General features: G+C 40.9%; 9 protein-coding genes across 15 annotated transcripts in view; 4 read left to right on the plus strand and 5 right to left on the minus strand.

Moving 5' to 3' along the window:
• LOC308399032 (uncharacterized protein) overlaps nt 1–8,251 on the minus strand; it is a 13,361-nt gene extending 5,110 nt beyond the window's left edge. For 3 of the 4 annotated variants that reach the window (XM_080885971.1, XM_080885972.1, XM_080885970.1), the window contains exons 1-15: nt 8,236–8,251; nt 5,851–5,912; nt 5,514–5,552; nt 5,061–5,405; nt 4,624–4,850; nt 4,146–4,382; nt 4,010–4,044; nt 3,118–3,270; nt 2,817–2,945; nt 2,570–2,608; nt 1,904–2,029; nt 1,262–1,388; nt 474–644; nt 355–389; nt 1–120 (exon numbers count right to left, since the gene is read on the minus strand). The exon at nt 1–120 is cut by the window's left edge and continues 45 nt beyond it. In XM_080885971.1, coding sequence (XP_080742097.1) covers nt 1–120; nt 355–389; nt 474–644; nt 1,262–1,388; nt 1,904–2,029; nt 2,570–2,608; nt 2,817–2,945; nt 3,118–3,270; nt 4,010–4,044; nt 4,146–4,382; nt 4,624–4,850; nt 5,061–5,405; nt 5,514–5,552; nt 5,851–5,912; nt 8,236–8,241 — 1,851 coding nt within the window. In that variant the 5' untranslated portion in view covers nt 8,242–8,251. The remainder of the gene's footprint in view (nt 121–354; nt 390–473; nt 645–1,261; nt 1,389–1,903; nt 2,030–2,569; nt 2,609–2,816; nt 2,946–3,117; nt 3,271–4,009; nt 4,045–4,145; nt 4,383–4,623; nt 4,851–5,060; nt 5,406–5,513; nt 5,553–5,850; nt 5,913–8,235) is intronic. The other variant, XM_080885973.1, reaches the window with a different exon arrangement.
• Nucleotides 8,252–14,425: 6,174 nt separating this feature from the next.
• LOC308398787 (serine/threonine-protein kinase pim-1-like) lies at nt 14,426–17,208 on the plus strand. Its single transcript, XM_080885589.1, has 7 exons — nt 14,426–14,743; nt 14,865–14,959; nt 15,097–15,144; nt 15,248–15,466; nt 16,478–16,658; nt 16,745–16,915; nt 17,005–17,208. The coding sequence occupies exons 1-7, from the start codon at nt 14,668–14,670 to the stop codon at nt 17,094–17,096; spliced, it is 882 nt and encodes a 293-aa protein (XP_080741715.1). The 5' UTR covers nt 14,426–14,667; the 3' UTR covers nt 17,097–17,208.
• A 13,784-nt stretch (nt 17,209–30,992) lies between these two features.
• On the minus strand, nt 30,993–43,337 carry LOC308398631 (lactase-like protein; the record flags this gene model as incomplete). Of its 2 annotated transcripts, XM_080885382.1 has the most annotated exons (15): nt 31,073–31,116; nt 32,390–32,463; nt 32,586–32,649; nt 32,734–32,933; nt 33,042–33,168; nt 33,446–33,720; nt 34,604–34,765; nt 34,925–34,979; nt 35,766–35,861; nt 35,962–36,090; nt 36,178–36,287; nt 37,435–37,522; nt 38,159–38,319; nt 42,265–42,397; nt 43,193–43,286. In XM_080885382.1, 14 exons carry the CDS (start codon nt 43,199–43,201, stop codon nt 32,390–32,392), a joined length of 1,683 nt encoding a protein of 560 aa, XP_080741508.1. In that variant the 3' UTR covers nt 31,073–31,116. The 2 variants fall into 2 exon arrangements, with proteins under 2 accessions (XP_080741507.1, XP_080741508.1); XM_080885381.1 differs by lacking the exon at nt 32,390–32,463 and having other exon boundaries at nt 30,993–31,116; nt 42,265–42,414; nt 43,193–43,337.
• Nucleotides 43,338–44,702: 1,365 nt separating this feature from the next.
• On the plus strand, nt 44,703–54,512 carry crybgx (crystallin beta gamma X; the record flags this gene model as incomplete). The annotated part of the gene is made up of 6 exons (XM_080885567.1): nt 44,703–44,746; nt 45,192–45,240; nt 50,715–50,836; nt 51,757–51,892; nt 54,153–54,292; nt 54,380–54,512. The coding sequence occupies 6 exons, from the start codon at nt 44,703–44,705 to the stop codon at nt 54,510–54,512; spliced, it is 624 nt and encodes a 207-aa protein (XP_080741693.1).
• Nucleotides 54,513–57,760: 3,248 nt separating this feature from the next.
• Nucleotides 57,761–60,372, minus strand: LOC308398769 (G2/mitotic-specific cyclin-B2-like). 2 transcript variants are annotated; one of them, XM_080885554.1, is made up of 8 exons: nt 60,196–60,372; nt 59,929–60,045; nt 59,296–59,568; nt 59,068–59,226; nt 58,758–58,994; nt 58,452–58,592; nt 58,272–58,382; nt 57,761–58,194 (listed from the first exon to the last, which is right to left on the minus strand). In XM_080885554.1, exons 1-8 carry the CDS (start codon nt 60,217–60,219, stop codon nt 58,093–58,095), a joined length of 1,164 nt encoding a protein of 387 aa, XP_080741680.1. In that variant the 5' UTR covers nt 60,220–60,372; the 3' UTR covers nt 57,761–58,092. The 2 variants fall into 2 exon arrangements, with proteins under 2 accessions (XP_080741680.1, XP_080741681.1); XM_080885555.1 differs by having other exon boundaries at nt 57,762–58,194; nt 59,929–60,042.
• A 2,146-nt stretch (nt 60,373–62,518) lies between these two features.
• cars1 (cysteinyl-tRNA synthetase 1) lies at nt 62,519–75,358 on the minus strand. 2 transcript variants are annotated; one of them, XM_080884928.1, is made up of 23 exons: nt 75,267–75,353; nt 73,683–73,910; nt 71,925–72,016; nt 70,725–70,813; nt 70,505–70,601; nt 69,897–69,995; nt 69,234–69,383; nt 68,684–68,824; nt 68,301–68,389; nt 68,082–68,203; nt 67,774–67,886; nt 67,477–67,605; nt 67,201–67,330; nt 66,719–66,822; nt 66,296–66,393; nt 65,976–66,165; nt 65,638–65,706; nt 65,451–65,532; nt 65,247–65,327; nt 64,870–64,937; nt 64,478–64,537; nt 64,312–64,395; nt 62,519–63,798 (listed from the first exon to the last, which is right to left on the minus strand). In XM_080884928.1, exons 1-23 carry the CDS (start codon nt 75,286–75,288, stop codon nt 63,670–63,672), a joined length of 2,466 nt encoding a protein of 821 aa, XP_080741054.1. In that variant the 5' UTR covers nt 75,289–75,353; the 3' UTR covers nt 62,519–63,669. The 2 variants fall into 2 exon arrangements, with proteins under 2 accessions (XP_080741054.1, XP_080741055.1); XM_080884929.1 differs by lacking the exon at nt 73,683–73,910 and having other exon boundaries at nt 75,267–75,358.
• A 2,649-nt stretch (nt 75,359–78,007) lies between these two features.
• On the plus strand, nt 78,008–90,013 carry pex16 (peroxisomal biogenesis factor 16). The gene is made up of 11 exons (XM_080885287.1): nt 78,008–78,284; nt 78,497–78,532; nt 79,074–79,150; nt 80,383–80,516; nt 81,206–81,306; nt 81,688–81,768; nt 82,739–82,888; nt 83,696–83,768; nt 85,224–85,343; nt 86,477–86,541; nt 88,549–90,013. The coding sequence occupies exons 1-11, from the start codon at nt 78,152–78,154 to the stop codon at nt 88,605–88,607; spliced, it is 1,029 nt and encodes a 342-aa protein (XP_080741413.1). The 5' UTR covers nt 78,008–78,151; the 3' UTR covers nt 88,608–90,013.
• On the minus strand, nt 90,009–105,077 carry arfgap2 (ADP-ribosylation factor GTPase activating protein 2). Its single transcript, XM_080885286.1, has 16 exons — nt 104,958–105,077; nt 102,271–102,389; nt 102,049–102,121; nt 101,744–101,875; nt 101,221–101,301; nt 99,881–99,986; nt 99,243–99,299; nt 95,204–95,256; nt 94,881–95,017; nt 94,379–94,510; nt 93,638–93,766; nt 93,381–93,533; nt 93,160–93,286; nt 92,928–93,015; nt 91,542–91,666; nt 90,009–91,448 (listed from the first exon to the last, which is right to left on the minus strand). Exons 1-16 carry the CDS (start codon nt 105,027–105,029, stop codon nt 91,428–91,430), a joined length of 1,605 nt encoding a protein of 534 aa, XP_080741412.1. The 5' UTR covers nt 105,030–105,077; the 3' UTR covers nt 90,009–91,427.
• Nucleotides 105,078–105,714: 637 nt separating this feature from the next.
• LOC308398609 (scavenger receptor cysteine-rich domain-containing protein DMBT1-like) lies at nt 105,715–120,006 on the plus strand. The gene is made up of 13 exons (XM_080885357.1): nt 105,715–105,839; nt 106,924–107,126; nt 108,105–108,242; nt 108,369–108,480; nt 109,721–109,907; nt 111,011–111,152; nt 111,295–111,450; nt 114,337–114,392; nt 116,225–116,400; nt 116,610–117,010; nt 117,208–117,304; nt 118,220–118,448; nt 118,547–120,006. Exons 1-13 carry the CDS (start codon nt 105,717–105,719, stop codon nt 118,753–118,755), a joined length of 2,229 nt encoding a protein of 742 aa, XP_080741483.1. The 5' UTR covers nt 105,715–105,716; the 3' UTR covers nt 118,756–120,006.
• The last annotated feature ends 11,129 nt before the right edge of the window (nt 120,007–131,135 follow it).

Below are 131,135 nucleotides of genomic sequence, written 5' to 3' on the forward strand. Positions count from 1 at the left end.
AACAGTCTGATCAGGGACGTAACGCCACACCAGCTTGGTGACATCCTCCTGTCTGTAGTTTCCTTCTGGCAAACCGGTCAACATGATGGTGGAGAACGTAGAACCTTGAGATTGGGCTTTCTGCAAGACACAAGGTTCAAGAACCAAAGTTTATTCGAAGAGAAACTTTGCGGTACTTTTTAAAAAATATATTATTATTACTGAGCACATAGAGAAGACAAAATGAAACCAAGTTTAGCAGAAAAAAAGAAATGTGGTTTTTGAGGTGAGTATTTGGAAAAATGGACACCTCTTGGTATTTACTCAAGGATTCCTGTTTAACACATGAAACCTGGGTTTATAAGATGCACTCACCTCAATGTCATCAGGTTCACTGACAGTTAAATACTCTAGAAGTGTAAAACAGACACAGTTAGTAACAGTCAACACTTTATATCTGGAGGTTAATTTTAGTTTCCAGCTGTTTCTCTCACCTGGGATTGTGAACCAAGGAGAGACAGTGGGGAACACAAAGGGACTAGTTGTCATTGTGATCCAATATGGTGAAGTGCTGCGTTGTGGGATGGTAATATCTTCTGTTGGGACAGTTGCACCATCAACAGCAACCTCGCTGTCTGGCAAAGCTTTGTCTGGCAATCTTGGTGCTGCACAAGCAAAAATAAGTTTTGTTAAAAGTTTTGTGGGGGAAAGAAAAGGAAAAACGAGTGGTGCAAAACAGGTTTTTAATGTTTACAATGATCCAGTAATATCAATGTTTTGACTTTTATTTGAACTTTAAGCACCTTTACAGATACCCAAGGTATCATAGACATCAGAAAAACAACGATTAGTGGGTTAGATCAAATGCCAGACTGAAAAAGTGCAGTTTAAGTAATGGCTCTGGCTCATGTGTCTGGGGCAGAGACAAGCAGAAGGAAATTGACCACTGATGGAGCAAAGATTTCTGGAGGGGCCAGAAAAGAGGTCAGAGAGATAATAAGGCAAATGAGCATCAAAGGATTTGTGGGAACCAGAATCACAGTGTTAGTGGATAAAAGTTGAGGGAATGTGTCACAATGATTGATTGTGAACAACAATAAATCAGCAGTTTTGTCTGCACTTTATCCACAGCCCAGGGGAGACCTGAAAAATCTATTCATGAGTGTTTCACAAACAGAAAGCGAAAGAAAGGTCTTACCAGATGACCTTCCATTAACTTAACCCATCTTTTTGTTTCCGTTTAAATCATATTTGTTTAAAATCCCATTTAAAAAACACTTACGCAGTGAGGTACATCCACACTGTGGTATTTTCAGCCTTGACAATTTGTGGCCGGTGGGCCGTTTTAGAAGGCTGTACCAAACGCCAAGGCGATCAGCATCACGAAGAGACTGAAATTCGATAAACACCTGAAACACAAGAAAGAAAATGTATTCTGAACATTTTACCTTCACATTGTAAATGTTAGAAAACAAGTGCTAAGCACACGTGGAAAGAGTGAACTAAGTACAGCTTTATTGTGGAGTTCACTGGATTCAAGAGTCAGAAATCCTGGCTCAATGATGCACTGGAGCCATGCTCAACATGACCCCTGCACTAATGCTGTAATGTGATAAATACTAGTGCGCATGAGCATATGAAGAATTGCTCAGCGAGCAGCTTATCGGCAGTCTCTCTTTACTATCGCTATAGTTTTGCAGTTGTGCTTTCCTCAAGATAAGTAGCATCCAAATCTAGACACATTATCTCTTTTGAAGGATGGATTTATGAAGGTTGGTGCACGTCCTTTAGTTTGGTGTGCAAGCGGTTAATCTGTCAATTTTTCTGTATGGTTAAGATTACACTTACACAAGCACATATCTCACACAGCCTTTCACAGACTTCTAACACATGCACTTGTTGGCATTTATGAGTGTGTTTATACCTTGTTGAGAAGAGGCAGGTAGTTTCTTACACAATCCATTTTTTTCAAAGCTTCTCTGAGATGCCGGGACTCGCCTGGCGAGATGTTCCTGATGTAGATTAATCGTGCTCCATTGTCAGTCACTTGCTGCATCGAGAAAACCGGGTTAACGTGAAAAAACAACAACCCCACAAACAGTATGACATTCCAAACATTCTTATACTACAGCTCCAAGATCAAGGCCATAAGTTTGCACTTATATTCACACAGCAGGTATGCACCCTGGCAGCTATCTTCATTTTCCAAACAATTTATAATTGCAGCTCTCGCTGTTTTTGATAACACTGGTTGAAAAAGTATTTAAACTAATGTACACACAGTGCCGTGGAAAACGCATTTGGCTCGTTCCCAATTTCCTAATTTTTTGCACAAGTTTCAAATCGTTAAACAAATGTTTAAAAAAAATACAAAATGCATTTTTAAATGAGGATTTCATTTATTCCAGGAAAAGAGTTCTCCAAACCTTTCCTAGCCCTGTGTGAATATCTGAAAAAACGGGTATGTCCCCATTTTTCAAGGTGTTTTGACTTGGATGTGAGTGCTTCCAGTTATGACTTTATACTCTGACCAATAAATCTAAAGGTATTCGAGTGCAGTCTTTGTTTCTGAGATATGTGCGTTACTTACATAGCATAGCCGTTTCATCAGAGACTTATAAAACTCAAGCTGAAAGAAAAAAAACAGTTCAAAATCATTACATCACTTCGGATTCGGTTCGATTTATTTCAGCTTAAAGGTATTTTTTTCTACAAAAAGAAATATTTTTTACATTTATAATCACACTTTAAATAAACAAGCAGAAACAAATATTTTCAAATAATTGTAATAACATCTGTCACAACAGTAGATTGCATTATCTACACACAGTGCTTACCGGCGTCATTAAAATGTTGCCCTTCTCAACCTGCAGTCGAAGTTTAGACCCACTGAGAATAAAATCGTGATTTTCTGATGCTAGCACGATGTTTTTAGCTGCCACTGCTGTCGGCATGAGGGCAAAAGCCTGAAGGAAAAACAAACAACCAAACACTGATTTTTACTGAATAACCATGAAGACAGGCACTCACAAAATATGTATTAACTAACTAAATGTTAGTTAGGTCGTCTTAGAAAAGAGATTTAGAGCGCCATTAAAATGAAGGTCATAACCCAGCCCAATGCAAACTGGTGCTTACCATGCGTGCCTGTGGTATAACGTAGATCGTGTCGTCGTAATACTCAAATCGGTGTCGAGTGAGCAGACCGGCGATGTCCTCCTCTGCGTAACAGCCATCGTGATACTCTGGCAGGTTGCTTATTAACAGCACCTTGTAATCAAGCGAAACAAGCTGTGCAAACGAAAAGAATTTCAGGATCAGTTCACAATTGCAATGGAAGAAATTCCAGACAGAAATCTGAAAAATGCAAACATTAACTTATAAACCTCACTTTGAGCACTGTCTACAACTATGAACACAATCAGGTACCTATTACAAAATGTTTCTGATGCTAATTTTCCTTTACTTCTTTTTTTCTTTCTTTGTTTCACGTAGTGCAGCTCTACCTTGACTCACTGACAAAAAAGGCAGTAAGAGTCAGCTATGAAAGTACTTTTCATTTAAGGTGGATCCATAAACAGTGATAACTGATTCCCAAAAGGCAATGTGTAAACAGCACTATTGCACATGTCAAACTTGGGAAGGAAAAACCTTTTTAAGCACTCAAAACCACCATGTCCTGGATGACTGTGCATACAATTTGAACATGTTAAACTAGCTTTTCAATAAAGGAGTTTTAGTATGTGTTAGTACATGAGATAATTGTTTTATTACAATACTAAATTGGTAACCAAGAATGGTGCAATTCTATTGGTGTCTATACTGACTACAAAATCTCTGGTATTGCGACATCCCTAGTGAATTTTTAACATTTTTCTACATTTACACCTACTTGAGCGTCACCTGACAATGAGATATAACCCAACTACAAACTTGTAAAACAAACTGAACTATTTCAGATCAAAACTTAACCACTTTGATAAAGCATGTTTTTCTTACAGGTATAATTGAAGTGTTTTTTTAATGTTACCTTTGAATTGGGAAGTTTGACTGTCTTGAGACAACCTGTGAAGTGCAGAGCAAAAGAAAAACCAAAAAATAATTATGAAATAGAAAATATCTTCACATTGAGAAATCTTTCATACAGATCTTTGGGGATTTCTTACGGATTCTTTCTGGACGCAGTTGCTCTTGTATCCGCTCCCAAAATGTTGGGTGGGTAACAGCGACCGGCTGATCCTTTGAGATCTTCTCTGCAGTCACAGAGTCTTGGAATAAAGGAAATGTAGTTGATGATGATGTTGATGGGGACGACTTCATCTTGACTAGCTCAGCCAGCAGGGCAGGAGCCAAAGTTTTGACGACAGTCTCCAGGTCAGACTGGTTTGATAAGGACTGGAGAGCTAAAAGACCACAGGTGCAAAAGAGATTCACACTTTGGTGGGTGCCAAGTCTCGAAAATCATCTACCGTTTCTGAAAGTTTTATAATAGTAGAAAAAACTATGCTGACATTTCTGGTGGCACTGGTCTTTATTTATCCTTTACATTAGTAAAGTTAAGGTTGTGAGGGGGGAGGAGAACTTTGATCTTAGAAAAACTAATGAGTACATACAAAAAAATAAAACATGAAGCAATTTTCAAACCTGATGTTTCCAGCAGTTTCTTTGCCAAGATCTTTGAGCTGCTTGACTTCTTTCGCCTCGGAGATGACCTCTCAGTCGACGATCGCCTCTCCCAGCTTTTCCTCGGTGATGAACGTTTCTCATCTCTTCTTCTCAGTGAGGATCGTCTCTCGCGGCACCTTGAGCGTGATCGATATCGTGAAGAGGAAGGACGGTCATACCACGAGGAGTCAGAATGAGACCGGGACCTGAAAAAAGTATGGATCAAAGAACTTAATAACTCAGAAACATCTCAAAGCACACACCCAGCATGGATACAAAAGGTAAATGCTGTCCACCAATTAAGTTTTTTCAAGTTGATATTTTTATATATATGTTATATTTCACCCTTTAACAATCCACTGGAGAGCTAAATCTTCTTGATTGATCCTAGTTCTCAAAATGTTTGTTGGACAGACCTGCGATTGCGTCTGGACCTGTACAGAGATCGTGATTGGCTTCTGTGTCTCTCCCTTCGGCGGCTGCGTGATTGAGAACAGGAATGACTGTTCCTCCTATTCTGCAAGTCACGGTGGCGACGTGGGCTGCCGGAGCGGGAATGGCTGCTTCGCCTGTCCCTGCTACGCTCCGAGTCACGATGAGTGCGGGGTCTGCGAGAGCGGGAAAGCCTTCTTCGCCTGTCGCTGCTTTGCTCCGAGTCACGATGACTGCGGGGGCTGCAGGAACGGGAACGACTCTCATGTCTGGTTTTCTTCTGGGAAGTCTCAGCAGACGTTGCGGGAGAGGGCTTGGCACCTGACGCACTAACAAGTGCATTAAAAAGAAAAGCACAGTTAAATGAAAGAAAATGAAAGGCTCCAATGCTGGCATGTTTTTTTATTCGCCAAATGACTTCAAATGAAGATATTTACCCTCGCGGTGATGCTATTTCACCGTTCCACTCTGGGTATCTGTGGAAAAACACAGGTACATTTTTGTCAGATGTTGCCAGGTAGAATGTCCTTAAAAATATATTATTGTTCATTAATTCAAAAACTTAGAAATGTATTCAGCCTTTTAACAATAAATCATCAAGGTGCTTTACAGGAACGCAACAAATATGACAAAGAAAAATGAAAAAATACAAATGAACAGTTCTTAGGAAGCTATCCTAGCATTACAACCCCGACATCATTTCGGCACAACCATGGTTGCGCTGCCCCAAAGATATCGGTTCATAATCACGAAGTACAGAGAAGAAAGACTGACTGCTTTCGCAGAAGTTTGCAGTTCTCGATGTGAAGGCTGGTATTCTGGTGGGAGACCCAATCCTAGTGGTCACAACAAAAAACAAACATTTAGACCAGATTCATTATTATCAGGAGCAATGTTTGTCATTGACATCACTTGCTGATAAAAAGGTCACTAAACTTTGCAGTGGCCTTAAAAAAAATCTTAAAATATTAACAGTTAGTCCTTCACTGAACAGAGAAGCATTATAACATTAGCCAGGAGCCTGGATTGCACTTAGAAACCTTCATGGGCCAAAAACAAAACAGGAACAAATAAGCATGACACATTATACCTCTCCTGGGATACAATTTTAAAGATGAAATTATTTAGTATATATGGAAAACACAAGTCAAACATCTGACTACAAACAACCAAAACAAAAGGGTCATCTTAGGCTCTGGATTCTGGACTCTCAGGCTTAGGGGTGGGTTTTTATAATCGATTCATCGATTAAAATTGATTCTGGCTTGGATAACGTAAAATCGATTCATTAAAATCCTGAATCGATTTTTTAATATAAATTTATTTTGCCCAAAATGCCAGAATCTCAGGTGACATCTCACAAAATTTCAAGAACCACCAAACAGTTAAGACAGTAAATGAGAGCAGGAACACGGCTTCTGCACATAGACTTAAACACACAGCGCGACCCGCGGATCAGAATCAGTGAGATGTCGCCTTTCTCACGGTCGGGGCTGAAAGCCGACAGCTCGCTGATTCTGATCTGTCGGCGGGTCCGCGCTGTGTGTTCACGCCCTTTATGAGCCGATTCTAAAGCTGTTAGTTTGATGTCTCTCCAAACAATATTGACCGAACCAGCAGCAAAAGAAGATCCAAACGCTTCACATAAACATCATCATGAATTCACTCTGACTTTTACTGTTTTGCTTCCACCGCGATGCACAGCTCTCTCTCTCTCTGTGTACTTCAAGAACAGTTTCCCTTTCTTCATTATTCGCTTGCTTGTTACGCACAAGTCTACCGCTGTTTACAGGCTGTCGGCCGCTGTTTTTTTCCCTTTTACATTCTTCCGAAAAGAAAACCTCATTTCTGCTGTTCAATACTGAACAAATTAAAACTTTTTAAAATTATTCAAAATGTAAAACGCTTAACTGTGTCTCTAATAAAACCGCTGTAACGTCAGAGGTGATGTTCATATGTTGATTAATGGTTTTCTTTCATTTTTGATGTACTGCAGAACATTTTTATAAAATCCCAGGCCAGGAAAATCACCTTCATGTTTTTCTGTGTTTTATCTTCAGCTACTTTGACACAAAAGCATCTGCTGTGACGCTTACACCTGTGATAAAGTCTTGCGTGTGTCAGCTTCCTTTTGATTGATACAAAAATATGTAAATGTACTGATCTGAATTATAATATTTCTGACTGTCAAAATTTCCCAGATTTAAATCGAATCGAATTAAATCGAATCGTGGATCGAATCGATTCGGGACCTTGTGAATCGGAATTGAATCGATTCTAGAAATCAGTGACGATACCCAGCCCTACTCAGGCTCTTCTTATGGCATCAAAATTTCCCAAGGTTCCAAGAAGGTCGTCTCAGGAGAGGCCAAGTTTGGATTAGGACAAAATGCACCACCAAACACTAACTTAAAGTATGAGCAAAGAAAATTAGTATAACACAAAAACAAGGTGCCTACTGATATAAAATAAAGGACCAAACACACTATTGTTCACTCTAGTGACAAAAGACAAAAAGGGGAACTTTTACATTCAGCAACAGTTCCAGGAAAAGCAAAGCTGAATGAGCACTGTGGAACAGTAGCCCAAGGACAGAGACAAATGAAAAAACAGCCCTCTTCCAACATTTTCTGATGCACAGGTTCTTCATGCTTGCAGATTCTTCCTCATCACGTCATCTGAGGCCTTGGCTCCATTGTTAGCAAATGCCTTGAATGTCTTCGCATGGGTTTACATCAAGTCAAAAGACATTAAATCTATCAATTGCAAGTACAGACCACTGAAGTTTCTGAAGGTCTCTTTGAAGTAGTTTTTTAAATTACAACATCTGGTAGACATATAGTTAAGTTTAGTCTGGACTGTAATCCTTCAAAAGTTCTGTTACAGAATACTGAATTGCAGAAATATGGGAAAATGTGTCCAAATGTTTGCAGTCCAAGTTGGTAGTCTTCCTACAGTCATCATTATGCAGTAATAGTGAATAAAACAAACCAAATAAACTTTAAAGTAGCATCCATGAAGCTTTTTCAAAACCAAAATCCTATAATCGCATTCAAAGTCAAATAATTAAAAACAATCCCAAAACAAAACAAAAAACATTGCGTTTCAAATAAATAAAAACTGACTGAAAGCAAAAACATCGAACAATCTTCGACTTACCTTCATCTGATTACATTCCTTGTTACACAGAGAGCAGGTATGCGGAAAGACCCTAGGTGAAGTGGCAGTGTAGTCTTGCATCTGGGCCAGCACTGGGATATCCTCTGTCACTTGTAAGGTAAAAGGCAGGTTGTCAGGAGTGATCTGATCTTCAGAGTATGAGATTGGATGTTCCAGGTCCTCTTTTTCAAGTCCAAATTGCATAAGGATGTTCACAGCTGTTTCTGAAGTAGACTCTGCAGAGCCCACAGGTTTGGACTTCTTTATGTCCTCTTCCATTGAAGTCTTACTCCCTTCTGGCCTGCAGCTCATTGGCATAGTTAGCAGTGATGGGATTGTTCCTCCAGATTTTGCAGGAGACGCAGATGAAACTCCAGAAGAGCTAAAGCTGGACCCAGGCCCAAGATGAGGAGGTGTCTTATGAGAGTCTCTCTCTGCCTGCATACTCGACTGTCCATAGCGCCCCTGGGCTGAACTTTGTTTCCCAGAGGCATAGGGGTTATATAAGGGATGGGACATGGTGTTAGCAACCTTCAGAAGGTTTAGTAGACTGATGGCTGCAGCTGTCAGGAAAGGGGGGTGTTGTAGATATAAATGGGGCGCGTGTATTGGTTCGGCCACCAATAGCAATGGCGTTATTTATCTGTGTCAACGCAAGGCGGGCTTTCAGCTGAGCCAGCCGCAAGCATGCAGCTTGCTGTCCGATCAGTAAAGAGCTCCCTGGGAGCCTACCATGTAGGGGGCTCTGTTTGTACCCTGGTGCAGGAGAAGGGGTGTAACGCTTCGATGGCAATGGAAAGCTGGAAAGTTAAAAATAAAGAAAACAAAGAAAACAGGTTAATGAGTTGTACTGGGCCTCAGAATCTTGGAAAGATGAAATCCACACAGATGGACCTGGACTGGTGCAAACTGCCATAAGTCATGAACACATCCTCCTACCCCCTAAACATGATCGCAACAAGCAGGATTCACTGCACTGTTAATGTTAGCTATGTTATATTGCTGCCTCTGTTCGGTGGTGTCGAGCCAAACGGACTTTAACGTGTGTTTGAACGAGCTGACGGTTCACTCGTTAAGCTGAAAGAAAGATGCTTTAATCACAGCAGTCACACATGTGTCCACTGTACCATCTGGGAACTCTTCTTGTGTAGCACTCGTAATAACACAAACACTAAATCCTCCTTCTCTGGTGCTGTTGTGTAGCAGTGTGTACACCTGAGACTGTCACCTGTCTGTCTGTCCTGCACTCTCTCTGTTTCTTTCTCTCTGATTGTGGAATAAAAGTATGAACGTGTGTTTATAAGTTACACTTGTGTCTGAATCCTGCAGCTTATCGCACATTTCATTTCCATGTGTGACAACTGCAAGTGTCCAGAGTGAGGACAGACTGAGGGACCCACTGCTGCACATCATCTGTGAGGCTTTGCACCGCTGATGATCCACCAGGACAAACTCAGCAGTGTGTGAGGAAGAGGAGGAGGAAGAGCCAGCAGCAGCTGACAGATGGAGAGAATAGACAGACTGTTCCCTGTTTGTGAAGGACTGCTAGGAAAGTTTAACATAACTGTCTGTGCTGAATCAGTCTTATTAGGTAATGTTCAAATAATGTTATCATCCCAGTGTTTTCAGTGTGAGAGAAAGTACTCAGGGCCTTCAAGTTACACACTATGAAAGGCAGCAACAAGTTCAATGTTCAGAAACCTAAAGTATGTATCAGCAGCAGAATGGAGCTAAAAATAAATGTTTGTTTCAGTTCTATGAAGCTTTGAGGATTTTGGATCAGTAGCACTGCTGTGTTTGTTGCATCATATTGCTGTAATTGTTTATATGCTTTATATATTCTGAGCTAAGTTGATCTATAGTGTTACATCATATTCTATAAGGATGTTATGTGTTTGTAGACTTTCTGCCCAGTTTGACCCATTTAGCAGAAGTCAGCCTGTTTAAGGCTCTGATATCTATTCTGTATGACTTAAAGCAGTTATGACATGGTCTGATTTTCTCACCCAATAAAGGAATATTTCATGTATCAGTCTACTCTTCATTCTATCAGACACAGTTACCACAGCTCGCACATTTTCTTTTTACACATATATGTAAGCATTGAGCCAAATTTAGTAATGCCAGCATATTAAACGAACAATATTTGTCTTTTCTATATGATACATCTATATACACACTGTCAAACATACTTGTCTTTGAGTGAAGATTTAAGGAGATAGGAAATATAAATAATTGTAACTTGAATCTTATGGCGTTATTTTTGTGCCACTATTCTGAGCGCAAGTAAAAAGAATTTGAGCATAGTGGCACTAAAATAACGCCATAGAATCTTTACTGAAGCTCAGTATTTGACACAGAGTTCGAACTCACTGCTGTGATAACTAATAATGATTAAGATAATAACTATCATATTGGCCATATTATATTTACATTACCAAAGTAAGATGACTTTAGTCTCATGAACAACATGAGCTAATTGTTATTTACTAGCTAATCTTAAAATGACTGTTCAGTACAAAAATGAAGCCCAACAATCATGTTTTACACTCGTGTGGTCTCAGCCTCAGATACTTATCACATCACACAAAGCTCATGTAGAAACAAATGAACAAAATATGTTCTACTCCGTTTCTGTCAAACAAAGCTGTATGAAACGTTTCCCGCTTTTAGTATAACGGTTGATAGGCAACCTGGGCAGCGCGAGGGAGGCTAGACCGTCCCATTTCACAAGCCTACAAGCCTGTTTTTGTTTTCTTTACAACAACTCGGTGTACATACCGTGCTTTATATGTGTGTAATCCCTTTCTTCTGGTGTGCTCAAATGTATACTCGCAAAAAACTTCTTGCAATCTACAACTTTGCTAACGGAAAGTAAACGCTAAACGGTAGCCAGGTGACCCAGCGCAACGATTTCCGTTTCAATGGGCTGCCTTCAAAATAAAAGCACGAACGGAAACGGCAAATTTCAAGATACTGTAGTAATTCCACTAAAGCATATTATTAATGTTTTTGCTTTTATTCCACTTGTTTTGTAGTGTATTGCATTTATAAAATGAGGTTGCTGTTGTAAAATGTGTGACTTTGGGATATCCTTTAAGTGTGTGAGCTCTCAAGATTATGTTGCTGTCATTAGAAGGACCACATTGTGTGATTATTTCACCAAGTGTCTGAATAAAATTTGACCAACTAATTTAGTTTGTGTGGCTATTTCTGTGTGTATAGGTTAATAAAATGATTAGGTTCCATTCAGTAATCCAAATCAAGTGAGTAAACTTTGGAAATAAATCAGGAGAGGATACATACACATAATTCGGTAGTAGAACGACTTTTAGCAGCTATATCTTGAAGTAATCATTTTCTGTATGGCTTTATCATCTCACATAACTGTGGAGGACATTAGGCCCCTCTTTTAACAAAAGAAACTGTTTATTGGGCTTGATTGCTATTTAAAAGTCGGTGCTATAGTTCGGATATTTTTTCTTTTCTTGTTGCATTACACAGTTTTACTAAAGTAAATGACTCATTGTCTTGATACATGCTCAATCATCCAGGTAAGTACACTGAAAAAAAGGGATTGGCCAGCTCTTGGATTTACGTAAGCATCTTGCGTGTATTTAACACAATTGCCTCATGCTTTAAAGTTAAGTGTAACTACATAGTGTAGAAACTACATGATATGCAGAGAGGCTAGATTAAATTGTTTATATCATGTTCAAGTGAAGTAAGTCAATAATATATCAATGTTAAATCCCACGACACTGCACGGGTTTCAGACTCGCGCTCTTTAGATCGTGGTTTCAGGAAGGCATCCATCTCAGTCAAGTCGAGCAGCCACCTCTACTGTTTTTTACCAAAAAAAGTAAGTTGGGTGGTTGTTACATTAAAAAAGTCTAACTTGTAATTTGAACACAATAATTTCATGTTTCTATGAACGTAATTAAATCATGAAGAATCTGTACGAAATTCAACAACTTAATTTGTTCTTGTTGAGATGAGCTGATACAATCTAGTGAGAGTGGTTAGTTGCTGAACTCATGAAATTCACAAGATCGCACAAGATTTCAAACTGCAGGAGTTATAAGAGGCACTACACACGCACCACGTGCATGCTATTGCTATTGCTATTTATTGTGTATTATTACAAAACAAAACAATTCTGCATCAAATACAGGAAATCATAGCTTTCCTACATTTCCTAGATTGTTGGCATGGTGGTTAGTGCTGTTGCAAATGGTTGTTTGTTTCTATGTGATAGACTGGTCAGCTGTCCAGGGTGTACCGTGCCTTGTAACCTATCACTTCAGGGTTATTTCCCAGCCCTCCTGCAACCAGGATAAAGATAGAAGGATGGTAGTTGTTGAAGACCCATTCAATTTTTATGGTAACCAGGATCTAGACTTTGTTGAACATTATGTAATATGAAGACAGCATGTAGTATTTAAGTGACCAAGTAGTATTGGGGTAAAAGTTATTGAATACTGTTGAAATAAAATGACAAAATTGTGAAGGATTAAAATATTCCAAGAGCTCAACTTACTTCATCTGAACATGTTTCAATCGCATTTTATGAACACAAAATGCACAGGTTTATTGAATATGAAAAAGTTGTGTTGATTTAACTCAGTTGTTTAAGTTTCTGCCAAAGCAAAACATTTGTGTGCAACCAATGTCCATTATTGAATCAAATAAATCCAACATGGCCTTTTTTTCAGTGTACATCCCCAAAAGTGGATTTTGTTCATCTGGACATAGCGTTTTCAGTGGGAAGAACCTTTTTGTCACTCAGCCAAGTGACTCCTGCAGTGCAAAAAACCGACTCATTAAAACATACTAATTACAACAGCTAATATTCATGCTTTAACATTCCCACATCTTAACATATCTTAAAATATAAGTAAAGTTATTTTTATTTATAGCATTAAACATAACTGACATTTTGGTGCATAGCAAAACTGTCAGTCATACAGTCATAGAGCATGGTTAGCACCCTCATGACTTACCATATTTGCAATGGGCAATTAAAAATGGTACACTCATACTTTTTTGAGGTATAGTAAATATGCTTCAATTGATAGTCATTAATTAAGAGCTGTTAGTGACACTGAGTTAGTCATGACTATGCTTTCTGTGTTTTTTCCCTCCCCTTTTGGTATCCTGTTCCTGCTGGATGAGCCACTTCATGATAATCCTCATCTGATGACTCCGCTGCCTGGTAGATTCTCCTTGCTGCAGGTGTATGCTTCTGCCAGCTGGATGCTGTTACTGGATAGTACACCGTTCCAATGGAGCGGTAGGAACAAATTGAAACACACTAAAAGAAAAGGGTTATTGTTTAAAATTGTGTTTTAATAAATGTGTTAATGTTAATTAAGTGTTCATTGTGTGCTGGAGGTCCTACTGGTCCTATGGTGGAGCAGCTACTACCTCTCCTTTAAGAAACTAGCCTCTGATGGGATACAGATATTTGGGACACATTTCAATTCTTGTAAGGGTTTAAAAAATACACAAACTTGGAAGAGTTGGCTGGATTTGTACAAAATGAGATGGCTGGCAATGGAAAGATGCAATTCGATTGTTACATGTTTAACCCTTTAAAGCCGGTCGGAGCAGGCACGCTCTGTTTTGCGTAACTATTTTTAAATCCCTGTAGAACCGGGAACCGCATAAGCTAGCGCAATAATATTTTTTGCATATGAAACCAGAGGAGTTGTACTTACATCTTATGCCATCAGCTTGTCCTAGGTCACGGTTTCCTTCCACATATAGCTTTGCAAAAATTGCATAAAAAGCGCTTGCAGTAAACATAATATTCCAGAAACACGCTTTGCCGATCCGATCAGCTGTTCGTATTCCAGATGTATTTCATTTTCAATCAAGATGGCAGAGCTGTAATCTTGCTCTAAAATTATATATTGTAATATGAAAATTGTAAAGTTACTTAACCTGTGAGTCCTTGGTAAAGACATTCTCTTCAAAGTGAACGCTGCAAAGATGAGATGCAAGTTTCAAGTACAGTACAAAACATGTAGTTAAGATGATGGTTTTTAATTAGCTGCTGTAAAACAATGTAATAATAAATAAATGCAACATGACATTAACTGCTTTTTAGGTAAGTACTTTATGTACTTTTGGAGAACTGTTAGATCATCCATGTTTTCTACAGTCATTGGTTTGCTGGACAAAGTGGCCCACCCGAGGGGTCCCCTGCCATTGACCAGCAAGCCACCCTGGCTGAGGATCATCTGGTTGCCAGGGCAGAAGGAGCAGAGCATGCCAGGCAGTCATGGAGGTACAGCACTCTAATAAGGTGTCAAGGGGGTATACACCAGGCCTTGGTGGACACGGGCTGCACACAGCTCCTGGTTCACCAAACCCCGCTTTGCCCCGGGACATTATTGGTGTTGCAGTGGGTGGAGGTTACATGTGTACATGGGGGCATTCACAGACAAAACACATGGAATAAAGGCTGCAGTCACTGCCAAAAAGTCAGTGGCTGAACAGAAACGTAAGTAGCAAGCAGCTTAGCTTTTATATTCAGGTGAAGAGCAAAATGAACATTTAGGGTACAGCAGAGAGTAATTTGTGTGACAGCTGTAGTAAAACCCAATTTGTGTTTGTCTGTTTAGGAGACTTCCAAGCGAGATACGTGGAGGAGCACCGGCTTGGAGAAGGAGGATGCGGAGCAGTGTTTGCTGGCTACCGCATAAAGGATCATTTACCAGTAAGTGTTCAGATGGTGGTAGTGAGACAGGCAGTAATGCAGATAAGGGATAATATCGTAAGCTGAGACGTGTGCTGTTTTACACCTTTAATTATGTCATACTGAGGAAATGCTCATCAATGCCCTGTGTCTTTTAGGTGGCCATCAAACACATCCCAAAGGGGAAAGTGTACTGCAAAGTGAAGGTAAATGTGCAAGACTTGCATTGTTTTTACATTAGTGGATTGCATGCAGCGTTCACCTGTGGAACGTCTGTGCCTCATCATCCACTTTGTTAAAATATTTCAGGATGACAACGGGAAGAATCTGTCGGTGGAAGTTGCCATCATGCTGAAGCTTGCAGCTGAAGCAGATGGATCAGTGGAAACATCAGCCCCAGTGTCTCTGTTGGAGTGGTTTGACTTTGGCAGAGAGCTGATCCTGGTGATGGAGAGACCTGTCCCCGCTGTGGACCTGGATAAATACATAGAAGAAAATGGAGGATTTTTGCCAGAGGACAAGGCCAAGGCAAGTTGACTTGCCTTGGAAGAGTCTTAGACTGTACATCATTCAATCAAAGCACAGAGTATTAGAGAAACATTAACCCATTGATTGATTATTGTCTTTTTCATCGTTTCCAGGTAGGGCTGGGCTATATCACACCGTTCACGGTAATACCGGTGTAATTTTGGGCAACGATAGGAAAATGAAATATGGCGATAGAATATGGGTAAAACGCGCATGTGCAGTGCCTTTGTTTACATATGCACATGGCGGTGACGCAGAAAGAGAAGAGCAAAAGTGGATCGTTGAATGAAACGGATGAACCAGAACTGGTTTGTAAAATGCTGCAGCTTCAGTGGTGTGGAACTGGTTTAGCTTTCGTCCGTCAGATACACAACAAAGCACAATTTTTGGTAGCGCATGCTAGCAGGCCGTCGTTATTACCGTGTTGTATGGAAAATACGGCACACTTAAAATCAATCCTTTGATTTTTCTGAAAGTCGACAGAGCCCCTTATAATCCCGTGCGCCTTATGTATGAACTCTGGTTGTGTTTACTGACCTCGAAACGGTTTTATGTGCACGGCGACTTTGCTAAGCTACAAAGCCGCACCGCTCGATGGATTGTCGGAGCATTACGGCTATCGTAGGCAGGCGCCTCGCGGAGTGATACGTACTGCACCTCAACATGATATTACCGTATTGTGTGTGTATAACCTCTTTTTAAGTTTTGTGGATATTATACATGGTTATGCTGAGGATATGTCGGCCAGTTTCCACTGGAAATGCCTTTTGGTTAAACTGTCAGCGAGGAATTTGCACTGTTACATTTTTATATAACTTTAATGGACATAAAAAAAACAGCTGCTTGTTTAAGTGAAAATACATTGATGGGGTTTTTTGCACTAATAAAGTTGTGGAGTTGTAAAGTATTTTGTCTAGTGTCAGTTATATCGTCAGTTATATCGTTATCACAACTTTTCAAATGTATATCGTGATGAATATTTTTGGTCATATCGCCCTGCTCTATTTCCAGGTCATTCTGAAGCAGCTGGTTGATGCTGCGAAGCACCTGGAGGATAAACACATCTTTCACCGGGACATCAAGAGTGAGAACATTCTAATTGAGACCGGCTCAGATGTACCGCGTGTTCGTATCATCGACTTTGGACTCAGCTGCTTTTTTAAGGAGCGGTCGCAGTACCGCCTCTTCTATGGTAACATATTCTGCTCTTGCTCTTCACAGATGTCACAGTTTTCGCCTTTTGTTTTAGAAGAAATTGCAATTGTGTCTGTTTATTAGGTACAGAAATGTACTCCCCTCCCGAGTGGTACGGGCGCAGTTGCTACAGGTGTGGACCCACCACGGTATGGCAAATGGGAGTGGTTCTGTACGAAGCGCTTCATGCGGGGGACTTTGACACCACGAGCTTCCTCAAAAAGCGCCTGAAATTCAAAAGACATCTGTCCAAAAGTAAGAAAACGTCACACTTCAAGACTGACTGATGGCTTGGACCACTGGAACTATCATCTTCATGTTTTTTCTCTTTCCTTTCTTTCCAGACTGCCGGGATTTCTTGGACGCGTGTTTAACCAAAGTCCCGGAGACGCGGCCGACGCTGGAGGACCTACAGCATCACACTTGGCTGAGATAAGCCTATCACACACACACACAAACACACACAATTCAGACGTTATCATTTATGTGTGATGTATGAATTACCTTTCTTTTTTTCAGGAAATAATTTTTTTAATTGGCCCACTTTAAATTTCAGTGTTTTGGAATTCCTGTAACCCCCCCAGCCATCCCAGGAAAGGGGATCTCTCTTTGAATGGGCTTTCCCGAGGTTTCTTCCCGTCAATCTGGCCCCCCCAGGGGAGTTTTTCCTCGTCTTCATAGAGAGCTTGGGCTGGCTCAGGAGCTCCATCAAAACTGTCTTTATTTAATTACTCAAATGTAATCATATACTTTAAAGTAATCAAATAAAAAACAGTAAAAATCTAAGACTTGAAGTAAACTTCCATTAAAATAAAACTTGTTTAATTCATCTTTGCTGAGGATACTGTGTTATTACTATTTCAAGGATTATGACACTGGTACCCATCCCTACCCATCACTAGGGAACAGAACAAACCAGACATCAATTACAACAAAAATGACACTGACCCAGCCAGCATGACTCGTCTGCCTTCAGAAATGTTTAGCAATATTACAAACTGGGTGATATGCCTTAAAGTAGCTTGTCATGTGTTCAGCATTGTCACAGGCTACATTTTAATTAAAACCACAATCTAGTAATGTTCTGTCTTTAACCTTCCTAATTTGTTTTTTGTCCTAACCTAACACTAAACTGCCAGTGAAAACAAAAGTTACATAAATAAAGAAAATTACGGTCTCACACAGGAGTCAAACCCTAGTTTCTAAATGATGTCAGTAATAGGAAATTCTATCTTTAAAAGAACCCAAATTGTTACACCACTTTGTCAGCCTCGCTGGCGTCAAGAATCATTAGTATGATGCTAAAGCTTTAGTAGAAGTTGCACATCAGTTGGTGTCCCCGCCCCTTATCCCCCTTAAAATCCTAACTTGAAGATGCAGAATTTGCTTCCTAGTAATATGGATGTCATTCATGAAGGTAATACCCAAGCAAATAGCAATTTTATTATGATCTGTGCTGCAGTTGTAAGACCGGGCACTCGAATCTTTCCTAAAACCCTCTCCCCACTCCCTACTGACATTGTCGTGATGTTACTGCTTTCTCACTGCAGTCATGCAATTTATTCTATAAAAAGCTCTTACGGTGTGTTCACACCGAACGCGATAGACGCGAACAGAGCGTCAGGTTTACATGTAAAGTCAATGGAAAAGCGCGATGACCCGCGATTGCGGCTCCCGCGAAAATTCGGAAGCAGATTTGTGTCGCCAAAACGCCAAAACGCCTGAAACGCGCGTCAGTCTAGCGCGTTTGGAGCGTTTGACTCGCGAATAAAACCACGTGCGTGACTTTTTGTGTTGCATTTTGTGCATACGTGCGTTACGCGTCTACCTGGAGTTGGAAAAATCTGAACTCCAGCGTCAAATCGTGCCGCGACAACCAATCAGGAGCCTGGTGACGTGGCTGTGACCTAGGTCAAAGGGGCAGATCCAGCCAAAGCCCTTCATTCTTCAATGGAAGGAAGGCTAATCAACGCCGTAGCAAACAACCTGGAGCTGTACGACACCAGCTGCTTTCTGGACCGAGACAGGAATATAAAGGACCGAGCTTGGAGGAAGATATGTGAAGGGCAACCTGGTTCATTCATTTCTCTTAAGTTTTCTCTTAAGTTTTCGCTGACCCGGGGAAGCCGCACAAAAGCTAGCAAGCCACCGCTATTTTCCCACTGACGTACAAATACCGTTCTGCTTTCATGCATGTTGTCATATAGGAATATATTTTCTTTATTAATAAGCAGCACACAGTGGTCCCGCTGTCACTGCTTCGCTTTTCCGCTGATTTTCTTTTTCTTTTCTTTTTTTTGCACCGTACAGCATTGCATTCTGCAGCCTGATTGACAAATCTGCTCCGTGTCGTGTCTCCTGCGCTTGCCAAATTTATCATGTTTGGTTTTGATAACCATCACGTCCAATAGAAAAAACAGCACAAAAACACCCATAACTATGAGCCTCATTCGGAAATAGACACCTGCACCGCGAGGGAAAAGGGCGCACGAAAGTGGCGGGCAGATGAAGACAAAACGCGGCATAATAATACTTTTACGTTTTGCAATCTACAAAGGTTTGCACTTTGAGAATCAATTGTGAGAACTGTGACCAATGTTCATGTGTGTGGGGAAAACAGTGTATAAAGTGCGTGGCCAGGGGCTAGTTATTCTGAGAACCCCTGCTGCAATAAAGGAGGGACCACTGTATATACTTTCTCTGATTATATTCAACCTGTTAGCATTTAATACTGTATTGATAGAGCCAACTGGTTCTGCAGCAGAGCATCCCCTGTTGCTTCTCCTGGCTCCCCAGTCCCTGAGCTCCTGCTGCTGCACCCACAGGTATGTACAGCAAGCACTGATACCTTTTTAGTCGGTGGGATTGCCTTGTGATCACCTTTACTAAATATCTACAACCAATCTGATTATATCCTGTTTTTGTTTTTTTTCACTGTTGAAATTAAAATCTAGTAGCAGCCTTCTCATTTCTTTGTGTTTTGTGCTGTTTTACAGGCCCACAGAGGAGGACGGCTCCGAGGCAGATGAGGGACGGGTCCCAGGACGGTCCATCGGCGGTGGAGCTGGCCACCCTGGAGTCCCTGAAGAGACCACACCAGTCTCCAATGGAGCATTTCCTCCTCAGCCTTGTTCCTGCTCTGGAGAGCAGCTGGTCCTTTTTATTCCTGTCTCTCTGTAAATACTTATATTTTATATATTTATGTTTAATGTTTTTCTGTTTGAGAATTTTAATATTATTTCAAATAAATTTTTATAATGACTGATGTCTCAGTTCTACTACACAGCAAATGTTGGCACACGACTTGACACATGTAGAAGTTATTTCATATTATACTAATGACAAAATATACTGATACAGTGGGATGCAAAAGTTTGGGCAACCTTGTTAATAGACATTATTTTCCTGTATAAATCGTTGGTTGTTACAATAAAAAATGTCAGTTAAATATCATACAGGAGACTCACACAGTGATATTTGAGAAGTGAAAAGAAGTTTACTGGATTTACAGAAAGTGTGCAATAATTGTTTAAACAAAATCAAGCAGGTGCATAAATTTGGGCACCACAAAAAAGAAATGCAATAAATATTTAGTGTATATCAAAGTGTGTGTCTCCTATATGATATATGGGGTGCCTTTGTCTGGACGTGCTTCCCATCCAGAGCTGCACAGCACAGAGGGAAGTTCCAGCGCTCCTGGAATCCCTCTGTGATGGAGCGCCAGTCTCCAGGTGAAGGCGCAGCCATGAAGTCGTCCACTAGAAAGTCCCAGATGGCCGTCGCTATTTTCGACGTCGCAAACATTTTCTTAAAACCCTACCTCTGTCTGGAACTTTATACCATATTTTCTCTCGTTTTGGTGGCTTTAATTTTACTTTAAATTGTAATTACAATGTTGAGAAACTCCCTGTAAAGCTTTCATCCTTCCATAAGCAGGTCCTCTTAGCGTGGACCCTCATTTATAAACACAACTTCTCACCTCACAAATACCTCATCTGGAACAACAGAGAGATTTTATAGAAAAATAAATCACTTTTCCTGGAAACTTGGCTCCAAAATGGGATCCTATTGGTGGCTCAGCTGGTTAGTAAAGAGGGACAACTACTTACTTACAACGACTTTATTGCACTATATAATTTTCCAATCAGTGTTCAGGAATTCTCAATGGTGCTTGGTGCCATACCCTCAGGGACTTTAATGTTATATAAAAACACTGACAGCTCGATCTCTACCTCAGTCACTCTCCCTGATCCAGCTGAGTCACCAATAGGAAAAATCTGCTTTTCACAGGAACTTGGTAACAGCAATAAGAGAATACGTAGTTTATTCCAAGAAGATATCGTCTCTCTCCCATATATAATATCTTATTGGAACCGATATGTTCCAGATATCAAGTGGAAGATAGTCTGGATGGTCCCCCATAAATATTTGATTGTAAATAAGGTGAAAGAAGTCTCTTTTAAAATTCGACATAAATGTTATCCAGCCAGTCACTACATGGTAAAATTTAAAAGGGACATAAATACTAATTGTACTTTCTGTGGGGATCATCCAGAAACTGTGACACATCTTTTTTGGTACTGTTCTTTTACACAGAGATTCTGGAAGGAATTTAGCAGCTTTGTTATTGTCCATATTTTAAGGGAGTTTTCTTTACGATGGGAAAATGTTTTATTCTGTTTCTTTAAGTTCCCCAAGAAGTATGAGAAATGTTTTTTTATGATAAATTTCTTAATACTTTTAGCTAAATTTTTGATCCATAAATGTAAGTTTACTAACAAAACACCATATTTCTGTCATTATTTTAAGGATGTGCACATGCACATACAATCAATATCAGACTGCACCAACAAAAAGGCTCAAAACAATATATGTATGTGAATTTTTGCGTGTATTCTTATAATTGTTACCTTTTTCTTTTACCCTTGGCTTTTATATTTATTTACGTATTTAAATATGATTTTTTTTTAAAGTAATGCTGCGAGATGGACAGTTAAATAAAGGTTTCATTGAATAAAAAAAAGATTTAAAGATGACTGGTGGCGGAAGCAGAGCACAGACTGTCTGTGAGAATCTATCGCCATCGTGTGGTGCAGAGATATATTGCCATTGAATTTAGACAACGAAAGCTTGGCTCACAGAGCAGCTGCAACAAAAAACATTAAATAGCAACATGATATATTATATTATATTATATTGTATTATATTATATTATATTATATTATATTATATTATATTATAGTGCAAACAGTGCAGGCTTCAGCTCTGGGGAAGAAGCTGTTCCTCAGTTTGGGTGGATTCCGTCACTCACAGCGTTGTTAGCCCTCTTGTGCGTGCAGACTGCAACCCCCCCACTGTGCTTTGCCCTGATATCTGCAGTGTGAGGTTGGATCGCTCATTTTCATCCTCACACTGATGCCACTTATTTCGGTCTTTGTTTGACATAAAAGGGCATATTTGTCACTTTATTGCAACTATATTTGCACTCTTGAGCTCCTTCATTCACTGACTGATCATAAAGTTATTACTTGCGTTATGTATTCATCCTTTTGAACATAATTAATGAAGCCACATGTAATCACTAAAATTTGTATTTTGGGTACAATAAGAGAGTTTCGGATGTAACGCTGTTTTGTTTTGTTTAAATTTCACCAACTTGCTGATGCCCACGGTTGTGAGTGCGGCTTCTTACTGTACATGAGTGGATGGTTGTAAATCACATCACAGATGCCAAAAACCTCTCAAACCAAGCCCTCTTGCCGGTGATGCTGTGCGCAACCTCGTGACAACCACATCACTGATACTAACTCCTGAGCTGACCGTATGTTAACATGCGCCACAAATAAGGGTCATATTTGGATTTAAAACAGTCACCGAGAAGCTTCCACTGAATGCTGCTTTCCCCTGCATGACACTGAAATCATTAACACATACTAACCCTCCATACCCTGTAGGAAACTCACTTCCTTGGAATAACATTTCAACAGGGAAAGAGTTGAGAGCAAATGTCCTTCTCTTGAACCTTCTGTCAGTCAGACAAGTGTAGCTTGAGCTTTTGTTTGCACAGGACAGGATTAACAATGGCGACATAAACGAGCTAAGGAAGCATAGAAACTGCAGAAAGGGCGTATGGCTCCTGTGTCAGTGAATCCAAACTACCTCTATGTTTGAACAATCCAGTTACACAGCTCAAGAAAATATTACTCTGACAGAAGGAAAAGGCAGTATGTGTCTCAGTAGTACTAAAAAGCTATTATATCAAAACGTAAAGGGAAAACAGTTTGATGAGCTGTATAGTGAACTGAAACTGAAACAAAACGAAGCCTATCATTAGGAATACTGACTTTTTACAGCTTCAGTTCTTTTTTCACTCAGTAGGTGGCAGCAAACTACAAACAATGGTTGCATTTTACACTCATCCGTTTTCATTAGAGGCAGAAGCCAGAAGCACATCCAGGTTTAGGTCTGCTGCTTGGTGCTACACAGAAACAGGCTGAACAGACTGAAACTCACATGAATTTGGACGAATCGAAGTAAGAATGTCACTTCTGCTCAATTGAATTGATTATCATGACCCTCACTAAGAGCCACTTAATAAGTTAGGAGTAATGTGCCAAAGTAGTATAAATATTTGAACTTTTGGCAAATCCAGCAGGTTAATGAAGTGATTTCACATCATGTGTTCAAACGGCTTGTCAGTTTTTAATATATCCCATGTGTGCATACTTAAGCTTTAAAAAAATACAGTCCAATGACCTGATAGATGTTTGCTGAACATTGTGGTTTACATCAGCACTTAAACTAAAACATAAAGAACCTGTTTTGTGCGGGCTGTTCGATACCATGAAGCAAGACCTCTGAACATCTCAGTTTTTACACACACACACACACACACACACACACACACACACACACACACACACACACACACACACACACACACACACACACACACACACACACACAACAGGAGTTATAAGGTTAATGGGCATCCAGTCAGTTAGCTAGTAAGTACTTTGGGTTTAATATCGGCACATATGGCAAAATAACCAGTTTCTCACATTAAATTTCAAACAGGACAGTGGCAACAACAGCAGGCTGCGGACAATCTGAAGTCTTAGATTTTAAATAGGCTGTATACATTTCAATGGGAGCAACAGGACGCTCAAATATCGCTGATTTTACTACAGAGCAGGACGGATTGTAGGGTAGCAAACATCGTGGGGAAACGCGTTTTCAACACTGCAGGTTACCTGGTGTAATGTTTTTCAGCTAAAAAGAAACATGGCCCGACTCCTACCAACTATATAAAGAGTAACTGAAGGTTAAATGCAGCTAATGTGTCCTGTTTTAAGACAGGCACTTCCACCTCCGCTCCGCTGCGTCTCAGACACCATCGCTCTGGATTTTTGGGGGATAAAATCGCCCCTGCTTTCACCTCATGAGTGTTTTTACAGTAAGTCGATGAGCTTCAGTGTGCTGTTATTCTACTGAGATCATAGGTCAGTCATCTTCTCCTAACCAGTTATTTCTTACAGTGTAACATAACGTGTTTACCAAAGTAATCACATTCCCCTTTTTTGTGGTTCCCTATCATGAATAAATGTACTGTTTAAACCAGTGTGCCCAAATCTAAGCTTGTGTTTGTCATTTCTCCTACTTTAATTTTAGAAACCTTCCTTCCTATTATTTCTACCACATTTCCATCTCTTTTTTCCCCTTACTATGCTCTGTGTGATCCTGTCCATGACCCTGTACTTTTGCTAGAGAGATAAGTTTTGGCAGCTCTTTTCTAATTTCTAATGACATTTTTCTGTGTCTACCAATAATGTTTCTGTTGGAGCTGTTTTAAGTACAACTATCCAGAATCTTGCCTGATATTGAATACAGTTTCATTTCAGGAGAGCTGTGTCTGCTGCTGCATCATATACAACACATCTACAGTATAGCACAGATCTGATGAACCCACTTTCACCTAAACACTGAATTATATTTAATGCCTTCTTGCATTCATTCGTCTACTATTTTCTGAATAGAATAATAAGGAAGGGCACGCTGCTCCTCCACATCGAAAGGAGCCAGCTGAGGTGGTTCAGGCATCTGACAAGGATGCCTCCTGGGCGCCTCCTGGGTGAGGTGTTCCTGGCATGTCCCACCGGGAGGAGGCCCTGGGGCAGACCCAAGACACGCTGGAGAGATTATATCTCTCGGCTGGCCTGGGAACGCCCTGGTGTTCCCCCAGATAAGCTGGAGGAGGTGGCTGGGGGGAGGGAGGTCTGGGCTTCTCTGCTTAGGCTGCTGTCCAAACAAAACAAACAAAACAGTGAAGAAGGCCCAGCAGCGCCTCTTCTTTCTCAGGAGACTGAAAAGATTCGGCATGAGCCCCCGCATCCTCAGGACCTTCTATCACTGTGCCATTGAGAGCATCCTCACTGGATGCATCACCACCTGGTATGGCAACAGCACCGCCTACAACTGCAAAGCTCTCCAGCGAGTAGTGCGGTGCTCTGAACGGATAATTGGAGGTGAGCTTCCCTCCCTCCAAGACATCTACAGGAAGCGCTGCCTGAGGAAAGCGGGGAGGATCATCAAGGACTCCAGTCACCCCAGCCATAAACTGTTCAGACTGCTTCCATCAGGAAGGAGGTTCTGCACCATCCGGTCCCGTACCAGCAGACTGAGAGACAGCTTCTTCCATCAGGCCATCAGACTGCTGAACACGTCATAGACACCTCAGCTTCACTACTGGAACTTTAACATTATGCACTCCACACTGTATATAAATGCCACTTGTTTTGCACATATTCAACTCTGTATATTTTATATATTTTATTATTATTATTATTATTATTATTATTATTTTATTTTATTTTTTTACTATTTAATTTGTAAAAATGTGTATACACACACACACACACACACACACACACACACACACACACACACACACACGTAGGAAAATATTTAGTATACACATCCAGAAATGCATACACTATTATATATTGTACATATATTTATTAGTTTCAGGTTGGCCATTCTTGTATTTTGCTCGTTTGTGTTGTTGTGTTTGCACATCTCTGTTGCTTGTGGGGCTCGCACACAAGAATTTCACTCGCATGTGCTGTGCCAGTGTGCCTGCACATGTGATGTGACAATAAAAAGTGATTTGATTTGATTTGATTTGATTTGTCCTCGTGACCTGGCCCCGGATAAAGCGGATGAAGATGGATGGATGGATGGATGGATGGATGGATGGATGGATGGATGGAAGAGCACACCATATTCCCTGGTGTTCCACTTTCCACCCAAAGTCTTTCAGAGTAACTTGTATTTGACTATACAATAAATAAAATCCTTCATCATCTAAAAATTCAACCATTGATAACAGTTTTCCTCATTTTGTTTACTAGCCCCTCTCTAAACATCATGTCTTATATTTTTCTCATTTCATGTTCTAAACATTATGCTGGAACCACTTTGATATTCTATACAGTGTGATCCTCTTTCATTTATAATTTTCTCCATTATTTTGCAGATCTTGGATGTTAAAGCTCTGATTTGAGTACTCGCATTCAGTTAAAAGGACTAGATGCTACAGTCCCTGATAAAGCATTGCTTTAGATGGAGAGACTCTTGAGGGATGGCTGTTATGAGGAAAGGCAGCCCAGAAACTTTGTCAGCAGCACGCACCATTGTGTGCCTCAACTTTTGGTCTTTTACCCAGGCTAATCTGCCATTTTCCTTCCTTGGTTAGGTTTAGGGATTAGAGATCAATCTAGATTATCATTTTAAATTTGGGACACATCATCAGTAGTGGACCTTGGATTCATCACGTGTTTCGGCCATAATCACTAGACACCTTCATCCAAGGAGGCCCTGCCAGGGTTGATCAGGCCCAGTGTGTCACTGATTTATGTTAAATTGTTATTTCTCTTCTTCTTTTTTCTGTTTAGTTTCCTACAGTTTATTTTCTATCTATTCACTGCAACTGAGAAATAATACTTAACTCTTTAGCATTTAGAGCGGAATATTTCTTTTCTCTCGTGGTTAGCTGACTGCCTTAGCTGCCCAAGTGGTGTCAGCCCTTTTTAACCATAGCCAGTGACTGGTCCTCTAAGCAGTGTTAGCTAGTTCTCTTATAGCCTGCTGTTGCGCCTGTCCTCTGATCCCAATCTTGTTAGGATGCCTGGGTCGTCGACCCAGGGGTTTTGAGTTTATTATATTATTTATACTTTCTAGTCTTTGGTTTCTTTGAGTTCTGTCTTATAGTTTATGTCTCTGTCTTCTCTAGCTGCTCTGTCTCCCCTGTCAGCTGTATCCCCTTGTCTAGTTCGCGTCTCTGTGTGTCCTTAGTGGCTATATCCCCGTGTCCAGTCAGTGTCTGTGTCTGCCCTGGTCCCACGTCTCTGTTCCCTCTGTTGCAGTGCGTGCGAGTCTGTGTCTTTGTTCAGTCTGTGTTATGTTTCCTGTTTTACTTTGAAAGTCCATGTCTGATGTTAATGTGTCTGGTTTTGCTTCCCCTTGTCTCGTTAGGTCTGATTTGCCCCAGCTGTGTTTCCCTCCTGTTACCCATTCCCTAATTGCTCCCTCTGTGTATTTAAGCCCTGTGTTTCTCTGTGTCCGTGTCGTGATCTACCGTTTACTTTGCTGTGTGTTTTGGCAATCTGCTGGTGTTAGTTTATTTTTGAGTTTTCCCAGTTATTTTATGTTTGCGTTCAGCATTAAAGCTGTTTTGGTTTAAGTTCTGTCTCCGGAGTCTGCACCTTGGGTCCTATCCCTGTCCGCACACAGCCGACACCTAACAGATCTCTCTAAGCAGTTTTGCTGTTGTACTGGCAACAAAGCCCCTGCACCCCACTTCCACAGGGCGCACCTTGATCTTCCAGCCTCTGTCCTCTGCCTCAGCTGACAAGTTGGCATTGCGCAGCTTCTTGCGCTCAAATGCTTCCTCAATTGCTTCCTCCCATGGTACCGTCAGCTCAATGACATACGCAAGTTTTTGAGAGTTAGACCAAAGGACGAGGTCTGGTCGCACAGTAGTTGTTACAATCTCTGTGGGGAAAATTAGCCTCTGATCCAAGTCCACTTGCATCTGCCAATCCCTTCAGCGGGCCCAGGTCTGGGGTTGAGGGGCTTGTCCTCGGCTTGTTAACAAGAGACATGTTTGTCTTTCATCCTGTCGTCCTTCTCTCTGCCCAGCCAATCACAGCAGATGGCCCCGCCCCTCCCTGAGCCTGGTTCTGCTGGAGGTTTCTTCCTGTTAAAAGGGAGTTTTTCCTTCCCACTGTCGCCAAAGTGCTTGCTTATAGGGGGTCATATGACTGTTGGGCTTTTCTCTGCATGAATTATTGTAGGGTCTACCTTACAATATAAAGAGCCTTGAGGCGACTGTTGTTGTGATTTGGTGCTGTATAAATAAAATTGAATTGAACTGAACTGATCTATGAATTTTAAAAAACAACCTTTTGCCAATGTTACCTTTTCATAATTTAGACCTAGATATTCATTACCTATAAATTTGCATTATATACAGAACAATTTAAATCTTCAACATCAACATATTTTGCATTTCCTGATCACTACCTAACGTAATTGTTTCCTAATCAGCAGAACTGAAACACCACGTCTGGTGTCACCTCTGTGTCATACTCCTCTACACTCAGCTCTGTCTCTCTTTAAGTACCTGCTATGAACAAAAACTGGCCAGTGAATCTGAAACTAATGTGATTCCACAATTCCAGCTCTAACATTTAAGCTTTTACAGCTTATATCATGCAGATGAATCCATTCATTCTTCAATAACTGCTCCATTCTGGACATTGTAATTCCATCTAACATGCTGCTTGCATCAAGTCCCCCACATCAAATTACTTTTGCTTGTGAATGTCTGCCAAGTTCATCCATTGATTGTGACGATCTGTCGCACGGGCTGTAAAAACGAACTTATCAAGGTTTCAATTATAATGTGTTCTAAGTGTGTTTCTATGGGATCGTTTGCTGCCCACCACAGTTACAACATTTATCTCGTACATTATTTTTAAATTCTTGGTGCGATTAGCACAGTACATTGATGTGTCCATGTTTTTGGCACCTGAGGGGTGAAGGGATATATGGCCTAACCGAAAAGCTTATGCATCCTATTTTAATTCTCTGAAGAAGAACAGCCTATTGACATTCCAACCCGATGTTTCAAAATTCCAGGTATAGATCTGCTAACCTGTTGTTTTTTTTACAAACCTCACCACTGTTAACACTCTGTTACTGTTTTTCTAGATTGAACTGGAAAACCCGTCGTTACTCCCTGCATTACTTTGGTTTCTGCTAGTATCCTCTTCTCTTCTCTGCATATTCTCATCTTCCTTTCATTTCAGGGTAATTTAAAATTCCTCCTTTACCAGCTTTTGCCATATAATACATTTGTCCAAAGTGTTCTCCACTAAACTCTGTTTACTGCTCTGTATAAGCTTTCTACTTTTTCTCCCTGCTTCATGAGTAGGTAGAGAAAACATTTCTTCAGAAAAAAAAGTTACTTCTGTGGCATTTTATTATGAAAGATTTCATGAAGCTTCAAATATTTTTGTGTGGCTGTATCTTAGGAGTTGGAGCAGGTTGTGTATTTGGAGGTCATCTACTATTCGAAAGGTTGGCGGTTCAACAGCTGCTTCAGTCTACATGCCAAACTATCCCTGGCAAGATACTGAACCCCAAGTTGCTCTCTGACGCATTTATCAGGATGTGAATGTTAGATAGAAAAGTCAGATAAAAAGCACTTATGCATAAAAAAGAGTTCATGTGTGAATGAAACATTTTATAAAACACTTTGAGTGCTTCAGTAGGAAAACACAACTGTATCTAAGAACCAGTCTATTTACCATTTTTCCACTAAAAACTGATTCCAGCTGCCTAAATCAATGTTATGCATCATCTGCCTGAGACACCATTATATTTCAGGCTCATCAGCACATATAAAAATCTCTGTCCATCTGTGGTTGACTCAGTGTTTGGGGTTTTCATACAATAAAAATACATGATTACAGTGCAGGAACAGAAGGAAGCCTGAAAGTCTGTTCAGCCAGCAGGAGTCTCTGAAGTACAGCAGGTCGTTTTCTACAGCTTTTCTTTTCCAGTTCAAGTTTTGAAGTAATCAAAAAATGATAAAGAGCTCATATTATTATTTTCAGCCTGTTCCTTTAGGAATTGCCACAGCAGATCATCTACCTCCATCTTACCCTACACCGACAGAGATGTCGTCCTTCGACATCCATGCATCTACATCTATGCGTCTTCTCTGTGGTCTTCCTCTTCCATGGTAGCTTGATCGTTCAACATCCTAAGTCCCGTATATCCACTTTTAAACATGTCCATCTCAGCCTTGCCTGCAAGCCCCTCAACCTGAGTTTGTCCTTCTGATATGCACGTTTCCATCCTGTCGCTGTCCGTAACTGCAAAAACATACATCACAACAGGTCTCGCTACCTTATTGTAACCCTTCCCTTTCACCTTTGCTGCTATTGTCACCCCCTCCACCCCACCTGGCTAGATGTAAGACGCAGTCTGTCTCAAAGCGACTTATATTCCTGTTGTTTCCCATGCGTATCCCTCCAGGCTCTACCTGCTCACTACAATTATTTTTGATTTTTGTTACTCAAAAGGAGCAAAAGAAAACACAATAAACACAACGTGATACAAATGAGCAACAATAAAATTATAAATCAAACTGTTCATCAAGAACCAACAATTTACTGATGCTTAAATTGAAAGCATTTTGATCTATTTATTAGGAACACCTGTGCAGGTAATGCCATTGACACTGGACCGCATCAGAAAGATGATTAAAGTTTACTGGGTGGTAGCGCATTGGGCTCCTTTATTACATTTTTACATTGGTTGTTTTTCATAAGATAAAGTAATAACAAAGGAAATGAACCTAAATATTCACTCACCATTGAATTCTTAAAAATATATTTAATCAAAGTTTCATGACCACAGCATGGACATCACCTTCTCCCCGTCAATCTTATTAGAAACTTATGGACACAAGCCAACACCTCTCTAAAATGAACTTGGGCAGCCAATAGAGAATACAGCTATTTCAAATCACACAGGGTCAACTGATTAATGAAATAATCGAGCACAAATCTGGATTTCAGTCTCACATGGCGACAGACGTTTGCTTTTGGATTTTTCATGATGACCCCCAAACATTTCTTTTTCAAAGCAGCAGCAGGACAGTTAAATCAGCAATAAGCTTGAGACAGGATACACGTTTACAGCATGGAAGCAAAGCTTAGATTATTTTCTTTATCTGTGAGCTCTCAATGATGTGACTGCGTGCACTTTTCAGAGGCGTCGACGCAGCAGGAACATGAAGAAAACCGCACTGATGAGGATGCAGAGTGTACACACAGTGGGAACCACAATCTCTGTTACCATCTCCATGTGGCCTATCAATGGATCTGCAACGCGTACATGGAACCAAGAGTTAGTGTATCGCCATTTATTCAATTCAGCTTTATCTATTCAGCTCAAGGCATTTTATATTGTAAGGTAGACCCTACAATAATACACAATACATTTAGAGCCCCAGCTTACTTAGATTTTTGATTTAGTTGTGTACTATAAAAAATAATTTTTTCCTTAGTGCAAAAGCACAGCACTCTTTTAACAGAATGATAAGATGGGATGCTATGGTGGTGAGGATCAGAAAAACCCTTTATATACTTCAGCATGAACATATTATACCAATTTTACAAAGAAAATGATAAAACTGTAACAAATACCTAGAGTTACAAATACAACTAAATATAAATGTAGAAATACGTGTTGAATATGTTTATGGTGTGAAGCTCTGACTGTATTACTTTTGGCTATTTCTAATATGGGTTCATTCCTGGTGTAAGATGATTCTATTCAGCAGCTTTTCCTTAACTTGTGTGACTCGTTCTATTGTGGAGTTCACCACCATCTGCACTCTAAAATACCTACGAGGATATTCAGCATTGTTGTGACATTATGTTGTGCATGAGCTTGGTGGCTGACTAATCTGAACAAAGAACATACAGTGCAAATGAAATACAAATAAAATAAATATTAATTGTAACATATTAAGTGTTATATAATGTTAGGAGTGATTAATTTAATTAAGTGATTGTCAAATGTGCGAGCAGGGCTTAAACTGAGCTGGAAGGACGTGGAATAGCGTTCCGGCCCCTTTAATTAATTTCAATCTAATAAGCAGATTAGTTCATTTTTTGTGTCCTGCTAGTATGGCAATATTTGCTGAGTAATAAAAAAAATCCTGATATCCTTTTTCCCTTCTCATCCCTGTGATTTGTTTATGGTGCAGATGTAAGTAAAAGTGGCTGCAGTACAGCAGAAGACGAGTGAGCATAAAGGGAGTGAAGCTCAAAATCCCAAACACACAACCAAACGCACAGTTTCTGTGCAGTTTGGTCCAAAATGTGTCTGCTCTCTAAAGGTGCAATCGCTGTGAGAGAAAAAGATGTTATTATGTAACAGTACTGGAGACGGGGAAAGAAAGACAGGATGGAGAAATTATTTTCAAAGTTAAGGACCGCTCACCACGTGAAATGTAAATTTAAAGCTTACATATAACACCCTCGCATATTCTAAGGCTCCTATCTGTACCTGATGTGTTGCTGAAATGTGTTTTGACTCAGTAAAAGCTGGGAGAATCACATTAATCTCACACAGCATCAAAGTATGTACCTAAACTTCATCATGGATTGACCAAGCCTGTTCCATTCCTGCAAGTTCCTGATTTTCCTTTGACTTTCTTCTAGCTGGAGGGGCAAAACAAAGAAAAACCCTGTTAGATGAGACAAAAACAAGCTTCAGACTGAATTTTCCTTTGTTTGGCCCCACCAAGCTTTTTACAGCCCACGCACTACTTCATTATACTAACCTGCAGCCAGCAGCTGGTTACTGGAGGAGCACGTCTCTACAGCTTTCCTCTTCCAACTTTCAACCTGTAAAGCCCAAACAAGCCCTTGTTTAAGCATAGTGTCTTCACCTCCATGGGGGACTTTTAGCATGAAGTGTGTAGCGTTTACCTCTCTCTGATTGGGAAAGCCATTTGAGCTGATAATGCGTTTGTAGTAGTGGACAGAAGCTTTTGGGTAGCGTGGCTTATTTTTGCTCCTGAAGTCCACGTAGTAGAGCCCAAACCTCTCAGAGAAGCCTTCATCCCACTCAAAGCTGTCGAGGAGAGACCAGGCCGTGTACCCCTTCACATTGACCCCATCTTTTATCGCTGTAAGTCGAATCGTGGACACTCGTTTGATTGACATCATATCTAATGTACACAGGTTTGATATTTGATAGGCAGTTTTTGAGACAGTGACGTCTTCCTGGGTTTCACCTTTGAGCATTTCGTTGATGTAGTCTTTGAAGTACTTCATCCTCCAGTCGTCACAAAGGTCGGTGCACAGCATTTTCTCTGACACGCCATTTTCTGTCACATAGATCATGGGGTTTCCATACTGAGTCTGTTAGTGAGATGCCATATCACATATTTTTGTTATTATATTTGCTGAAAAACTATATTTCAAATGAATACAGTATCACCCAGGTTCACAACAGAAAGACATCAACAATTTATATAATGCTGATACATTTGCCATACATGAACTTGTCATGAGTGATCAGTTCATCCAGTCTTCACTGTGAATATGTCCATGATGCAGTGGTTTCACACAAAGCCCCAGTTTCCCCCAAATACAGCTAGAGTTTTAATTTGAATAGCTCAGTAATCAGGATGTGTACCTTAACAAAGTTCAACAAGCGTCGGAAGCCCCAGGGAACGGAGTAGAGCCATTCAGAACCAGGGTCAGGCCATTGTGGGTCAACCAGTTCAGCAAGGTCACGGTCAGAGAAATAGTTGTCTCCAGCTCCTGATGGGTAATTCTTCAGAGTGACATAGCGAGTTGTGAAATGTCCAAGACCCAAGAAGTCACAGGTGCCCTTGATGTAACTTTTCTCCTGAGGAGAGAAGACGGGCAGCCGCGAAGCTCCCAGACCCTGCTGGCCACTCTTCCTGCCTGAAGAAATTTAGTACACTGTGAAACTAAGTGAAGCTATATGCAAGGCATCAATGACAGCAGGGGTGGGGGAACATAAGGAGCATAATATCAGACTGAAGTCACGCTAAAATTACAATGCACTAAATACTGAGTATGCAACTTCCTCTTATGCAAACAAAGAGAAGTGTTACATAGTGGATCTTGATTGATTCAGTATTCTGTTCAAACTAGCATGTGTACAGCTACTACACATGATGACACTGGAATATAGGAATTAATCTACCAGCGGAGGTAATAGTGCATTCACTCAGGTTAAAAGCATTCGTGGTGACTTATTCATGGCTGGTCACACAGAAAGTGAGGTGCATAGTTGTGTGACAAGTGTGTACACAAACCCCCAAGATCACAATAGGTTAGCACTTACTGCAGCGCATGGCTGTTTTCTTCCAGACCACAACATATTTGCTATCAACTACAAGTCAGGCTCTTAATTGCTATGTTTTGCTGTTGTGACAAAATCTGGCGAAAGACAGACATGTAACACTTTGCAAAGTACCCCCGGCCCCCCGTGCTTCTTTCTGCCAATAGAGGTCTTCCATATACCTCCGTATAGCAACAGCTTCTAGCTCAGCTCTTCTTCTCAGTTTAGCAGTTCAGCAGTGTGTGTTGACCACTGAGTTTGAAAAGGCCAGGATCACAGCAGCTGCTTTGGAAAGTATTACTTCCTATTCAGAAATTCATGAAAATAAATGAATGACGTGGTGAGATTTTTCTCTTTGAAAGGGATGTACGTTAAACTTCCCTTGAAAATTCTTGACACATGTAGTTATATCCTTTTTCTTTTTTGGGGTGAGGACATTTTTACATATTGCAAAGGTCTAAATGGTTGCATTTGACATACCAATGTAATCTTTCATAACTTGTGGGTAGTCTCCATGGAAGAGAGGTGTAGCAAACCAGCCCAAGTAGAACTGAATGTATCTCTCTGCTGCTTCGATATCCCTCTGGTTGGAGATGTCCACTGGTTCACCCCAGTCAGCAGTCAGCGAGATCCCAACCAGGCCTGCACACATGCAAGAGCTTTGTTGATAGAAATTATGCATGTGCATATATTATTTACACATAAATACAAACACACACACACACACACACACACACACACACACACACACACACATATATATATATAGATAGATGAATGAATGAAAGTTTTCCCTTTCACCTTTTTGTTTGCTTCTCCACTGCATGTCATACGTGTGCCATACTTTAGCATGTGCCTGTTGCAAAGATAGAGATGCAGGTTTAGCCTTATGTCTGTTCACCATTATTTTTTCAATCAAAGGTCCCAGTGAGATACAGTATCTTTTCTGGGAGTAACAAAAGTAACAAAATAAGATGTGAGGCTTCACGAAGAATAACGTACAAACTGCTACATAAGCAACACAATATATTTGACCAATTTTAATGTAATATTTAACAAAACACAATAAACGAAAAAACATGTAGGAATCATACGGTAAAGAAAAATGTGTAAAATAATAACATAATTGTAAAGAGCATTTTTGTAAACACTGATTACAGTAGTGGTAAATAATTATTTGCTGCTCTGCTGAATTTAAAGTTTGTTCAGTTACAGATTCAGTAAAATATGTACGTGAGCAAACTTATAAATGAGCTCTCGACAGTTTGGTTTTAATGTAGGAGACAGAATATCAACCAAAACATGAAATCGTTGTTGGCAAGTGCAGCGATAAGACATTTTTATAGCTGATCACCAGGTTTGATTACATGTTGGGAGGGATTTGACCTTTGACGACTGGCTCAGCCACTTCATGACATTAATGTGCTTCCTGATGCCAAAGAACTTAATTTTGGTTTCATCTGACCACTGCACTTTCTGGCCTTCTCTTGGTAAAATTGATGGAATTATAATCTTGACAGCAACTGATTTGGAGCACCTTTGTTTTTCAAGTTTGCAATCATAGTATTAAAACTAATAATTGGAAATTATGGTAAATGATCAGATTTATCAGCAAAACTGGGCACAAGTCATTCAGTCCTACCTTGATGATATGGTGGGCGGCTTTGTAAGCTCCTGTTCCCTTCAGTTTCAGTCCAGGTGCATGTTCACCTGTTTCATATCCCTCCACAGCAATGGACTTAATAACGAGACACTGACAATCACTCTCTGACACAGCATACTGTATTACATTACAACTGCAAACTGTGAAGGAACCATTTTTCTTTAACCTGACATACCCAAGGATTGTTGAAAGTAATCCAGTACTTGACTCTGTTTCCAAATCTTTCAAAGCATAAGTTAGCAAAGTCGTTAAAGTAATTCACCATGCTGATATTGTGCCAACCGCCATATTTCTCATGTAACACCTGTGGAGAGTAACATAGATTTTACTGTTGTATCTACAATATAGCTTTGGATAAGAAACTATGTTGAGCAATAATATTAGTGCTTACCTGTGGTAAATCCCAGTGGTATAGAGTGACAATGGGTGTGATCTTGTTATCCAGTAGCATGTTAATCAAGTCACTGTAATATTTAATTCCTTTCTCATTGATTTTTTCACCTGTAAGAATTGAAAGTGACATACACTACATGGAGCAAAGTGCTGGGAAACTATACATTACACCTAATGCAATTGTTGGTTGTGGAAATCCACAGCATGAGGCTCACACATACAGTGTGAGCACAGTTTTTGTGCATCCATGAAAAACTTGCCAACCAGCTCGTTCTGCTACTGACTCTTGCTTGGTGTCAGATTATTGACGTCTGAAGAAGCAAGTTCATACTGGCAATTTCATTAAACAGACCGGGGCCTGAGTAGCATGAAGAACCATACACAGCTACAATACCCAGGCACCTCGTTGTCAGGCTGGACACCAGCTTGGTCACAGACTGGAGGAAGATGGACTTCAGACCTGAACTGTGGAGATGTGGGATTGCCACTGGGTGCCACATCTCATCTCGATATCATTCTGCATTGATATTGTCTCCAGTGATGATAAGCCTTGTTTATTCAGTGAGGGAGATGCCGCCCCAAACCATCACACTTACACCACCTAACGCTGTTACCCTATCAGTGCAACAATCAATCCACACTTTGACCCCACAATCCAACTGCTGCAGGGGGAATCTGGACTCTTCGGTGAACATATTGTTCCTCCACATGTTGAAGTTCCAGTGCTCATGGTGCAGACACCAGCAAAACTGGGCCTGATGGTGAAAGGCAGTCATGGTAGGCTTCCTGGAAGCCCTATTAGACCAGAGCTCTGTTTATGGCTCCTAAATGCCGGTGTCATCTTTTTGGGATGTCCGCTTCACAACCTCTGACATCCTCTGTTCTATGAAACTATAATACTGCTGACACTTGGTTTTGTGCAACACATTCTTTAAGTTGCCCAATGGCTTGGTCCCTATCCGGGTGAGTCTTAGATTATCATAAGCTCACAGTAAGAGTCCATAGCAGAATAAGCTGTTTATACTGGCAAGTTTATCATGGATGCAACCGCCATATTCAGCTCTACTGCTCAACCCACAAATGCATTTTCCTTACACGTGTGGCACAATTTAAGAGGAAATAAATAGATTTTCAAAGGGAACGAAGTATTGTTACAACTAAGAAAAAATCACGCAAATACAAATGTCCTAATTTTTTGTGCAAATTTCAGATATATACATTTTTAAATGATGTCAGATGTCAGATTTATGCTTACTTTTCAGTCCAGTGGGTAAAATCCTTGGCCAGGAAATGGAGAAACGATAATGATTCAGCTTCATGTCCTTCATCAAGGCAATATCGTCCTTAAAGACAGACAGCAGGAAATATTTCTTTAAATAAATCACAAAAGACGATGTCTTTAGATGTGAGTCTTTGTCTGATAACATATGAAACAGGTCTACTTTATATTATCTTCAGATAAAGCTGTAATCAGATTGAATGTTTCCTAAAATTCCTAAAACATATTTTCCATTCTAACTATAACAGTTCTGGATGTTGGTTGGGGTGTAGGAGTCATAAGTCATGTGGCTTATGTTGGAGTCTGTGGTTTGATTTGAATGTAAGACCACTCTTTTATTTTATTTACTTACTTTCATGTTGATTTTTTATTTTTACATCAATTTTTAAATTGATCTTTTACTTAATATTTACTTTTACTTTATTCACTGTCAGGAGTCTGACACCTTTTGAAAATGTTACCTTTAGTGTAAAAGCTATTCCTTCACATTCTGGGCTGCAAATAAACATTAGAAGGAAAGCAAGAAAACGGAAAATATATTTTTATATTACAGTTATATTTGTAATATGCATCCATATGTAATGTAGGCTGTGATAATGAATGTTAGAGGAAGAGAAACGAGTCATTTAGATCGGTTGAGCAATAAAATATTGTGTGTAACAGTTTGGCACTGAAGAAAATTCCATTTTTTCCACGTCACCTTGAATTTGTGGTATCCCTCACATGAAGAGTCTGCTGTGTCATTCAAGAATATTTTCCCCTTTTTATGGGAAAATGCATCCCAGATGCTTATTCCCTTTCCATCGACATTCCAGGCTCCTTCAGTCTGGTAAGCAGAGCTGCCAACTCCCCAGGAGAAACCTGCAGAGGAACAAAAAACAATCAACAAATCTTATTTTATTTTGTATTCACTCCTGAGCTTATAATCATGATCACATTACGGTTTTCCAGGTTAAGGTAGAATTTTATATTTATGTTTAATTATACGATCAACTTTTAAACCAACATGAGCACTTTAAGAACGTTTTATTCTTACTTTGTTCTTTAATAACATTTTGTGCCCAGAAAAAAATTATGGCAACTTAGGAAAGATCCGTCTGTCATGAAGATTGTGTGATATGAACGAACGCTGGAGACATAGGTTTCCTATACAGTGTTGCATAATATGGAATTAAAAGTCATGCCTTCATAAATATTGAAAAAGCAAAAGAGAAAAATGTCATAATATATTTATGTTCTGAAAAATCTTGGTCAGACAATAAGCATTTGTATGTTTTTCACAGCCTTTTGAGCCTTTTGAGCAGACACTCAGTATCAAAACATTTATGTATGCCAGGAAGCAAGTAGTGCATGTTCAAAAAATTACAATATCATGGAAAATATCAGATTTTTAATAATATGATTTAAAAAAGGGAAACTTTCCTTATTCTGTCTTCACCACACATCAATTAAAATAGTTCAAGGCTTTGTTCCTTTAATTATGAGAGCTTCCTATTTGAGTACATCACTATTCAAACTGTAATACTGTATATATTTCAGTCTAGTTCAGTATATTCAGCCTTAAGGATGGCTGCTGACTTGATATTTGTCCACATGATTATCATCAACACCCCATAATGGATCAATTAGATCAGTTGGAGGTGTTGTTGGCCGACAGGTTGCAGGTGGAATACGTGACTCTGTGGACCAAAGGTGGAGGAAGAGGAGGCCAGGTGGAGGTTGTATTAGGAGGCAGTGAGAGAGAAGGAAAGGCGGAAGTGTGGAAGAGTAGGGACTCTGGGGATTATGACTGGTTCAGGGGTATGTATGATGGAGAGAAGGAAGGTTGATATTATAATGTAGGCAGGAAACTAGGTAGAAGAGAAGCAGGGCCAGGAGCACCGGAGCTGTTCTGTCACGGTGTAGATAATAACAGAAATACAGCAGGGGTGATCTTGATGGAAGAGTATGTGAATAGTGTCGTGGGGTAAGGAGAATATCAGCTAGGATCAAGAGTTTGAAGTTGGAAATTAAAACAGTGATGTGGAAAATGTTAGGGGTGCATGTGCTCCACAAACAAGGAATTCGGGAGTAAGTTGTGTGAAGTGGGAGAGAGAGTCTCCAGGGGGAGATTGGAACAGATATCAGTGGAAAAGGAAGCAGAGGTGATGAGGTGTTCGGCAAGAGACAGAGAAATGCCGAAGGACACATGGTAGCAGATTTTGCATAAAGGATGGAACTGGCTGTTGTAGAAACATATTTGAGAAGAGAGAGGAACACTGAGTGACATACTAGAGTGGAGGATGGTGCACACGGGTGAGCTACGTCTGAGTGATAGCAGAATGTAGCTACACAGCACTGGATGGGTTCTGTAGGATGACTTTGGACTTCAAGAAGAAGAAGCAAGTGAAAGTAGAAACAACTTTTAAATGGTGGAAGATGAGGATGAGGCTTCATGCTGAGAAACAGCTCTGCAGGTGCAATGTTAGCTTTGAGATTCCTAATAAAGAAGTATACAGATGGTCAGAAGGAGTTTCACTCTGTCTTTGTTTCTAGAGAAACTATATGATAAGGTTCCACGAGAGGAACCCTGGCATTGCATAAGGAAGTTAGGGGAGGTATGTGAGGCTGGTGCAGGACAGTAAGATAGTGGTGGGGTAGTAGTGAAAGTCCATAGAAGTATGACAGAGTACATGTGTGTGAGTGAGAGAGAGGCACGTTGAAAGGTTAAAATGCAAGAAGCAGAGGTAGTGAAGGTAGAGGATGGGGTCAACCATCCAAAGCAAGTCAGGTGAAGAAGAGAGTTCAGACAGGGTGGAGTGGGTGTAGATGCGTAGCAGGTGGGATTTGTGGGGAAAAGCCAGAGTGAAAGAAAAATTTACATGAAAGATGGTATACAAAGTTCAGAGATGATATTACTGACAAAACGACAGGAAGCCAAGTCGGAGGTGGTAGAGTTGAAAATATTACGATTTTCATCAGGAGTGACCAGAATGGACACGATTAGAAAGAGGAGGAATGGTGAATATAGTAAACAAAGAATGTTGAAAATGAGCTGCCAGTCCTGAGGAAAAGAGAAACACCTTAGATGTATTATAGCTGTATTGAAGGATGCTGGGGATAGGGTGAGATGGAGGAAGACGATCCGCTGTGGGAACGTCTGAAGGGTGAAGTCAGAAGAAGAACAAGTAGTAGTGGAAGAATCTTACGCTTGATTCATTTATGAATTCTCAGATAACTCCAGTTGCTCAAGTTCAAGTTCAAGTTCAACTTTATTGTCACTTCAACCATATACAGTTTAAAAATACACAGTGAGGCGAAACAACGTTCCTCCAGGAACCAAGGTGCTACAAGACAAGTTAGTGCAAAAAATATATATATATATATAATATATCTAGTAATAATATTGTGCAAAAGAGCATTTACAGGTTGGTGTGTGCGATGGTTTGGTGGTGTAGGTCAGTGTGTTTGCGCTTGTGTTGGTTAGTCAGTCCAGTCTCAATGTTTTGAGGTATTTGAGTTAAGCTGAGTGATAATGTTAGTGTATGTGTGTGTGCGCGTGTTTATCAGTCAGTCCCTTTTTGCTGAGGAGACGGATGGCTTGTGGAAAAAAGCTGTTGCACAGTCTGGATGTGCGTGCCCGAATGCTTTGGTACCTTTTTCCAGATGGCAGGAGTGTAAAGAGTGTGTGAGAGGGGTGTGTCCGATCAGCCACAATGCTGGTGGCTTTGCGAATGCAGCGTGTGGTGTAGATGTCCTCAATAGAGGGTAGAGAGACCCCGATGATCTTCTCTGCTGTTCCCACTATCCGCTGTAGGGTCTTGCGGTCTGATATGGCACAGCTCCCAAACCAGACAGTGATGCAGCCGCTCAGGATGCTCTCAATAGTTCCTCTATAGAAGGTGGTCAGGATCGGTGGTGGAAGCCGGGCCTTTCTCAGTCTTCTCAGAAAGAAGAGACGCTGTTGGGCTTTCTTGTGCAGGGAGCTGGTGTTGAGGGACCAGCCGAGGTCCTTCTCCAGGTGTACGCCCAGGAATTTGGTGCTGTCAACGATCTCCACAGAGGAGCCGTTGATGCTCAGCGGTGAGTGGTCGCCTCGTGTCCTCCTAAAGTCAACAACCATCTCTTTTGTCTTGTCAACATTCAGAGACAGGTTGTTGTCTTTACACCAGTCCGTTAGCCTCTGCACTTCCTCTCTGTACGCTGACTCGTCGTTCTTGCTAATGAGACCCACCACGGTCGTGTCATCAGCGAATTTAATGATGTGATTTGAACTGTGTGTTGCTACACAGTCATGAGTCAGCAGTGTGAACAGCAGAGGACTGAGCACACAGCCTTGTGGGGCCCCAGTGCTCAGTGTGGTGGTGCTGGAGGTGCAGTTCCCGATCCGTACTGACTGAGGCCTTCCGGTCAGAAAGTCCAGGATCCAGTTGCAGAGGGAGGTGTTCAGGCCTAACAGGCTCAGCTTTCCGATCAGTTGTTGGGGGATGATCGTGTTAAATGCTGAGCTGAAATCTATGTACAGCATTCGGACGTGTGAGTCCTTCTGATGACTAAGATATTTGTATTTTCTTGGTTTTGTGACAGATTGTTTAATAAATTGGTTACATAATAAAGATTTAACTCTGAGCACTGAAAAAGAAATGTGAGTGTGAAAAAGTGCGGGATTTGGGATTTGCATGTAGGAACTAGGAATACTCGATTCTACCAACAAAAATGAGCTTAGCTGAATATACCAGAGAGATATTTTATATATACGGACACTATATTGCTCTCCTGTGGAACTGTAAGTCCAGCATGTGGTCTGCTGGTCTCCTGGTTTCCTACCAGTTGGGAAGGTGCCGTAGTAGAAGGACGTTCTCTCGTTCTTTGTCCAGTCAAAGTCCTCAGTGGCTGACACACATAGCACCAAGGCAAGCACATGGTGTGGTCTCAGGATTCCCCACTGCAGCATTGTCATCTTTGGCAAAGAGAGCACTGTCTTTAGTTACAATTGACTAGCCAGATTTTAGCACAGATTTAACATCCTCATAGCTTGCACATTCATTTTTTAAAGTGTAGTGTCTTCATTACACTAATCCTACTCATATTTTGGAACGGCACAAAGGACTTTTTTGGAAAAAATATAAATACCTTTTGATTTTCTTTGTACCCTCGTGAATAATTAAAAAACAAACAAACATATTAGGGTAGGATTAGGTTTGTCACCAGTGATGACATAGACCTCATAGGGTTAATGGCAGTAATGTGTGGGATGGCAGCTGCTGCAAGGCTTCAGTCTGCTCTGAACTATACAGGATGGAATATCACAGAACATGCATAAATGTTTAAGTAAAACAAAGACTCAGAAACTTACACTCAGGTGTCAGGTGTCCACAGGTTTTGAGTAAAATCATCCTAATTCAACCCCAAACCTCAGGATCATTTAAATATCCACTGAAAAAAGTTACATATCCACCGAAACACCCAGTCATTGTCAGAAGAGCCTAGTTTCATTTCAGCCAGCTGTAGGACACACTGACACAAAATGCTATCAGAGACAGAAAATAAGCCAACTTGTCCAACACGGTTAGGATGACTGACATTTCAAGCTGCTAAATCTTTTCAAGGATGTGGAAGATTTTAAAAAGTAAGAGTGGGGAAGAAATACAAAATTGCCCTTAATTCCTGTGCTGTTTCTTTCCCTATACTTTCCCTTTTGCTCAGCCTGTGTCGCCCCAACCACCTCACTCAGAACCACATATAGATGTCTGACCTGCTGCATTTGTCTCAGTTGGAAACTGCTCCAAAATGCAAGAAAAGTCTCCAAGCTTCTCCACCTGATCAGTGTTCGCCAGCGTTACTAGCTGGTTCGCTGCCAATGGTAACAAAAACAAAACCGAGTCGAGTATCCAGGACATTTTCTGCTATTCATCAGCACATGTACAGCAACCCCCACCCCACCAGACGCACACTGAATACCTCTCCATTTGAAAGCAGTGAAGTGTGAGCATAAAGCTTTTGCTGGGGCCAACAGATCTTTTTGAAAAGGAGGGATTTTGACACTGTAAGCAAAGTTTATGGCAGAGAGCATAATTTGTTTGCAAAACACATCAGAAGATATTAAAAAAGTTATCTGCTGGATGTGACTACTGGTTAAACCTCTATTTGGCAGCAGTAATGTTTATTGGGTTAGTTTGTCTCTGGCGTAGCTGAGTACAATACTCAGGTGGGGAAGAATTTCAGTACAATCTTCCTGATAGATGTGCTTCAGCTCGGCCACATGTTTTTTCTTGATGCATCCTCCAGCTTCAGCTGATGTTTCGGCCAACTCAGCGTTATTGTTTTAGCTTCATACGACCACTAGCCCATTACAGCTATGTAAGGGTAGGGTCTGTGGTAGTACCGTCTATATTAGTGTCCCAATGCTGAATTATTATGATCATTATTGCCATTGAAGTCAAACATTCATTAATTTAGAAAATACAGGAAATAATCAGTCAACATTTTCATATGATAACCTTCTATTAGGTAAAACAGCTTGCTAGAGCACATGAGTGATGAAGGTAAAGGTTAGGTACTGGTTCCACTGGGACAGGCCTTTCCATGACCTGCTGTGACTCAAGAACATTACCAAAATCCACCACTTGATTCAGATCCAGTCTGAAATGAATAAGTTCTTAATTTTCCCATGATTCCCACTCTAGCTAGATTCAGGAATACAAAGTGTGGTCATTTTTCTTGGAGTTCTGAAACCAGAAGGTGAAACAATCAGAACAATACCACGTTTTCATTACAGTCGGGTTTGCAGAGGTGACGCTCGTATAGTAGAAGCTCACCAGCCTCAGGGTCATGACCACTTCAGTAAATACAGTGTGGTGGAGCGGGGCCCTGTACTAAGCATGAATACAGCCATTATCATAAGATGCTTTGTTTACAGAGCTTTGTTGAGAAATGCTGAAATGTTCAGAACTAAAACTGTTGGCACTGCACTCTCACTTTATGTTTGGGTGCTGAAGCTGTGCTCTCTGCTTGTTGTGTTTGCGTTCACGCATCTGTTTCACTTGCTCGCTCTATGTGCATTTGTATATTGTTGTTGTTTTTTAGTGCACTGCATGTGGTTGCAGTGTTTGCGCCTGTGGAAAAAGGAGACAACATGGGTTTAGCATATCAAAGGCACAAGGGCCCCAACGACTGTTACAGAAATTTTTGAGATTTCTAGCACTTGTCCGCTCACCTCAGCTGGCCATATTTAAGGGGCTTTATTGTAGCCTCGCAGAGCTGACATGAACATCTTTACTAAGGTCCCAGGATTAGTCCAACAAACCAGGTATGTTGAGAGTGCCCTACTCTGGCCACAGTCCACAGAGCAAGACACCCACCAGTGTTATTGAGGTGGGTGGGCCTGTGGCTTTACAGCCAGTTTCTCCTGATTATCATGCTGTGCTCTCTGTGATGCCTCCAACACCAGTTTCCCAAAATCACCTGGAGAGTGATGAAGGCTGTATGCACACATACTGTCTCGCATTTTAAAGTGCCAGATGATAGCGCTAATCCAAATTAATCTGAAGCATGAAACTAATTTGATGTAAGAGTTGGAAATAGAAATAAACACTGCAGTGATTTTTTTTTTTTAAAGACATTTTCAAAGGCTAAAGTCTTGACTTTTGGTTCCAGACCACAGACTGGGGAGTTTCTTTGATCGCTGTAGTTTATGTCTTGATTATTACATGTGTGTGTATATATAATTCATTCAAAGTTTTCTGTATCTACAGCAAGCTGGGGTCTGTGCTCCAACGTGCCTTCTACGGGTCCAGTGGGAGGGTGAGTCAAATAATTACTTAGTTACTTTGTCAAAGTATAGATGGGTTTCCTAATATAAAGTGACTAGAATTTAAAAAATGAGTCAATCTGTGACACATAATTTGAATTGTCAAGTTAATTAGTAACTATTCTGATAATTGAGAAATCATGTTAGTAATTTTCACACCAAAAGAAAAAAAAATGGTCGACTTAACCTTCACCTAACATATAAACCCACATATTTCAGTTTAAGAGAGCATAATGTTATTTTTATACAAAAATTAGCTTAAAGGCATACCTTTTAAAATTCTTTAAGACATTTAAAATCTTAGCATCACATCTTACATCACTTTATCAAAAATAAACAAATCAACAAAAATCATTTATGATTTGACTTGGTGTTGTTTAAATCAAACAAACTTCATCCATCCCTGCATACGTTTTCTTCTGCTTATCCGGGGCTGGGTTGCAGGGGCAGCAGCCTAAACAGAGAAGCCCAGACATCTCTCTCTCTCCCCGGCCACCTCCTCTAGCTTGTCCGGGTTAACACCAAGGTGTTCCCAGGCCAGCCGAGAGATAAAATCTGTCCAGCGTGTCCTGGGTCTGCCCCGGGCCTCTTCCCACTGGGACATGCCCAGTACACCACACCCAGGAGGCGCCCAGGAGGCATCCTGGAGGCATCCTTTGACATGGCTACCCAGATGGCTGAATTCCTCACCCTGTCTCTAAGGGAGAGGCCAGCCTCCCTGAGGGACATGGTCGAATGCCTTCTCCAAGTCCACAAAACACATGTAGACTTGTTGGGCAAACTCCCATGAACCATCAAGTATCCTCGAGAGGACAAAGAGCTGGTCCAGTATTCCACGACCGAGATGAAAACCGCATTGTTCCTCCATCTGTTAGTCAACCGAGGTTTGGCTAACGGATGGACTCTCCTTTCCAGACTTTGGCTGTAGGAGAGGCTGAAGAGTGTGATCCCCCTCTGGTTGGAGCATGATGGTTCCCTTCACCTCTGCTGTCCACCATCTGGTTTGGGGGTTATCATTAATGGAGTAGCTCCAGCAATCGAGGTGCTGAACATGGTCCATTCAGACTCAATGTCCCCAGTCTCTCTTGGAATAGTGTTGAAGCTCAGCCAAATGTGGGCATTTAAGATCTCGCATTGTCTGCTAGGTGTTCCCAGCGCAGCCTCATTGACAGCGCAGCCTCCCCCGCCACCTGATCAAACCTACTATAAGGTGGTGATCAGTTGACAGCTCACCACCTATCTTCACCCAAGTGTTCAGAACATGCGGCTGCAAATCTGATGATACGACTACAAAATCCAGAATCGACCTGCGGCCTAGAGTGTCCTGGTGCTATGTGCACTTATGGACACCCTTATGTTCGAATATGGTGTTCGTTATGGACAAACTGTGGTTTGCACAGAAATCCAGTAACAAAACACCACTTGGGTTCAGATCTGGCAGGCTGTTCCTCCCAGTCAGGGCCTTCCAGGTCTCTCTGTCACATGAGTGCTGAAGTCTCCGAGTAGGATGACAGAGTTCTCAGGTAGAGCACCCTCAAGCACCCCGGCCAAGGTACTCCAAAAAGACCCGGTACTCTACATGTATATATATATAACACCCAACACGCCCCTGCGGGCGGTTTATCCTTCAAGCTCGGGTCCTCTACCAGAGGCCTGGGAGCTTGAGGGTCCTGCGCAGTATCTTAGCTGTTCCCAGGACTGCGCTCTTCTGGACAGAGATCTCCGATGTTATTCCCGGGATCTGCTGGAGCCACTCGCCTAGCTTGGGAGTCACCGCACCTAGTGCTCCGATTACCACGGGGACCACCGTTACCTTCACCCTCCACATCCTCTCGAGCTCTTCTCTGAGCCCTTGGTATTTCTCCAGCTTCTCGTGTTCCTTCTTCCTGATATTGCTGTCATTCGGAACCGCTACATCGATCACTACGGCCGTCTTCTTCTGTTTGTCTACCACCACTATGTCCGGTTGGTTAGCCACCACCATTTTGTCCGTCTGTATCTGGAAGTCCCACAGGATCTTAGCTCGGTCATTCTCCACCACCCTTGGGGGCATCTCCCATTTTGACCTCGGGACTTCCAGGTTATACTCGGCACAGATGTTCCTGTACACTATGCCGGCCACTTGGTTATGGTGTTCCATGTATGCCTTGCCTGCTAGCATCTTGCACCCTGCTGTTATGTGCTGGATTGTCTCTGGGGCATCTTTACACAGCCTGCACCTGGGGTCTTGCCTGGTGTGATAGACCCCAGCCTCTATGGATCTTGTACTCAGAGCTTGTTCTTGTGCTGCCATGATTAGTGCCTCTGTGCTGTCTTTCAGTCCAGCTTTGTCCAGCCACTGGTAGGATTTCTGGATATCAGCCACCTCCTCTATCTGCCGGTGGTACATACCGTGCAGGGGCCTGTCCTTCCATGATGGTTCCTCGTCTCCCTCCTCTTTCTTGGGTTTCTGCTGCCTGAGGTATTCACTGAGCACTCGGTCAGTTGGGGCCATCTTCCCAATGTATTCTTGGATGTTCGTTGTCTCATCCTGGACTGTGGTGCTGACACTCACCAGTCCCCGGCCCCCTTCCTTCCGCTTACCGTACAGCCTCAGGGTGCTGGACTTGGGGTGAAACCCTCCATGCATGGTAAGGAGCTTTCTTGTCTTTATGTCAGTGGCTTCTATCTCCTCCTTTGGCCAGCCTATTACCCCAGCAGGGTACCTGATCACGGGCAGGGCGTACGTGTTGATGGCCCGGATCTTGTTCTTACCGTTCAGCTGACTCCTCAGGACTTGCCTGACCCTCTGCAGGTACTTGGTGGTTGCAGCCTTTCTAGCGGCCTCTTCATGGTTCCCATTTGCCTGCGGGATCCCCAGGTACTTGTAACTGTCCTCTATGTCTGCAATGTTGCCTTCTGGTAGTTCAATCCCCTCAGTTCTGACTACCTTCCCTCTCTTTGATACCATCCGACTACACTTCTCCAGTCCGAACGACATTCCAATGTCATTGCTGTATAGCCTGGTAGTGTGGATCAGTGAATCGATGTCTCGTTCACTCTTGGCATACAGCTTGATGTCATCCATGTACAGGAGGTGGCTGACAACTGCTCCGTTCCGTAGTCGGTATCCGTAGCCAGTCTTGTTAATGATCTCACTGAGGGGGTTCAGGCCTATGCAGAACAGCAGTGGGGACAGAGCATCTCCTTGGTAGATCCCGCACTTGATGGTGACTTGTGCTATGGGCTTGGAGTTGGCCTCTAGTGTTGTACGCCACATCCCCATTGAGTTCCTGATGAAGGCTCTTAGGGTCCCATTGATCTTGTACAATTCTAGGCATTCCAGTATCCAGCTGTGGGGCATTGAGTCATAGGCCTTCTTGTAATCAATCCAGGCAGTGCACAGGTTGGTCAGTCTGGTCTTGCAGTCTCGGCTGATTGTTCTGTCTACCAGTAGCTGGTGTTTTGCGCCTCTGGTATTCTTGCCAATTCCTTTCTGTGTCCCGCTCATGTATTGACCCATGTGCCTGTTCATCTTAGCCGATATGATGCCCGACAGGAGCTTCCATGTAGTACTGAGGCAGGTTATTGGTCGGTAGTTGGAGGGGACCGGTCCCTTCTTGGGGTCCTTGGGGATCAGGACCGTCCGACCTTCGGTTAGCCATTCCGGGTGTCTCTCGTTAACTAGCAGCTGGTTCATTTGTGCTGCCAGACGCTCGTGGAGTGCAGTCAGCTTCTTCAGCCAGTAGGCGTGAACCATGTCGGGCCCTGGTGCTGTCCAACTCTTCATACTGGAGACCCTTTCTTGGATATCTGCCACTGTGATGGTTACTGGACCCTGTTCAGGGAGGTCGCTGTGGTCTGCCCTCAGATCCTCTAGCCACTGAGCATTGCCGTTATGGGTTGCATCCTTCTCCCATATGCTCTTCCAGTATTGCTCCGTCTCCAGCCTTGGTGGTGCTGTTCTCTTATTGTTCCCTTGCCACTGAGAGTACACCTTTGCTGGTTCTGTGGAGAACAGCTGGTTTATTCTCCTGCCTTCTATCTCTCTGGTGTACCTCCTCAAGCGGCTGGCCAAGGCTGTGAGTCTTTGCTTGGCAGTTTCCAAGGCCTCAGGTATGGACAGCTTGCTGTATTTCTTAGGCACCTTATTTGTCGCACCTTGCTGCAACTCCGTTAGTTGGCTAACCTCCCTCCGTGCTACTTTGATCTTGCCCTCTAGCCTCCTTCTCCATGGAGGGTACTGCCCCTTGTCGCTGTTCAACTTGTAGCCAAGCATCTCACTGATCACTGCTGCCGTATTGTAGATCAGCTTGTTAGTGTCGGTAATCGTGGTTGTAGGTATTGCCCGTAGTGCTGCATTAACATCATCTAGCAGACCTTCTGAGGGTACTTCACGTAATCTTGGTAACCGGCTACGGGGGATCCAGGTTTCAAGCTTGGCCATGATCCTATTTTTCAGGTCAGTTCCTCTCGCACTCAACGATCCTTCTCCTATCGCACTTGGGGCTATGTACCCAATCTCGGGTGGGGGTGATGATATCGCCCCCCTGACCTGGCGTCCTGACTCCTCCTTGCCGTAGCATTTGTGTTGTACCTCGTCAATCTCTAGCTGTGAGAGCAGTCCCTTCTTTCGAATGTTGGAATACTGAGCTACTAGTTGTTTCGCCGTCATTGTGGATGTTGGGTATCGAAGAATCCATATATATATATATATATATATATATATATATATATATATATATATATATATATATATATATATATATATATATATATATATATATATATATATATATATATATATATATATATACATATATATATATATATATATATACATATACATATATATATATATATATATATATATATATATATATATATATATATATATATTACATTTACAGCTGAAGCCTGGGAGATTTTAGCTTGACTTGGCATAAAAACTGGATTCAGGGAGGAATGTCTGTCCTTTGGCTCTATTGGAACTTTGTATCTCTATGTAAAACTGATCAATCGATCTGTTTCATCTTGGTTGTTTAGCATCTTCACTAAAAAAAAACCCACGAAAACCGCAATTTGTTTCTTTAGGAATTAAGTGGTTATAAAAAAAAAGCCAGAAACCTCTATAAAATCAGCTTATTTGAGTCACATATTTTCAGACAGTCTTCTGTGAAAATTTCCATTCCCAGTACAAAAACCTCAGATGGTTCTGACAGCCAGATAATAGCTGCTTGTTTACTGTTAGCTCAATAAAATATTCAAAAATTGAAAGATGTGTTCATGTCAGACTAAAAAGCTACTCACACAGGAGCCTCACAGATAGGTTATGCTGCCACAAAGTCTAAAACTTGGTATACATGTGTAATATTTGTCAAATATCTCCTAATAAGGAATACCTCCATTTCATGCAGGCTTCCTATGTTTGATGCTTTTTGGTTTGGGGTAAACTGTAACCATATTTTTGTGCTGCGGCTGCTCTCAGGTGACCCTTTTTGAACAGCGAAACTTTGCTGGCAGAAAGCTGGACCTGAGCTCCGACTGCACCAGGGTCAGTGACAAGAACTTCCCAGAGAGATGTAACTCTGTCCAGGTGGAGAGTGGAGCGTAAGTCTACTTAAAACAGGCAGCAGGCCACTGATGCACGCTCTGCTGTCTAAGGTTATCCAAAAAGCAGATGAAAGCATCTACAGTGGTGTGAAAAACTACTTTCCTATGTCTTGTATGTTTATCACATTTAAATGTTTCAGAGCAGCAAACAAATTTAAACATTAGACAAAGTAAACACAAAATGCAGTTTCTAAATGAAGGCGTTTATGATTAAGGGGGGGGGAATCCAAACCTAACAGCTCTGTGTGAAAAAGTGATTGCTGTCTAAACCTAATAACTGGTTGGGCCACCCCTAGCAGCAACAACTGCAATCAAGCGTTTGCGATAACTGGCAATGAGTCTTTTACAGCAGTGTGGAGAAATCTTGGCCTACTCGTCCTCACAGAATTATTGTAATTTAGCTAAACTGGAGGGTTTTTGAGCATGAACCTCCTTTTTAATGACATGCCACAGCATCTCAGTTGGATTCAGGTCAGGACTTTGATTAGTCTACTCCTATATGGCCACTCCAAGTCTTCATTTTAATTTTCTTCAGCCATTCAAAGGTGGACTCGCTGGTGTGTTTTGGATCCTGCTGCAGAAACCAAGTGCGCTTCAGCTTGAGGTCCAGACAGATGGCCAGACATTCCCTCTCGGGATGTTGTGATAGCAGAATTCATGGTTCCACATTACCACAGCAATTCTTTTAGTTCCTGAGGCAGCAAACAAGCCCATTTAGCCCACTTTTTCACACCACTGTATATCTGCGGCCTTCAATAAACAGACACTAAAAGCAAATGAAATCAAAATGATGTTTAATCACTGTTTAGAGCCTATTTGAATCTAAAACAACATTTCAAACATATTTTTATTTTAGCTTTGTTGTTGTTTTTGTCTTTGCCACATTGATTTTTGACTCTCTCTCTTCTCATTTAAAGATGGGTGGGTTATGAGCATGAAAACTTCCGGGGACGTCAGTACCTATGGGACATGTCAGACAGGGGCGAGTACAACTGCTACGATAGGTGGTGTGCCCAAGGGGACCACATCTCCTCTGTCCGTGCTGTCAAACAGGTGGAACACAGAAACGCACACTAGTTACAGAACATACAGATCTTCTTCTGTCTCGACCTTTTTAAAGAAGCGCTCTCAACATGCAGTATGCGCTCCATATCTGCTGTACTGCTGACAAGCAACTGAATAAAAGAGATAAAATAGTTTACAGAAATACATCAGAGCTATTTATGGTGGATTCCAGGATTAAAACAGATTGTTTTGGTCTTAATAATTATGCAGACATTTTACTTGTTTTTGTGAAGAATGACTAATGCACAGTGCTAATGTCATAGAAGATGGTATTTTTCTACATCCAAAGACAATGTGTTGGTAAATAATGTATATTGAGCTAACTTTGTGATGAACAAAAAAGCAGCTTAATAGTTACATAATAAGTAATTTAAAGTAATTACATTTTGATTATTCTAATACATAATGTTTTAATATTTTTTGGTTTAGCAAAAGTCATACTAAAAAGATTTTATCTGTGGTTATTTCTAAAGATATACTCCAGTATTCAGCGGCACTTTGTCTCACCATTTTACAAATTTGTATTTAAAAAATTGCAGCATTAGAAGAAAACTTACAAAAGAAGAAATCAGCCTTAACAACAGTGTGCTGGTTCTCTCAGTCCACAGACACCAGCTAACCAGCTTTAGTGGGAATGGTTGTCTGTTAATTCAATTCAATTTCAATTTGTTTTTCTTTTAACCTTATCTGTTATTTCACAATAACAGTGGCCTCACAGCGGTAGATAAAGACCCTAAATTGTTGGAAAGAAATCCCCAGCAATCACATGACACCCATAAGCAAGCAATCGGCAACAGTGGCAAGTGAACACTTCCTTTTAACAGGAAGAAAGCTCCAGCAGAAAATCTGAGCTCGCTGGTTGGGGATGAGGAGGGAAAGAAGAGAACCGAGTGACAAAAGACACACTATGGGAGAGAGAGTCAGTTTTTAATAACTGCTAATTAAATACAGTAAGTTGTGTTGTATAAAGACACAGTGAGTCAAAATAGATGAGCGAACAAGAAACCTTCAGTGTATCATGGAAAGCGCCCCCACAGCCTCTTTGCAGCATAACTAAAGAATGGTTCAGGCTCACTGAGCCCAGTCGTATAGATCAGTGAGCCTTCAGCTTTCAGGCCCCTCTTCAGTTTGGATTCAGCAGACAGACTGTCTCAAAAATGTTCTTTTTTGCTGGATCAGGTGACTCTGCATCCTCCCTTAGGTATGCTGCCATAGGTGTAGGCTGCTGGGGGATTCCCATGATGCATTGAGTTTTTCTTCTTCAGTCCCCTTTCTCTGTATGTATTACTGTAAGGTCTGCCTTACAATATAAAGCACCTTGAGGCGACTGTTGTTGTGATTTATATAAATAGAATAGAATAGAAGTGATCCAGACCTGACTATATGCTGTATCGAAAGGAAAGTTTTGAGCCTAATCCTGAAAGTAGAGAGAATGCATGTCTCTTGAATCCAAACTGGGAGCCAAATCCATAGTAAAGAAGTCGAATAGCTGAAGGCTCTGCTTTCCATTCTACTTTTAAAACTAGAAAGCACCAGTAAGCCTGCAGTCTGACAACAAAGTGCCGTGTTCAGATAGCACAGTCCTATAGCTCTTTAAGATATGACTGGGCTTGATTATTTAGGATTTTGTATGTGAGAAAAAGGATTTGAAATTTAATTCTAAATTTAACAGGAAACCAATGAAGGGAAGCTAAAATTGGCGAAATATGGTCTCTGTAGTTCTTGCTGTAGTGTTCTCAATCACCTGAAGGCTTTTAAGGGAGATTTTAGAGCAATCTGATAATGAAGTACATTATCCAGCCTAGAAGTAATAAATGCATGAAGCAGCTTTTCAGGGTGTTTCTGATTTTAGCAATATTACACAAGTAAATCAAAGCAATTGTAAATATTTTTTAATGTTCTTTCTGAAGGATATGATCAAAATAACTTAGGTTCTTCCTGTTTATAGGTTATAGATGGACAATTGTGAACCACTGGACTGGAGTGCTGTTTTAGCACCTTATCTGCTGATTGAACGTGTATGTTGTAGTGTAATGTAATCCACCTCAGGTCATTAGCCAGTACATAACATTTATCTCAGTCTCCAAAGTTTCATGTTATCTTAAAGTAATTAGTAATCCAATATGATTAAAACTTTCGATTTCAACAGCAGTATAGCTTATTCAAAAATGCAGGAGCCATTAAACAAATACATTCAAAAACACACACACACATACACTCAACAGTTGTGTATTTCTGTGACTTCTAGGACAACAACCCTGCCAGAGCTCAGCTGTTTGAACGAGCTGGTTTCTCTGGTAAGAAGATGGAGCTCCAGGATGACATCCCCAACCTTATGAGCCGCTACAGCCTCAACAGAGTAGCCTCCATTCGTGTGCTCGGAGGAGCGTGAGTGATTAAACGAGTGAAGCCTTTGGACTTTGAGCAGTGTAACTAGTATCCTACCAGAGATCTAACCTTCCTCTGTGTATACAGGTGGGTGGTGTATCAGGAGCCCAACTACAGAGGACCCCACTACATCCTGGAGAAGCGTGATTACAACAACTTCTCTGACTGGGGCAGCCAGAACAGCACCATTGGCTCCATGCGGAGAGTTCGCTTCAACTGAACACCAACTCTGAGCTATTGACATTGCGCCCATGAAATTTGTCAGCTTTATATACAAACATTTACATATTTTTAGTAATAAATTGTTAAAAGGCAAATGTTTTTGGTATTTATTCTTCATAATTTATTACTTTTAATAAAAGACATATGGGTTTTCGAAATGTAAAGAATTTGTAACCGATGGGTAATCGATGGTTGTGCCCTAATACCAGAGACATAATAAGTCAGCAACATGACACTCAATTGAAATCTATAGAATTCCATAACATAAAAGATGGTGGTAGAAGTATAACATCTGTGATCAAAAAACTTCTCTAAGCTTAAATGTTTGAAAAAGCAACCCTAATTATTATGACATGTATTGATGTTTTGCAGACACACAGAGGATAACCATATCATATTAACTTGTTTGGCATTTTGGACATAGGACAGTCATAGTGTGAATGTAGGATCAAGCGAATAAGGCCCCAGTCACACTGGCCTAGAGACTGATGTGCAACTCAGCCACCAGTCATTAGGAAAAAGTGTTGCTTTGAGTGCTTGCAGGACGTTGATGGCACTTGCAGGAAAAATGGCGACTAAAGTCCCAGTAACACAGGTCTACAGACCAGTCAGTCATCACCCCCGGCAACCACTGTTTGGCAAAAACGTCCTTGTTATTTTTTGAGTGTCTAACACAGCATATTACTTTGGTCATAAACTGAATGGAAGACATGTGGATTCAGCTACTCTCTAAGCTGTAGCGAAACTGTGATTCAACACATGAATGGCCTGAGGATAAAAACTCCTCTTGAGCCTCTCCGTTTTTGTTCGGATGGTGCGGAACCTTTCAGAAGCTGGAACAGTTCATTGCTGGGATGGGACGGGTCCTTCAAAATCTGAGTTGCTCCAGTCCAGCATCTCCTGATGTAAATCTCCTGTAGGGAAGGGAGAGCAGTCCTGCAGCAGTGTTCTGCCATACAGATCACTCTCTAAAGAGCTTTTTATTTTCAAGACAGCTGTTTCCATACCGGGATGTGATGTTCTGTATGAGGATGCTCTCCACAGCGCCTGTATACAAAGTCCTGAGGATCACTGGAGAGACTCTGAACTTCCTCAGTTGTCAGAGGTGATACAGGCGCTGCCTAGCCTTTTTGGTCTGGACCTGAATGTGGGCAGACCATGTCAGGTCTGAGCAGATGTGGACACTGAGATACTTGAAGGACTGCACCCTCTCCACTGGAGCTCCATTGATGATAATGGGCTTGTAGTCTCTGTGCTGACCCCTTCTGAAGTCCACCACCAGCTCCTTGGTCTTGCCGACGTTCAGCTGGAGGTGGTTGTCCCGGCACAATGATGCCAGATTCTTCACTTCATCCATGTAGGCCGTCTCATCGTTGTTGGAGATTGTGCCCAACACCACTGTGTCGTCAGCGAACTTCACAATGGTGTTGGAGCCGTGGGTGGCCACACAGTCTGAAGTGTAGAGGGAGTAGAGCAGTGGTGAGAGGACACACCCCTGTGGCGCTCCCGTGCTGATGGTGATGCTGTCAGAGATGCACCCACCCTCACCACCTGAGTTCTGCCAGTGAGGAAGTCAAACACCTATGCACACAGACAGCTGTTGAGTCCTAGATCCCTCAGCTTTGTGAACAGTCTACCGGGCACTATTGTGTTGAACGCTGAGCTGTAATCAACAAACAGCATTATCACATAGTTACCCTGTTTCTTGTCCATGTGGCTAAGGGTGGTGTGCAGGACGTGGGCGATGGCGTCCTCCGTGGATCTGTTGGGTCGGTAGGCAAACTGGAGTGGATCTGTGATGTTTGGGATGGAGGAGGAGATGGTTTTCTTCAACAGCCTCTCGAACACCTTCATAACCACCGAGGTCAGCGCAACTGGCCGGTAGTCATTCAGGCATGAGGGCTTGTTGTTCTGGGGACAGGGATGATGGTAGATCCCTTGAAGCATGTGGGGACCACAGACTTCAGAAACAACTTTTACTTCTTTGCTTCGAGTTTGTGTCGTACTTTAAGGTTTACTATTGCTCGGCTAATGATATATGCAGAAAAACATGAAAAATTGCAGGTAACTGTGGCAATTTTTCATCAACTACAGCATTCACTAGGTTTTTGGTACAGTATTATCTTTACAACCAATTCCATCCAGTGATAGCCAGAAACCTCCACTAATCAGGGAATACAATTTTTTTTCCTAACAATCTGTCAATGTATCATGTCTTTAGTGGACATCTCTTGAGTAATGTGTGCATGACATCACATGAGTAACCTCCGAAGCATTGCAAAAACTCCACTGATGTTGGTTGCACTGGCTGACAGAACATCTGATGTGGTTTGCACATTTAAACACAGGATCCAGAAAGCCATTCCAAAAGGTATATGGTGATGGTGAGGATTTAGTACATGAAGAACCGAAGATAATATCAACTTTAAGTAAATACAGACCATTGGTGTAGCACAACCATACGTTTAGGTGAAGAAATATCCATTTACATTGCATGGTAATCAGATATAAGGTTAAACGGAGTCTTCTTAAAGTAGAGGTTCTTTGTTCTCAGTTTGGCAGTAAAGAGTTAAAAGGCCTAACAGGCCAATAGGGTGGAGTTATTTAGACTCCTGGGTGTGTTTAACAAACTGACAAGAAATGTATGCTGATGTATTGAAGTTGGAAAATGGCTTAGAATTTGTGATGTTAAGCTTATTATATTAACATTGTGTCAATTTCCTACTGCTTATCCAGGTCACAGGGCTTAAGAAATGAGGCTCCCTTTGGTCTGCAGAGAAGCCTTCATAAATTGCCACCTTGCTGTAGTGGAGCTGTTTGTGTGCTAGTGATGTCAGGAGCTGCATTGTTGGGGATAAACTGTCACCCAAAAAAAAAAAAAAAACAAAAAAAAAAAAAAAACACCCCACAACATTCTTAAGTTTTAGCATGCAGTCCATTTAGGCTCTAATACCAGTTTCATGTCATCGCTACAGAAATGTGTTTGATAAGGACACACCCCCATTTTAGTTCAGTGCTCCAATGCAAACGTTATTCCACAAGACTTGTTTCACTTCCAGAACCAGCTGTTCTAATAGGCAGCGATATCTCCCCAGCTTCCACAATGAAGTCATTTGTGAGCCCTTTTACTGAGATGCATGCAAAGAACACAGTCAGGCTTTGCCTCATGTTTTCCACCTGTCTATGAAGACAAACCAAAAGTAGGTTATGATTTTTTTATTTTTTTGGGGGGGGGGGGGAACCCACAAACACACTAAGACAAGAGTTAAAGTCTAAGAACCATCTAAAACTTTATTTCGATCTCCAACAAGGTACATTACATGCAGATGCAAAACTGTTTGCTGCCCAACAGGTATGTTTAATCATTCAATAGTTAAAATCTTCCACTGGTGGGAAGAAAAGGAAAAAAAAAAAAAGTTAGATTAGAAAAACTTTACTTCATAGAAGCAGTTTGTAGATCCTCTGGAAGCTGCACAACAACTTCTCAGCTTTTTCTTGGATATGCAGTTCAAGGTGCATTAGAAAAAAGCCAATACAAATGGCTCAAATTCTCAGATCATAAAAAGAAAAAAGTTGAGTCAGAGTACAGCTGCTGCCATGTTCTTGACAATTGAAGATTTGAGCTGAGGAATGAGGCTGATCTTGAGAAGCTTGCTGCTCGAGTACTTTTTCCTCACAGCCTACAGAGACAGATCCTCAAGGTCAGTCTCTACTCACACATGATATGAGCTGGTGTATTTATTCTCAGCCAACTCACCTGGAACTTCGTTTTCCCTTCATTTACCAGCACAACATTTTTGGCAATGTGCTGCATGATGGGCTTCAGGTGGGCCTCGTCATAGGTAGAGTAGTGCTGCTGTGTGGGAGACTGATGGGAGGTCAATTAACAGCCAGCTTGAAGGAGCACGATGTTCATAAAAAGTGACTTTAAACTTACCCAGGGTAGGCCGTCCAGCAGCAGCTGGGAGAGGCAGAGGGAAGCAGCAGCGACCTCAGAGGGCCTGTAGTGCACCATATTGTAGTCAAGCAGGGTCAGCTCCATCAGGTACTTGGCCAGCGTGTGTCTCTCCCCATCAGACTGATAAACATGCACGTCAAGGTTTAAGATTCTTACAGTTTCTCTAACACCTTAGCTGCCATTTTTCTTTAATACAGAGTGATACACATGCAAGTTATGAATTGGAGGCAGCCGATTCCTACACTGTTGAAGTCTTCTCCACATTAAATTCATAATGAAACTCACATTTGCCACCTTAGATGCCCGTCTGAGAAAGTGCAGTGGGAGAGGACGCCCCAGCTGAAATTTCAGGCCCTTCAGAATCTGCTGCTCCATCTCGAGAATCTGAGATTTTGTAAAGGCGTTGTCGGTTATGTAGGCAAAGTCGCCAACCTCTGGGACATACATCTCCTCATACTTGCAGGCCACCAGCATGGCAGTCACACCGACAAGTTGCAGCTTCCTGCGAGACACTGGCTGGACCTGCAGCGTAACCAGAAGAAGCCTTTTAGATCCAGGTCACAAACCCATAGACAAGGCTGTTCAGAAACATCACCTGAAGAAAGCGGTCCAGAATGGCAACTGTGAGGTACAGAGTCTCCTGCAGCAGCTGGAACCTGGAGTGAACCTGGACCAGCCAGTCGATGAGAAGCGCTCGCATACCATCAGTGATTTCGTAGCCCTGCATGTAGTTTGCTCGTACTGTCTGCTGCAACTGAGAAGACAAACTGATGTAAGTCAGAGACGACAGCAGCTGGTGTCAGAAGGCAGGGGAAGAAACTACCTCCAGGTTGTGCAGATACTTGTAGATATCCTTCACATATTCTGAACAGAGCTGTGGCTGGTCTGCATCCTCCTCATCCACGTCCTGCACCGCAAGCAGTGCCTCAGAGAAAGCCAGGCACAACTCAGTCTCCTCCTTCATGGACACATCAGTTGCAGATTCCTCCAAAACCAAAGGAAGAGGCTCTGTAGCTGCTTGGACTGGTCGAACATCGGCAGGTTTAGCCACTTGGACACAAGATGGCTTGGCTGACACTTTTGTCTGTCCTGTTCTCTAAGGAAACACGTTTGGAATCATTACAGTTGGGAAATGCAACACGAGTCACTAATAAGACTTTCAGATTGGACAGGAATAAAATTGTTCAACTATTGCGACCTTCCCTTTTGCAAACCACTAAGGGGATTTCAGTCTGCTGCAAGGTTCTTGCTTTGGCTCAGCTAAACCAGTTGACAAGGTTTGTGTTTATTGCAAAAGACAGACAGATGAAGTCTGGGTTGAAAGTCAGCCAGTAAAACTACTTCTAGTCTAGCAGGCATACCAATAAATCAGACCTCTATAAGACTTTATTGCCTGCTTACCAAGTGACTGCAAAGCAGACAAAATGAGTCAGGAACCAAACCAAGATGCTCTTACCTTTGTGACAGTCACTGCTGCGTTAAAGTTGGTAATCTCTCCGAGAGCTGCTCTCCTCGGACCCGCTGCTGCGGCGGCTTTCCCCGGTTTCTGCCGGTTCTCTGCGGTTAGGAGCTGCTAACGAGACAAACATGCACATTAAAAAGGCTTGACCGACTTTTCTACAGCGTGTTTAACATTACTGAAACGATAGCGTTATTATTGCAGCGCTAGCATCAACTAGCCAACAGCAGCGCTTCTCTAGCAAACAAAAGTCTTTTTACTCACCACAGCACGAACTTCCACAGACATGTTTACCGTGGGCAGCAACGAGGATACAGAGTGACCAAGAACAAGCAAAAGAGCATATAATTCAGACTAACAGAGGACAGTTTCCCAACAAAATCCGTAAACAGTTATTTCCGTAGCTAAACAACACAGCGACGAGCAGCTTTCAAATAGTTGTCCTCTAAATCTGATTGGATGTAGCGATTTCGTTCGGACGCTTGTGATTGGCTAGTGATTTCAGGTGGGAATTAAAGCCATATGAGCTTTTAAAGTGCTCGGTAACCTTATCTCACAGTCATCGCTTCATCTACAGTAATATAGCGCCAGATAGTAGATTTATAGCAAATGCTAAATAATACGTAAGCAAGTCTTATGCCTAAAGGCAACTGTTGTTAAAAACTGTGTATGAAAAGTCCCTGGTTTGGGACCTGACGAAGACACAAACCCCTGTGGGGCAACCCGCTGTAGCAATCCCTTTTACTGCTTTAGATTCCTTTTTTAAAAAATTATATTTTTATTAGTCATTTTGTTTTACATTCAGATAACAAAGAGTGTATTTGGTGGCTTGACAGTGTATACATAATGCAGTATGTTTAACTTATTTACATAAAGTACATCAATACATATTATGAAGTAGAGGGTCGACCTGACATTGTACAATACATGAGAGATACACCAGTTCAGGGCTGGCCTTACATAAATTCAGGGCAGAGGGGGGACACAAAGATAATCCATTCATTCCATATTTTGTAGAATTTGTCTTCGAATTTTTAAGGAAAATGTCAATTTTTCCATTTTAAATATTTCAAAAACCACATTAAAGCAATACTTAGATGTTTGCTTTAGATTCCATTAATTTACCTTCTTACTATACTTTCATTCAATGTGAACATGGAAACACAAACAGCATCCATAGACACTACAAGCTGTCTGTAGGTAACTCTGCATGTCTGATTTGGCAGATATTGCAAAGAATCAGAATACTTTATTAATCCCAGACTATATTATGTGCTCACAGTTGCTCCAAGACAGTAAAAACCTTAAATTAAATAATACAATACTTTACTAATTTGGAAAAAAAAAAAAAGCTCTAATGTATATAATAGCTCAATTATAAATATCTCAGTATATAAGAAAAATTAAATATATAAGGTTGAAATTAAGCTGTACAGGATGTGCAATAGGGCATAACTATTACAGTGTGTACTGTGCATTAGATGGAGGAGTTGTGCAGGGAGATACCTACAGACAGGAATGATCTCCTGTGTCGTTCTGTGGTGCATTTGGGCAACGTAAGTCTCTCACTGAATGTGCTCCTGTGATAGGCCAGCACATCATGGAGCGGGTGGGTGGTCTTGCCCACCTTTGTCCTTGGACAACAGACCTGATAAGCCATGTTATGTGTATGTATGATCTGGCAATGTTCCAAACCGCCCAAACACGTTTATTGTGCACGAGGTGACTGCAGAGGAAAGTCTGTGACAAGCAACCTTTAAAAGTTCTCATTATTTCTGAATTTCCAAGAAAATATGAATGATTTTCAAGATGCCTTCAGACTCCACTGTGTTTTCCATGTGGGCCAGGCCACGTTTGACACAGAAATACATGCATTTTTATTAAATATTAAAGCTGCAACCCAAATTTGTGAACTTCAAATTAGAACCACATTTGAAACCTTACGTGTCATATTTTACGTTCCTTTAAATCAGCAAAATAAGTGACTGATGCAGAAGTATTGAATTACCTTCATGTTTACTTGGGCTGGTATTCTTCTGATCTGTCAACCACTGGCATAATGAAATTATCTCCCTATTAGGAGCTTAAACATGAATCCACAGTCACAGCATGTCACAAAGCTGACCACGTAATCATACAGCACTGCACTCGCTTACTCTTTATTTGAGCATCCCTTAAATCAATTCAAGTCATCTTATAACCACAGATATGGAGAACACGTAGTACAAAAATGCAAACCCCTGAAGGACGGCTGAATAACAAAATGCACTTTGCCATGTGATGTTACTCAAGCCACAAGAACCCATGCAACAGGTTGCAGGGGTTAAATTGTCCCAGTGTGACTTTTAAAAGAAAAACAAAAACCAGCTGCTCGAGAGTTTGGTGGCATTTTCTATTTTCAATTCCACTTCTTGATCTCACAGCGTTTCATTATGCCACAGCTGGAAATGGCCTGTGAAAATGTCCCTTTGTTGAGATGGCACAAAATAAAGAACCCAGATGTTTTAAGGAATTGCTGAATCGATGGGGTCCGAGGTGTGAGGTTCAGGGTAGTGAAAGGACCAACAGATTCTCTTTGTTCAGTTAGTTATAAAAACAAAAAAAAACCAAAAAAAAAAACCCAAAACACATCACTTGTGTTCCCATGTGCTCCAAGCACAGCAGGGTATAATGTACCACTAATTTTCTGCAACCATGAGGCAATTGCTTTTAACTTAAGGGCAGGAGGCATCTAGTTTTCCTCCATATGCTCCTAAATGAGGGTACATCCAATTAAAATAAAAATGTCCACCATACTTTATTAGCTTTTCAAGGTAACTCTTGTATAAGGTGACACAGGTATTGAGAAAGACACAAACCATCTAATGGTTTCTGTTACAAGTCACCTCTACAACTGAAACAATGAATTCAATGGTCGTTTCCCCTGTTAGGGGTGAAAATTTGATCCAGTTCTTAGCAAAGGCAAAAGTCCCTTTGACAAATGCACATTTGCATAAAAATGAACTATATTTGAATGACACAACATAGTTACTTTAACAGACCCGTGAGGTAAAAGGTCAAAAACACAGAGTGATATATCACACACTGCTGATCAGCAGGATAAAGTGTATGAAACAACAAGCTGAACTCAGTTCTACTGCGTATTCATTTGATCTCTTTCTAAGCTGGTGCAGCCCTCCACAACAGTCCTAGTTTCTTAAGTGGCCTCTGAAATTTAAATGTTTTAAATCCTTCCTCCGGGGTATCTTAATGAAGCTGTCCCAAAGATTCATGGTGGAAAAAAAAAACCCACTTAAAGCTGGTGTTTCCCATTAATCCGCTAGCCACCCATTTAGCATCTTTAATTCATGAAAGCACTAACTGTTAAAAAAGGCTTTAATACTTGAACAAATGGCAGTATCACAGAGTTTCAAGAAAAACATACACTGCTAACAGAGGCTGCACCGCCACATCATCAAAATCCCACTTTATTACCTGTTGCTTTGATTTTACTGTTGTGAAAGACGTCCAACCTCCAACAGAGCAAGAACAAAGTCATGTCGGGTGGTGGTTTTCTCTCATATTGCATGGTTATGGAATGTAAATGTAACTGTTACGTAAATGGACAAAACACAATCCACACACACGTCGGTTTCCTGAACCAAAGTAGGATGAAGAGGAGACAGAATGAAGCTCTGGCCTTATTATTTATTCTATAGTTCTTCCCTGCGGTGTGGATGGATTGGCTGAACGGCAGAATCAGTTGCCATTTTGGTTCATCTGTAGATACTCGTTGTGTAACTTTTCTTGGGTCTCGTAGAGCTTGCGGAGCTTCTTGGCTTGACCTTTGCTGAGCTCCTTCCCTTCAACGTCATGAGTGGGGAAACCCTGTTAACGGCGACAAAACCAAACACACCTTTAAAGCTTTTCAGGTTGACACGGTTTGTGAGCTGTCGTTTCCATGGTAACTTTTAAATTACCTTTCTGAATTTTCCTCAAGTTCTGACGCACACACAGTTACACTGGATGCGGATGTCATTTCAAATAAGGACATTCATGTCTGTACAAGCAAATCCCCGTGAGCTAGGTCTTTCCTACTCTTGGATCCGCATCACGTCATTGACCTCAGGCACACGTCTAGCTGTGAGCACCAAATCCCCACTTTTATTGCTGTAACTTCATGATTTCGTGGCGTGGGGTCGTTGGCCCCGTGACCACCTCACGACCTGGAGTACCGGGTGCTAATCTTTGTCTTTGCTTTCCTAGATATCCCAGGTTTTAAGCCCTCAGCAACAGATTCCTGAGGTCATCAGGGCCCACGAGCCTCACCACCAACATGGCACCAGCTTAACAGGTTCTTCTCATGAAAAATTAAGCATGGGAGGTAAAATAAGGACTTACCGTTTCATCGAATTTTGAGTATTTGTCTGTTTCACTGCGAAACATTTCGCTTGCAGGGATCTTCATCTTGGCCAGTTTCGCCATCTGCAACAGTAACAGAAACATGAAGATTTCCCTGATGACACAAACGCAGAAGGTCACTGTCTATATAAACCATCAGACTGACCTCTTGCTCCTGTTTCTTCTTAGCAGCCTCTAGCTTCTTCATTTTCTTCTCTTCTTCCATCTGTGAAAGATGGAATTTTATTGTGTGAAATGTTTTAAAACACATGTTTGCATTTTTAAAAAACAATTTTACATAAAAATGAAGGCTTGCAGTGGACTTCTGTTAAAATTGTAAATCAGCTAAGAATTTCTTTTGTCTGAACAAACTAGCTGTTAGATGTTGAAATGCCCGTCCTTATATCCTTGGAAACTCAGCGTCCTTCAGTTTTGGGAGGGGGCACTTCTTTTTCTGGCTTATCGTTTACTTTAAATTGGGATAAATTATCTCCTGTCAATCTTAGGACCTAAACTGCTCCAGACATGCACTCGATGTGTGATGATGTCTTCTCTTACCCTCTTCTTCTCCTCTCTCTCCTTCAGTAATGTCTCCTTGTCCACTAGCTTCACCACAGTGGGCAGGCCTGCAACACAACCACTTTATTTTCCAACACTCTTCACTTTGTAAGAACGAAACAAGGTCAGAACTTTTTTACATTCTTACGAAGAGAGTAAAGGCTCGGATTTATTGAGCAGGGCATCTTACTGCGCTGCAGTCATAAAGATGTGATGAATGGAGCGGATAATGATTTCGTGACACAGACGTAGCCAGTTTATTCCAGTAATAACTAACCCAGTCCACAGACGGCTGCGCAAAGGAGGCAGACCTGATGAGGAAGATCAAAACCTGAGCCGATTCTTTATCTCTATAACTTCAAACACAGACATCTTACCTTCGTGATCTTCCAGACGTACTCCAAGCTCTGGCAACATGTCGTCACGGACAACATCGCAGAGCTGCAGCAGCTCTGTCACTGAATAAGTAAGAAAAGAAAAAAAAGAAGAAGAATTTCATGTTTCAGTTCTCTCTGATTCAACATGGAGGTGATGTTTTGAGTTATAAAGTAAACAGTTTTGTTTAAAGCGCATGTTCTTACCTTTCTGCTCTCGAGCAATTTTGCGGACGCGCTCTCTAAAATCTGACAGCACTGTGAGGTATGGCATCACTGCGCTCTCCAGCTGTGGACAATTAAGGGGAATTTTTCATATGCAGTACATTTCTCATAATAATAATGCCACAAGAGACACAATTCAATCACAAAAAGTGAAAACCAGTTCACTTACATCAACACTCTGACTCTGTCCACCCATGGGAAAACCTACGGGGTCCGATCCTTCAACTGCACCAAATATCTAGACAACAACAAAAGTTTCATTTGAAGGGTTTGTTAGGCATCTCCACACTGATTTTGCCCAGTAATGGAGTTGTTTCTTAACTTGGAGAAGTAACAAAGTGTATCACATCCACTTTCATGTGTGTGAATGGATGAATGAGGCATGTTGTATAAATGAGATAAGAACAAACAGCATGATTTCTCCTCCATACAGAATCAAGGTGTTCTGTAAAATTCATTATTCTGAGAGCTGTGAAACGATAAACGCAGCAGCAGAAACGTGCTCACCTTCAGCATGTTGGTGAGGTACGCAGCAATACTTTCCATCAGCATGCGGTTGGGCCTGAGTTTGACGCTCTTCTTGCTGGCAATGTAACCGTTGCTTTGGCTGACCAGCGTTCTCATCTCCTCCATGGCAGTGCGGGTGTCCACGTTGTCACACAGAGCCTCGTGGACGGCAGACTTCCTGTCACAGAAACTACACAACACAAGTCACTTTTTAGTTTTAAGTATGAATGTGTTGTGTTTGCACGCACACAACTCTGAAAGTGCAAATTTTGATGAAGAACAACAAACTGGTCTTCTAATCTACCGAGTCGCTCTCTCACCTGTTGTTGAGCTCCACCTCTGCCGTCTCCCACTTCTCAAACTGACCAGTGATGTCAGTAGGCGCACGCAGGATGTCTTTCACATTCAGGAAGAACTCCTTTCAAATAGAATAGAACAGAATTCAACTTTGTTGTCATTGTACATGCACAGGTACAGGGCAACGAAATGCAGTTTGCATCCATCCAGAAGTGCTTTAGTGATATAGATATATTACAATATATATTAGCAATAATATAGATATGTAAGTATATTACAGAAATGGGTCTATTATGGTATGTTATAATGTACACGGTATGAAGTATGTTATGAATATTCTATAGCTATAAGTATGTACAGGCTGTAGTGAGTACAAGCTACAAATAACAAACAAAACAAAAACAGACAAATCTTCCAACACTGTCTTTGTTCTTGCTTTCACCTACATTCATAAACTTCTCGTACTGGACGGCTGACTCCATCGTGTTAGAAGAATAGTCCAGAGTGTCCTTCCAGGAATGCATCAAGAAAGCCAGACGGAGCTGACGTGCTGCGTGGAGACAAACAGTGAGACCGTTAAATAGTTCTACTCTAACTGAAGAACTTAGTGTTCATTATGGATAACGTGTTTCTCTTCAGATATAAAATAAGTAACAACTGCTGTTGGGGTGAGAGAGGGAACCATTGCATTCAATAATAATTAAATGCAAAGTGGTGTATAAACAGATAATAAGTGAAAAAGTATGTCTGAAGAAGAAACGCATCATGGGAACCCCCAGCAGCATTCAGTTTGCTGTTAAAATGATGATTTTGGCTTTGAGCTGTGACAGTTTGTGCAGCCTCATAGCTGGAAAAACTCCCTGACAGTTTATTAATGGTGATGTATGCTCAAGTGATGCAGTCTACAAAGCAGGAACACATGTATCACCTGTGTTCTTCGCCAAGGCGTCCTTGATCGTGATGAAATTCTTCAGAGACTTTGACATCTTGCAGCCTGAGATTGTCAGGTGCCCGGTGTGCAGAAAGTACTGGACCCAGTAATCGTTCTCAAAGAACGCCTGTAAGCGGCACAAGCAACTGTGGTCATAACAGGTTTTACCCTTCATCACTGGAAACGGCTTTAAACACATTCAGGATGTTTCAAAGTGTGTGTTACGTCAGGCATTTACATAGTAAACAGGAACACATTTTCTGCAACAGTTACCTCTGACTGAGCCAGCTCGTTGTCATGATGAGGGAATCGCAGATCAAACCCTCCCCCGTGGATGTCCATCGACTCGCCCAAGATAGAGCCAGCCATGGCTGAACATTCAATGTGCCACCCGGGTCTTCCCTGTCACAACATTCAAAGAAAACACCGATGACTTCCTTTCTCATAAGTACAAATTCTCGTTCCATTTCACAGAGCCTCAAATGACACTTTCACGTTTATATAAAAGAAAAGCTTTAAATGCAAAGGATGATCACACGGTCTTTAAAGTCTCTGAAAATGAAGGCTCACCTTCCCCCATGGAGAGCCCCATGATGGTTCTCCAGGCTTGGAGGCTTTCCACAATGCAAAGTCATTCGGTGACTTTTTCTCACTTAGTCTCTCTGCAGAAATGCTCAGATCTCCTACAGAGCCAGGAAAACAACGACAACAGGTTAAAAACTGAACATTGTACTTATTCTCTACTCAAATATTGGTAGGAGGGAAATCTTGGTGAATCTCTTCTGCTCTCACTGAGTCAAGCACTGAAAATCCCCGACCTGTTGTCTGTTGTCGGGCATGTCTGCACCTGTTGTGTGGTGCTTGTTTTATAAGTGTACCTTCTCCCTCTTGTAAAGCTTTCTGATCGCCGACCGCCTCCGGCACCAGTTTAGCGTACGAGTGCTGCGGACTGGAATCAAACTTCAAGGTGTCAAAGTATACTGAACCGTTTGACTCGTACCTGCAGACACCAGAGAAACAAGTAACTATAGCGACAGCGATGCAAGCAGTTCGTTCGGTACGACACAAATCGTGAACAGCGGCAGCATCTTCCTCACCCATAACCATTTGAAACTATTTTCCTCACAAACTCCACGATCTCAGGCACGTATTCACTGACTCGAGTAAGGACATCAGGGGGAAGAACCTGTGTGCCAAAATGACAACTTAAATCCAGTTACAGCAGGAAAATGCTGATTTCAAAGCACATTTTAACAATGATATTTTAGACATAGTGTCCTTCCAGTAACAGAAGTTTGGACAGAGCAGTTTCAGCCATTGTTATCTCAGAAACGGTAACGTTCAACAACACAAGTAAAACTGAACAATTCATAGAAAAAGTTTCTTTACACATGTTGGATTTTTACAGGGGGCGTTTATTTAATTCCTTTAAGAGATTTTCTCAGAAAATCAAAAAATCATTTGGCTTTTTTATACTTACATTGAGTGCTTTCATATCTTTGTGATAGTCTTCTTCCCAGTATTTAGGGAGAAGGGAGAAGATGGAATTCTCTGTGACGTGACTTCCGAATTGTTTGTCCAACCAGTCTGCCAGCAAGTCCTTGGAATTCTCCAACAACACCTTGGGGAAGAAAAGACAATTCAATTGGACTTGTTGAGCTCATTTCCAGCTCCACACTTTTATTCGTGGTCACTATTAACAGAGTAGTTTTGCAGGATTCTAGTGATAAAACGATCCTTATTAGTTCTTGGTGCAGACCTGGTAAAACTGGGTGGAGTTCCTAGTTGGAACTCAGATCAGTCACACTAACCCTGAGTTACTAATCCCAAATGGTGGCAGTGAATACAAGCAGTAATAAAGCTAATCTGTCCTCCCACTGTTGTAAATGTAGAGCACTGACCATCTATCCATGAATCTGCTGCAGTTATTTTGGAAGCACAAAAAGCAAACAAAATAAAAACAAAAAAAGCATTTTCTGTATTTCTAGTGATATTTCTCTGAAGTTGCCACCACATCAGAACAGACTCACGTGTGCCAGAGGTCGTATGACTTCATCTGCGGCTTTGCTCTCCATTGCTGCTTGCAGCGGTTGCAGACTGGCTGTAACTGCACTGTCCAGCCTTTCCAGCATCTGCTTCTTGTCCGGGTCTGTGGTGGAAGCCAGCTGGGCCTGAAACGGCTGGAATTGGCAGAATAACACACAGAAATCCACAGAAATTAAAAAAACTTTCAGCTTGTCTCTGTTTTTAGATAGAGCTGAAGCTTGGACTTCTACTAGCTACAGTACAGGGTGTACTGATGCTTGTGTCTATAGAGTCTAGTGTTTGTGCATGCTGTGGTTAACCAGCTGCTACTTCACAAACACTGATACAACCCATAGGGAAACCAACAGAGCCTGCCGATGGAGCAGAGTTGTTGTAGGAGGAGGTTTGCAACTAGATCTTCTGATATTATAAACTCAGTGACATAAATGTTTAACATTAACGCAGTATTTATCTGTTTTACTAAGTACTGCACAGTTCTGTTTTGTGTTATTTGAATTATCTGCCTCGCTAAATAATGACCAATAATCTCCAGAGAGATACATGCTGTGCGATCAATGAAAACAAAGAGAGAAGATTTACACCATCACTGTCAGATCAATAAGTACTTCACACAGGTGCAGTGCATCCAGGGCTTAAACCTGTCTCACCGTTCTGGCGCTGAGCACATCCTGCAGTATTTGAGCCGCTTGTGGCTGTTTCTCTTTGTACTGGTCCAGAAGGTAATTCTGCCGGGCTCTTTTAATGATCTGAAAGAAGAATATCCCAATAATAAACCAAAACAGCAGAGTTTGCTTATGCCAAAAGTTCAAAAGCATTCTGCATGTATTGCAACATCAGCTCCATAGTAGGACAGTCTGGGTGCTAAACTGGCCTGTCCTGTAGTCCTGACGCCCGTTTAGCCCATTACAAAACAACAAATACAAATCAGCTCCTAATTTTCTGAGCAGCTGAAAACCTGCATGTGTACATTTATGTTTTCCCCCTGTCTAATTAGGTCATCACAAGACCCTGAATTCCTGCCATAACTTCTCAGAGACATGTCAGCTTACAAGCTGAACCTGTTTTTACCTGCCTATAAACACACAGACAGATGTGTGAACATGTGAATGTTAACAAGGACCTTGCACTTATTTCAACAGGGCTGCATTAATCATTACAGACACAGATGAGCTTGGACAACCCATCTCCCACATTTCATGCAAAAACCTTTATTAAAAAAATTAAAAACATCTAAAACACATCAAAGCAGACTTACTTTGTCATCTATGTCTGTAATGTTCATGCAGTAGATCACATCATACTTGAAGTAGTCCCTCAGTATCCTTCGCAGAATATCAAAGGATATGTAGGATCTGCATAAAGCAAATTATTCATTAAAATGTTGTTGTAATAGAAAAAAATATAACAGTCTCGCTATATGAAGGATCATTTCCAACCCAGAATTTCAGTGCTTAAATTCCTCTGATCTTGCTTACCTGGCATGTCCCATGTGGGAGGCATCGTACACTGTAGGACCACAGCAGTACCATGTTACTTTATTCCCTTTCTGAGGAACAAACAGCTCCTGAAACATGGAGGTTATGAACTTAAATGAGGATAACAAATACTTTAAAATAAAAAAATCTGATAAAAATGTATCTTACTGGTGGCAGCGGTATTTTTAAATGCAGTGTAATAGAAACGAGAGCCACAGCGAGAGATTAGGTTGCATAGATGGTTTTATTTCTACGTTTGTTTTTTCAGTCGAGACTTCTTCCTGATCCAGAACAGTCTGGTTGTGCCAGACTAACGCTCATCTAAGAAATACGGGCATGTTTATCAGCGCCACAAAGAGCCTTAAGCTAAAGACCATCTCGCTACACTTAAAATCATCTGGAAACCAGTTGTGTGTGCATGTGGCAAAATGCAAGCAGACTATGAAAATATGCATTAAATCTACAAATGTGAAGTGAAAGTGCTGCATTCTATACCAAGAATGAGAGCACATCTGTCACAAGATACATCAGTCAAAAGAAATGTGACTATAACTTCTTTAAACCATACCTGGATTGCATACTTTGGAAAACAGTGAGGCTTTAAATCCTGTCACTATTAAAAACTTGAATGAAATAATCTAAATATATATGCATTCTTTCTTTTTATAAGTTGTACAGTAACGATCACAGACTCTTTAGAATTGTGTTTGCTTCAGTGGTTTAGCCCTGCGTCAGGCTGCCCACCTGTCCAATGGATGACGTGCACGGTCATACTTTTATTCCCATGTCTGCTCCTACATACGTTTCTATTGCAGCTCCAATTGTTAGTCACAAATGTGGGCGAAACGCTCACAGTTACATGGCAGAAACCGAGAGCTACAGATGCTTCGTGTAATAAACGAAGCGCCAAAGCACAAAATTTGCATCGATTATTTTTTAAGTTATTCGAGTTACTCGGTGAATTGTTGCAGCCCCTTATTAATCCCTTGTAACTTTAACAGGCCTCATAATCTTAATTTGCCTGCAAATCATAGCTTATCATTTCAATTTCACATCACTGCATGAGTATAAATAAAACTGACTCTGTCCAGCCTGTGGCTATATATACATTGAGGGATGTGGTATCTAATGTAGCGACTTCACGAGGACCTCATTTCCCAGCAACACCAGCACTGATGTGCCCTTTACATTCGTCTCTACCTTTGCTCTTGTCAGGCTGTTGTAGAGTCGCAGCTGAGGAACATCTGTTTCTGCTGGTGGAGACCAAGGAGGCTGGACACGCTTTCCTTTGACTAAAAAAAGAAAGGAACAAGGGACAATTTCAGTTTTCACATCATAAGAAAAGGGGTTCTACCTCTGTCGAAGCTATTCATATGGATGCTTTGGTGACATCATGTTCCATTAGGGCTAATTAATAAGACTAATCAATAAAGGCTACCAATAAGACAGTGACTCAGAGCTCACGTCAGATAACATGAGACAGTGAAAGAGCAAAGAACTGATGCCCAGTGCTGTGATAATGGTTCAAAAACTGTGACACATGTAAATGGATTTATTTTTGCTTGAAATAGTTAAAGTAAAGCAATGACAGAAATCTGTTATAGGTTCTAGTGCAGTGCTGAGGAGTGTGATATTTCAACAGTAGTTAACAATAAATATAAATATTCTCATCATCCCATTCTTATCAAAGACACACAATAAAGTTTCCTCTTCATCAGTGTCAACAAAAGAAAATATTTCCTCTTTAGTCTGAACTTCTGTCACTGTGTCTACCTACTGAGCTTCAATTTCCAGTCAAATATTTGCTCAAAGGCAGGGTTCAACATCCACACAGCGCATCAGAAAAAGAGTTGATGCAGTCTGCACAAAGGGAAAGCACAAGTACTGTTCACAAGCAGTGCAACCCTGCTAGAATATGGAATCTAAAAATAGTTAGATACCCCATATGATTAGTTAAAAAACAACTTCAAGTGGACACATTGTGCTTAAGATTGCTAATGGTCAACACGTTTATTTAACATGGCCAGAGTCACTGGTCATAGCTGGCGAACATATCCTTGATAACCCCGACCAAAAGAAGCAGGTAAGCCCAAGAACTCCCCAGGAAACTCCACTGAGGACACAGAGTGAGGGAGGCTGCTGTCCCCAGAAGTCTACAGAACCAGAAGTCTTTTAACAACCACATGGTAAAAATAAATTTTTTAAAAATATACAGTTTTGAAGCATTTCTGGTTTTGCTTCACCTTTCAGACCCCAAACTTACATCTATCGTGTCTACTGTGTCCTTGTAAAGAAGAATGGAATTTTCCAGTAACACAGCAGAGTTAAATGGAAAGTGAAGGTGAAAGAAATGAAGGAAATCTAGACATCCGAGACTGGCACAGCATCAGATGAGCAAAACAACACACTGGAGTCCCCGGATAAAAATACAGCGATGAAAGTGAGCGTAATAGGTCAAATTTACTATTTACTGGCTTTTTTAATAAGAGTTTCACTCCCACTCACATCAGCCACGTAACCAAGTACGCTCTTACACATCGTTTAGATTAATAAATAAACATTTCTGTGTTCTATCATCAGTTACTCTTTCTTTTCATGATGTTTTACATTTTTTGTAAAGTTGTCCTTATTAATATTAAGCTATTTAGCCAGGTATGGGAACAAAGAGTATTTGCCTGTGGGGTTCTTCACCAGCTGTTGCTGCCGTGTTTACACAGCGATAACGCGAGTCTCCTCAGCGCTTAGCTGCAGGTACCACACACATCAAGTTGCTATGACTGACATCAAAAGTGCAAGCTAAAACAGAGTTCATTCCAGTGCCTGCAAAGGAAGCCTTAGTTCATGCTGAGAGTCAGTTTGTTTAAGAGGGCACGTCACAGCCTCAGAGTGCCTCCACATCCACGGCCAGCAGGCGCAGGACCACATCTAGCCTGTTCATGCCTTCAGCTTTCTACTCACTGCTGCTTTCTGGGTTGAGGTCCTGTTGCAGGGCTGCTATGTGTCTGTACCAGCGCAGAGCGTGGACATGTTGTGGATCTGGGGGTCTGTGGAGGAGCTTAAAGGCTTTCTGGTCGACCTGGGTGGGGCTGAACCCAGCCAGGTAGCTGCGTGAGGTTAGGTAGTCATTCAGGGCCACTGTCAGTGCAGCCTCCTCACTTATCTGTAGCAAGAAGCCATACTCAAAGGCTGCAGAAACAAGAGGGCAAATGTTCGCAAAGAATTACCACCTTACTCCACTGGACAGTGGAATAACCAATGAGACTAATGACTTTGGTCAGAGCCAAGAATTACTCGATCAGTTGGAAAGTCAGCACACGTCCAAAGTAAACTGCACTTATGAGTGAGTTAAATGAAACTACTCGCTACCCAAACATAGCCTAGCAGAACTAATGCTGAATAACACTGGCCTTTAGCCACTCACAGAGAACCTTATATATGTATAAGAAAACAAAAGAGGTGCAAGCACTGAGTGGAAACAGGAGAAAGCAAAAGATGGAGAAAAAAATGTAATTAAGGGTGCAGGTTACATGTCTTATAGAAGCAACCCGTGATTTTCATACTGTGTTACTATTTGAGCTGTAATTCTAACTGCAGGTCAACAAGTATTTGGACAGGAACACATTTTATATCAATCAAGGGGCTGAAAATAAATACAGCAAATATTGGTAAAACTGTTAATGTTACCAATGTTTTAAAGGGTCAGGTTTCACTGATTTAAAGGTAAATTAGGAACGTACTAATAAGCAATTTCTTAGTTATTTTAGGTTCATTTCCTTCTTAACTTGAAGCTGAAAGTCTGCACTTTAATCACACCTCGACTGTTTTATTTCATTGTTGTGCTGTATAAAATTTAAATTACTGACCTGAGAGTAAAAATCACAGTAAGCACTTGAAAACGTTAACAGTGTTTCTCATAACAGGCTAAGTTATACTACTACTACTAGTAGTAGTAGTAATAATAATAACAATAATTTCAATGCTTTCCATAAACCTTTGTAAAAATATCAAACAAAAAGGCGATACTGTCGGATGCTAATAATTTTCTTAAAGATGACACGAAAGAAGATGGAACTTAAACCCGAACATAGACTTAAACAAACCACAGTTCAACAAAAACACCCCACACATCACACAGGAATAGGTTCACTAAAACACTATAAACAAATAAAAGAGAATAAACTGTAGTTACTTCATAACATCCTGTTTGACTGGACAAATGAGCCGAAGATGAGGCTACCTTTTTTAAACGCAGACAAATTGCTAAATAGTATTTGCTGCCCTGTGTTTATGCCGAGGTATTAAGTATTAGTTTAAGCTGTATTTTTTATATGAAATTCGGCTTGTCACTCATTGACAGTGTTTCCTTTAGCTAAGCGGCTCAACTGCAGACTTTGGGACACAGCTCTACATATTAGCTAGCCTGAGCGTTAGCATATTCGCTGTGACACTTCATCAAAATGCGTTAGGTTGTGCTGTCATAGCTTTATGTGGTTTTTCAACTAACGAACCCATAAAGCAAACACCATATATTATTTACTGTACCCGGATCACCCGAAGCCGACATTGTCACAGTAATCAAAGGCTGGATGCTGATGCAACAATAACGTGCCCGGAAGAAGAACCCGTATAAACGACGGTAGGAATAGGAACCAAAGTGTTTGAACCTGAGAGCTGGCGGACATAAATGATGGTACACTCAATGTTTTTTGTTTTTGTTCTGTGTGTGTGTGTGTGTGTGTGTGTGTGTGTGTGTGTGTGTGTGTGTGTGTGTGTGTGTGTGTGTGTGTGTTTGTTTAAGACACTGGAATGCAATGCAATAAAATAAAATACTATATACAATAGAATAAAATAGAAATACAAATGCTATATACAACTGAGTAAGAAAATACAAAAGTACAACTTCGTCAGAAGAAGAATTGTACAAGAATTGCACATATAGCAGTCTTATTGCACATGTGAGGGTTTGATCAGCTGCAAAAGTCTTTGTTGTGGAGTCTGACAGCAGTGGGGAGGAAAGACCTGCGAAATCTCTCCGTCCCACACCGTGGGTGCCGCAGTCTCCCACTGAAGGAGCTGCTCAGTGCTGTCAGAGTCTCTTGCATGGGGTGGGAGATGTTGTCCAACAGGGATGACAGCTTAGCCGCCATTCCCCTGTCACTCACCACCTCCACTGGGTCCAGAGGGCATCCTAGAACAGAGCAGCATCCTAGAACTTTTAAGGAAAAGTTGATGATCAATCAAGCTTAAGTTATATGGGCACGAGCTGGAAAATTTTTTTAAAAATGATTTCTTGGAATGTGGTTTTAAATCTCAGTGGAAAAGTACCGAGATTCTATAGTTAAACAGAATCTGAAAAAAAGAAAGAAAATAAAAAATATATATCTAGTTTTTGTTGCCTACATTGTAGACTCTACATTGTAGAGGGTGACGTTGCCTTTAAACAGGGTACAGTCAGGGGTTAAAGTGGGATTCAGCAGGTGGAGGAACCCTAAAATTGGCTGTAATGGCTCAATGTGGGGAAAAGTATAATAACACAATAACTTCTATTGAGAGCTCCAGTATATTTTCTTAGGCTGTGATCAAATGACCTGCTGCTCTTTGTGGATTTACACAAATTAATTCAACAAGGTGTTAGCAGGTGTTTCATGAGTTGTCCTGGCTGATTTCCATCCTCTACACTGACAGTATCTTGTTTATGCAGTCTTTTTTCTAAATGGTATAAAGTTTTATGAAGGTGGAATTCAGTCAGTGGATCATCAGCTAAAATTCATTTGAATCTCTGCTACACTTGATCCAGGGCGGTCCTGGCCTGTTTGGCGCCCTGGGCGAACACTCCCTTTACCCCTAATCCTAAAGTGTATTTTTATTTTCTTACTTTTCTTATATTTATTGTTTGTTTACTTGCACTGCTGTAACTGGAGCCTCGTCATCTTGTCTCTCTATATACTGGACTGTATGTAGCGGAGATGACAATAAAGTTTATTTTGACTTCAGCAGTGAGCAGGCGCACCGAGGACTCTCGCGCTCACTTTTCGTGTATAGAATTTCGAAAAAAAACATCGGTGCAAATAATAAGTCTGCATCATGATGTCTGGTGTTTTCGTGTTTGTTGGTTTGTTTTTATTTTGTTTTATTTTGCGAGTTGGTTATTAGATGCTGCTCCCCGCCGCCCCGCCCTCTCCTCTCTGCGCCGCAAGCAGCAGGCGCACCTCGCAAACGGTGGGCGCCCTTACTCCCAGCAAATGGGCGATAGAAAACCGCTCGGTGCCTGTACCATTCCCAATATGCGCTGGCTGACGTCGGGGCAGCATGAGTACCAGCAATTTTTTTTTTTTTTTGCTGATGCCCGTGATGCCGCCCCGGGCAACCGCCCGTGTCGCCCGTATCAAAAACCGCTACTGACTTGATCTAACCTAACTCTGACCATGAACCCACGGCTACTGTGCACCAGTCACACACTGTTCTTTAAGCTTCAAATTTCCAGTTCATCAAACATCACTTATCAGTCCTTACCTTTAGATCTGACCTCTCTTCTTCCCGTCTTGTCCTGTCTTTCCTAGCTTTCTCCATCTCTGAGTGAAGTTGGCTCTCTTTTTTCTCTCTCCCTGTGAGATGCAGCAGCTGGACCTGTGAGACAAACGTCACACAAACAGTTTGTGTGTTGGCTGATTTTTGTTGAGCTGATAGAAATGCTATATTTGAAATTACCTGCCACTTAAAAAAATCTCACTCCCTTTATGCTCCTCTTCACTAGAGGTACATGCTGAAGTACCACAACCGCAACTTAGGGACACCTGCAGTCATTCTGGTGTTGTGGCAAAACCCCCCAAAACAAAAAACACAGTCCCACTTTTACCCTCTGACTTTGGCACGCGTCCTAACTTTTTATGCGACATCCACCGATGAGGATTATTAAACGAACAGGACTGCCTTTCATGTGTTCAAAGAAAATCTATGAAAAATGAGAAACAGGAAGGAGCAGGAGAGGATGGTCATATTAGACTCAGACGTGGGCACACTAGTTTAAACAGAACATTATTTATGACATGGAAACGCAGTACAGGAAAAAGTAATTACTGTGGAGACGAAGAAACTGTTGAACATCTTACATTACACTAACAGGAGTGTCAGGTGCTGACAAGTTCAACTCCAAAACCTCCTCCTCGGTACAGTGATGGTTAAATCCTCTGATCTGGATCATATTGAAAGACATTTACTTTTCGGTCCACACTCCGTACCGGTTGGTGGGAGTAATGCGCCGTTTCGCTGTTTGCCAAAAGCAATGGCAGGCGGAAGAAGAAGAAGAAGAAGCGGACGTTTACGATATACTTTTGGAATATAGGAGTAAGAAGTCACACAAGTAGATTAGCTGGTCTGTTGTGAGCACAGCGGTTAAATGCAGAGTGTGTCTTTCAGAGAAAGCTGAAATGTCTCACGTTAAGGAGTATCTGGACAAAGTGACGCGCATTTATGAACGCTACACCGAGTATGTGAGGAGAAACCCAGCTGCCACCGCGCAGCTGGAGAGTACCGTGCGCACTCTCTCTTACCTGCTCGCAGGTCAGTCGCAGCAGCAGGTTTATACAGTGTGTTGGGATTAGGGTTCTCTGTTTAGAAGTAATGCAAAAGCTCAACTGGACTTATGATTGTTTTTTGGGAGGTGAACTCTCCAGATCTCTTGTTAGTTTCACTTTAGCTCGGCAACACTAGCTACAAGTGCTCGTGCAGTGCAAAATGAATGACGGCATGTTTTCTTTGTTTGTATTTTGCAGGGAGATTTACAGATTCCCATGAAATATCTGAACTAGGTAAGTAGATGTTAAGGACCAACACAGAGACTAGTTAGTTCTTTCTTGCATCAACGCCTTATATATTAGTAGGAGTTTGCCATGTGAATGAAGAAATATGAATGAATACATAAATTCTGAAAAGCCAGAAGGCTCAGAGATCTCCGGAGAGACATCATGTTCTCTCAAATCCCAGATTATGTCCTGTTTTACATTGATTGGAGAATGGTGACCCTCTCCCAGCCTGTGCGCCAAAACATTATACGAAACAAAATAAACATCTATTTATTTTTAGCATTATAAAACTTTTTGAAATATTTTTTTCCTCAGTTACATAATGGACATAAATGGTTTGCAGATTAATTATATTACAGGATACTTACTTGAGAATAATAATGGACTATAATTTGATGTTAACATTGAGCGGTGAGGAAACTTTACAGGTTATATTATCACTATGCATTCTGTTCAGTTTTCTAAGCATTGTGTGTCCACAAATGAACATACTGTATATAGGTGTGTACTATTCAAATATTTTCATCGTCATTTTTTACCTTTGTAGTGTACTCTGCCTCCAATCTCCTGGTGCTATTCAATGACCACATTCTGCGCAAAGGGCTGAGATGTACCTTCCCTGTGGTGAGCTCTGCTTTCATTCAAACAAAAACCAGTTCTCACAGTACAGTAGAAAAGAAAAGCATTTACTCTCTTTGCAGAAGAGTGCAGTGAAATTGAAATGGCTGTCCTTTGTGGTGCAGCAATAAAAACTAGAAATTCTAAAGAGATGCTTAAAAAAAACTTATGGTCTTAGTCTATTGTTACCATGATCAGTTTTTATAGTTTTAGTGACCCTATAGGATTTACCAGAGCACAATAGGACAAATACACTGTACTGCTAAAGTATTCACTTACCCATCCAGGCCATTGAATTCTGTGGTTTAAAGCTCGCTGCCACTGGACACTAGAGCGGTGGCAGTCTGATGGACTGTGCCGAGTGTAAAGTTTGGTGGAGCGGGGATTATGGTGTGCGGGTGTTTTTAAGCACTCAGCGCCTTAGTTTCATTAAAAGGAACTCTTAATGCTTCAGCATACCGAGACATTTTGGACATTTTCATGCTCCCAGCTTTGTGGGAACAGTTTGGGGATGGCCCCTTCCTGTTTTAACATGACTGCGCACCGGTGCACAAAGCAAGGTCCATAAAGACATGGATGAGTGAGTTTGGTGTGGAAGAACTTGACTGGCCTGCACAGAGTCCTGACCTCACCTTTGGGATAAATTAGAGCGGAGACTGTGAGCCAGGCCTTCTCATCTAAATATGTGTCTGAATATCCAGCTGTAGCTGCTTAAGGCTGATTCCAAAGGCTCCATAATGCCCGGCATCAAATGATCAGTAAACCAGATTGGTACAAAGTAGTTTTTGGTCTTTATACTTTTGTACTCCCTTCATAAACACTATAGTCGGGTGATTAAATTGTGCTAAAGCTCATCCAAGAAGCTTGGCTTGTGATGAGTAGCAGTGTGCCTGCCTGTTCCTTCTGTACGGCTTTCAGAATGCAGCTTGGTAACCATTGCTAGTGTGAGCCGAGGACGTAGCACTCCACCCTGTTTTCCAAATATGTTAACTTCTGGTTTTTAAAACTAACATTGCAGCAACCAAAACACTAACACTGAGGCTCAAATAGATGGGCTGAGAAACCAATGGCTAACATCACCATGGCTGCATCCATCTTTTACTGTACGGTTTCCTTCAGTAAAGAAACTATACAAAGACTTCAGAAACTGTGCACAGGATGTTGTTCTGGGAAGAAGTGAGGGTTTCATCCTTTTTCATCTAATAAGTCGTCCATCCTTTGTGTTGTGGTGTTTCTAGTCCATCTCTCAACAGAGGCTCCTGACGTGGCTGTCTGTGCTGGAGTATGTGGAGGTCTTCCTGGAGATGGGGGCCTGTAAGCTGTGGGGTGAAGTTGGACGATGGCTTGTCATTGGACTTATTCAGATTTTTAAGTATGGCTTGGAAACTTGACTTTAATTTGAAATTATAAAACACTGATACTGATTTTGCACAGGCTACATTTTAAGTTATTTTTTTGGAAAATGGAAAAGTAAAAATTACTGTACATGTTCAAAAGGAGGACAATAGCTTTCCTTCTGTGCCTATTGCTTTAATGCATAGGCACAAAATATAGTCTGTGTTAGACAAATGGTGTTCCATCTTTGTGGTTGTTTCAACATGACAGTGTAGCTGTCAAAGGACTCCACAAAGACTGGTTTTAAATTTGGCATCATGAATTTAAAAGAACCTTAGCATTCATTGCGTGTCCACATATTTTTGGCCTTGTAGTGAGTAGCTGGGAGTGACTCGGTGGAAGACTACGCTTTTCAAAGTGCTCTTTGAAGTTTTCTCTAGATTTATTTGTGATTTTTGTTTCCAGATTTTGAAGGTTATAATTGTTATTTTTTTAAATCCTTAAGTTGTGAATAGTTTTTAAATGCTTTTTATGTGACTTCTGAGGAGCTCGGAAAGAAAAGCGACTGGACTTCTTAAAGTGAAGACATTTCAAGAAGCTTCTCAGATGAGCGGTGAAAAATCTTCAAGAAACTTTTAATGAGTCCAGTCGCTTTTCTTTCCGAGCTCCTTAGACTACCGTGACCTGGATGACTGAGAACAGACATCTTATGTGACTCCTTCACAGGGCAGTTTTTCGGATTGTGCTTCTTCTGTGGTACAAATCTGGCATCCAGACTTCACCTCCCATAATCCCCCTTGACAGAGGTGGAGACTTTGCTGGTGAAGGTCAGTTGTCTTTTATAAAATGGCCTGCACCTTCAATGACTGTGAGACGTTTTGTTTTGAATTGAAGAATGTAAAATCAGATGTGAATTCATAATGGCTCCAGAATCCTGTCACATTTGACTGTTAGCATTTCTATTGTGAGCTGCAGGGAAGCATTTTAGCCCAGTTGCTGAAACTAACTGAGTAACTTGGGCTAAATAAGTAAATAAAGGCAAGAGCCTGATAAAGTAAACACGTGCTAGCAGCGCTTCTTGTATGCTAAAGCTCAGAGACTCCCTCAAAAGTAATGAATCCTTCCTTAAAGCACACAAACGAATGACATTTCTCACTTCCCGCTCTGTGATTTGTGCGTGAAGGCTAAATTAACGCTTTTCTCCATAGATGAAAGTAACACAGAGCAGCAGGAAGACACCTGCTTTGTGGGCCAGAGGTCAGGACGAGTCATTAGGCCGCTCGGCAGTGGTAAGTTTGGTTTAAACTCTTTAAAACATTTTAACCTCTTAAGATTCAAGCTGCCTGACAATTAAGCCTAAAACCAAATCCTGTGGTACTCAGCTGGTGTGGTATTTGAAAATATCCAGTTTCTGTCTGAACAAAGGCCGGCTTCTGAGAAATCTCTTAATGCCAACTAACACCAGGTTGTCCTTAAGCTTCTTTGTTAGCTCATATCACCTCCTCACTTGATTTAAGAGCAGGGTTCTTAAATTGCACTATGCTTTATCCATTCCATGTTGTTCCCCTCTATCTGTCCCAGATGTTGATGTTTATTTCATTTAGAATTTTCCTTCAACATCTTCACCGTGCATATAAACGACTGTGATTCAGCTTCTTCTGTTGTCTGGCCAGTTTTCTGCTATATATCAATGTGATGTATGGGGTGGTGAAGTCGTGTAGGCAGACTTTAAATTCTTATAAATTCAGACAGAACTTGGGTTATTGTATTTAGCCCCACAAGTCTCCTCGAGAATATGTCCTCAAGATCTGATTGAATTGCTGACTTTCAGCTCTAATTTAAGGGGTTTACAAAACTGGCTGATTGCATTACCTGTTCATAGATAGTCAGCTGTTTTAGCAGTAAACACTTATACAATGCTATGTGAAGTATTCCTGAACTTTTTTGTGGTAAACTGTAAAAAGAAAAAAAGAAACAAAGTTTTTTCTTCTTTTGTTTGCTGCTTGTTTTCAAAAATGTTGATTTGAATTTGTAACTGAAACAAAAAAGTGACCAAATGTCTTCATGTTAAAACCTTTAATGAACTTCATTCTGTCCTGTAGATTAAAGTAATAGACATTGTTCATTTATTTTTTTACTTTGCTGTTAGACAGGAAAATCCGCAAATGTTGTAGAGCGAGTGTCAGGAGGGGGAATAAAGATGCACCTCTAACTCTGTGCTTTTTGTGCGTGATCTGTCCCGTGTTGGTGATGTGGCAGCTCCCTCGCTGCAGACCCGGCTCTGGGGAGCACAGAGTCACAAAAAGCAAAGGAGCAGCTTAAAGGAAACACTCAACAGCCAACCAACACCTCTGGGGCTCCAAGAGACAATTGCTGAGTCTGTGTACATCGGACGACCCCTGGCGCACTGTATCCTTACCTTCCTCTCTCTGTGTTGCCATACCTGTTTAAACAAAAGTTCTGTTATTCCTGATATTTCTTAAACGCGCTCAATCATCCAGGTAAGGAAATCCCAGAAGCTTGATTCTGTTCAGCTGGACTTTGTGCTTTCAGTGGGATCTTTGCTGTTCTTACGTTGAGGCAGGTGAACAGTTAACGAGGTGGGGATGACGTTTACAGCCAAAGCGTGTACCTCAGGACAAACACACCACTGGTGACACTCGAACAAGAAAGTTCAGTGTGAAGTTTACAGTTGGAGTAAGAGCAGATATTTTAACTGCACTGCATTAATAATATTTTTGAGAAGATTAAAAGCAAACATATTTTGTAGCATCCTCTGTGTGGACCAGTGTTATTTATTTAAAATCACAAATGCCATCTTTCCCTCTTAGCCTTTGAACATTTCTGTTTTTTCAACAGTGGAAAACGTTTTTATACATCCTTCATGTCCATTCATATTTGTCATGTCAGTAATAAACAGTTCAAAACATTTTTAAAATGACACTTTGCTGTGAAACCACCACAGCTTTGACAGAAATACACTGTGGATCGGAAAGCTGCAATATCACCGTCACCTCTAGATGGCAGACTGCGAGCCAGAGTGTGCTTCTTATAAGCAGTGAGAATCAGTCTGAAGCAGTTAAGTACTTAGTCCTGGAACAGGTCAAGGTTTTCAGACTTTCTGGCCTCATATAAATATCCATTTACAGATGGCTGCACTTTGCTCTTGTGGGAAGTTATTATAATTTTCCTTAAATCAGTTCTTCCCAACTGCAGTACTCTGCCTTGGACTCTTTGGAAAACAGTCTTGGAAGCCATGGCTTATCTCTGGAGTCCTTGAACTATCCAGGTAAGCGAGTTCCTCTTTTGCAGTCCTCCACTTGGCTACTTCATTATCAAATAAGAACTTATTAATTATTATCTTGGAAGGAAAATGTGTGCGGGTGGAGGATGGAGTTGAGACAGGACAATAACCAAACAAACAATCTGCGTAGTACCCAAATACACATACATCCACCTTTTATATTGTGCCACATACAAGCAGAGATGGGCAGTAACGCGTTACTGTAATCCGATTACTTTCTTCAAGTAACGAGTAAAGTAAGGGATTACTATTGCAAAAACTGTAATTAGATTACCGTTACTTTCCCGTAGGAACGCTGCGTTACTGCGTTACTAAAACCGTGATTTTTTGCGAGAATGTCTCACGACAGTGACGTAAGCGAGTGCGCCGTTAGTGACAACAGCTGTGTGCAGATCAACAATGGATCACATATCGATTGCGGGAGAGAGTATGAGCGTGCAGCGTTTAAAGCGTGGAAGCACTGACCTTACTTTGAGTTTGATTCCATAAAAAGTGACAAAAACATTAGTGTCCGCTGTGTGTGGGAAGAAAACTTCTTTTTACAGCGAAAAAAAACCCTAAACTTCCAAACAAGCACCGAGTAGCTACGACGTAATGGGAAACTCACAGAGAAACTCGCGGATTCTTCCACTGACCGCGGCACACCTGCACCAGGGTAAACCTCCGCCTGCTATACAGGTGAAAATAGAGCAACAGGACCGCTGAGTCTTTGACTTTATTTATTTTCTGCTGTGTTTTACTTGCATCTATTTGAAAGACTGAGTGTAAACACAAAAAATATTTTATTTTATGAGCTGGAATGTGCAGGAAATAGGTTTAAATGTTAAACTAATTTCTTCCAGTCAGAGAATGTTGCATATAATTAAATGTTTGCTTGATGCATAAAGTTAAAAGATTAAAACTAATAAACAAGTTTTAAAAAGAGACGTTTCCATTTGATTACATTTTGTATGATCGATTATGCAGAAAAAGTAGAATTGGGCTGAGAGATCTATCGCTTTATCACCTCTTCAGGTTGTAAATCGTGTTTTTAAAAAGTAACTAAGTAATTAATTACTTTTGAAAATAAGTAATCAGTAAAGTAATGGGATTACTTTTGGGGGAAGTAATCAGTAATTAGTTACTGATTACTTTTTTCAAGTAACTTGACCAACACTGCATACAAGTCACAGCAGGACTGGTCTTAATTAGAATAAATAATTTCATCCATCGGTTTTAATTTGTAATAAATGAGCATTTTACTTGTTTTATAACAAAATCACAGGGAAATGTGAAGAACAGTCTGGATGTCACAGTAGCTGTTGCAGGAGGGACAATCATCCAGACAAGTAAACAATGAGTTACAAACATGAAGCAGCAGCTCAGGATGTGTGCTGTGAGGCATCGAAGTGTTAGAGGAGATCGTGAAGTCGTTTCAGCTGCTTGTCCTGTTTCTTCCAGCTTCGCTGCGCTCAGCGACATCAAATTTCAAAATCGATGGGAGAGGGCCGAGATGAGGAGGAGAGCCTTTCTGTTGTTCTACTACCTTCTGCGTTCCCCCTTCTATGACAAATACTCTGAGTAAGTATCTGTGGTTAAGTGGTGTTTTCAGCGGTTTTATATCGTCTTCTGAAAAGTGTTAAAATTAGGATGACATAAATAATTGTACAATCTGTAGAAAATAGTACTGTGCAAAAGTCTAGACTAATGGTTATTTATGCTTTTTAAAAGTCTTACGAAAAATGTCTTTAGACATGAGCTGTTTTGTTTGTTTGTAAGCAGAATCATTTAACAAAAAGAAGTCCAAAGAAAACCTTTGGAACGTTCATCAAGAAGAACCTAAAAACGAAGAAAGTTGAGGCTGTGTTGAAAAATAAATTTGGTCATACCAAATATTAACCTTCAAGCTCGTTAGAACGGCAGAATCCAGAGGTTATACCGTTTCAGGAAGGTTTCCTAAATGTAAAGAAACCTCCCAATGGTTTCTGCTGCTCTGGGGGACCGTGGGTGGGTCCTCTGGGCCTGTGTGGGCTATGACCTCCTCTTGGTGCTGGTCGTGTAGGCTGGGACGAGAGGGTGCAGGTTAGATGGAATTGAGGCATTGGGGCAAGACTGGCGTGGGGAGATCCTGGTGGTTGGCTCTGTGCTGTCGGCCCTCTCTTTTCCTTTTTCACTCCTACTGTGTCTGTCCTGTCTGGTCCTCTGTGGCATTTAAGGGTGGATTTTGGTGCGTGTACCCCTCCTGGCGTCTTCATTGGGGATGGCATGCAATGAAGGGGTATCGCTTGTATCAAGGCTTTGTATTGGGCGTTACAGGGCGTTGAGGCGGTGATGGATGGTGGGGGTGTTGTAGCTGGGGGATGGGTGGGGCCTGATGGGTCCTGCCGGCCTGGTTTAGTGGGGCTTTGGGCTGGGTGAGCTGCAGTTGGGTGACCTAGTTCATTACAAGGCCCGGATGTATAGGGGCCTCCCTCCCCCTGCACTAAGGATGTATCAGACAAATACAGGTGACAGATGTCCTAAACTGGAGCTGGTGGTACATACTAGACGATGGTTTGCTTCGTGTTTCATCTACAGGAGCAGGAAGCCTGTCAGTACCTTCCTGAAGCCACCCACCTCCCCAAATAAAAGGAGTGGCTGGTGACTTTTGCACAGTATTGTAATTCTTGTTCCTTCACTCTTAACAGTGTTACTTTTTACTCCTTCATGTGCAGGGAAAAGATTCTGTTCCTGCTCAGACTTTTGGCTGATCATGTTCCAGGAGTCGGGCTTGTGGCACGTAAGTAGAACCGTGTGCTCATTCTTCATGCACGGTGTTGCCTTGCGTTGCTGTAACGGTCGAGAATTTAGACGTCTTAAAGCTGTTTGTAGAACAACTTAAATTGTGACTTTAAAAAATAGCAGCTTTTGAAAATTGAATGCATTTCAGAGTTCTACTTCGTAATGCGTACTGTAAACATTTGTGCGTGTGAGAGAGAAATGAGACATTGTCACCTGAAATTGCCTAAAATAATCAGGTGAAATGATTTCTTTCATTTGAAACAGACGAAATGAGTTTAGAGGGTTCGTACGGGTGCTTGAAATCCTTGAAAATGCTTAGATTTTATTAACTTGGTGTCTTTGGCAACAGCTTAGGGGGAATAATAGCAATATGACAGACTGATCCATATGGGCAGTTCCTCGGCTTTCATTCAAAGTCTGTTTATCGTGAGCACCGACACATTAAACAACTTAAACATTATGAATGGCTTCAAGCTCACACTGAGGCCTGTGGGGCTCTATCAGCTACGGAGACGACAGACACATGTATATGTGTTTTTTGTATATGAATATTTCATATTTCAAGGCTGCCTGTTTATTTAAGGGAGATGAACAATACATTATTATTTGACATAATTCTATGACAGGTGATGGACTGAATAAATAGATTTTAGGTCGATGTTTGTGCGTTTTTAAAGTCTTATATGTTGAATTGAACTGAGTGTGTCATCTGTTCAAAGCCTCCCGTCAGTGCTGTTCTCCATGCCTGTCTTACTGTACATGGTGTTATTAGCACAAACACTTTAAAGCTGATCATTTAGGACTGTAACAATAATCCAGAGAGCAATGTAGTCAAACATCTCACAGTTAGTTTTGAATGAATGAACTTCACATTTGCACATATTAATTTTTAAGTGAAATGTGTGTTTTAAGTTTATATGAAGTGTGCTGGAAAAGCTTGAAAATGGACCTTGAAAGTGCTTAAACAGTGCTTGAATTTGACCCTGAAAAAGGTGTATGAACCTTGAGTTAACATGTGGGAGAATCCACTTCATTTGAAAGTCACGTGAATGTGCATCGACACTAAAAATCCAGTAACATCCACTGAAACTGCATTATCATATCTATCTTATTCTCTCGGCTTCTCCATTTAGAGGTTGCCACAGATGATCCATCTGACTTTATCTCTAATACCATCTTCTCTCAAAAACCACTGTAATCACATTATCATATATATATGTTTTCTTCTTTCAGCTGCTTTCTTTAGAGGTTGTCCTCAGTTTTGTTTCTAATACTGTAAAGTTTTATGAGATGTTACTTTTCACAGGTAGGCCAATCACAGGTGATACCTGCGATACATTATTACAGTGTTATACATATGATATGATAATTCACTTTTATTTGTTTTTTTTCTTTTTCTAAAACGTACCGTCACATTACTTATCACAGGCAGAGTTTATTATTAAGAAAGAGTCCAGAGGAGCGCAGTCCCTCGCGCTCCCAGGCCTGTTTTTAAATGTATTTTTTTTAATTATATTGCTGCAACTCGTCCTGTCAAACCTGCAGCTCAAAGTCTTCTCTTCACAGTTGAGACTGAGCCTTTCTTACTACGACCTCTGTTAAGCTGCGATGAAGCTGTTGTGCTGTGAGCCGCCGATCACACAGAAACGTGTCCTCTGATCCAGTCGTGTCTTTGGGTCTGCACTTCCTGTCACAGTTTGTTTCTGAGTGCAGGAGGAGGAAACTGGACTCACTGACACCTTGACTTTCTTTGCAGTTTCTCTGTCGGACAGACCTACAGACCTAAGAATTATGATGGTCTGTCTCTCTTCCATTGTTAATTGTCCTTTTCTCTGCATTTTTGTAGCAACACACTCATTCCTGCATATATACATGTACACATATATGGATACATGGAGAGAGATCTTTTTCTTTTCTTGTTTTTTTGGCACTGTTGTTCCACCATATGATACATGATTTCATGAACTATTAGTGCTGGGTTTGATTGTGTTGTCTCTGTGTTCAGGTCCTCTGATGGGTTATCTCCCCACCTGGCAGAAGATCTACTTCTACAACTGGGGCTAAAACCTGCACTCGGATCTTTGACGTTTGCTAATCAGCTGGAGAAACTGCACAAAGGACCCATCAGTTGCCAGGATGGAACAGAGACACAGACTCTTGCAATAATTCCTCAGAAATCAGATAAAATGATTGGAAATGACTGGCCTGCAGTGAGGGACAAAAATGAAATCATTACAGTTATAATTAAAATCCCAGCGCTCAGCAAGTTTTTTGGTACACAAAATATGTCCTAAATCTTTGCAGTGTAGACACACTATGAGCCTGATTTATAGCAGAATCTCTTTGTGAACTCCGCCCATCATTGCACTGCTTTATCTGTCAATAACAGATGATGTATTTCAGCAGCTCGCTGCAGAGAGGAAGGTGGACCCATGTAAATACAGTGAGCCTACACGTTATACAGGTTAAAGCAAAGCATGTCTTCATAATACATGAACTCAACACAATTGCTCTCATTTGCTGACAGTCTGCATGCACAAATATAATTTGTTATTATTGTTCTTGCTTTTTGGTAATTTATAGATTTCCAAATGCTCAAAATTACAGTTGAATAACCGACTGGCAGGTTAGTCTGAGGTTAGCTGCATTTTTTCCTGTTTCTTGTGGTCTTTTTCTTTTTTTCTAATCAACATTAAAATCCCAAATCTGAATTATTCCAGCTTTTTTTTTTTTTACCTTTTAGATTTAAAAACAAACACTGAAGCAACACTTTGGAAGAAAACCACAGATGATAAATTCAGCAGGTTTTTCTTTTTGTGGAAAGCAAAAAAAAGTCAACCCCGTTGTAATTAGGTGAAATGTGGATGATAAATTACATGGATAGATATCAGTTGAACAGTGATGAAATTTGATTATTTATAACATTTGAATCAAACTGTGATTAATAGTAACAGTCGGCTAACAAACACTTACGTACGCTAAGGATGAGCTGAAGCAACAGTAGTTTAGAAACTATTATAAGGCTTAGAGCTTGTAATACAACAGCATAAACCTTGCATTGAACAACAGACGTCTGTTCTGGTCATTCTTCAGATTTTCCACAAACAGAATGGATTCATATCCACAGTAATCATGTTCCCACCAAACAACCTCCAGGGCTGGAAGATGGGAGCTAAATCACTTGTACCAGAACCAGTTCACTTTAATTCAGGTTTATTTATATAGCACCAACTCACCTGAGAGTGTTTGATACTGAAGCACCTACAATGTTAGACAGTTCAATCACACAGCTCCCTATGAGAAAGTGTTGGGTGAGGAAGGAAGTACTCAGTTTTAACTGGAAGACACCAACAGCAGAACCAGGCTGTCCAGTCCAAACTGCATGTTTACAGCCTGCAGCACAGTTTGAGTTGCTGGACTGAAATAGGCTGACTTCAATTTCTTTGCATTAAAATCTGTGGGGCGTCCCCACTTTTGGATCATTTTCATTTCAAGTCTGCTTTTATATAAAAATGTGTGAATGTTGCACAGAGTAAAATCTAGTACGGCAGCAACCACAGGTTTAGCTTTGGGTGTTTGTGAGAAAGTTGACGTCAGTGAAAACAAAGCAGAGGTTTTTGATCTTTATTAACTGTTTCTTTTTGTAACCTACAAATAAATAGCTTTGAATGTTTCATCCTATCGCCCCACGTTTTTACCATGGGAAGGGCGCACACACGGGGTGATCAAAATTACACTTTGATGCATGACAGAGGGGGAAAAAAAAAAAAAAAAAAAACTACTTTCGAATTTTATCCAATTTCCAAAACTTGTTGAACGTAAAGTCTGCCCTGAACACACGAGACAAGATGGGATACGAACAAGCGCGGTGAATCTTCACGGTTCAAGTTCACTGTATTTAACTGCATTGTACATGGCAGTGAAATTTAGAGAGAATTCCTCGCCTCGAGTTAAATACTCGAGGATCATTTTTCTATTTAAAACTGAATATGTGAACTTAAAAGATACAAGCTTTCCAAAAATCAAAGCACTGAGGGTAAATCAAGGCAGACTCCAGGTTCAACAAGCAAAAACAAGTGAAACACAGCTGAAGGTGGCAGAGTGGAGATGCATAGTCAATACAGTATTATAGTTTTGAGCTGGGACAGCATATTCTGTCTGCAGTGCCTATTGGAGTTGGATTTAACCCTCCCTAATTCCCAGTATTGCACGCTGGAAGTTTGTTATAGGGAATGATGGATTTACTGCTGCACAATCTAATTCAAACACAGCATGTAACCATAGCAACTTGCACATCAAAAATGTGATGCTTCCATGTTTCACGCAGACAGAAACGCATAATTCCTCTCAAAGAGTTGAAAATCAGTCAGTGCTTTACGAAGAAAACAAACTGTGGACAAGTGCCACAGTAAGTGAGCAGCACTGTTTGCGATTGTTGTTCAAATAACACTAAAATATATACTGCCTCTTTTTTAAATCTCACAATAAAACAAAAACTAGCATGACATATTTGATTATATGAATGGAAATAAACAACTTCTGCAAAGGAATAAAATAAAGCAGAATGAACTCTGGCATCATTTTGAAAATCTAAGACCAAAGTATTCCAAACAGTAAATTACAACAAAACTCTGGTTTAGAAAAGAATACAACCTGTGACGCTCGGCTTTGCTCATGGAAACTTAAAGAGTCTGCTAATGAGAATGAGAGAAGAAAACACTGTCTCAAACTGTCAATAATGGAGGACGGACGTGACGGACATTTCTTTTCCCATGCAATACTTTCTGTTGTCCATGTCTCGTCCCATCTTCTCCGTCCAAATGCACGTGTCAGTCAAGAGGCTGTCTGGCTCCACACAGGTGTTAGTCCACCGGTCGATGCTGCTCAGTAGGAGCCGTAGCGGTCCTGAGGAGGGAATAAACACAAAAACAAGGAGAAGTATGAGCAAACTTAAGGATTCAAGTGAAATAAAGCAGCTGTCTCGTGGACCAGTCTCACCTGGATCGTGTTCATGACACCATTGGCGAGGACAGCCATCTTTCCCGCAACGGTCTTGACTCCCTGTTTGAACTGAGCGATGTCCGAGCCAGAGGGAAGCACGCTGTCAAAGCCTGAGGCTCTTCCTGAGAGGAGCAGAGAAGTCTAATCAGACGGGACTTTTTCACACATCCAAATCAGTTAGGCTGGTTTCACACGGCAGTGATTCTGCTGAAAACACCGTAGGCCACGTCAGCTCTACATGCAGCAATCCGTGGCTCAAGTTAGAAATCCCACTCTTGTTATTCACTAACTTTTTGGAGGTCATCATATATCATTTTTACCACTCAGCCTGAGGCAGCATCACAGTAACTTGAAAATGAGGTGAGCCAAGACTTTTGAATTCACACCACAGGTGCATCCACCGAAAATCAGTGACCTTGACGTCAGAGGTCAAGCTTTCTGAAGAACGAATTTGTACCAAATGTGCATCTACGAGGAGGCTGAGGGGATAGAATGAAGGTTTAACATCTTCAGTGAGAATCAGCTGTCTATTTGGGACTAAAGCAGAATAGCACAGCTTTCATCCACGCTGACATTGTCTGCATTTGTACTCGTGCACTCATGTGCGAAGCCTCTTCTTTAAGCATAAAGGATAATATCTCATACCAAGGTATCAGCCTTGATCTAATCAACATTACTGCCAAACACACGTATCGCATTTGCCAATGAGGTAGTTGTACCTTCCCCAAAGGTGTAGGATACAGACCCTGTCTGCAGATTTAACACAATAATCCAGTGTCAGTGGGGTTTGAGACTGTCGAGTCCATATGTGATATTTTGATTTGATTTCTCCCATATAGTGGCTCCCTGTTAAATCCAGATTAAAATCTGAATCCCATAAATAATAAATAAATAATTACATAGTACCATATCACCCTATTAGAGCACCCCGCTCTCGCTCTGCAGGCCTACTTGTTGTTCCTAGAGTATTTAAAAGTAGAATGGGAGGCAGAGCCTTCAGTTTTCAGGCCCCTCTTCTGTGGAACCAGCTTCCAGTTTGGATTCAGGAGACAGACACTATCTCTACTTTCAAGATTAGGCTTCAAACTTTCCTTTTTGCTGAAGCATATAGTTAGGGCTGGACCAGGTGACCCTGAATCCTCCCTTAGTTATGCTGCAGTAGGTGCAGGCTGCTGAGGGATTCCCATGAACCACTAAGTGTTTCTTTGCTTTCTATGAGAGTACACACCACTCTGCATTGAATCATTAGTTATTTCCCCTATTTTCACGTAGAGTAATATATAGTTTTGTAAACACAAGTTAGAAGAGGAAGCTCAAAAGTGCAGATGAGCGCTGAGGAGTAAATGAACCTTGACATTATAAGAACTGCTGGTTAACGTTTACCTTTGTGGTCACTGCCATCTCCAAACAGGTCAGCTGAACTGATGGAAGTGCTTCCAGACATGCTCTCCAGCCTCGTCTTTGCATCATACTGAGAGAAAGATGAAACAAAGGTCAACCATGAGGTAAGAACAGAACATAGTAAACAGATGACAGGTGACATGTTAATTACAAGCCTACAGAGGCCCTAGATTTGAACTGTTTTATAGTGAAATGAAGACGAGAAGGTTCTCACCTCAGCACTACTCTCCCGACCAAAGAACATGTCTGAGGAGATGGCCTTTGCATTGGCAAACTTCTGCCTGGCCTCACTTGACTCGGAAACTGAAGCTGAGACGTCGGCTTTTCTTCTGCTGGGGAGTCTGAGTTTAAGCATTGAGAACGTGCGTCAGAGCTGAGAGCTTTAGACAGAAGCTAAAGGACATGTATGTATTTGGCAAGTGAATATGTGTGTACCGCTCTCCAGTTGGTTGGATACTAGAGATGGTGACCTCCTCCTTGGGGTCATCTTTCTCCAGTGCCCAGGAGGTGGTGAAAGAGGCAGTTCCTCCTTCAGTATCCCAACGGGATCCAAAACTGTCTCCCACTGTAAATGGGTTGTCTTTGTATCTAAGATGCAAAACACAGTGGGTTATTAAGGGAGTGCACTCAGTTCTCTCTATGTTCTGTGGTAGATAATGAATCCATGATACATAAGTGGGTTCTGTGCGTACTTTGGAGGTCCAGAGGTGAAACCAGGCTCATCAAACATTTCCAGTTTGGAGCGAGAAGAGGACTTTGCTCCCACGGGCGTTTCCTGCTCGATGACCTGCATCTCTGACATCACTGAATGTGACACGGCACTGCAACAGGAAATAAATGCTCACATTTACAGACCTAACAAACAATTGGCATTCCTCTATTCTGCATTAGCTTCCTGTGTTATGAGCAAAAACTATTATCAAGGTTCAAATTCAATTCAAGAACTTTCAAGGTCCATTTTCAAGCTTTTCCAGCACATTACCAAAAAAAAAGGCTGCCTTATGTGCATATACTGTATAATCTTAAACACACATTTCACTTAAACATTAAGATGTGCAAATATGAACTAATCAACTTGTTAGCGATATTCAAATCCTGCTGAAAAAAAAGCCCCAAAAAAACAAGAAAACTGCACCAAACATCACAAAAGAATCCACATTAAGGCCAAATTAATAAGTCTCAGGGCACATAGTTGTTTCAAATAACGTTCAGATTTTTCACATAACAAGCAGCGAGGATTTTGTCCCTCATCATTTCCTCTGGAAGCACTTTATAAGGTGGTCTTTCACATGAACATTTTCAAGTGGTAATCCTTCTTTCCCAGATGGACTCTTATCTGCTGCTATAAGCTACACTATATTGCATTTTTCTTGCATCCTATATGTCGAGAATCTTCAGCTAAATTCTGAAACTGAAATGAAAAATGTGTTTACCTCCTGTTGCCGAAACCCATGCCCAGTCTCTCAGCCTGCTCTTTTTTCTTGCCTTGCAGATTCTGGAGCTTCTTTTCCTCCATCTTTCTGTCAATTTCCAGCTCTTTGTAGGCCAAACGCATCGAGGCAACACTGCAGCCGTCAGAACAGAATTTTAAACATTAGATTTTTTTTTTTTTTTATTGGGAAAAACGTACAAAAGATCCATCTTAAACATTCATTCATTTGACTTAATTTTTATTACATGCTTTTCTTATTTTGCCTTTTACTGTGGTGGATGTTCATAAAACAAGGCCAAAGTTTTAAATAACGAGTATGCAGCGTGCTGTGAACACTGATTCAGCTTGTTTTTCCATTTACTGCTGGCTGTGTGTGACTCAAGCAAAGCTACTTTATTAAGGTAAAACATAGAGGTGTGTGGCTGGAAAGAATAAAACGGCTTAGCATTAAAAAAAACTAGATGAATGAAAATAAGGGAGAGTATTCTTTCTCTTATTCTTACATGGATTCCTCGGCTTGTTTCTGAGCCTCCACGGCCTGCTCCTCTCTCAGCTTCTCAGCCACTTGTGCCTGCTTCTCCACCTCTGAGAAACTCTTATTGCTCACCTTCTGGGCACCGAGACCTTTCTTTGCACCGAGCTGCATCAGTAGGAAAACGTGGTTAAAGTGCGTCCTCAGCTTTAAGCTGATAACTCACAGAAGAGGGAATGTGAAGGAAAATTCATGATACTAACTTTTTGTCATGTTAGGAAATAAATAATCCTGAGCTTTTTTCAGCAGCTTCATGTGGTAGAGAAACAATGAAATATTTGTGGTTTGACTCACCCCTTTTTTAGCTGCCATGGGCTTCTTTTTCCCAATGATAGAAGGTTTCAGATCTGTAACACATGGGACAATGTCTTTTTAAAACACATTTACAACATCATTTTATCTCTCGAGATATTTTCACTCATGACTTCCGAACAATGTTGGAATAATCAGGGCAGGACACTGTCCGAGTTCCCCTGGAAAAATTCCTTTGTTTAGTTTTAGAACGGCGTTTCCCACACAAACATTACTCAGGAGGAACATCCAGTTATATTTTGAGTTCATTTTTTATTTTATCCTTCTGCGTCTCAGACATTAACAACAATAATTTACTCAGTGGACAATCCCCTCAGCTGTTTCAAAGTCCAGCTAGCTCTGATCCTTCCCACTGGAGACAGTCGCTCTTGTACTCCTCTACAGGTCGGATGCAAACTGCCACTGACTAGAACTCACAGCAGGTCACAGAGAACTGGTGCCAGTACTCTGAGCTCACCAATGCTTCAAACTGAATGGAGACTACAATCACCAGCTGCAGTCCAACATGGTGCAGCTGGAGCTGTGAGCTTCTCTCACCCCAACCGGTCGCAGCAGATGGCCCCGCCCCTCCCTGAGCCTGGTTCTGCTGGAGGTTTCTTCCTGTTAAAAGGGAGTTTTTCCTTCCCACTGTCGCCAAAGTGCTGCTCATAGGGGGTCATATGATTGTTGGGTTTTTTTCTTTGCATGTATTATTGTAGGGTCTACCTTACAATACAAAGCGCCTTGAGGCGACTGTTGTTGTGATTCATAGCTGTATAAATAAAACACAAATTGAAACTGACTTCTCACATTTAGCTCCATCAGACAATCTGCAGAGTTCAGGGCTCATTATGCACGAAAACAGCTTCATCTGGCGCCAAAGCAGAGGTTAAAAAAAGCTCATTAGCTCTGGAAAAACAACCTACATTTGGTGAAAGATGCTTCTGCAGTGAAACAGCATTCACAAGGTTTTTAATTGCTAAATCACAAATTAAAGAAATCAGTGCAGCAAAAGCGTTCTGCTCAGTTAAAGGCACCGCACCACAGCACTTAGACCTCAGGTTCACAAAACCAGCTTTTTTTGCATTCCAGCAAGAACATCGTGTTCAGTAATGCCAATGTTAGTCAGCCACTTTGCCCTCAGCAGAGTTACACATCCTGGTAACAATTTCAGAGTGACAGGCAGCAACTATCATTACAGACATTTAGGAAACTCTTTACTTTTCAGTCACATTACGGTGGTGACACAGACGATCTCAACAGCTTGGCAAAGTACGTAGTCGTTTTGCACAGTGTAGTAACTTTGAATTAAGTTTCACTCAACGACAATAAAGAGCTTTATGCTTGTCAAAGAGTATCTTGTTGAACAGCTGTACAAATAAGACCAGTGAGCTGATACTGTTTACATGACAGAGTAGGAGAAACAGGAGGTGACTGAGGAGATGTTAATAAAAGCAACAAAACCATGCGTCTGAGCTAGAAAGCAGCTGGTGCAAACTACACCCACACGTATCACCTTGAGGTGTCCATCCTTCACGTGATGACAAACGCATGGAGTCCTCTAAAGAGCAGGACAAACCAGTCAGCACAGTCATAATGCTCATGTTCCAGATTAGATTACACTACCCGTGGTGGATATGCACACTCGATAGAAGCATTACAGAAGTGATAAGTCAAATCAGGAGAAAAATGAATTCATTAAAATTCAGGAACTCTTAATATGCAGTTCAACAAAAGCAAGATTCCCATAAGAGCCACATACTGTTTCTGACATACGCTACTTAATATAAATTAGGGCTGAACGATTATGGAAAATAATCTAATTGCGATTTTTTTGCCCCAATATTGCGATTGCGATGCGATATGCGATTATTTTTTAAGGTCTTTGTCTTCTGTATTATTAAACAAAGACAAGCAATACATCATATAGTATGGCCAATACTATATTACATTAATTTTAAACTGTTCTTTCCTGGAAGACAGACCTCTGTTATGATGACATGAGGTGATGCATGAATTGATGACTGACATTTTTATTTAACTTCTTCAATCACAACAGTATATTTGAACATACACAATAGTTTATTTTTAGCTTACAAACATCTGAGCATAAAGTGCTGACAAGGAACCCTGGTGTAAACATTAAAATGAAAGTCAGTACAATGTGCAGATTGCAGAAATATACATAAAAAAAATCAGTGGCTTTACCACACTCAGTTTTTCGACATCTGTGAACTACTAGACAGTCATTCAATTAAAAAATAATATTAAATAAATAAAACTAATAAATAAAAAATACACACATCTTACTGATCTCTGCAGTCAGTAACATTACACATAAAGTGCAAACATAATAGCAATTGTATAAATACACACACAAACACGCCTTTAAAATTTAAAGGCGTGAAATTGGACGGTCTAGTTCTGATTAGCGTCACCGCTGTCTCGGTGGAGTTTAATAAACTCGGCCGTCTGCTTCTTGCTATCTAAAATATAACCAGACACTGGTGTAAATTCTCGACTGTCTCATACTTCTGTTTAATAAGTTTCTGTTTGACGTTTAGTCAGCTGTGTGAAAACCAAGGAGGAACCCACCCGGGGGATTAATAAAGTTTTATTTTATCTAATCTAATAACTTTAATCTCAGCCAAACCGATTTACTCACGAACAAACAAAACACTGAAAAAAGCCCAACAATAACATTTTTAGGTTGTCTAAGTGACTTATATATTACGTTTAACCCGAGCAGCGAAACTCCGCGGTGATCTGAAAATGATGTGCCGGGAGTTGTGCCGTTCTCGGCCGCATCAGTAATCCTCGAGCTCCCGGCTAGCTGTCGAGCTGGTGGGTAGCAGACGCCTCTGAAAACGTCGAAGCACTTTTGCAAATATGGGATATCTTGATAAACCGAGCAGATATTTGATGTTTACACAACTACTTTCTCGCCTGAAAATATGTTAAAAGTTTATTTTGTGACCCAGAAAGATTAGTATGAGTAATTTTAAAACTTAGTAGCGGCCGCCATTGCTGGAAACTGGAGTTTGGCTGGGCCGCGCTATGAATTCTGGGATATGGTAGTAATTTGGACAGCCTTATAATCGCAGTATAATCGCAGCCTTTGCGGTTAGAAAATTGCACTTGATCATGTCGCGATATTATCGCAAATGCGATATATCGTTCAGCCCTAATATAAATACTAGTTTGTACTCGCAAACAATTCAATTATGAGATCATGATTCTTGGTAACAAGAGTACTAATTAATATATTAGATAAAATGTTTCATGTTCTCAATGATTTTAAAGACTTCACAACATCACTTTACTAGAGCAGGAGACTCAGCTTTCACGTGGAACCTGCTCCATGTTTGGAGGCCCACAGCCTCTCTGCTTATAAAACTTGCTTTCTGATAAAGCTCATAGTAAGTGTTGCCCCTGGTGACCCTCAACCTTCCCCACATTATGCAGCTGTAGGCTCAGGCGGTTTTGTACCTTACATAAGGCACATTAATGATGGTTTTGTTGTCAAAAGAAATAAAACTGAGTTGAACTGAAGTGGAGAATTACCCACTATGTAAATGTGCATGTACTTCTATTACACGATTCTACTTTGAGGAACACTGATTCATCCATTCAGACCTAATGATACTGTGCTTTATTAAAGGTGAACTACCACACACACACTAATACTCTGACAGATGCATCAGGAGGTATTTAAAGTTGAGTATCTCGCCCGGGGACACTTGTGCATGTCGACTAGAAGAACCTGGGATTCCTCCCACTGTAGCTCCCAACCAGCCTCACAGTACGACAGAAATATTCTAATCATTATGAATGAATGTGAATAATATGACTCGAAACTGGGACAGTCTTCACAGGAACACACAGACAAAAGGATGTATGGATACAAAAGTATAAACACAGTCGAAGCAGAGTAAGGGAAGTATCTATACACAGAAACATAAATGGCAACACAAAGAAAAACTACAGATAACAGCTGTGCAGTTACAGAAGGACAGAGGCTCTGTGAAGCTAATGCACTCACCAATGGCAGCTTTGGGTGATGTGCTCAAACCATCAATGCTGGGTCCTTCCTCTGGCTCTAAAAAGATAAAAGCAAAACAAGGTTGAAGCAACAAAAGAATTTTTCAGACATACTTACTGCATTTTTCTTAGTATTTATTTGCTGCATTCAAAACAGGATCAATGTGAAAATAAACAGTCATGTGAAAAAGGACGTTTACCCCCTTTCCATTTTAAGGCTTTAATATCAGGACATCAATAAAAAGTATACTGTGTATAATGTGGTGTTGTTCATGTGAGGTTGTGTTGACTTCATTTTATAACTTTTTCTTTATTTTATTAACAAAAACTAAGCCAAAATGCAGAAGCACTGTGATTCCCACTGGTTTCAAAGGCATCAGCAGTTCCAGGTAAGATGACTAATCACTATGGGCACGTTCCAACCAAACTAACCAGGACGTGTCTTTTAATGAAGTAATAGCTCTTTGAAATAAACAAAGTAAAGACCTGTAACGACTCATTCATCCCATCACCTTTTCACACATTAGATTTAGTCACAGCTATTAGAGCTGCAAGTCTGCGTGTCTGCATGGTAGCAAGCACACCAAACACAATGAACCTGGCAATGCAACGCTGACAACTAAGATTCATTTTACTTACGGGTGTCATCCTGGCCTTTAGCAGCTGTGTTCGTCAGCTGCTGGGTGAGAGTGGCTCCGTTCTGCTCTGGCTCAGAGGATGGTGCAACGTTCCAGTCATTAATAGGCTGAAAAATAAATGTCATTAAATTTAAAGAACGGATGCAACTTAAGCCTGTAACTTTAAATCTATACGTCTTTCACTCAGGAGATTTAAACTATACACAAATCATTTGTGGCTCACTGTTTAATCAGAAACACTTAAAATCTGACCAACAACAACAACATATATTTTATAAGCTCACTGTAATGATGAACTGTAATAATCCCACGTGGCAGTTATAAACCAGTCTTGAGAAGACTAGTCTTATTAACTAGTCTTGAAACTAGTGAAACTCAACACTTTAGTTACTCAAATGCTGTTGTTTGAACTTTAACAATGTGTTTGACACACACACACACACACACACACACACACACACACACACACACACACACACACACACACACACACACACACACTTTTAATCAGCCTTGTATACCTAAAGCAGCATTTCCTATAGATTCATAATGGGGAAGGAGATGATATGCTCATCTGTACATATACATACACACACGAGGTTTTTCTCCAAATGAGGCACAAAATCTTATAAGAATTTTAATCATTATAATAATAATTTCAATAACTAAATTTCAAAAACAATTCTGTCACAGATACAAAGCTTGGTGACTCTTAAGTTTTGTACGTTTGACATACGCTGAACACGACACGTGAAACAAACGCAAACGGAGAATAAGTCTCTAAACTAGCGGGGCTTGTGGAAACACAGACCCAAGTGGAATTGTATAGTAAGTATTATTTCAGTAGGAGACGGGGTGAATACAGACACAGCAAGTTTCTCTTCTGTAACAAATAACTAAACACTAACTAAACGTCTAGACTAACTAGAAAAGTCTCGGAAAGCAGCTGCAGATGGAAGTTCTTTCTCTGATCTGCAGTTTTCCACCTGATGCACGTTCAGACTTTAAATAAGCACCAGAGCAGAAAAAGAACTGCAGGCCAGTGGAGCTGCAGCACTCTGCTGCAGAAGCAGATAACGAGCACCACCACAACAGTGACATGGCCAGTGAGCCAGAGAGTAGTGAAACACTGCAAGATGGAAAGGGCCATGGTTAGCTGGTTAGAAATGACTTAACTACAACTAAGAGAGGAATGGAGGCCACTGTTCTGTGCACTGTAAAAGAAATGCTAAAATGAGTTGCTAATTAAACCTGGAATGTCTGCGTGAGGAACACTATAATATTGTAGACGTGATTAAACAACATGCTGTGACATTAAAAGCACCAGAAACAAAAACAAACCTGGGTGTGTTCATCAAAAAAGTCTGTTTCTTTCTTGTCAGAAGCTGCAGGCGTGCCTCCTGCAGACGAGTCAATCCAAAGCTGCAACAGCAAAAAGGAAAACTTGTGTTGTAAATTCAAAAGCTTTTCATATTTTTTGAAGTAGAGTAGATCCTGAATTAATGATGGTTTTGTTTATAAAACAAAAGGATGGTCATTGGTTCGATCCATGGCTACTTGAGTCTGCATGTCAGAGTACTTGGGAAAGCCACTGAATCAAATGTTAGACAAGGTATATTAATGATCTGGTGAATGAAGCTTGTAGTACTTTCAGTGCTCGGTTACAGTAAAAGTCCATTTACCATGTACTTTGAACTAGAACTGCCACATGGCTCAAACACTAATAATCCTTTTATCACTCTTATCACTGAGCCTCAATGTACCAACAACTCATTAAACTAGGAGCACGCAAGCCTACGCAGAAATAATAACATCTGCAGTGACGTAAACATTTCCTAAACGTTTTCCCTTCATTGATACTCACGTCTGTGCCATATTTAGACAATGCAGCATTTGCTAGCTGTCGGATCTTCTCTCTGTACATCTGGGCAGCACGACTGTTATACTTGGCATTGGTGTCGTTTGTGGAGCAGCCATGCTGGCGGAAGAATGCCGTCTTCAGATTTAAAAAACAGAAATGACATTTCAGAAGAATTAGAAACCACAGACGTGTCGTACCAGAAAGCCACACTTCACAAAACATGGCTCATTTAGGTAAAAGACAACAATCGTTTTGTTTTTTTATTTGAGAAAAACCTCATTACACTTGGTACTCAGGTTCAGACTTACCGCATTGGCGTTACCTCCAACCTGCATACACCTAAGTTGAAACCAGTTCCAGTTGGAGTCTAACTCAGTGGATCTGCGGAGGAAAGGGGGACAATGTGGAAAGTCAACATGGACAGATTTACTAACAGTCTTTCCCAGAACAAAACCCTCCTTCTGTGTTAAAATATCATAAACCGACACATTTTTAGATCAGCTACAAAGCTGAGGTACAATGAAGTTTACCTGATGAAACTGAGATGCACTCCCAGTGAGCGGTGGATGCCAGAGCAGTCGATGCACAAGAAGACACCATATGGAATACTTGCCCAACTGGGGTTTTTGGCAGCACAGTCAAAACATACCTATGCAGACAGAACATCAGCATTTTAATGAAACATTTCTGCCTCGACCAACCCAAGTGGTCACAGTCCATTACATTTTCCTGCTGCTAATCATGCAATATGAGCAAGAGAAGCAACATCATCACCAGATAATAATGTTGCCAGTCAGTTATATTTAAACAGCTCGTTTCAACATTCCTGAAGACTTTCTCATTGAATTTACTGTCACAGAAAAGCAGCAATGACATAGTTTAACATGGAGCTGCTGAGTGTTTACACACCGTGAAGAGCCAAGAGGTGGAGCATTTTTCAGACTGAAAGTGAAATAATGTTAAATATTGTATTAATTACTATTAATCGATTATTAATATTAATTAATGTCTCTACACCATCATATTGTCTGTTTTCAGCAGCACAAAACTTTGCCTCCTATTAATGTCAGAATAGCTTCCAACAACACAGAATAAAGGTAACATTTTCATGCCATAGTTTAGATCGCGCATGTCTAATTTTATTTATTATTTTGTTGTTTGTAATGTTGCATGCACTTCCTTAGAGATGTAACTATAAATTGCATTTATCAGCCCAAAATGCCTGTGATTGGCCTGTTCAGTATAGTCAAGTCCAGCAGTGCATTTCCAATTTTTCAAATTGACTATAAAAGAATGGATCAACTCCAAAAGAGCTGAAAATCACCAAACCTGCAGACCTCTTTTAGGGTTGGGAGATGGAACCTAGAATTTCTAATAATGACTTCTTCAAATGTTGATGGCATTTAATCACAATATTACTGAACTAAAAGGGTTCTCCACCCAAAAAACACAACAACTCCTGTGTTCATTACGTCCCTGCATGTCATTCTTTCTTGTCTATAGCTTAAAAGGTTTTGAATGAATTCTAATAATATTTTGTAGGTGTGTACTTTGAGCTTCAGATCGATTTATTGACTTTCAAGGAGATGTCAGAGTTCTAAAATGACATGATATTCTTGCTGGTAATGTGAAGTAACATGTATTCATAAAGAATTACATAAAAACTATTACTACATTACTACTGCAGTAAGGGCATTACTGCAAAACTCCTGTGGTGACTAAAATCTTAACTAAAATTAAAAAAGCAAAAAATAAATAACTTCAAAACTCGACTTTGTGCTTTGCATTGAAAAAACATACAATATATACAGTTGTTAAAATGAGAGAGAACTTCAGGTTGGCTTCATTTACTACGTCCAGCTTTTATAATGGGATAAAATGCTGATGCTTGGACTTTCCAACACCACGTTTCATAATACTTCTGTGAAGTGCGTTTCAAAACATCCACGTCACGCACATGGCTGCCTGAGGTGTGTTTCACCCATTTCGACAGAGCTTTTGTGTTGCTTCTAGGCAGGCAACGTGCCAGGAAGCACAATTTCTACAAAGCACAGTAATTAATGAATGAATGTTTTTGACATTACTGCTTCCATTTCTACTACTACTATAAGCACATGTATACAAGAAAACGATACCCGATCTCTCATTACTATCTTTGCTGTGGATTGTAAAGACCGATATAGATGATCAATTTACTTAGAAAATTGTACTGCACAGTATAATTGAAGAAATGATATTCAAATGATTACTGTCATATATAGAGAGTCGCAGTGTACTGTTCATTCATTAAATGATGTCAATAAAAAAACACATGCTTTCAATGAAAAAATAAAAACGCAGACATTTACAGCTCTGACTGTAATCCATTATACATTTTTTTCTGCCTTTAAAGAAAACGTTATTATCAAGTGACTTCATCTTCACTCTAACCTGTTACACACTTGCTGCACACACTGTTACATACCTGTTCATACTGCACTGCTAATATGAAAACTAACAGAGTAGTTAAAAGAAATCAAACGAAATCTCATAAACAGCAGGACAAAGGCTTGCAGGGTCATATAGCCCAAACGCCTGACTCGGAGTAAGTAAAACATCATTCCTGTGTAAAAATAAATAAACAAAAATAATATTGCTTATGTATTTCCGTCACTTACTTTGAACGCTTAATGACTTTACAGTACCATCGTCTTTTATAATCTAATTTTAAACTATACTGTCACTTTGTAAACCGTTAGCTAGAACACCTACCGAACAAATGACTGTAAAACCGAAGTTCTGACTGACAAACGTTATGGAGCGCCAACACATCAGACTCTGCTAGCACTAACAGATACTTATCAATGAAATGAGTCAAATTTCACGGCTTTCAAAGCAAACCTAACGACCACTACTAAATGAGTCCCCAATATCGGACATATCAAAAGTTTAGTCTATTTAGTTCACGATTCTCCCATAATTTTCCCGACGTGGCACAGCGGAACAAGTTAGCTTCCTTAGCTTACACATACGTGGCCTTTATGTTAGACTACTTTACCGGTAGGCTAGTAGTCATTAGCTTTTGCTAGCTGTCTTACCGTGTAGCCGGGCCTTGCTAGGTGCTAGAACACGACTAGCTTCCCAGGTAATTTCTCCTGTCCAAAGCTAATCATGGACTGCCAGTATAAAAAAGCCTCACAAAGTAATACACAAGCAATGATGGTGAGTATTCGGTTACCTTGTTGGTAGGAACAGATCTTAATCTTTTGAAAATGGTAAGGATTTCGGTCTTATTTGGTTCCGTAGCCATCTTGACACTGACGATTTCTATAAGCTGACGTCACTACGGCAACTAGTGTGGCCCAAAACCCAAAAAGGTAAAAAGTCATCCGTGGTTCACCGACTTTAAAATAAAACAAGTCGATTAATTATCACATTTTTAAAAAACATTTTCATTCGCACAGCATAATCAGCATTATGTTCATAATAGAATCAGTACATACCCTTGGAAAAAATGCATACAGTCAAACATGTCATTTAATGTAAACAAAACAAAACAAAACAAAAAAGTTAGAAGAAAAGGCTTCTATAAACATCCTCAAGGAACAAAATAAACATCAGAAGAAACTGTCATATGTAATGATGACTGACAAAGTAGATAGACCTGTATATATCCAATCCTATCTTTTACTATCTATCTATGCATATGTATATAGATAGATTGGTCATCATCACATCACACAATATGCAATCATAAAAATCAGCACAGTGCAAAATAAATGACTTGACTTGATCATTTTGACCAGTGGGTCAAATACAGATTGTGTCTTCATCATTCTAGCATATAAAATCATTTTCACATAATACAACCACATAAAACATTTCTGATGGTCTGATGAGATCAGGTTATTCTTGTTAGTTCATTCCCCGCCTCTTCTGTCCCAGGGATTGAAACTGGCTGAACAAGATTTTGCACATACAGATTCTTTCAGACATCATGGAGGCAGGTGTATTTCTCCTGCTGCTGTTCCCATTGTTGGGGATTGGGTCGACTCTCAGCTTTTATGGAGACAGCATTAGTTTCATGGCTCCAGAGAAGGAAATGGATGGGACATTTAAGGTAATACAACATAAGTATATATGCTGAAACTTTCACTATATTCTTTTAATATTGAGATTTATCATGATAGTGAAAGATGGGCAATATGGATCACAACACAGATTAGTTTACACTCAGTGTAATAATGCATATTTTTAAAGTAGTGGCATTTGCAAAAAGATCCTTTTTAAAAAAAAAAAAATTAAGTAACCATACAGCCACGTCGCTAGTTCTGAAGAAACCTAATTGGAATGCAAAACACTTGCATACAATCCAAACTCTTGTGATGAAGAAAATAGTTAACACTTTCATGCATGTTGTACAGTAATTTCAAAGCTTTTCAATATTTTTGTGAGTAAAAAACTTCAGAAATCCCAAATGGTGGATAGTAATGAAAATGTGCCATCTCTGTATCTGTTAAAAGAAATATACAAGAAATGTGGGTTCATTTGTCTTTGTTTTCTGTCAGTTCTTGTGTTTGGACACATTCATTTTTGTAGTTAGGGTTCTGTGATGTCACCATGTCTAATTAAACGCAATCTAAGACAGGACAGGAGGAAGACCAACATATAGAGTGTGAAACAGTTAAAAACAGAAGAAATGAGGTTTTACATTTTTGTTTTTAATTAGGAATTTGATTAATTAGTTTATCAAGCATCACAGAGCTGAAAACATGGAGGAAATGCATTTACTTTCCTTCTCCTTTTTGTTTATTAAGAAGTGATAAAACGAGATATCTAAAATCCCCTGACTAAAACCTTTGACTCTGAAATGAAGCAACAGTTTTAAACCTGGTTTTATCTGATGTTTACATTTCTGTTCTGAAAACTACAGAAATCTGGTCCTTTCAAAATACAACTATAGAATAGCTTTCACAGATGTTATAGTTTCTACATTTATAAGCATGCAAGAAACAACAACGACTTGGGGAACAGGGGTTAGGGAGTTGTTGTTATTTATGATTTCAGCCCCACAAAAGTTGGTTTGAAATCATGAAGGAAATTGTTCAAAAACTTGGGGGGAAACTGTATTGACTTGAATATGCAAACAATGCAGATTTTTACAATGTGCACAGAAAATGTATTATTTTTTTTAAACCCTCTAGGTGACCTTTTATCACCGGCAGAATGGCAAAAGTAACTGTCAGGATCAGTCATCTTTCTCATGTGATAGTGGCGTATGTACAGGCTTTAACGAGTCGAGCGTCCTGCAAACAGACCAGGACAGCACAGGCCAAGGCCGCTGGTGCCAGTCTGAAGGACACACAACAGCAACCATCCTGACTAATAATGCCTCCTTGTCTCTGAGGTAAGTCCAGGGCACAATAACACAGCTTATCTGATTTATCGTTTGCTAGTTACTCTGGCGTATCTCACAGACTGAATTGAAGATTGTATTTAACAAGCATGATCTAGTACAACTTAAAAATGAAGAAGTTGAGAAAAGTCAGCCCACTTGCAGTGGGATCCGTAGTAAGTGGACTCGTACTGAGGACTGGCCGATACATTCTGAATTGTTACCCTATTATTTATTCTATAGGCTGATCAGAATTGATCTTTACTTTGAAAAACGATCTCTAATAACAAAGGCTTAAAATGAAAGTACACATCACACCCTGCATTTCCCACAGCACAGTATCTGTCAGTGTTGATTTGAGAAGTGATATTCATCTTCTCATTCCACCACGCTGGCTGACTGCCACGCTTGCTGGGACACTTGAATAGAACACAAGTTTGGCATTTGGAATATTTTTGTTGGTATGACAGCCCAGCCTTTTATGAGAAACGTCTGTGTGTGAACAAATAAAAGAACAAAAAGGGAGTTAACTGTAGGATCAGAATGGTAAAGGGATTAGTATAGTGCCTTTCTATTCTCACACACACACATTTAGATGTTGCTTTTAACGATACTTAAGCACATTTACACTCACTCACACTACGACGAATGCATCGAGGGCAGCTTCGGGTTCAGAATCCTGCCCAAGGACACTTCAACACATGGACAGAAGCAGCTGGGGATCAAGCCACTGACCTTCTGATTGGTAGACGACCTGCTCTGCTACCTGATACACAGCTGCTCCATATCAGCTCCTCATATTTTGGAAACACCAACAAATCACGAATAAATGCAAGTTTGTCTTGTAGTGATATCTTCACCAAAATACTCTCTTATCAAAGATGCATATAAAATCCAGACCAGAGTTTTTTCACTTCTCAGATGGCAGCCATTGTTGGTTCAAGTGACGCGTATAATTACGAGCAATGAAATGTTTCACCTCCTTTTCAGGAACTCTGGCTGCTGCTGGGTGTCTAATGTTGAAGGGAAAACCCAGTGGACAACATATGCTGAGCTGGACCTGGGAACTCGATCTGATACGCACACTGTCAACAGCTGTCCCGTAACAACAACAGTGTCTTCTTTGCGGTACATGCCATTTTTCTTATTTGATTCAACATAAAATCGTGAATCTGGAAATCTTACGTAAACATCACTCGATGATTAGTTGTTAAATTACTGTAATATGTACTAATATGATGCCTGTTCTTGCAGGGTGCCTCAAAACTGTTTTTCGAGGATTCGTATTCTGGCACATGATCCAGATGGAGATGAAGTGAAATGTCGCTTTGCTACACCTGGTCCCACAAACTTCGCTCTAGACGAGGTAATCCAGACCAAACGGGGGCTCTAATGACCTTCAATGTGGTCATCTGATGTAGCAATCATTATAGCATTGTAATCCACTAATTTTAGGCACAGCATTTTGATATATTAATCAAAATGTTGGTTTCATCAGGCCCAAACACATATTTTCTCCTGTTGCATCCATTGTTGCGTATGGATGTGAGAATGATCAAATTCTCGCAAAGAATAAAGTGAATGCCTGAGTGTATATGGCTCGAACTGTGGAAGACCTTTTTAAATGGCCAGTAAGACGAGATGAGTGCTATTATGAAAAACAGACAATTACCATCAAATGTTATGCAGCTGTTAACCCTTCTGGGTGTCAATTAGTGTCTGGCACCAGGACTCTGGCACCAGGACACTGGCAGCAGAGTCTCTGGGTCCTGTTGTATTATCACCGTTTGTTCTTTGTCACAGTGCAAAATGTACAAAAATGTACTTGTACATAGTGCATTTCTAATCAGTGAGCTACAGTGATTAGGTCAGGGGTATTTATAAAGGTAACATACTTAATGGACGCAAGGTTTCCCATTGCATTCATCAAGATGAGCAATAATTTATCTTTCAGTGGTTTTAATGCTTTGATTGATCAGTATGTTCTGCATGTTGACAATATAGTTGATGTAATAGATACAAATTTATAATAAACCCATTAAAAAAATCTAATAATTTAACCAACTATCTCCGTTAAGCTCATCTTGTAATCTCATTACAATCATTTGCATTTGCTTACTTGCAAAGAGAGAGAATGAAATCTTTTTTTTTAGACTTTAAAAATGTGTAAAAGAAGATTATTGTTATGCTTTAAGCATAAGATCAGCTCTAATAGTATGCCTTTGGATTTATTAGAAGCATGTGTTTATGCACTGATAATCTGAAGGACCTAAGGGGTGAATCACATATAAGTTAGCAGAAGTAGAATAGAACTTGTGCCGACTAGGCAAGTGATAAAAGAAAAGAAACAAAACTGACCAAATACAAAACAGATGACTACTTTGAAGTACTCGAATGATGGTAGGACAAGGGCACACAGGAGATCAGGTGATGCAGCAAACAGGAGTGACTAGTTGGACCAGATGAAACAGAAGAAATGAAACCAAAAGCAAAACGGTGACATAGTAACTATGTTTGGAATCCCGTCTGTTCCAAACTGATGTGTTTAATAAGCTCTGAGAAAACAGCACCTCTGTCATGTCCATTTGTTATTCGTGTCCCTTTAGACTACATGCATACTGACAAGTACAGGTGACATTGAGACTGGAATCCACGTGTTTGAGTTGATGTTAGAGGACTTCTCCACCAACAACATCACTTTGACCTACTCAGATGGAACATCGGTGTTTCGTGAGGCCTCTGGCATGAACTCACCTCCTCTCTGCAAAGTAAAGCTGCAGTTCTCAATTGAGGGTAAGTGATTCATAAAAGTACATGGTCAGTGCGACACAAACATAATACACGTCTCACCCCAAAAATACTGAATATATATAAACACAAGAGGAATATCATAAACAAAGTCATAAATATCACAAAAACTCCACAAGGTCATGTGAAAAAGGTATTTTAAAACATTACCATTAAAACTTTATGTGGTTTGGCGATTATAAAAACCAAAAAAATAATGACTCAATACAATGAGTCCCAGCCTCCCCTCGAATCATCTTTTATTTGTGTTATAAGAGTTTCTCACATGGTGTAACTTGTATATTGTATTCTGATCTTTCAGTTGAAAACAGCAACAAGTCTACCTATCATTTAACCCTGTTTATTAAATGTACTAAATAGTCTAAGAATATAAGAGTATACAGTTTAATATAAAATAGTATAATAGTATAATAAATATTCAAGACAAGTGAAATTTAAGTACAGTATTTGGATACATTTGTTTACTTTAGCTTCCAAAGTTGCTTCTAATGAACCTATCGCTTTAAAACCTGAACCATGAAATAACTGCCAGAAATCTTTAAGTTTTTGATAATGAAGTGTTTGTTGAATCTTTAGACAAAATATATAAAATTTTAATCTCCACATATGTGAGTTTTAATTTGTATCACATTTGCTACATAAGCCATATTTTTGCAATTTAGTGCTTAAAAACGTGTCATGCAATTTAAAGTAGAAGTAAAAAAAACAAATCACGCTGATGATGTAAAAGTCTCAAAAACACGTATCAAATATGACACGCTGGGCTTTAAAGGGTTACATTTAAATAAACAAAGAAATTACCTTTTTTTTTCTTAAGTTACACTTTGTCTCTGAAAAACTCAAATATGTTTCCTTTACGTTGGTGCTGACACAAGCAAGAGTCATTAATATCAGCAAAGCAAGGTTAACTGACTGGATAATTTATGACTTAACTGGCAGCTTGAGGACTGTCTCACGTTTTATTCTGATGTGGTGACTGACCAACCAACTCTAACTCAGAGAGGCCATTGTATGGCTGCACAATACCAGAAACTGTCAAGTCTCATAGAAACAGAACTTACATTCTTTCTGCCTTGTTTGTGTTTTAGTTCTCCTGCCAATACCAAACTGTGAAGCCGGTCATGTGCAGCCCATATTCTTGTACAGAACCCCTTCACACGGTGATATTCTTCATGCCACTGTGGGCCAGACATTCCAGCTTAATGCTGAAGCTGAAGCTCGCCATGCCAGGTGTTTACTTACTGAAATTATTAATTATGGCACTAGCTTTCCCTAAACAAACACCCTGTAATGTTGATATAATACTCAGAGAATTTCTGTGGATTTTGTGTGTGTGTGTGTGTGTGTGTAATGTTTATTCCTTTCCCTAAAGCATCCACGACTTCCAGGTCAGTGGCCCCCAGAACATGACCAAAGTGTTCAAAGACGATCTGCTCGGAAAAGCAGAAGTCACTCTCAGCTGGACACCACAGCTCAGTGACCTGTACAGATATGTCCCAGTCTGCTTCACTGCAGAGACAAATGACACGTGAGTGCCTTTATATAAAATCAAGCATTTTAAAACAATAAAGATTATTCACAAATGGAAAAAAAAAAGGTAGACAGATGCCAATCTTCTCAGGAATGCAGTGGGGCAAAAAAGTATTTAGTCAGCCACCGATTGTGCAAGTTCCCCCACCTAAAATGATGACAGAGGTCAGTAATTTGCACCAGAGGTACACTTCAACTGTGAGAGACAGAATGTGAAAAAAAAAATCCATGAATCCACATGGTAGGATTTGTAAAGAATTTATTCGTAAATCAGGGTGGAAAATAAGTATTTGGTCAATAACAAAAATACAACTCAATACTTTGTAACATAACCTTTGTTGGCAATAACAGAGGTCAAACGTTTACTATAGGTCTTTACCAGGTTTGCACACACAGTAGCTGGTATTTTGGCTCATTCCTCCATGCAGATCTTCTCGAGAGCAGTGATGTTTTGGGGCTGTCGCCGAGCAACACAGACTTTCAACTCCCGCCACAGATTTTCTATGGGGTTGAGGTCTGGAGACTGGCTAGGCCACTCCAGGACTTTCAAATGCTTCTTACGGAGCCACTCCTTTGTTGCCCGGGCGGTGTGTTTTGGATCATTGTCATGTTGGAAGACCCAGCCTCGTTTCATCTTCAAAGTTCTCACTGATGGAAGGAGGTTTTGGCTCAAAATCTCACGATACATGGCCCCATTCATTCTGTCCTTAACACGGATCAGTCGTCCTGTCCCCTTGGCAGAAAAACAGCCCCATAGCATGATGTTTCCACCCCCATGCTTCACAGTAGGTATGGTGTTCTTGGGATGCAACTCAGTATTCTTCCTCCTCCAAACACGACGAGTTGAGTTTATACCAAAAAGTTCTACTTTGGTTTCATCTGACCACATGACATTCTCCCAATCCTCTGCTGTATCATCCATGTGCTCTCTGGCAAACTTCAGACGGGCCTGGACATGCACTGGCTTCAGCAGCGGAACACGTCTGGCACTGCGGGATTTGATTCCCTGCCGTTGTAGTGTGTTACTGATGGTGACCTTTGTTACTTTGGTCCCAGCTCTCTGCAGGTCATTCACCAGGTCCCCCCGTGTGGTTCTGGGATCTTTGCTCACCGTTCTCATCATCATTTTGACCCCACGGGATGAGATCTTGCGTGGAGCCCCAGATCGAGGGAGATTATCAGTGGTCTTGTATGTCTTCCATTTTCTGGTGATTGCTCCCACAGTTGATTTTTTCACACCAAGCTGCTTGCCTATTGTAGATTCACTCTTCCCAGTCTGGTGCAGGTCTACAATACTTTTCCTGGTGTCCTTCCAAAGCTCTTTGGTCTTGGCCATGGCGGAGTTTGGAGTCTGACTGTTTGAGGCTGTGGACAGGTGTCTTTTATACAGATGATGAGTTCAAACAGGTGCCATTCATACAGGTAACGAGTGGGGGACAGAAAAGCTTCTTACAGAAGACGTTACAGGTCTGTGAGAGCCAGAGATTTTCCTTGTTTGAGGTGACCAAATACTTATTTTCCACCCTAATTTACGAATAAATTCTTTACAAATCCTACCATGTGAATTCATGGATTTTTTTTTCACATTCTGTCTCTCACAGTTGAAGTGTACCTCTGGTGCAAATTACTGACCTCTGTCATCTTTTTAAGTGGGGGAACTTGCACAATCGGTGGCTGACTAAATACTTTTTTGCTCCACTGTAAATGTCCAAGGAAAATCATCCCAAAGCCAGACAATTCTCAGAGTGAAAAATTATAGCTTGCTTGGAAGGACTGGCAACATAGCTGCAAAGTTGTATGTGAATAAGCCATACAACTTCTGGAGCAGTGTTGTAAATGGTAAATGGTAAATGGCCTGCATTTGTATAGCGCTTTTCTAGTCCATAGGACCCCAAAGCGCTTTACACTACATTCAGTCATTCACCCATCCACACACACACATTCACACACTGGCGATGGCAAGCTACATTGTAGCCACAGCTGCCCTGGGGCGCACTGACAGTTGTTTAGACAGATGACACTAAAGTGGAGATTTGCTGAAACCCAAACACAGCATATTAGCAAAAGTGCCTCAGAACCATCAAGCACAGTGGGGAGAGCTGATGATTGAAGATGGTTTTGTAGCCACAGGACCTGGGCACCTTGCTGTCTTAGTCAACCATGAACTCCTTTGTATGTTAAAGTGTCCCAGAGTCAAATCTGACAATCAAAGCTTGGTGAAAACTGAGTGAAACAACACAATGATCCCAAGCACAGTGACAAAACTACAGCAGAATGGCTGAAAAAGAAAGAATCGTAGCTCGGACCACTACTCCATTGAAGTGCTGTGGTGGGACCTTACGGTTTTTCTTGATTGCTTTGACACACTCACAGCAGGAAAGTCCTTGTCACCACTTTGATGCAGCACATTTCCTCGTACACATTACACATTGTCACACACTGCTGTTGTTTCCACACATATTTTACTACCATGTTGATGCCCTTCTCACTTGAATCTACAACTCATCAAAACAGTCACAACTCTAGATCGATCACTACTTCCCTGAAAGAGTAGTAATCTGGCCATTCTGCTGCTCACTGGATATTTTCTCATTTCAGACCTATAAACCCTAGAGATTGTTGTGCGTTAGCACATCGTACATCAACAATGTCTGAAAACTCACACCGGTCCGTCTGTTATCAGCAGCCATGCCATGTTCAGTCATCCTTCAGCAGACTGTCTTCACCACGTCTACATGTATAAACGCTTTGAGTTCGTGTTGATGTGAAAAGTTGATTAGATATTTGGATCACTATAATGAGCAGTCTTCAAGTCAACATTACATTTAAGCTTGCTCTTTCCATATTTTCACTTAAATATCTTCTTTCTTTTTTTGTCATTAAGCCAATCAGAGATGAGGTGTGTTGTTGTCTTGGTGACCCAAGCATCTACCACACAAGGTTAGTAAACACCTGCTCTCTCTCTTGACAAATGAGCAGTGCGTGTAATAACTAAGTGCCATGGCAACAGCACAAACACTGCTGGCCATTTGTTCACTTGTGGTTCTATTTTGCTTCCCATGAAACCTCTTAAAGTGACAGTACTCCCTCTTAAAAAAATACATAAAAACAAAACCTAAACAACTTTTAAAACAGTGTTTTTCTTCTGTTTATGTCCATTACATAAGTAAATGAATTGTTTGTTTGCATTTTCTTATTCAACCTGATTTCCAAAAGATTTGGCATACTGTAAAATAAGATCATTTTGAGTGAATAAAGTTGGGACAGGGCAATATTTACGTCTGTGTAGAATTTCCTCCTTTTTTAACAGTCCCAAAGATCAGTTGTTGGGAGTGTTGTCCCAGTCTTCTCTGATACATGATTCTAACTGCACGACAGACCCAAGTCTCATTTGTTGTGTGTTTCACTTCCTGTTATAACAAATGTATTTAGTTGGTAACTGCAGGCAGGCCAGTTCAGCACACAAACTCTTCTGCTATGAAAGCATTGCCGTTGTAATATATACAGGATGCATCATAACCTCTGTGTTGTTCAAATATATATGACCTTACCTGGAAAACATGTAATCTGTGTGGGAGCGTGTGCTGGTCTAAAACCTGTTTTTAATGTAATATTACCCCGAGGGCTTAGAGATCACAATCTTCCAATATCTCAGCAAGAATCTGAGTTTTCTCCAGATCCTTTTCATCTTTTAATATTATGTACTGTAAATAATAACAAATTTGGCCTGCAGCCTAATTACATTTGGCCCGCGAAGCCATACCAAATTCCTATTAGAGCTGGCCTACTGGTATTATACAGCTAATATATATATATTGTTTAGTATTAAGCTTTGCTTGTTACATATTCAGTTTTTCAGCAAAACGTGTTTGAGTCCATAAGAAAAGATTCATTCTTATATCTGGAGGAATAAATATATTTCAATAAATATTAATGTTAGCCCGCGACTTTGTTCCAGTTTTGAATTTTGGCCCACTGTGTATTTGAGTTTGACACCCCTGCTCTAACAGTTTCAAAATAGTCCTCTAGCTATTATTTTTGTTGCCCTGTCTCTACTTTTTGCTGCCATCAAATTCAGTATCAGCTAATATTTGTCCTAAAATAGTAAAGTGGATCAGTTTAAACATGTAACATATTTTCAATGTGATTTTTATTTTTTTTTTGGATTTGCAAATCACTCCCTTTTGTTTTCAGTTTACAGGTTACACAGCACCTAGGCTTTTTTTAAAATTGTAAATCGAGGTTATAAATATACTGAATAAAATGTTTCATTTCTTAGATTCTTTTAAATAATGTAATTAAATGCGTTTTACAAGTATAAGGTAAACGTTAAACACAGTTTGATTGAGATGTAAATGCATACATGTTGGATATTTTAGATTTTGGTTTCAGTCCAGTATAATTTAGTGGTTTTCTGCTAGTTCTCTTCACAAACTGACATAAATTAACCCAAAGATATTTCCTGTACAAGTTTGTTTTAGTTTGATTTCAATATTATCTTTGTTATGTTTCAGTTTTATTATCTAATTAATATTGTTATTTTGCAGGTTTTTTCACATTTATTTGTAGCTTTTAATTTCATTATAACATTGACTCTTATAACTAAGTAAAATCACATTTGTTTCTTTGCGGTTTTCTTTTTTCCTTTGTTTTCTTCTTTTATAATAGCTTTTTATTTATTTTTTAATGATTTTGAATATGAATATGTAGTAATCGTATGATAAAATACTTTATTCCTAATAGGTAGCTAATATAGATTGTGCTGTTTACAGGCAAGGCCACTGTTCATTGCTCAGCCAATAAGATGACAGTAGCCCTTGATAAAGCTTCCATGCCTGGCATTGACGAGAACTTTCTCAAGCTGAGTGACCCTTCATGCTCGCTCACCTCCAACAGCACTCACATCATGGGTGCAATGTCCTTCAGCACTTGTGGGACAAAAATTGAGGTTTGGAGAAACATTTACATTTCTTTGTAGATAAAAATGTTTTTTTCATTAATGAACAGCAAAATTTGAGTTTGTAAAATAAGCCAGTTACTGTACGTCGCAACGAGAAGAATATTGCGGCTCGATACACTGAACAGAACAACATCACGACCGTTGTTCATTATCCTCACGGCAACTAATTGCTTTTCCTTTGTTTGTCTTAAATACAGGATAAAGGTGATTATATCATTTTCAAGAATGCGATCAACTCCTTTGAGCTGGCTAACGAGGTTATAACTCGAAGGAAGACAGTTAAAATCGGTTTCTCATGCCAGTTTCCCAAAGCCATCAGCATCTCCAATTACTACAATCTCCACAACGCTGACTACATTTTCACCGAGTCCAACTTCGGAAGCTTTGGCTACACTTTTGAAATTTTCCACAACAGCAGCTTTACAAACAGAGTGGAGGCTAGTGCCTATCCAGTACAAGTCAAGCTGCTGGAGACTATTTTTATGGGCATCCAAGCTAGTTCAGAATTACCAAACGTGATGTTGTTTGTTGAGTCATGCAAAGCCACTCCTGATAACAACCCTGAAAACAGCCTCTCGTACTACATCATCAGGAATGGGTAAGTGCTGATGCAAAAAAAGTGCTGTAAAATTTAAAAAATGCTTAAAATTCCTTACAACTAAATTGTCGATAATATTTTCACAGGAGTGTATTTTAGCTACATTAAATAGCAATACTAATTACTACAACTTACAACTATTAAATGTCATCTTCCATTTACATTGCTTCATACGATTGACCTAAACCTTCTTTCAGGTGTGTAGAAGACGAGACAGTAACAATTTACCCATCTAATAAAACTGCATTCAACTTCGGACTTCAAGCCTTTAAATTTACTGGAAACTATGACCAGGTAACTTTAGATAGCACCAAATACAAACCTCTAACCTATACAAAAATATTACTCACACAGTTATATACTGAAGAGTATATGCATAACAAAGAAAATCCTGATATCACTGCTTTCCTGCTGTTTTGTATCCAATTTCCAAGTGTGAAAAAGCTTGAAAAATTATTTTGGTACAGAATCAGCAACATTTTTAAACTTTGACTAATAACTATATACAGATATAACAAAGTTACCACTGACAAGTGAAGTGAACAACACTGGTATCACTTCATGCCATCTGTTCGTAAGGAGGAGACATTTGGGAGCAAATGAACATTTTGCCTTCAAGTGTAAGGATTTGAGCGAGTTAGAGAAGGGCCAAATTGTGATGGCTAGAACATTTCCAAAATTGCAGTAATTATCGGGTTATTGGTTTGATTAAACAGACAAAAGTCAAAAGTGCATGGCAGTTTGTTGAGTATTGGGGATCTGATCAGTCAGGGTGCCCATGCTAAACCCCATCCATCACTGAAAGTGCCAAGAATGGGCACGGAGCAATGGAAGAAGGTGGCCTGGACTGATGGCCGGGTGCCTGTGCGTCACCTACCTGGGGAACACCTGGCACCAGGATGCAGTATGGGAAGAAGGCAAGGCAGAGGCAGTGTGATGCGACAGACAATATTATGCTCGGAAACCTCGGGTTCAGTGAGACTGATTAGACAGTTGGATGAGTGATGAAAACTTTCCGTACAGGTCAGTTCTGCTTTGGCAGCGAAAGGGGGACCAAGACAGTATTAGGGAGGTGGTCATAATATTACGCCTGATCAGTGTACATGTAGTTTTTAAGTTGTGGCAACTACCTGGAAGCATTTCAAGATGGGTAACTGGTGGTTAGACAAGTGCTTGTTATTCCAAAGCCTTTACTCTTCCACATTACAGGTGTACATCACGTGCTCTGTAATCCTGTGTGAGCCTGAGAGTCCCTTTTCCAGATGTGCCCAGGGATGTCTGAAGGATCCATCACGCAGACGTAGGCGAGGCCTGAGCGGGGAGACGGGTAGACACTACATTACCCAGGGCCCTCTGCAGTTTGTTGGGCAGCCTTTTCCTGATACAGCAGAGAACAGTCAGGATGTTCTGATGGAAAGGAGCGGCACGCTTCCAGAAGGTTAATCCAAAATGTATCAATCTACCTGTTTGATTGCCTCTCTGCCTCCTTACTTGCTTGCCAGCTTGTCCAACTATCCATGTATTGATGTCTTTCAGTGAGTCCTCCACCAGCTTCTCCAGGCACAAAATCAAGTGAGGAAGGTTGGGAAATGAGGAAGATCTTCAGCTCCAACATCTCCACCGCAGTCTTTGCCAGCGCCTTCTTAGTGTCAGTGGTGCTGTTGGGCATTATGGCTCGTTACTACAGGAAGAACGGAAGAGCAGAAGACCGCAAAGTTCTCATAGCTTCAGAATGGGAGAACTAAACCCAGTATTTACTCACAATTGTGTTTGTCTCACTTTCACATGATCACTTTCTTCAAAGTCTGTCTTAAAACAAAATTGCATCAAAAGCTGCTAAACAACCCTTAAAAACATCTTTTCATCTGAAGAGATGGCAGACACCAGTCCTGCCAAAATACTCTCAAATACCGATAGCTATTATGAAGCTTTTGAAGTTGTAAGTAGTCAAATATTTAAGTGAGTATCTTCTACTGTTATTCTTTATGTGATCTTTGATGGGATAATAACATGAATGGGTAAAAACGAATTTAGCAGATGCTCGTTTGATTTGAACTGCACTGTTAATATTTTTTGTGTGTGGACAGGTAGTAGAGTCAGAATTCATTTTGGATGAAGGCTTCACTAGGCGGCAGCAGCAGAGCCTTTCTACAATTGGTCCATGATGGTGGGACTTTAAGACAGACTTGCTTAATTATCTCTTTTTTTAAGGTGATTAGTCTATATGTGGTGTCGTGGTCGTCTAGTCCTCTAGACAAAATGATTAGTTCTGATAGGGGTTGCATGTTAACATATCTAATACCTGTGCACTCACCAAAAAGCACAGGCTTTAAAGTAATGTCAAGAACAATTTATGACAATTCACGACCTTCAGTTCAAAGCTCGTCTCAAAAGATTAGTTAGAACTTCAAAGCAACATTGTATTCAAAACTGGTTTTGCCAGATTTTTTCATGCCATTATAGCATCAACTTTCTGGAAATGTTCCGCTTTCTGATTCTCAACAAAAGCTGCCGGCTTCTCGGCCAGAAAGTGTCTTTTAGCAACTAGTTTATGTACTTTATAGGAGCTTTGTTCTGGGGTTTTTTCTTTTGCTTTTACAAAACATTATTGTTTAAGAAAAGATAGTGGTTTAGGCTAATATTTTGTTTAAAATACTAAGAGCTAAAAGCCTGCATGTTGAAAAATTCCCCTAACACTCCACTAGATTTGGTTCTCTTTAATTTAGACATACGTTTTCATAACTTTAAACAAAGAGTGAGATTAGCTGCAGATTCTGTGTTAGTGGCGGCGAGATTGGGGATTGTTTTGGCGTACATAAAAGAAATGGCCATCCTTCAAAGACAACACATTAATGTCTGTAATGTCTGAAAGTGTAATAATATGTAATTCTGTCATTTAATGGGATTTATTGGCAATAAATGGAATGCACTAGATTTAAATTCTACTTGAAATTGAAATCACATAATAAACACAATACTGGGTGTGTATGCATGTGGATTGTTATGTGCTTTCATTTATTTTATATAAAATCTGTTATTAAGTGGGCTTGTTTATTTGGACATGAATGAAAATCCAAGCCAAAGTAAGATTGATGATCTGGACAGATTCTTAGAACATGGCCTTGGCAGCATCTGACCAATCACAGAGGGGCCTTTCATAAGTCATATGACTCTTATTTCACAGAAAATTTTCAGAATTATCCCAATTATACCACATACGTCAGAGATCTTATGATGTGGTGATTTAAAAAAATCCCAAGATCATAAAAATATACCAATAAACAGCAATTTCTTCAGTTAATATGGTGATTTACATATTTTAATTCCAGTTAATATTTTTATCACTGGGTACGCTCTCAGTGAAACACACATTTGTTCTTCGATCAAATAATGAACATTTAGAATCACATATATTATTAATACTAAAAATAGAATTACATTAAACTAATGCAACAAAAGCTGCTCAATAATTATCAAAAACTTCAATCCCCGCAGTTCAGGCACCTACAAGCGATTCCTGAGGAAGTGTTTTAACAAGGAAAATGACACAATGGGTCAAACGGTACTTCATTAACACCAATTTGTTTTTTTGTTTGTTTCTTTTAAAGTTTATGATATATCTGTAAAGAAAACATCCAGCTCTCAAGTTGTCAGTTAATCAGCTATAGTGACTGATCTGGCCTGGAGGTCATTTTGCTTAGCTTTCCCTGTAACACACCAACGCCCACTACAGCAAAACATTCAGGCCTGACCAAACCTCAAAATATCCTTTAACAATAGTACATTTACGGCACATGGCTTAGAGGAATGTCTTGAATTGACCCCATTCATTGAGCAAGATAAAGGCCTACCACACCAGGTGCACGGCCTTTTGTTAACTAAGCAACTCCCACACTTACACTCTCTGTTCTCAGCACTGCAGTTTCCTAGGGACCTGAAAATCCCCATGTAACACATAAACAAACGTCATGTTATGCATTTCGATTTAGCTTTTTTATTAAGAGTAATGTTTAATGTACCCGGCGGCTGCTGGCTGGGCCTGCGGGCTCGTCACTGCATCCCCTGTGGCTTCTGCTCCGTGGCTGCTGACCTCATGTCTGGGGCTCTCCTCAGCTTTTTCCAGGAAGGTGGCGCGGTTGCCTCTCCGGTGGTCCTCCTTGGGCTTTCGCACATTGGGGGGCCTGTGGGTGTCCGGGCCTGGGTCTCCTCCATGTCTGCTTCATGCTCTGAGGGGACCCCCCCCTAGCAGATTGTTAGAAGGATAAACCTTTTGAACTCAAGCGTGCTCACACACACAGGTGTGCACACGGTTGCTCACAGACAAACTAGATCTTCCTTAGCTGCTACCTTAAAGCATATCGTGCGCTGTCGGTCTTGTGTGCTGCTCAATAACATTCAATATTTAGTACTGACTGTTACTTACACTGTCTAGGTCATTGCTTTGATCTCTGTATTGTGTTGTTCTCTTGTTGCTTGTTTTCGTTTTTCTTCTTTTAACCGGTGATCCAACGGATTTCCTCAGTGTCTTCTGTCACTGTCCCCCTCCCTTCCCTCTGTTTTTCTTTCTCTCTTTCTGTCTAATTGTCTGTCCAATTTGTAATAACTTAAAATAAAATAAAATAAATAAACAATAATAATACATATCGATCAAGTGGACCAATATGGCATTGCTATATTTTCGCCACTTGAAAAAATACATCCGTTGGGCATCTTTCCTGGCCTTTAGCAATTCAGAATCGTTGTCTGAAGTACCAAACGGGACAGGCCAAAATAGAAAAAAGAAAAGAAAGTAGTGTTTAAGTTGTTATGTTATATTTTGTAATTTAATTTTACAAAACTGATGAGTGTTGTAGGAACAAGACAGAAATTGTCACCTAACAGGGTGTGTGACAAAGTGGAGGAGCAGTTGCAATGCTCTCCATTTGTCCCATATGTGTTTACCTTTTTTTTTTTTTTTTGCACACTGTACACATTATTCTGTTTCTATGTATTTGCTGTGATTTGCGGTTTGTCGGGTGACATTGCTTCACTCACTATCCCCGGTTTGTTTGTGTAAGCGTTCTGTTGCCGGCAAAGCAAACATTCTGCAAATTAAGACAAATACTCAGTTATGTTTCTTTATATTTTATTATGTTACAGATTAAGTCATTTCTTCATACTTACTTTGTTTCTCTTTTCAGTTTTCATGAGGGTCAGGTGTGGGGAAACGCCTGCCTGGTATTTCCTCATTTTAAAGTGCTGATGATGTCACATATGACATCAGCAGGTCTAACCAAGGTGAGGGGTTTCTTTTTCCACAGAGATGCTTCCTTTTGTTTGTGTTAAGGTTTAAAGGGATTTGTTGAATGTTTTTCCTTTCGTTAATACTGCCATTTAGTTGTGTAAATGTGCATGTTAGAAGTGTGTAGAGGTTTTGTGTTTTTAGATAATCTGTGCAGAGTTTTAGATCCCTCAGTTTGAGTGAGTGGTACTGGCTGGGCAATTGGAGGGAAATTGAAGGCCCTATTTAAAGCCAGTCTCTACCAGATGCAGCGCAGCGCAGCGGTGTTAATAGAGTTGATTTGGGGGGGGAAGTTTTGTTAAGTTACATTAAATTAAGTTCACTGTAAATAAATTGCTCACCTTGGAAACCTGAAATGTCTGCGTAGTCTGCTTCCCTACCACCTTCCTTGACGTTCGAGTCTGACTACTTCAAATCAAATCACTTTTATTGTCACATCACATGTGCAGGTACATTGGTACAGCACATGTGAGTGAAATTCTTGTGTGCGAGCTTCACAAGCAACAGAGTTGTGCAAAATACAATAATGTAAACAAGCAAAATACAAGAATGGCTACATCTGAAACTAATAAATATATGTACAATATATAATAGTATATGCATTTCTGGATGTGTATACTAAATATTTTTCTACGTGTGTGTACACATATTTTACAAATTAAATAGAGTAAACAATAAATAAAATATATAAAATAAAATATACAGAGTTGAGACATGTGCAAAACAGTGGCATTACTGTACAGTATGGAGTGCATAATGTTGAAGTTCCAGTAGTGAAGCTGAGGTGTCTATGACGTGTTCAGCAGTCTGATGGCCTGGTGGAAGAAGCTGTCTCTCAGTCTGCTGGTACGGGACCGGATGCTGCAGAACCTCCTTCCTGATGGAAGCAGTCTGAACAGTTTATGGCTGGGGTGACTGGAGTCCTTGATGATCCTCCCCGCTTTCCTCAGGCAGCGCTTCCTGTAGATGTCTTGGAGGGAGGGAAGCTCACCTCCAATTATCCGTTCAGAGCACCGCACTACTCGCTGGAGAGCTTTGCAGTTGTAGGCGGTGCTGTTGCCATACCAGGTGGTGATGCATCCAGTGAGGATGCTCTCAATGGCACAGTGATAGAAGGTCCTGAGGATGCGGGGGCTCATGCCGAATCTTTTCAGTCTCCTGAGAAAGAAGAGGCGCTGCTGCGCCTTCTTCACTGTTTTGTTTGTGTGTACTGACCACGTAAGATCCTCAGCCAGATGTAAGGAACCGGAAGCTGCTCACTCTCTCCACAGCAGCGCCGTTGATGGTGATGGGGGTGTGTACTTCTCTGCACCTCCGGAAGTCCACTATCAACTCCTTTGTCTTTGCGACGTTGAGGGTGAGATGGTTGTCTTGACACCAGTGGGTCAGGGCGCTGTACACACACTGATACACACAGGGTGTGTATCAGTAAACAACAGAGTGAAAGCAAAATGCAACACAAAAAACTTCCAAATGCTGCGTCCTGATTGACAGTCTTGTGATCCACACCAGTTACTATTCCCTAATTTTTCCCAATTTTACACACACACACAAATTGCACAGTGCACACAAGTCTGAAAACATGGAGCTCATGTATCAGCAACATAACTTCAAACTGCTAAACTCAATCATTCAAATACCATTCTAAATCAGAGTTTTGTAAATCTCTGAACACAAAGTGCATCATTAGGTACACTTTGGTTAGGCCACAGAAGAAGACGAAGAGCGAGAGTAAGATTAGAGGAGGCCTAGCAGGCAAAGGAAGGATTTGTTTTAAAGTAAGGAAAAAAATGTGTATATGTTCACCTGATCAAAAGAGAAACCACTGTGGAGACTGACAGTCATTTGTACTTGAACTACTCTGCATCTCACTTGATTACCATCAGGATCAAACACTATCCCGCTGAGTGATGGTGGGCAGTTATTTCGAACCCTATAACATGAGATTCAACTGCATCAGAAATAATCTCAGGAAAAAAAATCTATTATTCCTACTTCAGTGTTCACTGTTGTGGAAAAATACCTATGGCTAAAAACAATTTGTTAAAATAATTTTTAAAAAGTTCCGTACAAAAGTTTGGTATTTTATAAATGAAATAGACAAATTAAATAGTGTGGTTAAAGAGATCTTCTGAATATTTTTCTCAACAGCCACTGAACTTCCTAAAGTGTGATTTATGGTGCTGTAAATGTCTGTCCGTGTACTTGGTTCCAGTGCCTCCACCTGACAGTGGAGCCCTGCAACAAACTCTCCAACAACCAAAAAGTTTCACGTGAAGACTGTGCGCCGCCGGGTTTTCCTTGCCCGCTCCAATTTTACTGGATGTTAATGCTGTGGCTGATGCCACCTGACTTTTAGTGTTTATGTTTTATTGGTTTTTACTGTGTGTTCTCCCCGGCCACGGCTGTTTTAATTGCTTTTAAACCGTTTTGTGTAATAAATTATATTTTAGAAATACAGTTTTATATTGTTCTATTCCTTTGGCTGCTCCACTGCTCTGTCTGTTTTTTTTTTTGGGGGGGGGGGGGGGGGATTACCCTCCTTAGAGTAACACCTGGTGACCACTTACATATGCAGTACAGCAATTTAACCAGCCTTTCCATCTCAGCATCTAACTCCAAAATGAAAAGGTCTGCGGGGTCCATGTTCCGGTCGCGATCTTCTGTCATGTGAAGGCTGTGTGCAGGCAGGAGTGGTGGACCCAAAGTGCAGACACACGGAGCAAAAAGGTGAACTCAAATGCAACTTTAATGGTGGATGGCAAAAAACAGAAAACTGGCTAAACTGGAAATACGGCTGGCTGGCTGGCTGGCTGGCTGGCTGGCTGGCTGGCTGGCTGGCTGGCTGGCTGGCTGGCTGGCTGGCTGGCTGGCTGGCTGGCTGGCTGGCTGGCTGGCTGGCTGGCTGGCTGGCTGGCTGGCTGGCTGGCCACACAGTGTGGGATGATGGCAATCACGACCCAGACAAAGGAAAACACAGGACTTAAATACACAAAGGGAGCAATCAGGAAATGGGAAACAGGAGGGGAACACGGCTGGGGCAAATCAGGGCTAACGATACAAGGGAAGCAAAACCTGATACAATAATCTGAGACATGGATGTTTTATAAAGTAAAACAGGAAACATAACACAGAGACGCGGACTTGACAAGGGGATACAGCAGACAGGGGAGACAGAGCAACTAAGGAACACAGACAGAAAACAGAACACTAACAAAGAAACTGAAAGACTAGAAATGATAAAAGATATTAAAATCAAAGTTCTTTTTTTTTTGTGTCCCGTTTGGATCTTTAGCCATCAGAATTGTTGTCTTAAGGCCAAGAAAGATGCCAAGCAGATTTATTTTACCAAGTGGATCATCATGGCTGTGCCATATTGGTCCATTTGATTGACCTTTATTATAATTATGAATTTATTTTATTTTCAGTTGCTACAAACGGGACAGACATGACTGGGGGATAGGACAGGGAGAAAGAATGAAAGAAAGAGAGGGAGAGAAAGAAAACCAAAGGGGGGAAGAGACGGTGAGAAGGGGGGGAAGAAAGAAAAAACAAACAAACAAAACACCTGGGTCACCTGTATGGAGGAAAAAAACAGAAGAGAAAGCAAACAACAAAGAGCAACATAATAAAAAAAACAGCACCATCACAATAAACTAGCTAGCAGTAGATATCAGTAGATACTAAATAATAAACGATATTGTGCAGCACGCAAGATAGACAGCGCACAATGTGCTTTGAGGCAGCAGCCAAGAAAGCTGTAGTCCGCGTCTGTGAATACCCGTGTGTACACCTGTGTGCATACCTGTGTGGATCAGCATGCTTGCATTCCAAAGGTTTCTCCATGTAACGATCTGCTAGGGAGTGTGGGGGGGCCACAGCCCCGTCCTCCAGGGTATGAAGCAGGTATGGAGGAGATCAAAACTCCAGACATCCAGAGGCCCCCAGAACACAAGAGACCAAGGAAGACCAACAGAGGGGCAGCCGCGCCACTGTCCCAGAAAGAGCTGAGGAGAGTCCCAGATGAGGGCTCACTCAGCAGCCGCGGAGCAGAAGCCAGGGGGGGTTGCAGTGACGCGCCCGTGAGCTCCGCTGGCAGCCAGCTGTGCCTGAGTGACCGAGCCCCAGGCCGAGAGGCCGGGGGCACCCCACCTCCGAAGTGGCCCGAGTGAGCCCCAGGCTCCAGGCCCCGATAAGCGGCCGCCAAGGAGTGAGCCGGTGTGTACCCGGACGCCCACCCCCAGACACAAAGAACCACCAACACACCGACACCTGAGGGAGTCCGCCACCGGCAGGGGAAGTGGTGGTGGGTGGAGATAGGCCTCCAAACCTTGGAGGGCCTGAGGTGTCCCCAGAGAGCTGGCGTCTGATACCCAACCTGACATATAGACACAGACATACAGGCACACACAGACACAAACATCCATTCCCACCCTCATGCTCTCATATGCACTCACTCCACACTCAACCAACGTGGAGACAGACATAAAGAGACGCTGTACACACGATCACACTCCCCAAGCGTACTCTACGAACCGGGTCTAGGTACCCTTGCCCCTGGAGGGGGGAACTGCACCCAGACCCAGGTGGTGTTACCCTTTTCCCTGCGGTGGGGAGAGGCAGACCGCCCCGACTCCGCAGCAGCAGGGAGGCCCCACACTCCAGACCGCAGTCGGACGGCCAACTCCTCCTAGCCCCCCCGCTCCAGCAGGCCGCAGAGAACGGGGGTGAGAGAAGACTCCAAACCTCCCTCCACCCGCTCATTGTAGTGTTGATGCATGTGTGTTCTAAGGTGCATTTAAAACCCAGGAGGGCATGGAGCTACCTGCCAGAGAGCAGCAGGTAAGCGCATAGTCCCTCCTGCTAGCCCTCAAAGTCTACGTGTATTTAAAATTGAGAAAGTTCAATAATAATGCAAAACTGAAAACTCTGGGTCGACGACCCAGGCACCCTAACAAAAATGAAAACAACAAAATGCTTTTGATACCTGAGAAGAGGTAGCATAGTAGTAATGGGAGATCGGTTTCACTCACCAGTGTCAGATCATATTCCAAGATCCATTTGTGCAGTCATTCTCCAGGACGCCACTGAGCTTCTGATGTTTGATACCCAGCAGCCAATGGCAGTGTATAAACCGGTCTGAGGAGGGTCGCTGTTTGGAGAAACGTTTGAACGACTGAGATTTAAGGAGTAACGTTTTAAACATTACCTTTCATAAATTTTTACAATTGCAAAGATTTATTTATTTTTGTGACCTTTCACCCTCGTTTCAAAAATGTAAAGATGAAAACACAATTTTCAAAACTATATTCACAAAACTTCTGACTCCTATAGCAAAACAGCATGAGCAAGTGAAAATGATTTCTATGTTCAAAACTACACAATGGCCCTCATTTTCACATAGGAACAAAGGAAATAAATACATTGCTTGTAAGCTACTCCTTCTCTCATCTTATATTATCTTGTGTTGAAGTTATCTTTTAGTGATGTGTGTCACTCATAAATATCATCAATTACAGTCTAATTTCTTGGTATTATCTGATGGATGCTGGGAATCTGGATTTTTTGTTTTTGTTTTTTTGCACTGAGTTTAATCTGAGGAGGGCAGATCACGCGCCATCCCAGACTTTGTCTTTTTCTTTTCCTTTTTGTACTTAGAAAGGCCATTCGTACATCACTAACAACACAGCATAATGTTTTTTAATGGGTTATTTTTTCTTTTACGGCTTTGTACGTGCACTGCCGTCATCCTGGATTGGTAGTTTTATTTTGGAGAGTCTCATGTTTCCATGTTTAGTGTGTTTAGTTTTGCCTCCACTGTGGCGTTGTGTTAATTTGTGTCAGCTGTTTTCCCCCAGGTGTTTCCACTTCCCTCATTACCCTTCTGTGTATTTAAATCCTCTGTTTTGAAGGAAGGCTCAGTGGAGGTTGGAGATTGTAAATGAATCGCCTAATCTCCCTCATTGTCGTCAGGAGTTCCCTCATCTTGATTGGTGGGTAAAGGAGCAGGGCGTGTCTCTGCCTGGATTTCTGCCTGTCCGCCAGGATCCTGCAGCCCATGTGTGTCTGTGTCAATATGCTGGCATTCAGTTTGACACCCTGTCTCATATCTAGCACTTCTAGCTCCAGGATACTAAACCTCATACTGTTGTAGGTAGGGCAGGGGGTTGACTGTCACGACCAGTTAATGGCTGCTGTGAATCCATGACAATAACACTACTCAGGGTACATCTCGGGGTCAAGGAGTTCCCCAGATCAACACAAATGGTACGGTTAGTGATAAGATGGCTTTAGTTACGTTCATTGCAGGAGTGATAAACAACACAGCTGATGTGAAACCTAAGCAGGAGCTTATTGTTAAAGCGGCAATTAACCACTTCAGTCGAGTCAGGAAACATGATATTATTTTATGTACTCATGGTACTTATCCTTCAATGGAATGCAAGGAGTCTGTTGGCCAATGGCCAGGAGTTTAAGCATTTCATCACACGACATAATGTTAAACCAGATGTCATTTGTATACAGGAATCTTTGCTTAAATCATCTTTGGATTTTGTGTTGTATGGGTATAATGTAATAAGAAATCACAGGGACCGTGGTGGAGGGGGAGGATGTGCAACATTTGTCACACACGACATCCCATACAGACTCCTGGGTAAAGGCAATGAATTGGAGTATGTTGCTATTGAGGTTTGGGACAGGAATGAACCAAATGTTATTGTGAATTTCTACAATCCTTGCACCAGATTGGAGCCGCGTCTTCGTTCAATTGAAGGCAGTGATTGTCGTAGAGTTATTTGGTGCAGGGATTTTAATGCCCATAGTAGAATGTGGGGAGGTGGACACACAGATCCTAATGGTAATGTAATTGAGGAATTGATGGAAACATACAAATTGGTGTGTCTGAATGATGGTAAGGGAACCAGATGTAATGTTGTTAATGGAACGGAGTCGGTATTGGATTTAACTCTGGTCTCAAATGTCCTTGCAGGAATAAGTCAGTGGACCATCAGAACAGACACTACCATAGGCAGTGACCATTATCCTGTTTTCACTCTGTGAAATAAACTTACCACAGAGCTCTACACCTAGCTCTATATAGCCAAGGTAGGGAATAGACAAACCATTAGCCGCTTTAAGCTGCAACCAATGACAAGCTTGGAGACGCTCTTGACCCCAGGACTCCAAATGCTGGCGGAAAAAGCTTTCAGTTATGGTGGACACCATGGACCCCGTATCAACCAAACAAGGTACTTTTATGCCGCCCATGTCCACATCTATATGCGGACAGGATGAAATTAATTTGAGACTGTCTCTGGACCATTAGAAACAACCCTTGAGCCATTAGACACCCCACCTGAACTGTGGCTCGGCAGTACGGAGGGTGCTAGTTTTCCGAAGCCGTATTTAAAGGAGAGTGCCTGCGATTATGCGGAGGGGCCTGCAAAGGAGGCCGGGAACGAGGAACACATTCCCCATCACACTCCCGAGCAAAATGTCCAGGTTGCTGACAACGTTTGCATATAATGGAATCGCTCTGTCCTGAGTGAGACATTTGATGGGGGCCCTGCAATCGAGCAATGCTCTGAGTGAGCTAATTAAGTTGCTCCTGCTGGTTCAATTCAATTCAATTTTATTTATATAGCGCCAAATCACAACAAAAGTCGCCTCAAGGCGATTCATAGATACAGAGAAAAACCCAACAATCATATGACCCCTTATGAGCAAGCACTTTGGCGACAGTGGGAAGGAAAAACTCCCTTTTAACAGGAAGAAACCTCCGGCAGAACCAGGCTCAGGGAGGGGCGGGGCCATCTGCTGCGACCGGTTGGGGTGAGAGAAGGAAGACAGGATAAAGACATGCTGTGGAAGAGAGACAGAGGTTAATAACAGATATGATTCAATGCAGAGAGGTCTATTAATACATAGTGAGTGAGAAAGGTGACTGGAAAGGAAAAACCCAATGCATCATGGGAATCCCCCGGCAGCCTACGTCCATTGCAGCATAACTAAGGGAGGATTCAGGGTCACCTGGTCCAGCCCTAACTATATGCTTTAGCAAAAAGGAAAGTTTGAAGCCTAATCTTGAAAGTAGAGATAGTGTCTGTCTCCTGAATCCAAACTGGAAGCTGGTTCCACAGAAGAGGGGCCTGAAAACTGAAGGCTCTGCCTCCCATTCTACTTTTAAATACTCTAGGAACAACAAGTAGGCCTGCAGAGCGAGAGCGAAGTGCTCTAATAGGGTGATATGGTACTACAAGGTCATTAAGATAAGATGGGGCCTGATTATTTAAGACCTTGTATGTGAGGAGCAGGATTTTGAATTCAATTCTGGATTTAACAGGAAGCCAATGAAGGGAAGCCAAAACAGGAGAAATCTGCTCTCTCTTTCTAGTCCCTGTCAGGACTCTTGCTGCAGCATTTTGGATTAGCTGAAGGCTTTTCAGTGAGTTTTTAGGACATCCTGATAATAATGAATTACAGTCGTCCAGCCTGGAAGTAATAAATGCATGAACTAGTTTTTCAGCGTCACTCTGAGACAGGATATTTCTAACTTTAGAGATGTTGCACAAATGGAAGAAAGCAGTCTTACATATTTGTTTAATATGTGTGTTGAAGGACATGTCCTGGTCAAAAATGACTCCAAGGTTCCTCACAGTGTTACTGGAGGCCAAGGTAATGCCATCCAGAGTAAGAATCTGGTTAGATACCATATTTCTAAGCTTTTCAGGGCCGAGTACAATAACCTCAGTTTTATCTGAATTAAGAAGCAGAAAGTTAGCGGCCATCCAGGTCTTTATGTCTTTAAGACATTCCTGCAGTTTAACTAATTGGTGTGTGTTA

Source organism: Rhamphochromis sp. 'chilingali' (assembly GCF_963969265.1).
Source record: "Rhamphochromis sp. 'chilingali' genome assembly, chromosome: 6".
Lineage (NCBI taxonomy): Eukaryota > Metazoa > Chordata > Actinopteri > Cichliformes > Cichlidae > Rhamphochromis > Rhamphochromis sp. 'chilingali'.

Bases quoted from the DNA above. Each gene is read 5' to 3' on its own strand.
- LOC308398787 (XM_080885589.1), top strand. From the start codon at position 14,668: ATGGGGGCATTCACAGACAAAACACATGGAATAAAGGCTGCAGTCACT. The intron at 16,659-16,744 runs GTAACATATTCT...TCTGTTTATTAG, and splicing joins GCAGTACCGCCTCTTCTATG to GTACAGAAATGTACTCCCCT. The intron at 16,916-17,004 runs GTAAGAAAACGT...CTTTCTTTCCAG, and splicing joins CAAAAGACATCTGTCCAAAA to ACTGCCGGGATTTCTTGGAC.
- LOC308398769 (XM_080885554.1), bottom strand. From the start codon at position 60,219: ATGTCTGTGGAAGTTCGTGCTGTG. The intron at 60,046-60,195 runs GTGAGTAAAAAG...TTGTCTCGTTAG, and splicing joins CTGTGGAAGTTCGTGCTGTG to CAGCTCCTAACCGCAGAGAA. The intron at 58,195-58,271 runs GTGAGTTGGCTG...CTGTCTCTGTAG, and splicing joins AAGGGAAAACGAAGTTCCAG to GCTGTGAGGAAAAAGTACTC.
- cars1 (XM_080884928.1), bottom strand. From the start codon at position 75,288: ATGTCGGCTTCGGGTGATCCGG. The intron at 69,384-69,896 runs GTGAGACAGGTT...TGCCAATTCCAG, and splicing joins ATGTGCTCAGCGCCAGAACG to CCGTTTCAGGCCCAGCTGGC. The intron at 65,533-65,637 runs GTAAGTGAACTG...AATTGTCCACAG, and splicing joins GACAGAGTCAGAGTGTTGAT to CTGGAGAGCGCAGTGATGCC.
- pex16 (XM_080885287.1), top strand. From the start codon at position 78,152: ATGTCTCACGTTAAGGAGTATCTGGACAAAGTGACGCGCATTTATGAA. The intron at 81,307-81,687 runs GTCAGTTGTCTT...TTTTCTCCATAG, and splicing joins TGGAGACTTTGCTGGTGAAG to ATGAAAGTAACACAGAGCAG. The intron at 86,542-88,548 runs GTAAGTAGAACC...CTCTGTGTTCAG, and splicing joins AGGAGTCGGGCTTGTGGCAC to GTCCTCTGATGGGTTATCTC.
- arfgap2 (XM_080885286.1), bottom strand. From the start codon at position 105,029: ATGGCTACGGAACCAAATAAGACCGAAATCCTTACCATTTTCAAAAGA. The intron at 102,390-104,957 runs GTAACCGAATAC...CTGTCTGCATAG, and splicing joins GATCTGTTCCTACCAACAAG to GTATGTTTTGACTGTGCTGC. The intron at 99,987-101,220 runs GTTTGTTTTTGT...TTTATTTTTCAG, and splicing joins TTTTTGATGAACACACCCAG to CCTATTAATGACTGGAACGT.
- LOC308398609 (XM_080885357.1), top strand. From the start codon at position 105,717: ATGGAGGCAGGTGTATTTCTCCTGCTGCTGTTCCCATTGTTGGGGATT. The intron at 111,153-111,294 runs GTGTTTACTTAC...CTTTCCCTAAAG, and splicing joins GCTGAAGCTCGCCATGCCAG to CATCCACGACTTCCAGGTCA. The intron at 117,305-118,219 runs GTAACTTTAGAT...TCCACATTACAG, and splicing joins TTACTGGAAACTATGACCAG to GTGTACATCACGTGCTCTGT.